General features: G+C 41.5%; 2 protein-coding genes across 3 annotated transcripts; both read right to left on the reverse strand.

The window, feature by feature from the left end:
• Nucleotides 1–2,299: 2,299 nt before the first annotated feature.
• On the reverse strand, nucleotides 2,300–29,494 carry LENG8 (leukocyte receptor cluster member 8). The gene is made up of 15 exons (XM_039335151.1): nucleotides 28,579–29,494; nucleotides 24,775–24,952; nucleotides 23,086–23,187; nucleotides 21,840–21,953; nucleotides 20,898–21,189; nucleotides 19,419–19,566; nucleotides 16,947–17,132; nucleotides 15,782–16,099; nucleotides 14,884–15,012; nucleotides 12,812–13,100; nucleotides 11,226–11,327; nucleotides 8,532–8,600; nucleotides 7,039–7,168; nucleotides 6,079–6,286; nucleotides 2,300–4,028 (listed from the first exon to the last, which is right to left on the reverse strand). Exons 1-15 carry the CDS (start codon nucleotides 28,614–28,616, stop codon nucleotides 3,866–3,868), a joined length of 2,466 nt encoding a protein of 821 aa, XP_039191085.1. The 5' UTR covers nucleotides 28,617–29,494; the 3' UTR covers nucleotides 2,300–3,865.
• Nucleotides 29,495–35,549: 6,055 nt separating this feature from the next.
• Nucleotides 35,550–119,642, reverse strand: TTYH1 (tweety family member 1). 2 transcript variants are annotated; one of them, XM_039335153.1, is made up of 14 exons: nucleotides 119,372–119,642; nucleotides 90,543–90,715; nucleotides 67,578–67,689; nucleotides 63,798–64,018; nucleotides 62,952–63,047; nucleotides 58,051–58,123; nucleotides 50,551–50,626; nucleotides 49,427–49,482; nucleotides 45,558–45,650; nucleotides 45,313–45,405; nucleotides 43,345–43,487; nucleotides 42,053–42,101; nucleotides 37,755–37,833; nucleotides 35,550–36,335 (listed from the first exon to the last, which is right to left on the reverse strand). In XM_039335153.1, the coding sequence occupies exons 1-13, from the start codon at nucleotides 119,495–119,497 to the stop codon at nucleotides 37,795–37,797; spliced, it is 1,350 nt and encodes a 449-aa protein (XP_039191087.1). In that variant the 5' UTR covers nucleotides 119,498–119,642; the 3' UTR covers nucleotides 35,550–36,335; nucleotides 37,755–37,794. The 2 variants fall into 2 exon arrangements, with proteins under 2 accessions (XP_039191087.1, XP_039191086.1); XM_039335152.1 differs by having other exon boundaries at nucleotides 41,910–42,101.
• Between the last annotated feature and the right edge of the window lie 24,537 nt (nucleotides 119,643–144,179).

The following is a 144,179-nucleotide window of genomic DNA, read 5'->3' on the forward strand; positions in this document are numbered from 1 at the left end:
CTGCAGGTCATTCACTAGGTCCCCCCGTGTGGTTCTGGGATTTTTGCTCACCGTTCTTGTGATCATGTTGACCCCACAGGGTGAGATCTTGCGTGGAGCCCCAGATCGAGGGAGATTATCAGTGGTCTTGTATGTCTTCCATTTTCTAATTATTGCTCCCACAGTTGATTTCTTCACATCATGCTGCTTGCCTATTGCAGATTCAGTCTTCCCAGCCTGGTGCAGGTCTCCAATTTTGTTTCTGGTGTCCTTTGACAGCTCTTTGGTCTTCACCATAGTGGAGTTTGGAGTGTGACTGTTTGAGGTTGTGGACAGATGTCTTTTATACTGGTAACAAGTTCAAACAGGTGCCATTAATACAGGTAATGAGTGGAGGACACTCTTAAAGAAGAAGTTACAGGTCTGTGAGAGCCAGAAATCTTGCTTGTTTGTAGGTGACCAAATACTTATTTTCTACCATAATTTGCAAATAAATTCTTTCCAAATCAGACAATGTGATTGTCTGGATTTGTTTTCTCAGTTTGTCTCTCATAGTTGAGGTCTACCTATGATGACAATTACAGGCCACTCTCATCTTTTTAAGTGGGAGAACTTGCACAATTGGTGGCTGACTAAATACTTTTTTGCCCCACTGTATATTAACATTTGGGCATGCAACACATATCCACCCTCAAATCTGGAAGGGTGTTTCCAGGTCTTCTATCTCAGACAAGATGCTAGTTTGCCCTGTAGATTAAAAAATTAAGACATAATCCTCTTAGCTGGTATTAAGCTTTCTCCAGACGGTGCTTTGGCTTCACACCATATCTAGAAGCTCCAGTTTGGTGCTGCCATTGCCAGAAAAAGCAATGAGGACTCCCTAACCTGGAGGGGAGGGGGAGAGAAATACTGATATTTAGATTGACAACAGATGCCTCAAGATCTCAAGTCTATGCCAAGACCTCCAGCTGAGAATTAATATTCTAATGTTCCAGCCATATTTCCTCTGGGGGACCACAGATAGTGTGCTGGTTAGCCACATACTACCCACAGGTTACTTACCACTCTTATTTATACTTTGGAAATAACTGCCCCATCTGAGCACTTGTTATATACCTCCTTCTCTTAGTAAGACCACTCCACATCAGAAGATGTAGCTATCTGTAGTAACGTTGTCAGTAACTCTAATTGGTGATATTCTGGAAACCAAACCAGAGCTAATGTACCATGTTAACTCATCAATCTTCTCCAATAAATATAAAAAAATATTTAGTGAATACTAAAGGGATTTAGCTTTAGCAGAAACTAGCAGAATCCAATTGAACATCTAGCTTCTGCATCTTTATTTGAAATAACTGCAGAAGCACTGCACTAATGTTATCCATTCCTGCAGCATCAGTAAGTCTGAAATTTATCTGCTGGAAAAAGTAGTCCAGCTGGAACTTAAAACATTCCTCTCCCATGAGACAGCCACAGACGAGACTACCGGTACAAACCAGTGATACAAATATGTAACACCTTTACCCCCGTTGCCAGTAGCTGAAATGTGGAAGGCTGGGGAAAAGACAAAACTTGTAATTCAAATAATCCTTCATTTATGATGGTAATGGGGTCTGCCCATCATGGTTGCAAGTTGTGATGATTGTAAACGGGTTGGTCACGTAAACAGTCCCCAACCCCTGGTCTGCGGCTGGGTATTTCATTTGTGTAAGTGGTGCACGCATACGCGAAACCATCCTGTCACCGGTCTGCAGAGCTAGAAAGATTGGGGACCGCTGGGTCACATGACCGACATTTTTTGCAGCAGTTGTTAAATGAACCAATGGTTTTATCGAAAACTGGAAGCAGATGCCGTTTTTTTTGTTAAAGACATAGAATAGTCATGTGACTGGAATGCTGCAACCAATCATAAATGGTCTAGCTGCTAAGCACCCAAAGTTTAGTCATGTGACCTTGAGGGACATCAGAACTTCAAATCTGGTCCTAAGTAGCTCCCAGACAGGTCTGTCACAACCTTGACTGGTTCCTAGCTCACCAGTCAAGAATCACCTGTATAAGCAGAAATAAACAATGGTCACCCTTTAGAGCAGGCATGTCAAACTCGCAACATCACGTGACGTCACGCAACGTATCGGGCCGATTTTGCCATTGCCGGCAATGGGGTGGGCATGGCTTCCACGTGATGTGTCCGGCCCACAAGCTGGCAGTTTGACACCCCTGCTTTAGAGTATTAGATTGCACTGACAAAAAAGTTTGTTGCTCATCACTGCTGCCCACAACCTCTGCTAGACTTTGAACACCACCACACTGAGGCAGATGGCACTGTTTTAAAAAACTGACTTTAATCAAATGGGAGAAAAATCAGGTTTCTGAAAAGGAAAAAGGAATTTTTGAAAATCCAGCCCAAGCCAAAATATCCCAAAATTACACATGTTCAAAAACAAAAAGAAAGAGGTGTTAGAGCAAAAGAGAACAGAGAGGGAAGAAGGGATTATGAGAAGCTAAAGAGACTAAGAGTGGGGGAGAGGGTGGGAGAAAGAAAACAACAGAAAAAATTATTGGACAATCTTTCAAAACTTGAAAAACAAAATTGAAACAATGTAACGAGAGGAAAGTGAAAATGGGTGGTGCATTTTCAAGTTTACCTGTAAAGAACGGAGGACAGAGGGAGAAAAAAATAAATTAAAAAAAAAACTTAGCATGACAACTCCAGAACACAATAGAAGAGGAGACTGTGAAGATCATCTTGTGTGTTGATCTGATTTCACAGCTGTGCACCGTGCCTTCACTGGATTTGCTTCGTTTGTTGTGGCCACATCCTTGCGGGGTTTTGTAACAAAGAAGTCTCTCACATTCTCCTTTGCGTAAGAAAAAAGTCTTTGAACTGGTAGGAAATATGTGAAGACAGATTTTGCTTTGCTCTTTCCCCCGCAGGCTGTTTTTGTGTTTGACTGGAGAGGTGGGCATCTCTCAAGCTTTTTCATAGCCAGGCCGTAGCTCGGAAGAGGAAAAAACTGAGACAGTGTTAGTTTTTGAGGAGCATAATAAAGAACACAAAATGTGCATGCAAAACCTGAATTTTTCATCTTCAGAGGAAACCATCTGTTAAATTCATCATTATAAAAGTAGAAAAACATGGGTTTTTTCTCTCTCTTAAGAAACAAAGAATTTGTCTAGTATTATTTACAACTTGTAGCTTCTGTACAAAACCATATTTCACATATATTCACATAGAGCCATATGTGCTCATGTACCGGTGCCTTTTTCAGATCTGTCAAGTGGAATAAAACAATGCCTGGTGAGACTTTACCCAAAAAAATAATAATAATTAAAAATAAGTTAAGAGGGATTGCTCTGTGGCTCAGGGAGAAAATCTTCTAGCTTCCTGAATCCTTATGACAATGAAGAGATGGTAACACACAAGGCAGCAACATCATCTCCCATAATTAATCCACAGATTTCCAACTTTTTATCCTGGCAATTTCAGACTGGGGGGGGAGGGGAAGAGAGACAGTGGCTCTAGCAACTCATGGGTCTTGACATGAGAGGAAGGGGGAGGAATAGATGACTGTAAATGGTGCAAAACTATTCTTCCCTGAAACCTCCTTTCCCTGTTGCTGGCAAACCCCAAGACTCGAACTCTCTGCTCTTCTGCTTCCGGTGATCTCAGATGCCATCTGATGTTCGTTGATCTTACCCTCTTCTATCCAAGTGCGTTGTGGACAGCGGGTGAAGTGGCAGAGCAAGTCCCAGCTTGCCCACAGCAGCCAACTGTGTCTGATTTTATATACATATATACACACACAAAGACTGACATATATCTATATATATATGTACATGTTAAAACAGGCTAGAACAGGGCAGTGGGTTTTTTTTTCTCCTGCTTTTAGAAATTGGCCAGGACCGCCAAGCTCTGCTTGCAGTCAATCTTGGTGGCGTCGGGGCTAGCGTACACAAGGGACAGAGCTGCAAGGAAAGCTTGGCACTCCTCCTCGCTCTCGAAGGCCAGCTCTGACACAACGTAGGAGACCGGAAGCACCGGGCGGAAACTGAGGGAGATAAAAAGAGACACTGGTGAATGGGAAAGGGCAGCACATGAGAAACTATGACAAGCAGAAATCCTGCTGACGTGGGGCTCTTTACCTTTAGTTACCCTGGCAATAGGTGGAAACAAAGTCAACCCGTCTTTCAAGTTTCTCCTTCCAGTATTTCAAATGGCCTGGGAATTTCAAGCAGTGAGGACATACCTCCTGAAGGATGGTCCTGCGTACAATGTATGCTGCTTGTGGGCTTGCTACAGATATTGGCTGGTCACTGAGGGGAAAATGCTGGACCAGACAGACTTCTGGTAAGAGTTCAGGGGTTCCCTACGCTGAAGAAGGGAGAAATGGAACTACTCCAAGAGGCTTTGAGTATCGCCCCCGCCCCCATCACTACCACTACCACAAATAACGGCAGCTTTTGAAACTGCCTTCTACCTTTTAATGGAATGGTTCTGAAACATGAATTAAGGAAAAAAAAAGAAAAAGTACTCCTTAGGAACGATTCAAGATGAACAGATTGGGATGCTTAACAAGGGAAGCTGCTATCCTTTTCACGCAATCTCTAGGAGAGATCATTTTCAGAAGTTAGTCTTAGTGTGTTTGCTGATCATGCTGCCAGCGTTAATACATCAGTGTGATGTGCTTTGGGGGGGGGGGTAATTGATTAGCCAAACCAAAAGAAAATGCCGCAAGGGGTTAGTCGTGATTCTTGCTCATCACTGGAGAGCAGGAGACTTGGACTCAGAAAAAAGGAAATGATGCCTCTTCACAACGATAGGGACAGCATTATAAAAATAAAGTTGTGCCTCCCATAGTAGAGAAATAACCCTACACCAAAATAACTTTCTATGGCATTCTTGCGATGATCAAGACTAATTTTTGGGAAAGAAGCAGGACAGAGAACGGTATGTGTGTGCAGAAGCATAATACCTGAGCAACTAACACTTATCATTCTTATTTAGAGCGAATTCAATTCTTCCTGCCTCCCTGCCAGCATACAAAACAATAGATTTATCTTTTTATCATTCACCAAACATTTGTTCCTATGTCCTGGCCACTTCTTGCTCCCCTGCCAGAGTTCCTTTCTGCACTGAGGCTACCTTGACCCAACCACTGGGGACAACCATCATCTCTACAGCAGGGCCAAGCATTGGTATAGCACCTCACCTCTTTGTCTCCCTATTTTATCCGCCCAAAATGTGGGAAGGGAAAAGGACAGAAAGGAGAGCTATAAATGGGGAGATTGTCTCCCAACTGAATAGACTGCGAGAGAACCAGGATGAATATTCAAAGCACAAGGACATCTATTGAGAACATCCGAGTCTGTCCTTTCAAGTATAGGATGAAAGATAAGAGCAAAGTGTAAACCACGAAGGCGATCTGTGAGGTCTACTCCGATTCTTCCCACAACCCTGTATTTTCAGTTTGGCTTTGCTTAGTCTAATGGCTTATTTTATTCTTTGATTTATATCTCACCTTTATTTATGAAACTCAAGCCAGTGTATGCAATGTTCTACGCCTCCTATTTTCCTCTCAAGTGCAATCCTGTGAGGGGACGAAGGCTGAGAGACTTCCCAACCAGCTGCCGTGCCTAAAGGAGGACTAGAACTCACAACCTCCCATTTCTAGCCCTGTCCCTAAACCACTTTATCGTCAGGTACCCAAATAAAACTGCAGTCATTTATCAAATGAACATGATTTCTAGATCCACATTTCAGAGTCAAAGCTTTTTCGGCGAAAGAATTTGTTTTTGATCTAAGCAAATCAAGAAAGTTCTGGTGAACCTGCCATCTGAGGGACAGCTGAGCCAGGTTGTAATCAAGCATCCTAGATGCTTGCCTTACTAGATTACAATTACCATACTTACCTGCCCAGGGCAAAGCCACCTTCCTTGAAGTTGCTAAAAAGAGTACCCCATTTGACTCACTTTCTAACTACTGGACACTAATCTGCCCCTTTGCCAGACATTGAAACCAAGGTGGAGCGGGAGGGAAGTGTGCAGGTGTGAGGCATTCCCCTCCCCTTTCAACCCAAGGACTGGTTCAGCTCCACATACGTTTTGATCATGGCTTTGAGGGCCGTTTTCCTCTCTCGCTCAGCAAACTTGTCAATGAGGTAGCCAGACATGCAAGGGGCCTGGCGGTACAGGCAGAAGAAACGGTGGTAATTGGAGAGGGCCCAGGCAGCTCGCAAGGCAAGGGCATGTGCCACACAGGGGTCCGTTTTCAACTCCTTTGTCAGGTACGCCAGCTCAGTTGTGATATCTACAGGAGGGAGAAAGGCAAGTCACCCCAGCTGTCTCTCAAAACAACCCGTTTCTCACTTACAGGTAATCCTCAAGCTTACAACACTGAAAAAAAGCAAATTCTGACAAGTCTTTGCACTTATGATCATCACAGCATCCCTGCGGTCACATGACTGCGACCAGGAAGCTTCACAACTGGCTCCTCTTTATGACAGCTGCAGCATTCCAGGATCGCGTGATCCCCATTTGCAACCTTCCCGGCCAGCTTCCAACAAGAAAAATCAATGGGGAAGCCGGCAGGGAAGGTTGCAAATTGAGATACGTTGCTTAATGACCGCACTGCTTAACAACAAATTTTCCAGTTTCAACTGGGATTGTAATTCAAGGATCACCAGTACTTTCATCGTGAACTGACTTAGGCTAAATTTGCTCTAACCTGTTTGGCCTGCTCTATTAAATCCACTTTAGTCTTTAAAATTATCTTTCCCAAAAGCTTCTCTAGAATTTTAAGTCTCCTAAAATGACTGACACCAGCGATTATGGGAAAAAAACACCAGTGATTATGGGAAAAAGTAGCTGGAAGAAAGATATACAGAATCTGGGAGCATCTGTAGGACCGCTTGGGTTAAATAGGCAAAGATCACAAGATGCCCAAAAGAGTTTATTAAAGAGTGTTTGTCAGAAATTCTCCACGACAGGAAGGATTCCCAGATGTTGAAGTAAATTCAAAGACTAGCCTGAAAACTATCTCCCAACAGCCTCACCACACACCTCCAGAGTTCTTGGTAAAAATGTAATAGAGAATACGGTAAGCAGTGAATTCTCCAACATTTCCTGGAAGATTCTCTGCATAAAGAGACTTCAATTGTGTCTGGCACTGGTTGAACTCCTCATGATCACCCTGGAAAAAAATAAATCATCATTAGGGAAAATATTTAAGGTGTCATATATCAGAATCTTTGCTACAGTATGATAGCAAATTGACTGGGCTCTCTGAAAAAGTCTGTTATACTGGGAAAGGTATAAAGAAAAAGGATCAGCAGCAAGGACTCAATGATAGCAGCGATGGATACATCACTGGAGGAACTGAAGGATCAGGTTGGGGATGGATCATCAATGGAGAAAATCCTCTGTAGTCAACTAAGAGCTGATGGGACAGGCAGTCCTCGACTTACAATTCATTTAGTGTCCGTTCAAAGTTTCAATGGTACTGAAAAAAATGACTTATGACATAGTTACGACCACTGTGGCATTTCCATGGTTACGTGATAAAAATTCAGAGGCTTGGCAACTGACTCACATTTATGACAGTTGCAGTGTCCTGGGATCATGGGATCACATTTTGCAACTCTCTGATGTGGGGAAGCCAGATTCATTTAACAACTGTGTCACTAACTTAACAATTGCAATGATTCACTTAACAATTGTGACAAAGGTCATAAAATGGGGCAAAATTCACTTAACAAATGTCTCACCTAGCAACAGAAATTTTGGACTCAATTAAAGTCGTAAGTACCTTTATATAATCAACAATTCAATCAAAATCTGAGCCAGACAAATTAGTTTTCTTGTACTGCCATGTTGTTATGAGTAAAAAGACCAGTTTACACTTTTTATGCTTTGCCAAGTATAGAAGGGGCTGTTATCTTTATGTCAAGCTTATCTAATATTACTCTATTTTTATACTGCCGACCCAAGAGGAACACATTCATCATAAAGTAAAATCAAATGTGTTCTACAATCCTTAAAGAAATATAAATTGCCCAAATAATTTTGGGGGTAGGAAGGTGTACATGGTTTAAAAAAAAAAAAAAAAAGCAGGGAGACAAAGTTGTTGAACAGGACTTCCAAATCACCTCTCCAGTCATTTTCCTGTTTTGGAATCTGTGCCGTAAAATAAAAGCATGTTTTCAAAATTTGCCCAAGAAAACAGATTTCCTTCCACAACTAAGAGGAGGGAAATGACTCCTACTAGATAAGATTTACACTGTGTGGAGGTACCATGTGACAGAAGATGACTGCTTCAGTGTATTTATCCACAGAGGGGTTAAATTATTTCAAACTCAAAACAGGGCATTTCAATTTCAAAATATTTCAAGTTAAACGGTTTGCTCACCGTTACATTCTTTCTTCCAAAGTGTAGCGATATCTAATATTTATGTTAATGAGAATGCAAATAGGGGAAAGATATCAATTGATAAAAATGGAATTAAACCTGGAACCATGGAGCATTATCTTATTAATATTATTTTGCTAGGTCTTACCTTCTCCAGAGCTATTCTGGCATGGGTTTCATATACTTCCACAGTGAATTCTGCACGGATTCCTTGAACCTAAACAGAGCAAGAGAGAAATTGCCAAGAACTCATATATTAGCTTGGGTAACTTGAAATTTCTACACACAACAGAAGAAAGAGGTTGGAATAGAGATTCACTTAATGACTGCCTCCAAAAAAGGTTGTAAAATTGGATTGGCCACAAAGGCCATATGAATGTAAATGGGCAGGCTCCATTACAGTTGTCAGTTGAGAATTATCTGAAAGCCCTTCAACAATCCCAGATCAGGTACATGCGGTGAGGGAAAAAAATATTTGTTCCCCTGCTGATTTTGCACATTTGCCCACTGACAAAGAAATGATCAGTCTATAATTGTGATGGTAGGTTTATTTTAACAGTGAGAGACAGAATAATAAAAAAAAAATCCAGAAAAACACATTTCAAAAAAGTTATAAATTGATTTGCATTTTAATGAGTGAAATAAGTATTCAATCAGCAAGATTTTTGGCTCCCAGGTGTCTTTTATACAGGTAACGAGCTGAGATTAGAAGCACTCTCTTAAAGGGAGTGCTCCTAATCTCAGCTTGTTACCTGTATGAAAGACACCTGCCCACAGAAGCAATCAATCAATCAATCAGATTCCAAACTCTCCACCATGGCCAGGATCAAAGAGCTGTACAAGGATGTCAGGGAGAAGACTGTAGACCTACACAAGGCTGGAATGGGCTACAAGATTATTGCCAAGCAGCTTGGTAAAAACTGTTTGGTAAAAACAGTTGATGCGATTATTTACAAATGGAAGAAACACAAAATAACTGTCAATCTCCCTCGGTCTGGGGCTCCATGCATGATCTCACCTTGTGGCGTTTCAATAATCATGAGAACGATGATGAATCAACTCAGAACTACATGGGAGGATCTTGTCAATGATCTCAAGGCAGCTGGGACCATAGTCATGAAGAAAACAATTGGTAACACACTATGCCGTGAAGGGCTGAAATCCTGCAGCACCCAAAAGGTCCCCCTGCTCAAGAAAGCACGTGTACAGGCCCATCTGAAGTTTGCCAATGAACATCTGAATGATTCTCAGGAGAACTGGGTGAAAGTGTTGTGGTCAGAGGAGACCAAAATCTAGCTCTTTGGCATCAACTCAACTCACCATATTTGGAGGAGGAATCCTGCCTGTGATCCCACTATCCCCACTGTCAAACATGGAGGTGGAAATCTTATGCTTTGGGGTGTTTTTCTGCTAAGGGAAAAGGACAACTTCACTGCATCAAAGGGACAATGCACAGGGTCATGTACCATCAAATCTTGGGTGAGAACCTCCTTCCCTCAGCCAGGGCATTGAAAATGGGTTGTAGATGGGTATTCCAGCATGACAATGACCCAAAACACATGGCCGAGGCAACAAAGGAGTGGCTCAAGAAGAAACACATTAAGGTCCAGACCGTAATCCCATAGAAACTCTGTGGAGGGAGCTGAAGGTTAGAGCTGTCAAACATCAGCCTCGAAACCTTAATGACTTGGAGAGGATCTGCAAAGAGGAGTTGGACAAAATCCCTCCTGAGATGTGTGGAAACCTGGTGGCCAACTACAAGAAACGTCTGACCTCTGTGACTGCCAACTAGTGCTTTGCCACAAAGTACTAAGTCATGTTTTATAAAGGGGTCAAATACTTATTTCATTCATTAAAATGCAAATCAGTTTATAGCTTTTTTGAAATGTGTTTTTCTGGATTTTTTTGTTGTCTGTCTCTCACTGTTAAAATAAACCTACCATTGAATTTATAGACTGATCATTTGTCAGTTAGCAAATGTACAAAATCAGCAGGGGATCAAATATTTCCCCCCCTTACTGTATCAAGGGCAGACTGTGAATATCTTTTACTTCCAGAGGAGTTTCCAACTCCTACTTCTAAAATCTATTTGTTTTTACCTTCGCAAAAGGCAATAATTGGCAATGGAATGTAGGCAAAAGAAGTAAGTTTTAAGATATTGTCCCACTAATGTCATATCAAGGCTACTCTATTCACAATGGGCTGGTGCTGGGTTTAACCAAGCTAGCTACCAGGTAAAGAACCAGAGATCATTCTAACATTTAAAAATACTGGTTTTGTAGCTGATTTTCCTTTATGGAATTTGAGTTAAACTCATAAATGTCAGCTAGTAACTCAGCATATGTCTGTTTAGCAACTCAGCAAAATGTTAAATTTGATCATTTTTTCCTATGGCATGAAAAAGCTTGAAACCCTCCGATTTAAACATCTTACTGTTAAGATATTTTCCAATCTTTTAAAAAAAAAAGGGGGGGAGGGAGTGTTCTACTCCAATTACACTCCAATTACAATATAAAGCTCTACTCTAATTTAAAAACCCAATTCTTATTCTAAAGTAGCTAAAGTTCCTCTAACTTCTCCATCTTCAAAATGACAACTAGCAACCAAATATACTGAGATACATTTTAATCCAACTATCAGAGTGGTGGCCAGCTTCATATTCTATTGATGTCTAGTTTGTTTTGGCTTTGCTAATTGTGGCTTTGAACGATGCATGAAGACAGCCACATATGACGTAACATGGTTAAGTCTAATCATGGTTAGAAAATTATAGGTAGCATTCAAATTGTGAATTGAGCCACCTCTTTCTGCCCCCCCCCCACCAAGGCCTGAACAGGCTTACTGTAAGGTCCTGCCGGATTGATTTCATCTGCTCGCAAGCATAGGCATAATCTTGCTTCTCTTTCCAGTGGGATTTCACTGCAGATAAAGATTTTTTAAGTACCTGGGAGAAAAGAGGGAAGCACAGTTTAAAGATATCTGGCAAACATTAATCAACTTCTAAAACAGCTCTGGAATAAGACTGGACCTTGCCCAGGAAAAAGAGCTTTCAAAAAGGGACAAACAAAATATTTTGTACAAACAGACATGAACTGCTGATGGAGGAATGATGACCATTGCCAAAACTGCAGAATGGCATAACTATTCTCCTAGATTAGCCTGCACTTTCTGTCCAAGGAATGTTCAAGGCAACTGACAGAATTTATATTTAACAGTTCTTCCGCCCCCAGAGAACACACCCGGTTTGTCATTTCCTGCCTACTAGTAAAAAAAATAGTGTGCAATTCAGCAGTCCAAGTTGAAGCCTGCCCATCCACCTTAACTTTAAAACATGAATGCTGGACAAAGCAATGCTGTAGAGAAGCAGAGTGGATCTTCGTTATGCACAGGATAGGAATAAAGGAGTATATATCTTTAAAGCCCTATATGGCTCAGGGCCAGGCTATTTGCGAGACCGCCTACTACCTCATAGTTCCCTTCGGTTAGATCCCACAGGCTGGGCCTCCTTCAGGTCCCGTTGGCCAAGCAGTGCCATTTGGCGGGGCCGTGGAGGAGGGCTTTCTCTGTGATGGTGCCCACCTCTTGGAACCAGCTCCCCCCGGAGATTAGGACCGCTCCCACCCTGTTGGTTTTCCGTAGGCTGCTTAAGACCTGGCTTTTCTGGCAGGCCTGGGGTTTATAAAATCTGACTCCTGGATGACTGTTCTTGTAGTGTTTGTTTTGTTATGTTTTATGTGTTTTTATTGTTAGCCGCCCAGAGTCCTCCGGGAGTGGGGCGGCTTATAAATTTTAAAAATAAAATAAATAAATCTTTTTTGTACCACTAGTGCACAGTCTCTATTCTTGCACGCCTGGTTGGGCAAATCTGTTTCTTCTTCCTCTTCCTTTCTTAGAATTTTTCACATCCTATCGCTGCCTATTGCCTTGAAACCAACTCAGAACTGTTAAAAAGGACAGGTCAAAATAGAAAGCAAAATAGAAGCAAACACGTACTACAGGCAGTCCTTGACTTATGACCACAACTGAGCCCAAAGTTTTTGTTGCTAAATGAGTTGTTTGTTTTGCCCCATTTTATGACCTTTCTTGGTCCAGTTATTAGGTGAATCACTGCAGCTGTTCAATTAGTAACATAGTTAAAGTGAATCTTGCTTCCCCATTTACTTAGCTGTTCAGAAGGTCATAAAAGCTGATCACATGACGCTGGGACACTGCAACCATCATAAGTACGAGTCAGTTGCCAAGCGGCTGAATTTTGATCACGTGACCATGGGGATGCTGAATCGGTCATAAGTGTGAAAAATGGTCATGTCACTTTTTCAGTGCCACTGTAACTTTGAACAGTCACTAAATGAACGGTTGTAAGTCAAGGACTACCTGTAGGCAGGTTCTTTGAAAAGACTTTTTGCTTTCCCCTTGGCGGTTACTCACTGAGAGAGGCCGGACAGTGGAGGGGTCTGGGGCACAGGTGAGGCGCAGGTAATGCTTTGTGATATCTTGGCAGGTGCCTACAATCTTCAGCTCATTCCAGTCAAGGCCATCAGAGCCAACGGTGTCAAGAGCATTGATCTGTAAGATAAGAGGTTCCAGACGCAGTTTTTTGGGATGGGCTCCATGCTGGAAGCGGGCTGCCCTCCGTTCCTTCTTGAATTCCTTTTCAGGGTCTTCATAATCCATAGTGTTGCGTTTCCGATTGCGCTTGGGAGGACCTTGATCATGTCTGAAGAGAGAGAGAGAGAGAGAGAGAGAGAGAGAGAGAGAGAGAGATGAATTGGATGTGTTGCTAAGGCCTTTATGTAATATCCAAGCAATAGTTAGGCGTATTTGTGTTAACTGTTTTATACAAATTATTGTAATCATAGATCTTCATGATCATTAATACTGTAGTATCTTTGTTCACTGATTAATAGAATAACAGAGTTGGAAGGGACTGTGGAGGTCTTCTAGCCCAACCGCCTGGTTAGGCAGGAAACCCTATACCATTTCAGATAAATGATTGTCCAATCTCTTCTTAAAAACTTCCAGTGTTGGAGCATTCACAACTTCTGGAGGAAAGTTGTTTCACTGATTAATTGTTCTAACAGGAAATTTCTCCTTAGTTCTAGGTTGCTTCTCTCCTTGATTATTTTCCATCCATTGCTTCTTGTCCTGCCTTCAGGTGCTTTGGAGAATAGATTGATGCTCTCTTCTTTGTGGCAACTCCTTAAGTATTGGAACACTGCTATCACGTCATCCCTATCCTTCTTTTCATTAGACTAGAAATATTCAATTCCAGCAACTTTTATGTTTTAGCCTCCAGTCCCCTAATCATCTTTGTTGTTCTTCTCTGCATTCTTTCTAGATTACAATTTAAACACAACATAAGCACTTTAGGGCATGAATGGAAGTGGGAAAATGTCACAGGAAGCAGAATGGGCAAAGATGGAGTCAAAAAGCTGCAAAGGAACAATGTCAAGAAATGTAATGAGCTGGAAAACTGAAAATTACAACTGATACCAAGAAGGCAAGAGGAACTTATGAGGTCTCTAAGAGAATGATTTGTTCTCTGAAATCTAAAAAAAGACCAGAAATGTATAGAGAAGCTGGAGAAATCCCAAGACAGCTAAGCCAATCAAAATCAGGAAAGACCTTTTAAGATTACATGTATGTATCGTAATAGTACTTAGACTTATATACCTATCCATAGTACTTTACAGCATTTTCTGAGCAGTTTACAATTGTCAGCATATTGCCCCCAACAATCTCATTTTAACGACCTCGCAAGAAGGAAGGCTGAGTAAACATTGAGACGATCAGGATCAAACTCCTGGCTGTGGACAGAGTCAGCCTGCAATACTGCATTCTAATCACTGTGCCGTCTTCCTTGTTCTAGGTTGCCACAAGAAAAGCAGGGGTGCAGTCTGGGTCCCATGGGAATCAAGGTCATTCCATCAGTTAGCTTAAGGGGTTGAGCTTTTGTTAGAAAGCCTGCCAAATTATTTGACTGAGGAACAGAGCAGAGTGCATAGCATTGGGATGGGAAGTTTAACTTTGTAATAATATAACTTTTTGGAGGGAATTTCAAACTTGGTTTCACTTTTGATCTTGCCGATATTTTGTAACCAATAAACATGTTCTCTGAGGAAACCTCTAGCCTCGGAGTTCTGATTTTGTTGGTCTTAGCATCAGAACCATGACATATGATACTTCAAGGAAAAGCCACTCTGCTATACAAGTAATCACATGTGTCAGTAGGAAACAATCCCTTTAATAAAACTGTATTAAATCTGGGTTGGGTCTCACTCTTGAATTGTTGAAAATCCCTAAGGATGTTGCAGAATAGGATTGGCATGCACTGAGGACTTTGTGCATAACACTTCTGAGTACAGCACTGCTTCTTGCATGATTCCATTTCTGAGGGTCAAAAACTAAAAATTTCTTACAACCACTGTTACAGGCTCTATTTCCAAATCTCTATTAGCAACTAGCAATCACACTGAAGCCCCTCTCTCCGTGCAACTTGCCTTTTTCCTCGCTGTGTTCTCATCCGCCCTCTATCCATGTGGCCTCCACGCCCTCGGTTTTTCTGAGTATTCCGACGGCCACCCAAGCGACATTCATTTCCAGAATAGGAGCTGTCTGAATCTGAATCACTATATAAGATGAAGAAAAAGATTTACCTTTGGCTGTTACGTTAAACTCAAGACCTGGTATTGTTTTAATCAGCAAAAAAAAAAAAAGCTCAATAAAATGAACAATATTATTTTATTTGAGCTGTAAAGGTTCAGGCTTCCACTAGTCTTGGTTTGTTACTTCTTTTTTTGTTTCAATACTGAAACTTCTAGCTCTAGTGTAATAGGCATGTTCATATCAAACAGGTGAAGCTTTGCAGGATCCAATTGCATTGGTCTCTGGGAGCAGAGCTTTAGTAAGTTTATTTATTTATTTATTTATGAGATTTATATACCGCTTTAAGTGCAAGCACTCTCTAAGCGGTGTACACCAGTAAGCAATGTATATATTTACATTGCCCCCAACAATCTGGGTCCTCATTTTACCTACCCCGGAAGGATGGAAGGCTGAGTCAACCTTGAGCTGGTGAGATTTGAACCGCTGACCTGCTGAACAAGTCAGCTAAAGTGGCCTGCAGTACTGTACTCTAACTACTGCGCCACCTCGGCTCTTTTGAGGATCAGCTCTAACACAAGTCTGAAAGCTTGGAAGGCTAAACCTCTGGTCCTGGTGACCAACTCAGATTAGATCCTGCAACATTATGTGCCTTCATTCATCAGGGGGAGTTTTAACCACCTTGGCTGTGCACATATGCAAGGAATGAAGTGATACCTCCAATGCAGAACCAATGGTAGATAACCCAAGATAACTGTCACAAATATATTCTATTCTTTGACCTCCGTTGTTTACCTTCTTCGGAAGTGGCGACTGGGAGATCGTGATGATGACCTTGACCTAGAACGTGAATCAGCACTTGAGGATGAGCTATTTTCCTTCATAAAAACATTGCGGTTTCCAAATTTGGTAGGGAAGGCATTCCCACGAGTCCGACCAGTCCCAGCTCCTCCACTACTTCCCCCTCGCTGGGGCTGGGAATTGCCACCCCCGCTCCTCTGCTGCTGTTGAGCAAGGCTTGATTGCATAGAGGCACGTGGCGAGTGGAGAGAAGACACTTCCCAGCGCTGCTGTTTTTTCTTGGGGCTTTCAGACAAGTTGTCTCGGCCCAAGCTGTAGAAAAAAGAACAGATCTGCTGAATCTGAAATGGTTTGTGAATGAGCAAGCTACTCACCATGCCAACTACTAGGCCATCCATTATATGCACTCAAAATTCTAAACATACACACCAGCTAAAAAAAACTGAGCATGTTGTATGCTAACTCCACTAGATGCAATCAAGTCTACTAGCCTTATCTGCCGCTTAAGGAAAATACATCCGGAAAAAAAGAACAGAAATCTTGGTCTTCCAAGCATTCTCCTCTTCTTAGTTCATTAGATAGAGGTAAGAAAGTTACAAGTAGTCATCGACTTACAACTGGTCACTTAGTGAATGTTTGAAATTATGACAGACCTTCCCATGGCTACTTATGACCCACATTCGAAGTTCAGACAATCAGAGCGCTCTTGCGGTCCCATGATCACATTTTTGGTATCCAGCAATCAGCCCATTTATAACCATTTGCAGTGTCCTACACAGTCACGTGACTACAAGTTATTATGCTGATTTTGTTTGCTGAAAACCAATGACTGTTTTTGGCAAAAATGCCCATTGTGGACAATGGATTTGCTTAATGACTGCTGAAATAAAGGTAACAAAACAGACATGGTCACATCTTGACCCACTTAATGACTGGCATGACTTACAACCATGATTCTGAGCTCAATTATGGTCATAATTTGAAGACTACCTGTATTCAAATCTCCAGTCAGTGACAATGTTCATCACTCTCCAGTTGATTACTTATATCTTTGCCTCTCCTTATCTTAAAATAATACTATCAGGAGGGAAATAAATACAACTCACTAAGATTATTTGGATTATTTATGCACTTCACCTCTTCTCCCAAAGTTACTCACCCAGGCAATGGTTCTCTGCTCCAGTCAATGGTATAGGCAGTGCCATCCTGCAGCCTGGCCTGTAAGACCTCCTTAAGTAGCTTCTCTGTGCGGTCTTTGTCCTCCTCTGACTCACAGGCGGTGAAGCAACGCTGGACATATTCCTTCATGTCCTGTGGCCAATCTTCAGGCTTACCCGTTGAAGAACTATATGGAAAAAGAAAATATTAAAATAGGAAGGCTCCACTAATACATTTAGTTAACTGCAATGCATACTTCAGAAATGGTTAAGATTATTTGAAAGGAAGCTAAATAGTTTACAAAACTTCCATAACTGGAAGCTTAATTATCTTATTATGCAGCCTGTTCCGTTCCACCTCATTTTTTAACACAGTATGCTCCACATTTAAACATTTGCAGTCTGTCTCATTGGCCCAATTGTTCCCGGGTCATATTGTCACTTGGCAATTCATAAGCAGAATAGCTGAGATTCAATCACCAATCTGAATAAACTTCCTAGGGCCTTACAAGGCGATAAGAAGTAGTCCTTGGCCTATGACCACAATTGAGCCCAAAATTTTGGTTGCCAAGACAGTTGTTAAAGGAGTTTTGCTCAATTTTATGACTTGTCTTGCCATAGTTGTTAAGTGAATCCCTGCAGTTAAGTTAGTAACACAATTGTTAAGTGAATCTGGTTTCCCAATTGATTTTGCTTGTCAGAAGATTGCAAAAGTTGATCCCATGACACTGGGACACTGCAACCATAAATGTAAACCGATTGCCAAGTGGCTGAATTTTGATCATGACTGTGGGGATGCTGCAACGGTCAGAAGAGTGAAAGCCGGTCATAAGTCACTTTTTTCAGTGCTGCTGTTTGAACGGTCACTACACGAATGGTTGCAAGCCAAGGACTATCTGTATTCATTAACCAATGAACACCATAGCCATGCACCCAAATGTATAGGTCTAAAAGATCTAGCAGCACTAAGATCTGATTTACCTGCTTCTGTCCTCTTGACATTATTGTTTCCCATCCAGTGCATCATAACCTATCTAAGGAGAAAGAGACATCCTCCAATAGGCTACTGCCACATAATCACAGCATTCCCCTGGACGTGAGGGATGCTCTTTTACAATCTCAAACATCCTCACAGAAACACATATGCTTTATTTCATACTTGTACTGCTCACTTAATTAGTTGCTTAGTGACCGATCAAAATTCCAGCAGATGCACCAAAGGAACAACCTGAGTCTGGAATTCCGAGAGCAGCATCCCACTGTGGTCACATCACCATATGTTCAGTGTTTGGCAACCGGCTCACTTTTCTGGCTGGTTGCAGGGTTCAAAGTCACATGACCACGATTTACATGTCATTTGCTGGTTTTTCCAACAAAAACCATCCACAGGAATGAATTGACTTGCTTTATGACCACTGCATTCACTTTACAACCACTGCATAAAAGATAGTAAAACTGTGTCAGTCATGTGGATGTTTCCAACTTACAACCATCATGACTTACGATGGAAATTCTGGACTCCACCATGGTCATAAGTAGAGATTTCCCTGATGGATCACCTTGTCAGTCCTGCCCCAGCTTGGTCTTCTAGGGAAGAAAGACTCTAGACTCGACTTGTAGCGAAAATTCTTTTACTAAGAAGCCAAGCGGTTACAGTAAAGCAAAGCCAGAACTGAAGTTTTGAGCATAAAAGTTTCCCAGTTAACCTCCCCATTTACATTCCTCTGTTATCTCCCAACTGACCTGCTACATTCAAAGAAGTTGTTTTGGTAACCATACCTGCAAAGGTAGGCTAAAACTCAAGCCATTACATTCCATTTTCCGGCTTGTGGCCTGGGGTGATGAGCTGGTATCTCAGAACAGCATGATGCTTAGTTTCACTTTCCCCCTTCTCCCCCCCCTCCCATTGTTCATGGCAGGCTGACATCTAGCTAAGCAAAGCTGGAGTGAAGGAGGGCAGTTCTGACACACCTGGCGATATCAACTGTGACCATTACACTCCACAGAACACTGGAAAAAGACACTGCTTCTTAAGCTCCCTAAACAAGAACACATAACTTCCACAGTATATTCATCATGTTGGAAGCACCACCACTTCATCTAACGTATGTTTCTGTTCCTCACCTAAAATATGCCACAAAATCAGCCAGTACTTCAAGTAGGGGTTACTGGAACAGAAGCCAACATACTATGACAAACCAAACAAAAAGCACCAGTGTTTTGTGGCTTCCCCAAAACTCTCATTTGAATCTCTTTCACTTTACTAAGCATGGTAAATTCTCTATTCAAAGAAATAAAATGGAAGAAAGTTTTTAGGACATCCGCACATTTTGTTCACACACCAAATTATTATCAGTTTGTGTATCCTGATTTTATCATTGCTTAAACCCCATGATGTAAACGGGGCCTAGAGCTATCTTGGTGATTTGGGCTGCATATAAATAAACAAATGAGAAGAGACGAAACTTGCAAACCTGTGATTGTGACGTTTCTCTGAATTCTGCTGGGAGCCAAAGTTTGGATGCTGTTGCTGCTGCTGCTCCAAAGAGCTGAAGTTCTGATTTGTTACTACAAAGGGACGCTTTGGAAGGTTGAATTTTAGACCACCAGACCCAGGTGCTTCTGTTTATAAAAAGAGGATTCATAGGTGTATGTGCATGCATGTTTTAAAAAAAATACTTTGCAGATTTAGTAGCCCCCCCCCCAATCTACATATAAATCTTCCCCTCAAGAGAGCGGATGTGCCAAGGATTATTTTAATGGATTTTGATATTCCCAAAATTTGAGACCTCATATGTGAGGAAACAGCCTTATGCATTCAAAAGTGCCCTTATTGCAGTACCAAGAGCATTTTATGCATTATGGGATGATATAAACTATAGTTTCCATTTAAGCTATACATAGCTCTTGCTACAACTCTTGAGACAAAGGCAAAAATTTAGTTTGATTCCAATATAAGGGACTGAATCCGCAGAGCTCCTAATGTGAATGAAAGGTTTTCCACTTGCCCACAGGGATACCAAACTCTTATTCCATTATATCCTCCTCTATCTATTTATTCATCAGCTTCCTTCCATTCCCATTCTTAATGTTGAACTAACAACAATAACAACAAAATCATGATTCTAGAATCTGGCCATTTTGCTGCTTGAATTTGACAACACATTCTTGGAGATACGCTAAGATGCTCAAGGCTACCTGTGGTTTGCAGGCTATCCGCTATATCCTCAGGGGACTAAAATGTCAGCAGCAGGGAAGCTCCAATCATGATGGGGTTTCCCAAAGTCCAAATAAGATTTCCAAGTTCAGTAAAGCGGAAGCTTTTGCCCCACTGACCAACAGAGATGGGGGGGGGTACTGTATGCACTGTGCCAACAATTCCTTTTTTAATCCATAACAGGAATTTGAAGTTAATCAAAGGCAGTTTAATATGCCTTCCTGAATGGTCAATAGCTCTTCAAAAGTTGGATATTATTAATTTTACATTAGAGAACATTTTCGATTTGCCAGCTGAGCTAAATTGGTTACAAATGTCTTGGCAACTCTTTCTATAGGTTAATCCAACAAATGAATGAAAACCATTTTTGAGTATGACACAGGAAACTACGCATTTCAGAGATGTATCCTTTTCTCTTTCCATCTCCCTATACCAGTGGAAGGCAACCTTGGCTCTTTTATGACTCGTGAAGTCCACGAGTCATAAAAGAGCCAAGGTTGCCTACCCCCTTCCTATACGCTAATAAACCTCAAAGCAGAAGTTATCTCATTAAAGCCAAAGTTTTAAATTGTCCCAGAGAAGATGGCATAGCTGATAATACATCAGTAGTCAGAAATAAAACTTCCTCCAGATACTGCCAACTCCCCTTCCCAGTTAACAGAGCCCCTGAAGGTGCTTTGCCTTCCCTTTCCGAAGGCCCGCACAAGCCCCTCCACCTCCACTCCCAGAAGCTCACGTTTCATGCGGTTCCACAGCTGCTGTCCTTTCTTGGGCTTGGCTGCTTCCTGGTAAGAGTGCTGCTGCTGGTTATAGGAGGTATTTGACTGGTTTGGCTGAGAGTGCAACCCTCCAGGAGGACCACCCTGCTGCTGCTGCTGCTGCTGCCCCCCAGGGCCCATGGGTAGGTTGCTATGCTGTGAAGGGTGGTTGGGATGCTGCATAGGGGACTGTGGCGGGTTAGGAATTTGCATTTGCTGGGGCTGGCTTGAGTACGACATCCCTCCGTCTTCCATGCCTGGGACGGGAGGCTAGAGAAAGGAGATTTGTGCTGTTAATATCTCTGCCAGCCCCATTTGTAAAATAACAGTTCAAAGCAGAGAGCTTACGATAAGAGTTGGGGGTTCGCCCAACCCCTTTCTTTTTATCTTGTGTAAGCTGATATAAAGATGGATAACTTATAATTTTTCTGTACTATTACAACTGCTTACACCAGGGATTCCCAACCAGGGGTGCTTGCACCCCCTGGGGGTGCGAGATATTGCAGGGGATGCGAAAACTTGGGTTTTCAAAATTATAGTGTATGCACATAATTCACTGTTATTTCGAACTTTTGTAAGGGGTGTGAGAATGTAACAGAAACGTTCTAGGGGTGCGGGGTATAGAAAAGTTTGGGAACCACTGGCTTACACCAAGGTGGCATTACAATCAGAAAACCTGCTCATCAACTGCACACACTGAGAGGCCATTACAGCCAGAAACCTTTAGGAAATTATCAGAAAAATCAAACCATCTTACCTACTCAGCCATCTCTTCTTCATAAATTGTGAAGATAGAGTACTGAGAATTTCTGAAATGAATTTTGAATTTTTTTGTGATTTGGATTTGTGTACTTATATTTTCCCCGCTACTGTATTTAAAATATAAAAAAACAGTATTTAAATAGAGTGAAATGTATTACCTGGCTTATACTCCCTTGGTGCTGCCCAGGAACTGGTGGCTGTTGGGGTGTTGAGGAGTAAGAGCCTGGGACACCATATTGCCCAGGAGAACCATACCCAGAGTAGACATTTTGCTGGGAAGGCAAATCACGGATCAGTGAAGAGATACTTTACACACGGTGTGTCAAACTGGCGGCCTGCAGGCCAGATGCTTCACGTGTAGGCCATGCCCACCCCGGGCTCCACAGAGCCCAAAAAACCCCATCGCGATATGTTACAATACGTCACGTGATATAATCGAGTTTGACACCTGTGCTTTACACAATAGGTAATATATAATTTTTATATAAAAACAGAAGCTAATTGGATTTCCACTCAAGGTCTTCTCTTGCCTGGATTCCATTTAGTGGATTTCTAACTTTTTGAAATCCTGGTCTCTCTTTTTACAAATTTTATAAAACTCTACATTTATCTCATATATATAATAAGTATGTAGAGTCCTGTGGTGAAGCCATTTCCCTAGCCCAGGGGTAGGCAACCTTGGCTCTTTTATGACTTGTGGACTTCAACTCCCAGAATTCCTGAGCCAGCCCGAGTCATAAAAGAGTCAAGGTTGCCTACCCCTGTCCTAGCCCTTGTGAGCAGCTTTTTTCACAAGTTAATAAGCTCTGTTCAGGGACTTAATTAATTCTTTAAAACCTCTGGCCCTCTTGCAAGGCTGCCTGAAATTGACCTGAATCAGTCACACACACATGGCTTTTGCCCCCTAAGAGTCTTGCTAGGAAACAGCAGGAACTAGCACATTCCTTTCAATGTGTATTCCCCACTGTGTGCCAACATTCCAAAAAGTGGAGGAGAAAGGAAAAGGTTCATTCCATAAATCCAGCCGATGCCCAGTGGGCCAGCACTGTGAATATATGCAAGGTCAATTTCTGAATAAACATTTGCTAACAGGTTTGTTATCAGCCTGGGGTCTTCCTTGATGTTCTCACTCTTTGGTATCCATCCTGCAAATCCTAAACTAAATTTTGGCACACAGATTAGCAGCAACAAGGACCTATTTGCTTTCATCACACAATGTGGCCACTTGGGATCCTTCTGTTAAAAATTGTGTGGGGTTGGAGGGCATAGGTAAAGCTCAATGAATATGGAAATTCTGCCTTGCCTTATTTATTCTGAAGTATTGTACTCTGCTTTAAAAGACTGAATCCCTCTTCACCCTAAAACTAAAAGACCTTATGAGATTAGCCAAATGCTATTACTTACCATAGGATAATAGTAATTATAGGGATAGAGATAGCTATATTGTTGATACCACTGGTAGTACTGCTGTTGCTGCTGCAGGGATTCTCCTTGCTGTGCTGTGTACTGTGAAAAGTAGAAATGTACTGATCAAAATGGTTATACCCACTACTACAAAATGAAAGTACTTGTCTAACAAGTTCAAATCTTTTCCTCTAATTAATTTCAGGAAGGCAGATTAGCGTGTGGCAGTCCAGTGTTTAAGAATCCTCAAAATGCAGACTCTAAAGCCATTTCAGAATACAGAGGTTCTCTTCCTTTTACACACTCCCCATTTAAAAAAAACCAGTGTGCTCCAGTCCCAAAGGTGCTTTTTCACTAGGCAACTGGACTTTGGTTTTACTCTGAAAATGTTTCACTTCTCATCCAAGCTTCTTCACCTCTGACTGGACGGTGAGGAATTGAAGGATTTATACTCCTTGCAGACAGCTGTCATTTGCATTCATTTTGGAGAACAAACCATCAGGACAAGCAGTTCATCTGCATTTAAAACTCTTTTGAAGACAGCAAAGTCTACATTTTGGACAGAGAGACCGCTGGTTTGCAGGAGGGGACACAGATAAATCTCCAGGTGGCCTCAATGACTTCAAAAAAAGGCAAATGACTAGCTGATGCAAGGAGTATAAATCCTTATATTCCCCACCATCTAATCAGAGCTGAAGCTTTTTTAAAAAATATATTTTATTGATTTTTTTAAAAACATAAATCACAATATTTGGTGAACAGAGTGTTGTCTGGGTTACATTTATAAAACAATCATTAACAATTGATTTCTATAATCCACATAATGGTTTTACTTGATTTCCTCTTTTCCCAAAATATCCTTTTGCAAACATTGAGTTAATACAATTCTTATTGTTTTGATAGATAACAATATATACTTTTTTCCCAATATTCCTAAAAATAACAATCACATCAATATATTTCTTTTCTATCCAATCATTCTGGTTGCCTTATCATAGATCCTGTTACAGTCCTTATTTTAATTTGTTTCTCCCACCAAATTATAGGTATTCTTACTGGTTAAGATTTTCTCAAAAATTAATTACATTTAAAAATTTAACTCTATTTTTCCATATGAACCATCTCACATTTTTACATTTCTTAAAGAATAGATGAAACAATGAAAAAAGAAAAAGAAAGAAGAGCAAGAGTAAAGAAACATAAAAAATGACATACTACTTAAAATATATATCCCTCCTAAGCTAATATATATTTATTTCCTAAATTTCTTGGATGAGAAATGAAAGGTCTTCAAAGGAAAAACAAGAAAATTCAGTTGCCTTGTGAAAAAGCATCTTTGGGACAACTATGACCTGGATGACTGAGAATCTCCATAGACATTTAGTATGTTCCAGTGTCTCCAAGAGATACATCAACAGAATATTGACATTAACTTCATTCATTTCCAGCTTCCCCACTCAAGACTCATGTGACCTTGTAGAAAACTCTCCTCAGAATACTGGCTTTGAACAGGGTTTGATTTCTTATTGATTCTAAAATCCCAAGTTAGCAGCAAACAAAATGAAGTAAATTTTAGTCTCATTCTTAAATGACCAAGGCTGATACAAACAATTGTATGTTTTCAAATTATAAATTTAAGGCACAAACAGCAATGCAAAGAGATCTAAAGCATCGTTGGCTCCTTCTTACCTGTGTGTTAGCTTGACCATTGGTGGCACCTTTACTGTTGCCAGAAGCAGCTGCAGCATTGGCCTTGCTAATATTAGCCAGTGCTTGCCGGGCCTTCTCCCATTCGGGGTTCTCATGCATTGGGCCTTCCATCCCGTTTTCTCTGGTGCTTGCAGTACCCAGGTTGTACTGTGAAACCCTGTAAAGTAGATGAGACAGTAGATGAAAAAGAGAAAGTTGCAGGGATTTTTATTCCCATATATCATTGTTACAGCCTTGAAATCACAAAGGTCTGTAATTTTTAGATGTGCTTGTCTTCAGTTTACAGAACTTGCTGCCCAAGAGTGCTAGCAAGAACATCTGGTAGGTTTAATCTGAACTCCGGATCAGTCTAATTGAGCACTATTATTCAGTTCCTGAGTCACCACAGAAAATTCATCCACATACCAGTATACATGAGCTGTTATGACTTTAGAACTTGCTAAAGAAGAGTCTCAAACCAGGGAGAAAAAGACAGTGATGCAGAAAGAGGTTCTGTTTCATTAGCTTCACATGAGTACAAGAATAAAAATTACCAGAGATTTTATATGTCTCTGCTCATGGACTTTAGCCAATATACAATGCTAATTTCAATTATATTTGTCAATCCAGAATCTACGTTTTACTTCCATTTTTTTATGTCAGTTCCTAATTCCGCCTTGAAATAAGATTAACAAGCTGATACATCTATTAGAAGGCTATTATCTGCTGATCTATTTGCATCCGAAACATTTAACATTTATGATCTTTTTATTTTGTTCTCCATATAGTATACTTCAAATTGATTGTGAAACCAGCAAGTTTCTCAATTCAAAAGACAGAATAACAACCAGTTATATGAAAGAATACTATCAAGTGCTTGCTTTGTAGAAGTTGGAATCGCTGGTAACCCCAAGATAGACCATATTACCTTCACTGTTGCTTCTCACTAAAAAACAGTATCTAGGCATACAGCAGCTTGGTTCCATGGGCATGGACAACAATCAAATAATCAACAGATTTCTGACGTCAATTACCTATTATATAGTTACAATGAAAGTTGTCATAAGTAACCCTATACATTAAAAGTATTTCCTGACTTACAACTATTGGTTTAGTGACTGTTCAAAGTTACGGCACTGAAAAAAAGTGACTTATGACTGTTTTTCCACACTTATGACCACGGCAGCATCCCCATGATCATGTGACCAAAATTTGGGCTCTTAGCAACTGGCATGTATTTATGTTGGATGCAGTGTCCCGAGGTCATGTGATCACCTTTTGCGTCCTTCTGACAAGCAAAATCAATGTGGAAATCAGATTCACTAAATATCCATATCACTACCTCAACAACTACAGTGACTCATTTAACAACTGTTGCAAGAAAAGTTGTAAAAATGGGGTAATGTTCACTTAATAACTATCTTGCTTAGCAATAGAAATTTTAGGCTCAATTGTGTCTGTAAGTCAAGGACTACCTGTATAAATTGTTTTTGCCTCAAACTGTCATCACTCTTTTCAGAGTAGGGGTAGGCAACATCTGGTTCCAGGACGCTAGACCGAAACTCCCCATATCATTCACCTTGCTGACCAGCAGATGATGAAACTTGAGTAACACTGGAGGGCCAGATCCTGCCCACTTGTGATTTAAAATTTTGTGAATGACATTAATGTACATTCTTGTTTACTGGCTTTTTATAATATATATTTCTCAGATACGTCAGGAAAATGAAAAATTTTAATGAGACAGTAATTTTAGACAGTTGCTAGAACACAACCAGTTGCATTTTCCACCAATCCAAAATTCTGGGATCTTTACCTCATCTTAAATGAGCAATATGCTTTTCCTGCCAGCAAGAACAGAAGTGCCTTCTGTGCTGTTATTATGTACTGGGAAATTTGGCTTCTCCTTCTAGCAAAATTTGTTTAGTCACTCCAACTGGCAAGCGTAAGCAGTTTTGCTCAACTAATAACTAGACATACTTAGTTTCACAATTCTTCCCCTTTCAAAATGTATGTTGTGGTTAAGTCTGTAAGGTGCCATGAGATACTGGATTTTTTAAGAATTAGAATTTTTATTCACATATGCCAGTAATGCCACAAAAAATCAGTTTCCTATTTAATATTAAGCCTCTGAGAAAGTTTTTCCAATTTTTATCCTTTTTTTTTTTTTTGTAAGTTTGAGAGCCTGCCCTCTTATTATGTTCTGGTGATAGGAGTAACTTTAAGAAACTGCTTATGCCTAGCTGCCTTACAACCAAATTCTCAGGACAGCTTACAATAAAAATAAGAACAAATTAAAGCTGCCTATATATGACAAAACAGTCAAAAATAAAATTGTCAATATTCATGCAAATTTTACTAAGACAAAATGGCAACAACATTTAACATTATTTGCTCAGGAAAACATTTTTATCAAGTAATGAATGAGCCAAAACCAATACACACCCACATTTGATGGCTAAAATAGTTATATTTAATTGGAAAGTGTTACTTAACCTATCCATCTACCATGGTATCTTGATGGTCAACTATGTAAGACCTATAAGCCTGTGACATCATCAGCATTATGATGTCATAAGCAGAATGTCAATTTCAACTTGAAAGTCTAGGAAAGTGTTTTGACTTTGATTTTTTTTTGTTACAAAATATTGCTTTTTAAATAGTACACCTCACTTTTCTTTCCTGTTAAAATTCAAACTCCCCCTGGTCTAACTGGTGACAACTATTTAGCTAGAACTGTCTGTAACAAATAGAACTTTTCTGTACAATAGATCAAATGGATTATCCAAATAGCTTGGACAAATACAATAATACAAATACTGTTTCAATTACTTGTCAAAAAAACTCAGAATCAGAGAATATTTCTCACAAAATCTCATTCTTTGGACATATAAATATTTAGCTAACACTACATTCACTCAGAAAGAAGTTGTAATTACAAATCTTTACTTTACTACTCTATATAGTCTCTTATTTCCAATATCTAATTTATAAAGTTCTAAAATATTTTATCTAACCTTAATTATTTTACTTATTTAAAAATACACATTGACCAACACAAATCCAATTAAGTGTATTAGTTTTAAAGTCTTTTATAGCAGAAACCAAAGCCAAATCTTCAGGATAAATTCTTTATCCTTTCACATGCAAAAGGAAGTTAACTCTAATGGAGATGATGATCCAACTAGAAAAGTTGGATGAGTCCCACAGGTGAGCAATAACTAAAATATAAGGTTAGATAAAATAAGAATAAAAAAACAAATCCAAATTGTTTACAGAAATGAGTAGATCTGAAAAATTTGAAAAAAATTAACTATTTAAAAAAATATATAAGCAATTCTGAAAATTAACTCTTTAAAAAAAAAACTAAATTGAGACATGTCACAATTCAGTAGCCTTGCCCTCCCATAAGTACAAAGGGATTGGAGTTGCTTTTCTTCCCTCTATGTTTTAAGTTTGTGATATTATCAGTTGTAACTTAGACTCCTCACCTTAGAAATAACAAAAGAAAAATCCAACATCTAGTATTTTTCAATTCACAATAATGTGTATTTCAAAAGATGTTCCTGTACCGGCAACCATTACAGCAGATGGGAATTGGTCCATCAACAAGTTAATTTGCTTTTAAAAACAAACACCTACTTAAAAAATAGTTAGCGCATCACTTGGCATAAACAATGCCAAGTAATAAAGCTTTTCTACTGTAGTAGACACATATTTCAAATCTGCTCAATCCTACTCAAACCTTAAATTCTCTTCCTCCCCACCCCAGGAGCTGAAATTAAAATAAAGGTTTGCAATCACCATTCTGAAGAATGCTGGTCTCCTATATTGGCAGCCATAATCTAATTCGTAGAGCAGGCAAACAGGTATCGAATGGCTGCAAATCCACAGCCTGGAAACGGGTCTTTCCTTCGTTCTTCTTCCACAAGTAGAGGCCAAACAAAGGACATTAACCAGGGAACAGGCACATTTCAAAATCGTGGCTACACCTCTTTAGCACTTTTCCTGATGCCCCTTTTCATCCTAGGGCAAGCAAGGGCTCAAGAGCCTCGGTAACTTTTAAGATTTCACAACTAGTAGTAGACCCCTCTTCGAGTTTATTCCAACCAGACGAGATGCTGTGTAGTCCTATCAGCCCACGTTTTTTTTCCTCTGGGGCTTTATATTCTTTGCGTCCCCGTTTGTAATTACATCGCATATGAGGCCCTTCTGTAGTGTAACACACTCTCTCTTTCTTAAGTATTAAAGGCTAAGATTCCCCCACCCTCGAGCCCAAAAACTTCACCCACAACTCTCTTCCTTGGCAGCAGACCCCGGCCCACCCTTCCCTGCTATCCCCTCTCAGGCACCCCGAAAAAAAGACTCCCACCAAAAGTTTACTCGCTCGCTGCCTGCCTACCACAGGCACCCCTGCACGAGCTGGCCTCGGGCTTCCCCCCGCGCGGCCCTTACTCCGGACGGTCTCGCTGCCCTCGCCCACCCACTCCTGACCGCTTCCACCTGCCCTCAGCCTAACGGAAGGAGCGGCGAGCCACCCGCTCAAGCGCCGACCGCCTCGTCGCCCGTGCTAAAAGAAAGCCACTTCCTGGCGCCACAGTCAGGAGCAGGCCGCAGGTTTCGTCGGCTCGAGTGCGGAGAAGAAGAGCACTAGCGCTTCCCAAAATGGCGCCCGCTGACTCTTCCCTTCCTCTCTCAGTCTCAGCTGCCAGATTCCTTCCTTCCGGTTGCCCGCAGGAAGCGGTGCGCGCGAGGGCGGCGAAAGAGAGGACGCCGACCTGCCTAGTGACGTCACGCCGGCGGAGCTTCCTCACGTGGTTTGTTTTGTACTCCGGAGGCTGGGATATTAGCTTTTCGCGTCAGAAGCGTAGAACTACAATTCCCATGACCCCGCAGGTGTCATTTAACTTCAATCTGATGGGATCCACACCGGATGTTTTCCTAGAACGTGGGAGATGCAAGTTGTAACTTCCATTCATCTAATGTTGTAACTTTCATTCATCTCAGTGTCTTTGGCTCGTTCGTTTTCTTTTATCCTAATCTGCCTTACGCAGTTGCTGTGAGGATACAAACGGGGCAAAGGAGACTCAAAGTCCCCTGCCTTCAAGATCCAGAAGAAAGACAAAACACACATGAAATAAAGAAAGAAACCTTCTCTCCCCCATCCCTTCTCTTTTACCAGCAAAATAACTTTAGTAGCTGGGCAAAAGAAAATTCGAATAGTTGGGCTTGCCTTTCCATTAATACGACGGTAATTTTTTTGGTTTCTGCAGTCTGCTAGGCAAGGATGAAAAGTTACACTATTGCAGATCCCGAAGTAAAGAGTACTTTGTTCTTTCTGAAAGCAATTATCCTCCCTTCCCCTCCCCCCCTTTTTTCCCCTTTTTATAATTTTCCCACCCCAAAAAGGAACAATTGCTTTTGTAGCCTGAGCAGCTTTTCCTGGCTCTTGGTCAAATCAACTATCTTCTATGTGCACTGGCTTTTGTACCATCTAACTGGCCCCTGGATCCATCTGCAGCATTTCATGCTCCATCGCTAGGGTGACATGATAGCAGTATTCCAGTATTTGAGGAGCTGCCACAAAGAAGAGGGGGTCAACTTATTCTCCAAAGCATTAGAGGGCAGGACAAGAAACAATGCATGGAAACAAATCAAGGAGAGAAGCAACCTGGAATTAAGGAGAAATTTCTTAACAGGGAGGACAATCAACCAGTGGAATGCCTTGCTTTCAGAAGTTGTGGGTGCTTCATCACTGGAGGTTTTTAAGACGAGACTGGACATATTTTGTCTATTTTCTTCCTCTAGCAAGTTGTCTATATCAAGTTCAAAGAAAGACACTGACGAAGTGGATAGGCTTCCTGAGGAAGTGCTTGTGGAGATTCTTAATCATCCAGGTTATAGTTGTCTGAAAAGTGCTATTTTTCTTCAAAAGGCAACTGGACCGTTTTTTTCTTTGAGGAGGAAGAAGAAAATGTTTTATTTCTCATCCAAAAAGCTTCATCAGTTCTGGTGGTGGTGGTGGGGTAGGATAGGTGCTAACAATTGAATATGGACAGTGGGAGGGGGGGGGGTAATGGAAGGATAGGTTTTGATAGAATGGAAGAATTGTATTTTTTTTTGCAGTCATCCAGTCGTTAGCACTCTCTCTGAGAGTTCTTGAGGCCACTGAGGGTTTATGCTCTCAGGGTCACCTGAATCGGTACAATTGGTTGTGGAATCTTCTTGGAACTGCTGCAAGGGCTGCGTAATAGACTGGAAATAAGTGGTGTCTTATTCTTCTTCCTCTGTAGAAGGAGTGGTGTTCAAGTCTAACATATATTTATTTTTATTTATTTTTAAAATTTATAAGCTGCCCCACTCCCGGAGGACTCTGGGCGGCTAACAATAAAAACACCATAAAACATAACAAAACAAACAGTACAAGAACAGTCATCCAGGGGTCAGATTTTATAAACCCCAGGCCTGCCGGAAAAGCCAGGTCTTAAGCAGCTTACGGAAAACCAACAGGGTGGGAGCGGTCCTAATCTCCGGGGGGAGCTGGTTCCAAGACGTGGGCGCCATCACAGAGAAAGCCCTCCTCCGCGGCCCCGCCAAATGGCACTGCTTGGCCGACAGGACCTGAAGGAGGCCCAGCCTGTGGGATCTAACCAGACGAAGGGAACTATGAGGTAGTAGGCGGTCTCGCAAATAGCCTGGCCCTGAGCCATATAGGGCTTTAAAGGTAATAACCAACACCTTGAATTGGACCCGGAGACCAATAGGCAACCAGTGCAGCTCACGGAGGATAGGTGTAACGTGGGTGTATCGAGGAGCACCCACTATAACTCGCGCGGCTGCATTCTGGACCAACTGTAGTCTCCGAATACTTTTCAAGGGTAGCCCCCTGTAGAGCGCGTTGCAGTAGTCCAGATGGACTACTTTTATGGATTCTTTTACCCCTCTTTCAAACAAATGGGCTTCTCTGTCCAAATGTAGACTTTGCTGTCTTCAAAAGAGTGGCCTTTGTCTTTCAAAAGCAGATGGACTGCTGAATCTTGTCCTGATGAGTTTGATCTTCCATGTTGTGCCATGTGCTTGTGAAGTGATGAAGTTTTACTTTATCCCCTATCACATTGATCTCTCATCATAGTTAGGATTAGCATTGAATTTTGGTATCCTTGTATATTTGTCCATACATTTGATAGGGCTGATGTCGGGCACATCAAAAGAACAACATAGAATAATCCAGTCAAAGTTCAGTTCTTCATTTGCCTTCATCCAATAGACAGAATCTTGCCAGACTAAACCTTTAATACTGGTCACCCAACAGGTATACCCTGGGAGATTCTAAGGAGTTCCTATCCTTATTCTCTTCCTCTGTTTCCCATCCAACTCCCAATTGTGTTGTGTCTTGTCTCCTGCCCTTCTGGTCATAGGGGGTGGGGGGGGGGTCATTCAGTTTTTTGTGAATGGAAAATTTACAAAGGAAGATCCTGGAAGCAGCTGCTGCTGTTTGCCTACTTTCTCTGTGTTTAAAAGTGAAGCAATCTTAATAAAAGGAAAAGTGTGCCAGTCAAGGAATATTGCACCCTTGATGCACAGTTAGGTTTTGGATTTTGAAAGCAGGGGTGGGGCTAACCATATGGGGAGTGTCAGATCAGATATTTTTAAATGGCGCAGGTATTAGCAAAGGGAAATGAGTTGTGAGGGATGTTACCTACGGAAGAAGTGATAAAACACAAAGAGGGGCAGGAGCACTCAAAATGTGGTCACTTGACTCTGATAGGATGGGCTCGATGTCAGAACTTTGAAATCAGATCATAAGTAGGTTTTTTTTGGGGGGAGGGATCTGTGATAAGTTTCAACAGTTGCTAAATGATCGATTGTAAATCAAGGACTAGGCAAAGTGGCTACAGTTCAGTGCTTCCTATGCCAGACAAAAGGGAAAGCCGGTAGAGGGGATAACAGTGAATTATCTTGAAGAGAGGGGACACTAATGAGAGTGACAGAGAACAGCATTAATGGGTTGCTTTCTAGTTTTCTCAACCCCTGTGGTAGTCATTATGTGAATGAGGAAGCCCTCCATGAGAGCCCCTTTCTTTATTCTGAACATGCAAATGGAGTCCCATTTGGGTGGGACACTCTGTTCAACAGCAATATAAGAATAGGTGACCTAACCCAGGGTCTTCAATCCCTGGGCTGCAACCCATTTCCAGGCCTTGAGCCATTTAAAACCGGGCCATAGAAATAGTGGGCAAGCGTGCGGGCATGCATCTCCACTTGTGCGAGCAGCAGGCACACTGCTCACCATTCACACAGAATCATCCTCTTAACTCCCCCAGCTGACCTGCAAAGCCGGAAAGTTTGGGGAACCCTGATTTAACCCACTGCTCAGCACTGGCAGGAAGCATTGTCATGTAATCAGATAAACTTGGGAGTTTGCTATGGCTGAGCAGAGGGTTGGACTAGATGACCTTCCAACTTTTTATTATTATTATTATTACTACTATTACTATTATTATTACTATTATTACTATAGGACCCTGTGGGGTCTTTGCCAGAAGCTCTTCCGACCTGGAAGTAGCCTCCTTTATGCTCCTTATGTTGGATAACATAATTCTAAATGAAATCAGAAGAAAGAAACTCATTTGTAACTGGATAAATCAACCTTGTCCAGACATTTTAAAGTTAAGTGGAAATGGAATTTCAGAGGACTATGCACGTGAACAATAGGACTAAATTACAGAATCCAGTTTTCCAAATTCAGGGGCTGAGATGACACAAGGCTTCACACATTCTGTCCTCGATTTAAAATCATTTGTTTAGTGACAGTTTTCAGTTACAACGGCACTGAAAAAAGTGACTTATGACAGTTCATCATATTTAGTGACCATTACAGCACCCCCATGGTCATGTGATCAATTCAGATGTTTAGCAACTGGTTCATATTTATGACTGTTGCAGTGTCTTAGTGATCACCATTTGTAAGCTTCTGACAAACAAAGTCAATGGGGAACCCAGATTCACTTAACAACAACCATGTTACCAACTTAACTGCAGTGATTCACTTAACAACTGTGGCAAGAAAGATCATAAAATGGGGCCAAATTCACATAACAGCTATCTTTCATATCAGTGGAAATTTGTAATTCAAGGACTACCTGTATCACAGCAAGTGCAATAATTAGAAAAAGCACATCTTCATATTATATTTAGCCCATACCAGTCAGTGGAAGAGGACAGATAGAGTTGCTGGCAGAAGATGCTCAACAACTAGTAGATATGATATATCAATGCTATGAAGAGCTTAATCAAGAGAGGAAATAATATCTTTACTGTGACTTGGGACAATAAAGTTCAACAATCTGAACTATGTGTGTTTTCATTGTACAATACTTTGTGTTTTGATGCGTTCTATCAGTGACCTTGAGTAGTGAACGCAGACAGAAGTGGAAATAAGAGGCTACTCAGAAGAACAGTTGGTGTGCTCAGAACTCTACAGAATTAGGAAGCAACGGCATATATTTTCCCTGAAACGTCATACAAATTGAGAATGTTCAGTGTTGATAGAATATTGGTACAAAACTGTATTATATTGCAGTTCTCAATGATTAATAATCTAGTTTTTGACATTACTTGAATTATCCAATTTTGCTATTATTTGATCGATAGATGCCGTCAACTCAGTGTCAGCTCTTTCTGACTAGAGATTTTTTTCCAGAACGGTTGTCCCCAATGCGTTCCTTCAAGTCTTCCCATGGTAAATCCATTGCTACTATAATTGAGTCCATCCGTCTTGCTGCTGCTCATCCTTTTCTCTTTCTTTCCATCTTTCCCAGCATATCACTTGACATTGTCTATCCAGGCAGGGTTGTTTTTAATGAAATTTATGAGTGATGTACCATTACCTTCTGCACATTATGAAGTGATACCTTTGCCTATTTCATTAAGATAATGCATCTGCCCCCAGCATCTTTCTACGTTGCTGCTGCCCTATATACAGCAGGTGGCCTCCTTGTTTTAGTTGGGCAGCTAGGATGGACCTTCAAGCCCTGGGCAGCCTTGTTGCAAATACAGGTAATCGTTGACTTACAACCATTCGTTTAGCAACCATTAGAGGTTAGACACTGAGAAAAGTGACTTATAGCTGGTCCTCACACTTACAACCTTTGCAGTATCCCCGTGGTCACATGATCCAAATTCGGGCTTTTGGCAACTGGCACATATTTACAATGGTTGCAGCATCATGGGGTCTTCTGATTGCCATTTGCAAAGTCAATGCTGAAAACCACATTCGCTTAACAACTGCATGATTCACTTAACAACTGCAATGATTTTCTTAAAAACCAAGGCTAAAGTTATAAAATTGGGTGCAACTGCTTCACAGTGCTTTACAGCCTCTCTAAGTGGTTTACAGAGGCACCTGTTTCCCCCAACAATCTGGGCCTTTATTTTATCGACCTTGGAAGAATGGAAGGCTGAGTCAACCCTAAGCTGGTAAGGATCGAACCCCTGGCAGTGGGCAGAATTAGCCTGCAATACTGCATTCTAACCACTGCCACCATGGCTCTTATATATAGGTGTGTGTGTGTGTGTGTGTGTGTGTGTGTGTGTATGTGTACTGGTAAATATGTACGTATGCTCTAGGCATATACTCCCTGTTCTTTGCTCATTCCTCCCAGTAAAATGCACCCTCCAAAAAAAGGAGAATCGCAGCAATATATAAACATACCCCATAACTGCATATTCTCTCACATAGCTGTGTGTGTGCAAAAGCAGAAATGGACACCATGTAAAATAAAGTTTCCCTTTTATTTTAAACTGGGCAAGTTCCAAATGCTTGTTAGTATTGGGGGTTCTAATTAGGAGCAAGGAGGCAGATAGGGAAGCAAGGGTAGCTCTGGGCCCCTAATGGTTTCCCCTATTCTCTCAAGTCTCTTGGTGGGACCCAGTGGTGTCCTCCACTTTGCCGGCACAACCACCGCCAGAGCAGCTGGATGGCTCTTGCTGTTTTGTCTCCATTGTCCATATACTCTTTCAGTCTATCTATCACGTCTGCACTCATGCGGTATTTTTTTTAAAAAAATATCCATTCATTGGTGTTTGCGCACACTTTTTTGTATATAAACTTCCGTTTCTATCCTGAAATTAGTTCAGCTTCCAATTCTCTCATTCGCCCTTTCACATGGCTTGTACTTGTTCTGTTTCTCAACCACGTCTCTCTCTTTATTTACATTTGTTAATGTATTCACACTGCTCACCCCTGCCATTGAATGTCTCCTGGCCTAAAAAATATTCTCTTTCTCCCCCCCCCCCCCCACTTTTCCTTTTCTTTCTTAGAGAAGGTAGGCTAATGAAGAGATTCGAGTGAAGGAGCAGGGGGGCACACGGTGAAAAAGGCTCACTTGAGTTGTATTCTAGTAAATGATTGGGTTGGGGAGTCTCTCTGTGTTAGTTGGGGGTGGTGTGCATCTGGGTTGGGGTCTTCTGGGCTGCATCTAGGACTGTAATCCGGTCTGGCAGGGGAGGACCACTTCTTCGCTAGCACCGACATAAGACGCTCGCATGCTGGGAGAATACTATGGAATGATGAAAAGAGAGGAGTGAGGAATTAATAACCAAGCAATATTAGAACAGCAGGTATTCTCATTCTACCTTTTCAACCTGTCACTTTCCAGATGAGTTGGGGGCTGCAATTTTTAAATATCCAGCCAATATTGTTGTTGTTAGTTGCGAAGTCGTTTCCAGCCCATCGTGACCCCATGGACAATGCTCCTCCAGGCCTTCCTGTCCTCTACCATCTTCTGGAGTCCATTTAAGCTCACGCCTACTGCTTCAGTGACTCCATCCAGCCACCTAACTCTCTGTCGTCCCCTTCCAACATACTGGCTGAGAATTCTAGTAGTTATATTTGTAGGGGGTGGGTGTTCGATTAAATCAAGGGTCCCCAACCCCCACGCTGTGGCCCACTACTGGGCCGTGGCCCATTTGGAACCAGGCCTTGGGAGAAATGGGCCAGCACACACAAGCGGCGGATGCTTGTCCTCTCACGCAAAGGTCCACTCGCACGAGTAGAAGGCAAATGGAGCTTTGCATGTGAGCGTTCTCCGCTTCGCGAGTGGAGCTTTGTTCATGAGCATAAGTGCCCTCCACTTCACACGCGAGAGCAAGCACCCTCTGCTCACGCACACGAAGCTCACACAAATGGAGCTGTGTGCTGGCCACTCACATCCCCCCCCCACCTCAGGCCACCAAGCTGGAAAGGTTGGGGACTACTGGGTTAAATAATTAGGTAATTTGGGGACAGTGTGTAGCTTCAGACCTTTTTGATGGCCCTGAATTACCCCCAAAATAATGAGAATAAAATAGATGTATGTTGTCTCAGGCTAAATATATCTGTTACTAAATTTACAAACCATGCAAGAAATTGTAAAAACTTTTCCTTTCTGCCTCTGGTGTGAGCAGCATCTGCAAGCCCCCTCAGAACCACCACTGCCACCACCTTCCCCCCATTAAACAATTGATTCAATCCATTTTGACCAAAGGAATAAAAAAAAGTTATTTTGCTACCTAAGTCCATTGTTAAGTTTAGGTGATTGTCTATGGAGATTCTCAGTCATCCAGTTCATGGTAGGGCCAAAGGTGCTTTACCAAAAGGCAACTGGATTTTTGTGGGTTTTTTGTCTTTGAAAACGTTTCACTTCTCATGCAAGAACTTCTTCAGTTTCTGAAAGTTCTCCAGTTCTGAAGCAGCTTCTTGGATGAGATGTGAAACGTCTTCAAAGAAAAAAACAACACAACTTTGGGACAGTTTAGTTGATTATTATTATTTTGACAATCCAACACATCAAATGTATATGCACCAGGTTTTCAATCCCCCACAACTCAGCTGGGATCACAAAACCAAAGCCACTTGTTGTATATCTGCTCTGTCATAACCTACAGCCGGTGTGCTACCTTTGGTCACCACGTATGCAGAGTCCACACTTCTGACTTACCGAAGGGGGTGGGGAATGACGGTCAATGAGGGGGATGCTCTCAAATTGAGGACTGCCACTGTACGAAGCGCTTTGACTCCTGCAAGGGACACCAAGAAAGTTGCTGATAAAGAATCCCTCCCTCCCCAAGCTAAGCTATCCAAACTCTGGAAGGTCAATCTGTTACTTCAGAAATACTAGAAAACTCTACTTCGTTGGACATGGGCAACTTTCTGAAGGACCTGTACAGAAATGTCTATGTCAGGGGTCCCCAACTCCTGGTCCACGGGTCAGTGCCAGGCTGCAGCCCATTCAGAACCGGTCTGCAGAACTGGTGGGTGAGCACATGCGTGGAGATTCATTTGTGAAAGTGGTACATGCACAATGGGAAACCATCCCCTGTCCACCCCCCACCCCATCTGCCAATTTGGAAAGGTTAGGGACCGCTAGTCTATGTGGCCATTGAAATGAAGTCTCTTGGTTTATTTAGATCTCCTGGCAATAAACCATAGCCTGGATTATACAGTAGTAGATCTAGGTCAGTGGTTCTCAACCTTTTTAATGCCGTGACCCCCCAACTGGTCGTAAGTTGAGGATTACTCAACCGGTCGTAAGTCGAGGACTACTCAACTGATGCAGCACCGTTTGCAGAATGGGACTTTTGGCGGGCTCAGCAGGGCAGAGACAGCCTGGACAATTCCTATTGGCTTTTGAAAGCCAATAGAATTAACTCTATTCAAGAGAGTCTATTCTATTGGCTTTCAAAAGCCAATAGAATAAAAGGGAGTAGCACAGCTAAGGAAAAGGGGAAAACAAAATGGCGGACTGCATTGTTTGGCGACCCCCGTGAAATGGTCATTCGACCCCAAATGGGGTCCCGACCCACAGGTTGAGAACCACTGATCTAGGTTCATCATGATCTTCTTGGTCCTTTTTATTTGGAGGAGTAGATATATGTCCCATCTCACTATAGTCTTCATATAGTATGACATGAGAACTCCAAATGGAGAGTATTTTTGTATAATCCCTCTTTTTTTAAAAAAAGGAAGGAGAAGATCGAAAATCACAAAATTTGCATATTTATCTCTTTTGGAGAGTATATTTTTGCCAGGAGGAGCAATACCTATTTTTCCACTATATATATAGGTCTTTGGTTATTCGGGTTTTCTCCTGCGTAAAATTGGAAGTGTCTTGGCGATGTTTCGACGAAGTCCCATTCGTCATCTTCAGGCTGGTATTTTCAGCTTCGTGCTCCTCGAAGCATGAAGCTGAAAACACCAGCCTGAAGATGACGAATGGGACTTCGTCGAAACGTCGCCAAGACACTTCCAATTTTACGTGGGAGAAAACCCGAATAACCAAAGACCTACATACAAACACCCGCGAAAACCTCAGAAAACATATATATATACACACACATACAGAAGTTGCAGCCCAAGAAGTTAATTAGATAGACGTAATTTCTCTGAATGTGCATCTGATCCGAAGTGCACTCCAGAGGATGGGGGCATGAAAAACAGTGAAAAGGTTCAGGATTGAGGAGAGAAGAATAAAACGGTAGCAATCAGTTTCGCTTAGTGTGGAAATCAGTGTACAAAACCGGGAGTAAGGAAAGGATCAGTCACTGGAACACATGAGAGATGGTGAAGGGCTTAGAGTAGCATTTCCAGAAGAGCATTTTGATAAATGGGTTGTCTTGGGGAAGGAGAGGCTTGGGCCAGGAATGGAAAGTGATACAAATGGGTGGTTCACCATTATGGAAGCAAGGTGGAAGACATAAAAAAAAAAATAGACAAATGAAGAAAACAAAGGAATTAATGATTCCATCTCTATGGGTAACTGCTTTAGTGGGATCGCTCCTGGTGGTAGTAAAAGAAATCTAAAATGATATTTAATAAATAGGAGCAAAGTGGAACAGACTGCATCTGCAGGCAATAAAGCCTCCTCTGTTGGAGGTGTTTATATACTTTTTTTTTTGAGAGCGGGCAACAGAATTTCATTTTTAATGTGTGCCAGTGTGCTCACAGTAAAAAAAAAAATGACAATAAAGGTTTATATCTTATCTGGTCTTATATCTTATCTCTTATTCTATCATCTTATCTTTAAACAGATACTGGAGGGTACAATAGATTCCTGCACTGCTCAGAGAGTCAGACTACATGATCTCAGGGCCCCTTAAAATCCTTATACTCTATGAAAGTAAGAGTAAGAAGAATTAAGTACGCTGCTTAGAGGTTTCTGAAGGAAGCAGTGCGTGATAGTATAATGCTATATATAAAATAAACATTCCCTCTCCTACTCCAGTTATCTAGACCAGTGGTGGCAAACCTATGGCACACATGCCAGAGACGTCACTCAGAGCCCTCTCTGTGGGCACGCGTGCCGTCACTCCAGCCCCGCCTCCCCCATGGCCCCCTCCTCACCAGTAGCCCCCCTGGAGGAGAGTCGACCCTGGGCGTGGCCCATGCGGAGCAACACAGCCAAGAACATGGCAGCCAGACAGCAGGGACAAGACTCCACCCTGTCACGTGCAGATGCTGCTGCGGTGCACAGGCGGAGGGCGTGGCCACCATGGCGCTGCAGGGCCGCCTGGGCGATCTCAGGTGGGGGTGGGGCAGAGTGGGGGCAGAGGGTGGGGCAGTTTTGGGGCACTCGGTCTCTAAAAGGTTTGCCATCACTGATCTGTGGAAAATACAGGTATATCCTCGTCTTACAATAGTTTGTTTAATGACTATTCAAAGTTACTTACAGCTATTGCAGCATCCCCGTGGTCACATAATCAAAATTCAGATGTTGGGCAACTGATTCATATTTATGATGGTTGCAGTGTCCCGGGGTCATGTGATCCCCTTTTGCAACCTTCTGACAAGCAAAGTCAATGGGGAAGCCAGATTTGCTTAACAACCGGGTTAGTAACTTAATAACAATAAGTGAATCACTTAACAGTGGCAAGAAAAGTTGTAAAATGGGGCAAAATTCACTTAACAACTGTCTCGCTTAGCAAAAAAAAAATTTGGACTCAATTATGGTTGTAAATCGGGACTACCTGTAAGCTTTCCCTAGGCAACCAAAATCACCTATATTCTCCATTCTTTAAACTTCAAAACTGCTAAACAATGTTGGCTATCGCGTCTGCCCTTCTCCTTGATTAGGGAACTCAACTAAGATGGTCTTTTGTCCCCCTGAAATTTCAGACAGCCAAAGCAGCACTGTGTATGGCAGGGGTAGGCAACCTTGGCTCTTTTATGACTCGTGGACTTCAGGAATTCTGGGAGTTGAAGTCCACGAGTCATAAAAGAGCCAAGGTTGCCTACCCCTGGTCTATGGAGATTCTCAGTCATTCAGGTCACGGTTGTCCCAAAGGTGCTTTTTCAGGAGGCATTTGGACTTTCTTGTTTTTTCTTTGAAGATGTTTCACTTTTCATCCAAGAAGCTTCTTCAGCTCTGACCGGATGGTGGGGAGTAGGAGGATTTATATTCCTTGCAGACAGCTGGTCATTTGCCTTCTTTTAGAGAGTCGTTGAGGTGCGAGAGTATGAACAGATTTCCAGAAAGCATTGCAGACTACAGGAACCATTTGTGCTTCAGTTTGAGATGCAGACAAGACAGACTCAGACCCAACAGCCTACTCCTGTCTTCAACAACAAAGGGACACAAGGCAGAAAACATTCTGCAGCCAAGAAAGCTCCACACCCATTGGCACTACTCAGGGGACCCTGAGGGCACAGAGAAACCTCCAAATGGCCTCAACAACTCTCCAAACGAATGCAAAGGACCAGCTGTCTGCAAGGAGTATGAATCCTTCCATTCCCCACCATCCAGTCAGAGCTGAAGAAGCTTCTTGGATGAGAAGCGAAACGTCTTCAAAGAAAAAACAAAAAAGTCCAGTTGCCTCCTGAAAAAGATCTTTGGGATAAAGCAGCACTGGGGAAGGAGAATGAATTGGATGAGAAAAAGGCTAGGGAAGGAGGAGGTAGGAGGGAGAGGAAAGGAACTTGAGGAGGTAGAGGGAACAGTCGATTTGTGATTGGGGGGAGTCTGTCCTCCCTTCCCCCTCCCCCTCACGCACTCAGGTCTGGGCCACAGGGCCATTCCAAGCCCCTCCCGCCTTGCAGGGGGTATTAAGCCCAAGCGCGTGGGGAGGGGGTTGGGAGGTGGGGGTTGGGGGTTACTCACATGTACTGTGAGACGGGGGCGTTGGAAATGGGGGGGGCTGAAAGGCGCAGGCTGCCCCGGCTGCCCCAGCTTGAACAGTGGCCAAAGGAGCTGGGCAGGCTAGGCCCAGCCCCCCCTGTGCGCACTGTTGGCGGTCTACGTGCCTGGGGCGTGAAAGGGTCGTCATCCTCCATGTCGTCATAGTCCGAGTCCCTACACAGGAATTCAGGAAAAAAAAGAGGGGGAAAAAGGAGTAAAGGAGTGAGCAACAAGAAAAGAGCTGCCTAGCCTAATGGCTATGAAGACGACTATGGTCATTGGGCATCTATCCAGAAAACAAGAGTTTGTGCCAAATCCAGCATGGCTGCCTCAGGAATTCTGGGAGTTGAAGTCCACAAGTCATAAAAGGGCCCTGGTTCCCAACCCCTGCTTTAGTGTGTAAATCCAGAACAGGAAGACATGACAACCTGGTCCAAGCTTCTGATCTAGTTCACAAATTCTACATTCGCCTTGTCAAATCAGACACACTCTGGTTTTGTTTGGACTTCTGAATCCCAGAATTCTCAACACACTTTTGTTTAGGGCTGAGAAGTGGGCTAATCTATGTTAATGGACATGAAAAGTCTTACTCTGAATTGGATCATTGTGCTTTGTATTGTCTACATCAGAAACCTGCAACATTTTGGGCCTGTGGTGGCCTACTGAAGATGCATGCCCCCAAAAATAGGCAGGGTTTGGAGAAAAACCAAGATTTTATTAACTTACCATTTAAAATTAAATAACTATTCACATTTAAGTTCTTTAACTTTGATTAAATACAACTAGTATGATTTTAACCACCTACAGGTAGTCCACAACTTACAACAGTTCATTTAGTGACCATTCAAAGTCAATGATTTATGACCATTTTTCACACATACAACTGTTGCAGCACCCTCATGGTCATGTGATCAGAATTCAGATACTTGGCAACTGATTCACATTTATGATAGTTGCTGTGCCCCAGGGTCATATGATCATCTTTTACAACCTTCTGATAAGCAAAGTCAATGGGGAAGCCAGATTCACTTAACAACCGTGTGATGAACTTAACAACTTCAATGATTCACTTAAAAACAAGGTTGTAAAACGGGGCAAAATTCACTTAACAAATGTCTCAGCAACATAAATTTTGGGCTCAATTGTGATTGTAAGTCGAGGACTACTTGTGTTTCCTTCCTCTGGTTATATTAAAAGCTACAATTTGGTGACCACTTTTGGACAAGCCCTTAACCTACTTTCAAGGCTTGGGCATCTATACAGATCTTGAGGGCTGTGGTTATTCACATCTGCAGCAATTACTTTTTGGTGTATTTGAGCAAGATATATTTCTTTTTGCCTAATCTGGAAGTGGTGAAGATTCTGCCTGCGTACAGCTGAGGCTGACAATTCTCACACATGAGATCTTAGCACTCACCTGTTCTGGAACCTCTTCCAAGCCCGAGGCAGACTACAGACCGCTGTGGTGAAGGAAAGGGCAGAGAGGAAGGAGAAGAGGAGGAGGAAAAGCAACCCCTCCATGCCATCATAGCACAGCCCTTTCAGGCCATCCACATAATCCTAGGAGACACAGAAAGTGACACAGAGGTACAGTAGCTTCCAGATGGAAGTTTGGAAGTCTATTGGCAATGATTCCTGGTTTCTGGATATCAGGGTATCCAGATGGGACATTATCATTTTTAATCACTAACTCACACTTTCATTCTCTTTTACTGCCTTTTAATGGGAATTCTATTCAGTCCGTCTGAAATACCAATATGAGAAGGATAGGTCTGCAAAGTTATGAGTATGCCATAGCTCTTTCATCCCCTAGATTTATAGCAATAGCGCTTAGAACAGTGGTTCTCAACCTGTGGGTCGGGACCCCATTTGGGGTCAAACGACCATTTCACGGAGGTCACCAAACAATGCAGTCCGCCATTTTTTCCCCCTTTTCCTTAGCTGTGCTACTCCCTTTTATTCTATTGGCTTTTGAAAGCCAATAGAATAGACTCTCTTGAATAGAGTCTAATTCTATTGGCTTTCAAAAGCAATAGGAATTGTCCAGGCTGTCTCTGCCCTGCTGAGCCCGCCAAAAGTCCCATTCTGCAAACGGTGCTGCATCAGTTGAGTAGTCCTCGACTTACGACCGGTTGAGTAGTCCTCGACTTACGACCGGTTGGGGGGGTCGCGGCATTAAAAAGGTTGAGAACCACTGACTTAGACTTATATACTCCCTTCACTGTGCTTTACAGCCCTCTTTAAGCAGTTTACAGAATCAGCCTATTGCCCCCAACAATCTGTGAGTTCATTTTACCGACCTCAGAAAGATAGAAGGCTGAGTCAACCTTGAGTTGGTAAGAATTGAACTGCAGAACTGCTGGCAGAGGGCAGTCAGCAGAATTAGCCTGCAGCAGTGGTGGGGTTCAAATATGTGAACAACTGGTTCTCTGTGTGGATGGCACTTCCGGAAGTCCATTCTGGGCCTGGTCAACAAAAAAATTAACTATCGGTTCTGCCGAAGTGGTGCGAACTGGCTGAATCCCACCACTGGCCTGCAGTATTGCAATTCTACCCACTGGTCCCCCACCATAGCTTCTCATGGAAGAGGCTTTGATATATGGACTGATGCTTATGATCCCTCCATTGTTCATTCTTGCTGGTTGTGAGCATATGTACAGATGCTTCAAATCGTTGTATGCAAACTGATTATAAAATTACAGGATGCTGTAAGTCCACCATATTGAGATTCTGCCATGTTGAGATTGCTTTATTTTGCTTTGAATGGAAAACTGCTCATATGAAAAGAAACATACCCCTATGATGTATAGAGGGAGTCATCTCTCTGCGTGTGGGCAAAGAGTTTGGAATCTCCAAATGTTTCAACTACAGATTCAACAATTCATCACTACTGGCCTGCAGTATTGAGTTTAGGACAGGGGTGGGCAACCTTTTATGACTCATGGACTTCAACTCCCAGAATTCCTGAGCCAGCATGGCTCAGCATGGAAACCTCTCCCTTTCCCCTCAGCATGGCTGGCTCAGGAATTATGGGAGTTGAAGTCCACAAGTCATAAAAGAGCCATGATTGCCTATCCCTAGCTTAGTATAATAGTGAGGTATCCTGGAAGATGCAATAAGCAATATCTGCGGGACCACTATTTTCTACCCTTGCTTATGACTGGGCCTGCTGGTGGTGACGGAAATAGAAATCCAAAATATTTGGAGAGCACCAAACTATTGATTCTTGTTGTAGAGGCTGATACCATTAGTATGCATGCATGCCCATCGTATCCTAAGGAAATAGGGGCAAAAGTCAGGATCTTAAAATGTATCCGGAAATATTAATAAATGTTAGGCAGAATGGCTGGAGTAACCAAATGACAAATAAGAGTAACCGGGGTACCTTATGAAGTCCCCTGCAATTGAGGAGAGCTACAAGATGATGGAAATTACTTTCTGTGATGTTCAAAGTACTCTGGATGGATACGATGCTCTTCTGCAATGTACAAATGGTATGAATGAGAATACAGTTGCCCTAATTTGCAGCCTTCCCTTTCCCTCTGACTAACCTCCCCTCCCATAACTTTGCCCAGCTCAAGAGAATCATGCAATCCCAACATCCCCTTTTCTCTAAGAATCCCCACTGACCTCGGCTGCTGGGAAGTGGGGAATGGCTTCTCTCTCCAATCCGTATAGCTGAGAATGTATGTTGGATAGGGCCCTCTGACACACAGTGAGTCTCTAGAGAGTTGGCAGGAAAGAAATGAGAAGGAAAACACAAAGTGCAGGTAGTCCTTGACTTACAATCACCGTTGCAACCAGAAAGTTACTCTTTAAGGGGTGCAGTCATCGGGTGAGACAGGGACCTGATTTTACATTATTATTTTTTTGGCCATGACTGTTAAGCAAATCACCCCAGTCATTAAAAAAAGATATCACATGATTGTGATTTGTAATTCTGACTTTGCTTGTCAGAAGCTGGCTGTGAAGCTCTCAAATGGCCATCAAGTAGCCCTGGGATGCTGCAGCTGTCGTAAGTGTGAGTCAGGTGCCAAGCACCTAGATCACAATCACATGACTGCAGAGATGCTGTGCCTAAATAATAAAAGCCAGGACTGGTCGTAAGTCATTCTTTTCAGCAATGTTGTAACTTTGAATGGTCACAAAGCAAACTGTCGTAAGTCAAGGACTACCTGCATTTGAGGTTAGCAAACTTACAAATACCCTATCATGGTTCCGATAGATGAAACCAATTAGAGGCTTGAGCTCTCCTCTAAGAACATGTTTATTGGCTACAAAGTATCGGCATGGTCAAAAGTGAAACCAAGACTAAAGTTCCCTCCAAAAAGTTACAGTATTGCAAAATTAAATTTCCCACTCCAGAAACTATGCAATCAACTAATATTCCCAATAGAATAGTTTGCCAGGCATTTTAACATTAGGCTCAACCTCCAGTCTAAAGAACAAAAATGACCTTGGTTCCCATGGGACAGAGAATTGTTTAGACTAGCATAAAACTTCCCATTCCTCCCACCATTCTCATGGCAACCAAAAACGAGCAAGATAGCTTCATCCAGGTTTGTTGCAGAATTGACATACCCAACAGAAGGAATCTCAAAATTGGGACACCCCTTCTCCCCAGTAAAACTAAATTCTATCCTGTTTTGCATTAAACCAGGGGATTTCAATCACAAGACCATATGCAAATCAGCAAATGAAAATAACAAAGCAAAACCTTAATTTTTTTTTCACCTGCCATTCAGTTGGAGGAGAGCTAAACTAGTAATTGATTAATCAAAACTGTCTAAAGATATAATTATTTATTCTACAATTTTACAACTTGCCAAGAGTACACCCTGGGTAAGGTGCATAACATGGGTAAAGGATTTGTATACTGAGAGTAACAAGATTTCATCTGTAACATACAGTTTTAGAAACATCCAAATATTATGAAATATGATTGAAAATATATGGTGGCTGGGGATTTCTGGGAGTTGAAGTCCATATATCTTAAAAGGTTCAAAGATTGAGAAACACTCTCTTAGAGCAGTGGTTCTCAACCTTCCTAATGCCGCGACCCTTTAATACAGTTCCTCATGTTGTGGTGACCCCCAACCATAAAATGATTTTCGTTGCTACTTCATAAATGTAATTTTGCTACTGTTATGAATAGTAATATAAATATCTGATATGCAGGGTGTGTTTTCATTGTTACAAATTGAACATAATTAAAGCATAGTGATTAATCACAAAAACAATATAGCAATGCTCGCTGGAGAAGCTTACTCTTCCTTGCTCAAAAATGTTGGGAGGGAGGGAAGGGGAAGGAAGGAAGGAAGATTGAAGGGGAAAGGAAGGAGATGGAGAAGGAAGGAGATTGAAGGGGAAAGGAAGGAAAGAAGGAAGGAAGATTGAAGGGGAAAGGAAGGAGATGGAGAAGAAAGGAGATTGAGGGGGAAGGAAGGAGGGAAGGAAGGAAGGAAAGAAGGAAGGAAGGAGAGAGATTGAAGGGGAAAGAAAGGAGATGGAGATGGAAGGAGATTGAAAGGGAAGGAAGGAAGGAAGGAAGGAAGGAAGGAAGGAAGGAAGGAAGGAAGGAAGGAAGGAAGGAAGGAAGGAAGGAAGGAGAGGGAGATTGAAGGGGAAGGGATGGAGTTGGAGATGGAAGGAAGGAAGATTGAAGGGGAAAGGAAGGAGATGGAGAAGGAAGGAGATTGAAGGGGAAGGAAGGAAGGAAGGAGAGGGAGATTGAAGGGGAAGGGATGGAATTGGAAATGGAAGGAAGGAAGGAAGATTGAAGGGGAAAGGAAGGAGATGGAGAAGAAAGGAAATTAAAGGGGGGAGGTGCTGCCAAGGATGCACAAGCAGCTCCACACAATTGCCCAGGGAAAGGGGGAGGCTCTGGTGGAGAGCCAAGCGGTGGCATATCTGGGGTCTCGGAAGCTGCGCGGAGGATCCGCACGCCTCGGAGCTGCCAACTGCCCTCTCACACCCGCCAACCTGGAACCCCCTATCCTCATCCCGGCATCTCTTGCCCTCTCCCAGCCTCCCCCCTGGGACTTGCCCACCCCTCCAGCCTCTTGAGCACCATCACAGCAGTGGAATCACGGGAGCCCCTTTCCACGCCACGCAGCCCATTGCACGCAAGAGGGGCGCAGCTGGAGCGCCAGCTCCCGCTTGGAAGGCACCACTTCTCCCCTCCTGGCCCGGCCGGCTGGCCTCTGATGCACATGCGGGCATCGCTGCCACCTTGTCCTCTTCCCTGCCCCCTGGCCGCTTCTGAGGCCCGGAGCCTGGCGAGCTGGGAAGGAGCCACTCCTGCCTGGCAGCCCCATGGCTACAGCGGATGCCGGAGGGCTGAGGCGGCCTCCGACAGCAAGGGAGGCGGGCCAGGTGGTGCAGGGGAGGCTCCCACGCAGCGCGGAGGATGGCTGGGGCAGAGCGCGGCAGGGCAACCAGGAGGCGTGTTCAGCGCCGCAGCTCAGCTCAGCCGGCAGCGACAGCAGCGGCGAAGCAGCCCAGCGGCAGCACCAGCAGCAGCCCAGAACCTGCTCAGCTTGGCCTGGCTGCCCACGCAGCTGAGCCAGCCCAAGGCGGCGTCGGGGGCACACGTGATGGCGCTACGGAGGCAGGAGCAGGCGCTGTTGGAGAAGGGCACCCTGGAGGCGGAGGAGCAGGTGGCGGAGGAGGAGAGCGGTAGCGGCGGCCGGATAGAGGAGCGGTGTCTCGGTTCCTAAGACCATCAGAAATATGTGTTTTCCGGTGGTCTTAAGCGGCCCCTGTGAAAGCGTCGTTCATCCCCCCAAAAGGGTAGCGACCCACAGGTTGAGAACTGCTGTCTTAGAGGAATAGCAGTGCTTGGATTTAGTTTTGGATTTAATCTGAGAATTCAATATACCAGGGGTGTAAAACTCAATTTCATTGAGGGCTGCATCAGCATTGCAGTTGCCCTCGGGGGCCGTGTGGGTGTGGCCAGGGTGGGTGCGGCCTATTGGGTGAGCATGAATGGAGTGGGTATGGCCTACTGGGTGGGCATGGCCAGCTCTACATCATTTGTGTCAAGGGTGTCTGTGGGGGCCTGGGCAGGAGTGGGACAGATCTGAGGGTCTCTGGCAGAAAGGGGTGGGACCAGGGCAAGCACTAAGGCGATGGTCCATTTCTTCATTCCTCACAAAGGGTGACACCTCCCCAGCATGCACCCAGGGGGTGGGGCCGATGCAGCAGGGGCTGGTTCCTCGCTGTTTCTAGACAGCCTTGTGGAGCTAAGATTGAATGCGTTTCAGCATAGATGGCCACCACAAAATTGTACATTGGCTCCTGGCCGGCCTGGACTGGGGCCAAGGCAGAGGGGGTGGTTCCTTCACTGTTTCCAGGATGGCTTCGCGGGCCACATGAAACCACTTCACGGGCCGCATCCGGCCCCCGGGTCTTGTGTTTGATATGTCTGCAATATACCATCCTCAAAACTTCTACCACATCCACACATGTTATTTTAATGAAAAAGAGGGAATACTTACCTGCTGAAAAGGATTGAAAATATCTTGGCTGCAGGTTAAATAGTATTGTAGGATTTCTACAGGGTTGAAGGAAAAGAAAAAAAGGGCATCAAGCCACTGGATCCATCTATTCTAGACATTAGGTCTTTTAAACCCCTTTTTAGATCTCCTGAGTTTGTTTATCCAATCTCTGTACATGTTCAGATGAGGTGAGGAAAGAAACATGTCCATACATGCACACATACACACACACACACACACACAAGCAGCAAGAAGAGGAAGAAAAGAGATCAATCACCAAAATAAAGTGTATTAAATAGCTGCACCCTGGGAACTGTTGGGAAAAATTGGAATCACTACCTTTGCCCTTGGCCATATGTGGGTTGAGCATTCTGGAAATGGCAACCCTGATGCATGTTCATGGATTTCCAGCCCTGCCCCCTAAAAGAGACTCTAACTCAAGGGTGTCCAACCTTGGCAAATTTAAGACTTGTGGATTTCAACCCCCAGAATTCCCCAGCCAACATGACTTGGTGGGGAATTCTGGGAGTTGGTCTACAACTCTTAAAATTGCCAGGGTTAGACATCTCTTGCTCTAGCTGTTTGATACCTTCATGACAGATCAACATTTCAACAGGCAAAACAAATCAGATTGCTCTAGGACAACCTTTTGGGCACCAGGGACCGGTTTTGTGGAGAGAGGTTTTTCCGCATACGAGAGGGTGTGTCGTTTTGTGTGCTGCCTGCATCCCGCAGATGGGGCTTTGCTTGTTTGTGTGTACCGGTTGATGGAATGCCGTGGGTGGGGACTGGACCACAGACTGGGGGTTGGGGACCCCTGCTCTAGGACAGTGATTCCCAAACTTTTCTATATCCTGCACCCCTAGAACACTTCTGATATATTCTCGCACCCCTTACAAAAGTTCGAAATAATGGCAACAAATTTTTAAAATGTAAAAACTTGCCAAATGATTGGGGGAAGGGATATTTAATTTCTCTGGAGCATATAACACAATTACTACTAAAGTCTGCACGTTGCATTCTTGTTAGGAAGGTATTGCCACAGTGCAGCCTGAGAGCTGTGTTATTACCTGGGTGCAAATTCAGCATCTTTATTTCGTAAGATGCAGCAGATCTCATCCTACCTGGGCTAAGTCCAGTCCTGGCTTGGGTTGTGTTCATCACGTAACCATCTGGCTCAAAACAGAAATCACTCAGTCCCTGGAAGGGGGCAAAACAAAAGCAGTTGCTGTCAATATCTATGAAGAAATGTGGACTGTAAAAGGTGGCAGCTAGAGAACAACAGTTGGTCAGTTTGATCAACATCAGACACTGCTAAGGAAAATTGTGGAAGAGCTTAGACTTTTATGCCATGGGTGAACTGGAAGATTTGAAAGGAGATTGCTAAAAGCTATGGGAGGGACAGGAATAAATATAGAGGTAGTCCCCAACTTATGACCACAACTGAGCCCCAAATTTCCATTGCTAAGCAAGACAGGTGTTAACTGAGTTTTGCTCCATTTTACAACCTTTCTTGCCACAGTTGTTAAGTGAATCACTGCAGTTGTTAGTAATAGCAATAGTATAACATTTAGACTTATATATTGCTTCATAGGGCTTTAGTGCCCTGTCTAAGCGGTTTTACAGAGTCAGCCTATTGCCCCCAACAATCTGGGTCCTCATTTTACTGACCTCGGAAGGATGGAAGGCCGAGTCAATCTTCAGCCAGTCAAGATCAAACTCCTGGCAGTCAGCAGAATGAGCCTGCAGTACTGCATTCTAACCATCACAGCTGAGTAACATGGTTGTTAAGTGAATCTGGTTTCCCCATTGACTTTGCTTGTCAGAAGATTGCAAAAGATGATCACATCACCCCGGGACACTGCAATTGTCATAAATACACACCAAGCATACAAATTTTGATTATGTGACCGTGGGGTTGCTGCAACCCCACGATCAAAAATCGCTTTTTTCAGTGCTATTGTAATGTCGAATGGTCACTAAATGAATGATTGTAACTCAAGGACTTTCTGTATAGCAGGAGTGGACCTCCTGGGGCCTTCTACGCCTTTTGAGCCTTAACTCCCATTAGACCAGCAAGGCTACTGGCAAAGGATTCGGAGAGTTATCTATAATATCAATAGAAATAATGCGTGCTTACGTCCTCAGAGGAAAACCTGCTGATAAAATCTCTATCAAGAAGGCAGATGGAGTACATCAAAACAAAACAAAAAAGCTTGCTTTTTGATTGGCTGGAACATGGAAAAGAATCCTACAGCCTGGGTGGTATGGAAAAGAGACTTGGCAGCCATCAGTAAAGGGACGCTTATGGTCAGTGGCCTTCGGACCACACACATTGCTATAACTAAGTTGATAAAAAAGAGTGCTGGAGTCAAAAGGATAGAGGTTGAGGTTGGTCATAACAAGATTACAAATGGTGAGGTGGAATGAATTGTAAAATTGAGGGAAGGCCATGGAGTCTGGAAGAACCATCCCCCTTATTGGGAGAAGTAGCAATGGATAATATTAGCTGCATTTGCAAATGTATGACTTACTATTCACCATATTTAAACCTCCCGGGTTGTTGTGCAAAGCAGTGTGCTTGATTAATGTGTCAGTGTCTTATGCAAACTCAGAAAATTGAGCTAATAGGGTAAACTGTGGTTAGGGCAATCATATGGAAATGTGTTGGCAAACACAACAGTAGAGAATAAGATAAAGTGAAAATTTGTTTAATGTCTTAGGCTGTTCTAACTACCTGATGGTAAAAAAGACAGATATGTAGGTCCACTAAAAAAGAAACAGATGATGAGTTAGAGGAATGTAGACCAGGCTGATATAATAGACAAGGACTTTTAACTGGAATGTGTGAATGGAATACCTGATTGAGTTGAGGATTCCTGAATTTTGCTTCCTTACGAAGAAATGGGGAACCATGATAGTAAGTACAGCTGTGAAGGAAAGGTTTATATGCATCTTTTCTATGCTTTCCCTCCTTCCAAAAGTCCTCCATTCAATTTGCTACTGTCAACATTGAATCACTATGATGCCTACTACTTCTATCACTAATCAACTTGCCATAGAAAAGGGGGGAGGGGTAGAAAGAACAGGAGAAGACGGGATTCTAAGAAGCTGTTCATAGACGGTGAGAGCCTGCAAGAATGCCAAGGTCACTAATGCAGGTGCTTGATGGAGAAGTGGACCGTTCCCATAACAAACCAAAGTTCTATGATTGGACAATGTGAACATCCAGTGGTGGGGCAAGGGAAGCTATTGTTTAATTAGGCAATTTTTTGTGTGGGAAAACCAGTGTTGGTTTTGCTTCTTCAGTTCTGAGATGTGTACTCAATAAAGTTTCTTTCTGATGGCATTCAAAAGCCTTGAACATTCTCTTTTTTCAGTTCTCTAGTCAGACAGTTGACAGCTGCTTTGATTAAAAGAAAGATACATGAAATAAAAAGCATAGTAAATCAGACTGAGTTGTAGTAGAGTTATCTGCTCCCAGGTAATGAATAAAGAACTGCTACTGATATAAGAGAATATCCATAGTTCAGGGTTGAACTGTGGGGTCCTTGATGTTTTCTGAGCTTGGTTGTTTTCTTGCAAATGTTTCATTACCCAACTAGTGCCCTGATGATACTACCTAGTTAGTAATGAAATGTCTGCAAGAAAACAACCAAGCTCAGAGAGCATCAAGGACCCCTCAGAACTGCTATTCATCCCTCTGCTTGTCTTTCCTTTAACTGGGAGAGAAGGGAATCAGGATTATCCTTTAACTAGCTGAGCCGTATGAGTCTCTAACAAAAATGTTTCAGTTGGTTTGCTTTCCTCTTCTCTTTTTCCTTTCCTGCCCTCTGTTTTTTGACTGTAAGGTTGTTGGTTGTTTTTGGTCAAAGAGCAGGGTGAAAATGGTTGGAATGACAAAAATCAAGAAAAGCCACAATTGCGCTTTCTTTTAAGGACAGAATGGCTAACCAACAATGTGCAGGAAGCCCACAATTTTTACTTTTGTGTTTGCAGACCCAGTTCCCAGAATCCACAAAGATGAGGCAGTCAAAATGTATCGATAAATCACCAGATGTTGACAGAATAATTTCCTGCCAACATCTGGTGGGGAGACAAAGAAATGAAGTATGTGAAGATTTTGGATCGGCTTGGGGTAATCTAGAATTGGAACTCTTGTTCCTGTTTTACTTCTGAAGGGGAAAAATAACTTTGTCCATTTGAAGGACATCCTAATGTTATAACTCCTATGGTTCCATCAGCCAAAATATTTATTATACAAAGTGCCTCCTCTCAATGCAAATATTTGGCTTAAAAAAAATCACCATGCTTCAACTTAGTCCATTGGAAAATGAATTGAGAAATGCAATGAAGTTATGGGATGTTCACGCACTGGGCTGGTGGGCACCAGGTTAGAGAAGAGAAATGGGAACAGGAATACTTCCACGTCTCTAGGGACTGACTTCATCTTAATGGGAGGTAGCCCTAAGATATGAGAGTGAGTGAGTGAGTGTGTGTGTGTGTGTGTGTGTGTGTGTGTGTGTGTGTGTGTGTGTGTGTGTGAGAGAGAGAGAGAGAGAGAGAGAGGTCTAAGGCAGATTCTGGATATGGAATAGCAAGGGGGAGAGGGGGGCTTGGCTGGCCTAATGGAGCAGAAGTGCAGTTTGGCAGGGGTACAACTCAGAGGGGGAGACTTGCATACTGTTGAGAGAAGCGCTGAAGCCACTCATTCTCAGAAGAACAGAACTAAGAGGGGTGAGTGAGACAGATGAAAAATGCAGAACTTTTTCTTATTTTCTCCAGGGACTCTGAATAATGCCTATTAATTAAAACATCCACAAGGAGAATGTGTAGGCATGGGTGTGCCCATATGTGTGTTGTTGTATGTGTAAAAATATACATGAAGAGAGTGAGATGGTGAGAACATCCCCTTCATCACCACCACCACCATTCCTCCCCCACCCACTTCCAAATGCCATCCCTCTCCTGGCTGAAAGTGCCAGCAATTAAACTGTTGTGCTTCAGAGAACAGAAGACAGTTTATCAGGCAAGACCACCAGCCAGTTTGCTTGGCTGCTGTCCCTCTGATTTCAGAAAGTTGCCTCGTGGGCAAAAACTGTGCCAGTTGCTCCACATGCAGTGGCAGGAAACACAACTGATTTTTTATTTTTCTTACAATAGTGCTTTTACATTAGGGGTGCAACGTGTCCAGCTTGGGAATTTCATGGGGCCTACAGGAATTCACCTTCTGAATCCAGAGTTGGAAGGGACCTTGGAGGTCTTCTAGTCCAACCCCCTGCTCAGGCAGGTGACCCTATACCATTTCAGACAAATGGCTGTCCAGTTTCTTCTTAAAAACTTTCAGTGTTGGAGCATCCACAACTTCTCGAGGCAGGTTGTTCCACTGGTTAATTGTTCTAGCTGTCAGGAAATTTCTCCTTAGTTCTAGGTTGGTTCTCCCCTTGATTAGTTTCCATCTGTTGCTTCTTGTCCTGCCTCCAGATCTTCTCCAGGATAGATGGGCCTTTCCTTTCCCTTTCCCTTTCCTATTTTCTCTTTCCCTTTCCTATTTTCCCTTTCCCTTTCCTATTTTCCCTTTCCCTTTCCTATTTTCTCTTTCCCTTTCCTATTTTCCCTTTCATTTTTGCAGGCTTTCAGCCCCCCATATCACTCTTTGAAATCTCCAATTCTCCTCCTAAATGCGATTCTGATCCTACTAACTTGTACATTCTGTGCAAAGACTGAAGAGGTTATGCAAAGACTGACCCAAGTTATGCACACCTGGACTTAGGAATCTTATGGAGGAGCTCTATTAGATGATAATTAAATCTCCAGTTGTTACAAAATCCAGTAGTAGCTTTGCTTAATTTTTGGGTCCTTCTGAGTGGGGTACTGGATTTCTACCGCCCCCTCCCATCCTACTCTGGTAGCATTATTGGTAACAATCTGTGCTTATAAATAAATAAAATGTGACACCGTGCAATTGTACAATTGACCCAGGGCTTGTTCAAGGTTTGCTGAAGTTTGCTAGCGATCCTATCCTTGTATATCCAGAAAATGTGAGGCACAGTTTCTGCGGGAGAGTATAATTTTTCTGTATTTGCCTAATACCTAAATATACTGTAAGGCAGGGTACACGGCTCAGTGCCGAGCTTCAGGGAAAAAAATAAAGTCCAGTTGCCTTTTGAAAAAGTATCTTTGGGACAAACATGACCTGGATGATTGAGAATCTCCACAGAAAGTAAAATGTTCATTCTAAGACTTGGTGTTCACCCATTTCAGCCTCTTAGGGTTTCCAGTACAGAGAAGAGAAACATTTTATTTCTGTGGATGGATGGAAATACTTGCATACAGATGACGGCGTGCTTTATTCTGTAACATACTTTATTCTGTACAAGCTGCCTGCTCTTTTTCTATACTGTAGTTCAGGGGTGTCAACTGCTGGCCCACAGGTCGGATGCGTCGCATGGAAGCCACGCCCACCCCAGCTCCGGCAAGGGGAAAAAAATCACGATACATTGCGACACGTTACATGACACGTTTGACACCCCTGCTATAGTTCCTGAGAATATTCTGAACCACGATATTGTTCTGCCTTAATATACCTCGAAGAACAAATACAGGTAGACCTTGACTTAACGATTTGTTTAGTGACCATCCAGTGCAGGGGTAGGCAACCTTGGCTCTTTTATGACTTGTGGACTTCAACTCCCAGAATTCCTGAGCCAGCATGGTTCGGCTTGGAAACCTCTCCCTTTCCCCTCAGCATGGCTGGCTCAGGAATTCTGGGAGTTGAAGTCCACGAGTCATAAAAGAGCCAAGGTTGCCTACCCCTCAAGTGTTACAACCACACTGAGAAAATGACTTACAGCCAGTCCTCACATTTATGACTGTTGCAGGATTCCTCCAGTCACAGGATCAAAATTTGGGTGCTTGGCAACAAATATGTATTTACGATGGCTGCAGCATCCCGAGATCATGGGATCACTGTTTGCAACCTTCCCAGTTCGATTTTGGCAAGCAAAGTCAACGGGGGAAGACAGATTCACTTAACAGCTGCACAATTTGCTTAATTGCAGGGATTTGCTGAACAACTGGAGTAAAAAAAAAGCCATAAAATTGGGTGCAACTCACTTAATAACTGTCTTGCTTGACAGTGGAAATTCTGGTCCTGATTCTGGTCCTAAGTCGAGGACTAGCTGTTCAGGTAATCCTCGACTTATAACTCCAATGAAGTTATCCAGATACCAAAAACCTGAATTGCACTTGTAAACTTTAGCAATCAGGTATACCAGATACCAACATGACCGGACCTGATTTTATAACAATTTTTACAACAGTAAGGTGACCACCTGTCCTCCTTTAGGGAGGACAGTCCTCCTTTTATAAGTTCTATCCTCCTTCCAAAAGTATCCTCCTACATGGCCTCCTTTTCGATATTTGGAGACTAATCTGCAGGGCTTTTTTTCTCATAGAACGCTCAGAACGCTCAGAACGGCATTCTGGCACCTTTTTTGATTGGTTTTTTTTTCAACTTTTGCATGAGCTGTGCTACTCCTACTATTGGCTTTCGAAAGCCAATAGGAATTGCTGCTGAGCGCACCAAAACACCCGGCTGGCAAACTTTGCACATGCAAGTTGTCTGTATTATTGTTGCAATGAATAAAACGTTTCTTTTATTTACAATATTTTTTTCTTCAATTTATTTGTGTCCTCATTTTCACTGTAAAAAAGTTGGTCACCTTAACTCATTAAGAATCACATGGTGGTAAGTCTGAATCCACTCTCTCTGATGATGTTATTTTTTTTAAATCACAAATTGTGGTCATATGACCCCCGGTCACTGCAACCCGTTGTAAATGTGAACCCAGTTACAAGTACCTGAAATGCAATCGTGACCCCAGGAAAGTGTGTTTGTGTGAGTGTGTGATATTTTACAGTGACTGGAAGTGCTCCATGGACTGTAAAGCGGTCTCTGAGGTTGTCATAACTCTGGACAGTTGATAAACAATCAATCATAAGTCGAGGATTATCTGTACTACAGATTGTAAATGGTCACCAGATCGCCTCTTGCAGAATTTGTGAATGTAGTGTAAAATGTTAGAATAGCCTCATACCCCTCAACCTAGTACTGTTTCCAGTTGTGTGGGAGTTCAGTTTCTGTAATTCCTAGCTAGTGAGCCACACAGAATAGACTGAAGATCTTGACGGTAGATCCCTCAGCAGTGGTACTCAAAGCAAATGTCCAAGCAAAAAAATATCTGCTCTGAACTCCACTTGGCATCAGGAAGGGTATCCAGGCAGTAAATGCACAGCTCCATTCAGTCACCCCGACACTAATTAAGGGAGTAGAGACTCGTAAAAAGGGAGTTTGATATTATCATGGAGATGTTACAAATATGCCATTATTTTCATTTATGAAACCTGGAATATATCAGCTCATAAAGAGTTGGCCATATCAGAAGTGAATTTTCCTTGGTTTGGTTTGTTGTCAGTTGCCGCACAGTTTGCTAATATTGCTAGGTTAACCCTAATTGCCTCCCCTCTCTGCTGGCACTCTCCCAAAATGCTGCTTGTTGACATTTTAACCTTGCCCTACGTCACTCTTGAACCCTACCTATCCATAGCCCCATATCACTCACCACAGCTGCTGCTGTCTCCAGCCCCATGGAGCCCCAGCTCAGGATAAGGACCAGGAAACTCATGACAGCCATCCTGTTAGCACAAAAACAAAAATGCCATTCAGATGAGCATGGAGATCAAGATGGGTTGGTTGTGTTCTTTCTGATAGCGTTCCATATCTCCAAAAGCTTCACGCAGAGCAAAAGTGGTTTATTTTCATGTCCTGCTAACTCATGGCAACGAAGACACCCTTCTTATCATTTTTTTAAAAAGCTGTCTTAATAACACAGTCTTCGTCTCATCCCCAGTCTATTCCAATGGTTGCCTAAATTTATCCTTTGCTGTACAAGTCTTGCTATGGGAACAATCTAAGGTGCCCCATTCATGAACATAATGATGACGATAGAATAGAAAAACAGAGTTGGAAGGGACCTTGTAGGTCATCTAGTCCAAACTCCTGCCCAAGCAGGAGATCCTACAGCATTTCTGACAGATGGCGGCCCATGTGAAGGCAAACTGTTCCACTGGTTGATTGTTCTCACTGTCAGAAAATTTCTCCTTATTTCTAGGTTGAATCTCTCCTTGATCAGTTTTCATACATTATTCCTTGTCTGGCCTTCAGGTGCTTTAGAAAATAGGTTGATCCCCTCCTCTATGTGACAGCCCCTCAAATATTGGAAAACTGCTATCATCTCTCCCCTGGTCCTTCTCTTCACTAGACTAGCCATGCCCAGTTCCTGTAACCGTTCTTCATATGTTTTAGCCTCCAGTCCCATAATCATCTCTGTTGCTCTTGTTGAGATGTATATAGTCTATAGCGTGGAGACCAAAACTGGTTGCAGTATTCTAGGTGTGGTCTTACTAAAGCTTTATAGAGTGGTATTAGTACCTCATATGATCTTGATTGAATCCCTCTGTTAATGCAATTTAGGATTGCATTGGCTTTTTTTGGCTGCTGCCACACACTGTTGGCTCATATTTAATTGATTGTCCACTAAGACTCCACGATCCCTCTCACAGTTGCTGCTATTGAGCCTGGTTTCACCCAAACTATATGTGTACTTTTGGTTCTTTTTGCCTAAATGTAAGACTTTACTTTTCTCTACATTCAATTTCATTTTGTTAGATAGGGCCCAGTGTTCATGTCTGTCAAGATCCATATGATGATGATGATGATGATGCAGTCAGTAGCTGCATCTATTTAATCTCCTATTCACTGAATGCAGCTGCTGAAGCCCATTTTGGATTGGGCTTCAGAAGAGATTGAATATCTGGTTTACGCAGATAGATCTGTACTCACACTTTCCCAGGCATCACGTGGACTCACTACATATGCAGTTAGTCCTTAACTTACTTACTTCCTTATTTATATTTCATATTTCTAAACCACCCATCTCCCTCAAAAAGAGGCTCTGGGGGTTGTATACACTATCATATAAAATACAATAGATTTTAAAACATGTGTGTGCTATATTATATTATGTTCATATTATTGCTTGTGTTGTTCCTTAATATATTCTAAATGGTTTTGAGTTACAAATAATTCAAAGATATAGTTTTTTATTTAATCAAAGTGAGAGCTGTTTATGGATATTTTGCATCGAATAAATGCATTGAGATGCCCTACTGGCACTTTGCAACGGGTATAGTTCGAGCAGAATCACAAAAGTTTTTGTGGCTTTTCCCACACTGAAATACTTTCTGTGTATACCAGTGTTTCTCAACCTTGGAAAATTTAAAAAAATGTGGACTTCAATTCCCAGGAATTCTGGGAGTTGAAATCTACACCTCTTAAAGTTGCTAAGGTTGACAAATATTTATAATGCCTGAAATGTCCCTTAAAAGGATTAATTTAAATTACAATTAAAACATGACATGTTTTAAATAAATGTTATTACAGTCCACAACAACACTGTGCATCTCTCTTTTTTCCTCCATTTTCTTTTACAATGAAGCAATAAATAAGTCATAATATGCTAAGTGTGAAGCTAATAACAGTCCCAATCACTAGCCTGAATTTTCCATATGAAACAGTTGAGGGTCTATATAAGCCAAACTAGCTTATGATGTAACTAAGCCTAGCATTACAATTGCAAATCATTCTAGTGATTAAATAGATCACCATGTGACCATGCCCAATTTTACAACCTTTTTTGCAGCAGTCATTAAGTGAATCTATTGTTCCTAACGGGCGTTTTATGCCAGAAACCAGAAGTAAATGAGTTTCTGGGGGGGAAAAGTCATATATTGCAGTCATTTGGGCTCTAACTATGGACTATGATTTCCTGCATCTTACCCTCCTCCCAGGCTATTTGGAATGTGGTCTGCTGATCATTAAAAGACCCATAGACCCATGCTCAGAAATAGTCATTGTTGTTGTTAGCTGAGAAGTTGTGTCCAATCCATCGCGATCCCATGGACAACGTTCCTCCAGACCTTCCTGGAGTCCACTTAAGCTCACGCCTACTGCTTTAGTGACTCCATCCAGCCACCTCATTCTCTGTCGTCCCCTTCTTTTATTGCCTTCAATCTTTCCCAGCATTAGGCTCTTCTCCAGTGAGTCCTTCATTCTCATTAGGTGGCCAAAGTATTTGAGTTTCAACTTCAGGTTCTGGCCTTCTAAAGAGCAGTCGGGGTTGATCTCCTCTAGGACTGACAAGCTTGATCGCCTTGCAGTCCAGGGGACTTGCAGGAGTCTTCTCCAGCACCATAGTTCAAAGGCCTCAATTCTTTGGCGCTCAGCCTTTCTTATGGCCCACTTTCACAGCCATACATTGCAACTGGGAAAACCATGGCCTTGACTAGAAGGACAACTTCAAAGATGGTTAAGTTCTCCATCTCAGGTATTTAGCCAACATCACACGTCTCCCCATCACACTTTAAAGAGAGTGATTGCTGGTGGTTTTTCCATTTGTTGATGACACAGGATGGGTGGGGCAACAGTGAAGCTAAGGGGATCTACACATTGCTGTCCTTAAATTATCCTGGAATAAAGCTTTAAGGATAAGACCACTTGCAGGCCATATGCAGATTAGCACTCCTTTCACTGAATGGTGGAGGATAGAAGGATTTATATTCCTTGCAGTCATCTGGTCATTAGCACTCTTTTTGAGAGTTGTTAAGGCCACTTGAAAGTTTATCTGTGCTCTCAGGCTCACCTGAATAGTGCAAATGGGTGTGGAGCCTTCTTGGAACTGTTGAAAGGTTCCACACCCATTTGAACAATTCAGGTGACTCTGAGGGTACAGATAAACCTTCAAGTGGCCTCAAGGACTCTCAGAAAGAGTCTAATAACCAGATGACTGCAAGAAATTTCCATCCTCCACTATTCAGTCAGAACTGAAGAAACGTCTTGGATGAGAAATGAAATGTCTTCAAGGAAAAACAAAGTCCAGTTGCCGTTTGAAAAAGTACCTTTGGGACAACTGTGACCTGGATGACTGAGAATCTCCTGACACATTTTTTCACTGGTGATATTTTGGGATGGGAGGAAAACAAATTCTAAGGAATCCATCAATCCTATGTCACAGTGGCTATATAAGCAGGTAGAATAGGCTGTGAGATCACCAAGTTTTATACTGTAGTGGTTTCTGCTGACTCATAAATAAAACTTTAACTCAGCAGTGGAGAATGGCCCTCTAGCTAAATCCATTTCCTCACCAGTGATTTATAACATTCTTCTACTGTCATTGTGCTGAGATAACAGTAATGGGGGCAGGCTTTATAACCAGCTGGGTTATATACTACAAGATGCTGCAAATCACCAGGAAGGAATGGCTGTAATGTACTTTTTTTAAAATGGCCTTGATATAAAATGCAATGAGAAAAAAAATAAGAAAGAGAGAATGGGAGATAATGACTTTATATCTGTAGGATATCAGATTAAGGAAGCCAGTTATAAACCAAAGCTGGAAATTACATACTCCTGAACCACATTTTTTTGGTCTCAGTAGTACAGCATAGTAACCCTTGATTAACTAAACTGAATTAACTTAATAACACTGAAGCCTAAACTGCTCAGAAAGGTTTGCATAATATATACTAAGCAACACATCTGGTGCAAATCCAGTGAATATCAGGTACTTTGACATCTGGGTGGTAACAAAATCTGGAATTTGATGGCAGATAAAGTTAACAAATTATTATGGTGGATTGCGTAGTCAGCCAGATGCCCAGACTGGATTTAGCAGTTTTAGCTACCTTCCCAAGGACCTGGGACAGTTAGAGCTTGTTGTTTGATGGTGTTAAAGGCATTGATGCAGGCTGTGAGTTGTTCCAAGTAAAGTTGCCTTTTGCAATTGATGGATGGTGCTTTTGTCAATGCCAATAGTGTTCAAACGATAATCCAGATGTTTGGGTTTACACTGAAGGCATCTTTCATTATTGGTAAACAACTTTTCTTCCAGTACTCCTGCAGATGCTGGCCCTGGTTGTTCAGCCAGGAATTGCTAAGTTCTGTAGCCCATTTGTTACCAGATGTCCAGAAACTCCAATAACTAGCGCAATCCTATTATTATTAAATCTGCTATCTTGTGAAAGGATCCCTCTGCCTTCATTTATGCTTTGTGATATAGCTGTGTATAAATTGAATATTGTAAAGTTATCTCTCCCCCGTTTGTAGAAAATTAAATTTATCAGTGTGACTCTTTGGAACTGATTATTCATCACTTTTGGATATCTTTATAATACATCATTACCTATGGCTATATCTGATAGCAAGCATTTCTTCCATCTAGCATAAATCCCAAGCTATTGGTTATCGTTAAGAGAATTTAATTTATTCTTTTGGAACCATAATTGGGATGGATGATAGAAGATCAACCTAAATCTCTCTTGAACTAAGGCAGTTCTCGTAAGTTTGCTCTTGCTTAGTGCCCCCTGATTTCTGTGCCCAAATATGCCCACCAGGTGGTGCACTCACACGATTACCAGCCACTTGATCTGCTTTGCCAGTCCTAGCAAGGTGAGGAGACAGATGATAAGGTCCAAGAGCAGCAACAGGATGTAAGCCAACCACCTGAGGGAGGTAGAGAGCAGCAGAGTAAATAAAAATGAAGAAGTGTTCTAAGGACATTTCTCCTTGTTCCTAGGCTGGATCTCTCCTTGATTACTTTCAATCCATTGCTTCTTGTCCTGCCTTTAGGTGCTTTGGAGAATAGATTGACACCCTCACCTTCTTTGTGGCAGTCTCTGAGATGTTGGAAGATTGCTATAAGAGTCCATCTTCCATCTATTTTGCCCTATTGTGGCATCTTTCATGCTCAAACAGTTATTGTCTCATTTTCAACCAGCATGCCATGTGCTTCAGCCCTCATTTCTTCTAGTCATCTCCACTTAGATCAATTCAACCCACCTGTGCTTCCTTGGATTATATTTTCCTCTGTGCTGTTCTATTTTCCTAACTCCAGATTAAGATCAGATCACTATTATCTGCAGGAAAGAAACCAAGATGGAATCTCTCCTGTTTATGAACCAAAACTGACTGGACCAATGTTGATTTTTTTTACAATCATGGAGACAAGGCAGAATTCTCCACTGAACCTGAAAGAATCAAGGTGCTTTATGGACACAAAGATAAGCAGCATTCAGCCCTGATTTCCTCCACCCAATCTCTGCTTTCAACCACCCACTGAAGCAGCTCCCTGTCCTAGCCAGATAGTGAGCCCAGTCCTAGTTTCTGCAACAATTCTTTCCTTAAGTTGGTTCCTATACTGTTATCAGATTTATTTTCATTAAATCATAGCCTCTCCACAGTCTTGAATCTTACCGGTAGTCTTCCAAATAGCCAACTTGTTCTGCTAGGATGCTGGCCCCTCCACGGCCCTCTTTCCAGAAGGGGATGCCATCCAAGGTCTGTGCTACCACCTCAGCCTGGCGGCGTGTGTTCCGAACCACAGCCACTAGTTCAGTCCTTTGGGACAGCGTCTCCTCAAGCTGTGTCAGTTCCCCCCGTATTGTGGCTGAAAGGAGCGCCACAGTTTCAGAGACCTATATGGGTGTAAGAAGAGGAACATGCTGAGGTACATCAAGAGGAAGAGGGTCATGTATATTATATGGTGTTGTGAGACATTCAAGGTCTTGGCAGAGAACTGTAGATGTTCATCTACATAAAAAAGTACACAAACAAGTTCATGACAGAGTGTAACATTTGCCAAATGTTCCTGTTTCATCAGATAGCTTACAGCCAAGCTTCTTCTCAAGAATATACTATTTCCCCCCAGCTATCCAACTTAAAAGCAGAGCAATCACCAAGAGCTTCCCATGAGCCACCATGATGAACTGATGCCCCCTAGAACAGAGAGAGACACATTGTGGTTGAAAATGACACTTGAATGTGGGATTTGGGCTGCCAAAATCTTTCTGGAGAAAGGAGAGATTGCAGGATTACCCCTATGTATTCCAGACAGTTGTTTTTTGTGCTTTTTGTGTTAGCTTGCAATTGGGTAGAAGTCACTGATTCCATTGTGCTTATAGCTGCTTAATGTCATCTATACCAGAGGTCCCCAACCTTTTGGGTACCAGGGATTGGTTTCGTGGAGAGAGGTTTTTCTGTGGACTGAAGGATGCGTGGTTTTGTGTGCTTCCTGCATCTCGCAGATGGAGCTTTGCTTGTTTGTGTGGCCCGGTTGCTGGCATTCCGTGGCCCAGTACTGGCCCACGGACTGGGGGTTGGGAACCCCTAATCTATACAGATTCTAAGTTTGAATGAGACTCATCTTTTAATCATTTGGGATTTAATTTTTTTGCTGTTTTTTTAAAGATTGAGAACCTTCAGACTGGCAAGTTTTATTGAAATCACCAGATGAGTTTTCTCAAAAGATTATCTTTGAGAAACAAAATTTAAATACAAGTTTAAAGATTTATAACAAAAAATTTTTTGGGGGAATATACAAACACACCAGAATTTTTAAAGAGATTAAGGACTCAAATAAACTTGATTTGAGACTTTGAAATTAATTGAAAGGATCCTTTCTCATGGGAAAATTTCTGTTTGTACTTCAAAATAACTGATAAGACAAAGTTTGGACACTAGAGAGCACCAGATGGCTACTTTAAAAGAGTTTTTTTTAAATGAATGGGTACAATTATTTACCTTTACAGAAGAATCAGAAGTTGTTGCTGAAGAAAAACAAACCCCTTGAATAAAATTGAAATTGATTTGCAGGTGGCTTCAGAAATGATAACTAACAAGGAAGAGATGGAAATAGTGGATTTACAAATGAAATTAGATGATAATTTAATGATTTAAAAAGGCATGCAAATAATAAATCAGAAGAGTGATGTGATGTGTTTTATTTTTACATTGGATTTACAAATGGGATTTGCTGAAATTGACACACTTGAACTACCAAAGAGATTTGACAAAAACACCAAGAATTTTGAGAGAATAAACAAAACGAGTATGAGAAAATATATATTAAAACTTTCTCTGAGGAATATAAAGATCATTGGAAGAAAGAACATATAATTTGTTTATTTGATCAAAGTTAAAATAATGGGTTGCTATTTCTGATTAAAATTTATTTTACCCGAACTTCAAACTTTCCTTCCAAGGAGTATCCTTCTGAATCTTTCCACCTTCAAAAATCAAGTAGATGGAACATCCATGATAGTGTCCTTGCTACCCTGGCATTAGAATTCCCCTCTCTATCTTTCTTCGGATTCTTACTCTTCTGACTAACTTGAGGACTGTTTTGTTTTGTGGAGTAGAATAGAGGATTAAGATTTTATTGCTGCATTCTCTAGGCTATTCAGTTTTTCATTTTATCAGCTGTTCTTGCTTTATGAATGTTTTTATCAGATTTGATTGTTGTGTGCTTTTTGGTCTTAAGTACTTTGGGAGGCAGCAGAAAGGTTATAAATATTTTAAAATAAACAACCAAGAAAATTGCAAATAGATTTCTAACAGAACATCATTATTTACCTTCCCTGCAGTAGATGGCTGCAAGAGAATGTAACGTACCTATCACACTCTGAATCCAACTGGCTTAGTAGCCTTTGATGAGGAGTAAGTGTGCCACACAATATGTCCCAGAATCCTTTGCAACATGCCAAGTACTGCAGTGGGATTTCCTCAGCAAATGAGTAAATATGAAAAAGACATTTGCTTTCGGTGGAAAGCGTATGAAACCCTAATCAAATACAAACTTAAATTGACTATCCAGTAATCTGTGCATCGCTGATGAGTCACAGGTTATGCAACTGCTTTTTGATTTTGAGTCCATAGAAGAGAATATTTGTAGCTCAGAACTGAACTGTGTGGTCTTTGGTGTTAGAACATTCCCACCAACACTGACAGGAGAAGCCACCGGTTTATAAAATGAGACCCAGCCCCACTCCCTACTAGTACTGCTGGTGTTGCCTAGTTTGGTAATGAAACATCTACAAGAAAACAACCAAGCTCAGAGAGCACAAAGAACCTTATTTGACAAATGAAGGTGTATATACGTGTCCCAGGATAATGTTGCAAGATCCAATCTAGGTCAGCCACCGGGACCAGAGGCTTAGTCTTCCAAGCTTTTGGACTCATGCTGGAGCCCATCTTCATGGAACTTCTCTCTAGCGGAGTGTTCTAGAGAGAGGTTCCCTGAGGATGGGCTCCAGCAGGAGTCCAAAAGCTTGGAAGACTAAACCTTTCGTCCAGTAATCAACCCAGATTGGATCCTGCGATCTTATTTGAAACCATACCAGTCCTATGATACAGGCATGTTAGGCTTCTGAGAACATCTGCAAGGCTTCACTTATCAGTAGGACATGTCTTCAGTAGGATGTACAGGTAGAACATGCCATACGGTGTACCTTATATCATACTGCTTTTGTGGGGTTGTTGGTGCTTTCTGAACTTGGTTGTTTTCTTGCAGATATTTCAATGCCAAACTAGGTAATGTGATCAGTGCTAGAAGAGAGTGGGGTTTGCTCTCTTTTTACTGGTGGTTCCTTGATTAGGCTGTGATTTGCTATTAGCTTGTTTTTGGAGTTGGTAGTTCCTTGATTGGAGTATTGTTTATGTCTTGATTGTTGGTCTATTGCTAATCTTGATGTTAATCTCTGTTCATCTAGTATTGAGCCATTAATACATAAAAAGAGAGCAATTCCCCACTCCCTTTTAGCACCGATGATGTTACCTGGTTTGGCACTGAATTATCTGCAAGAAAACAACCCAGCTCAAAGAAGACCCCCACAGTTCAATCTTGAGCTACAAATATTGTCTTCTATCAGTATGCTGCTTTTGCTCTATTCACCCGCACACCAATACTTGTAAAATAATAAATGATCTTTTATCAGCTATAAGACATCATGTTAGCTGCCCTTGCAACATACATTAAGAGCCTATCAGATTCACACTCATTATGTATCCCTGAAAGAAACCTGAGACAGGAATCACTAATCTCATCCAGGGTTGTTGACAACTAATTTCAACCTTTGATTCATTTCTAGGATGTGAATATAAATATCTTTCCAAGTTTCATCTGGGGACAAGGGGGTTACATAAATATTCAGAGGTGTTTCCTTGATCTCTTGGCCCCCTCCCCATTTGTTCACTTACCAGACTGTCAATGGAGCTTAGCGTATGATTAGCATTGAGCAACGAATATGTGACCTGGTATACTCCATCATTGGTCTCGCTGTTTCCATAGAAACCGATGCCGATCCCAGCGCTGTGACAGGTTGGGATAAGAAGAGAAAAAGAAAGAGAAGTATATGAACATAAGGAATTAGAAACCTTGTAGCCCTGTTCCTTGACGATGGGTGTGTGCTTTTCTAAAAATGTTCACAATCTTGTTTTTTTTTTTCTGGCATCACTGTCTCTTTATACTCTGAGATATAATGCCTGGATAGACAATATACATGCTATAGTACTTCAAGCACTACCATGGGACATACAGGTAGTCCTCAACTTAGGACTACAATTGAGCCCAGAATTTAAGCTGTTAAGTGAGAAATTTGTTCAGTGAGTTTTGCCCCATTTTACAACTTTTCTCACCACATTTGTTAAGTGAATCACTTCAGTTGTTAAATTAGTAACACGGTTGTTAAGTGAATCTGGCTTCCCCATTGACTTTGCTTGCCGGAAGGTCACAAAAGATTCTGGGACACTGCAACTCTCATAAATGTGAGTCAGTTGTCAAGAATCTGAATGTAAATCATGTGACCAAGGGGATGCTACAGCAGTCATAAGTGTGAAAAATTGTCATAAGTCATTTTTTTCAGGGCCATTGTAATTCAGATGGTTACTAAACAAACTATTGTAAGTTGAGGATTACATGTATCTGATGAAATCTTCCTCCCTTCTAAAATATTCTTCCTATGAAATAAACTACATGGGCAGTGACACTTTGGGGCAAGATGAGGTAATAGCCTCAGGGAAGCTGTTCAGAAGCTGCTTAAAGGTGATAGAGCAATGTTTTTCAAACTTGGCAACTTTAAGATGGGTAGATTTCAATGCCCAGGATTCCCCAGCCAACTGTGCTATCAGCTTATGCTGGCTGGGGAATTCTGGGAGTTGAAGTCCACCCATTTTAAAGTTGCTGAGGTTGAGAAACACTGTGATATAGGGAAGTGATCTATCAGATGTGATAGAGATTGCTGTCACAACATTATTGAGAAAGAATTCCATTACAAATTAGCTGTATATTAAATAACAAGAGGTACCATCTTATTCTGCACCTCAGGAAGCAAAATGTCTTGGAGACTTGATAGTTAGATAGACTTGATAGTTAGACTTGATAGGAGAATAATATTCTAGCCTGCCTTCTTACTACCTGATGGGGTTTATTTGTTTCCATAGCATGGAATAATCCCTAGTTCCTCAGAAATTGGTACATCAGAAGCCTAAATTGATTAGGTGCATGCCTTCATGTTAATATGAATGCTTGGCAATTCTCTAAAATCTTAAAGTAAGCTGACCTGATTCACTGGTCTCTTATTAAATACACAGACTGGATATAATGATATAATTATCCACTCTAGTCCACACTTCTCAGATCTCACAATTGCAATCCCATACTACTACTCCCCCACAACACTCTATGATACAAAATACTTATACGAGACTATTGCATGACAAAATATCTATAAATGTGTACATTTCACAAAAATGTATATAGGTATACAAAAATGTATATATGTATGTATGCATGCACAGACACAAAATCAAATGTGCCCTTATGCAATCTGATGGTGCTTTACGAAATGGCAAGAACAATCTACCTCAGGAGCTTATTTGGATTTAGGAACAGTTTTTTTATAAATTATATTTATTGGTTCTTAATTGATTGGGTTGTGTAAGTATTTTATAGAGGTTTTATTGTGTTCATTGTAAACCACCTACAATTAAGATAACCTTTCTTAGAATCTGACTGTTGGAATGGCGCATAGCCAATCATCAGATGGTCAAAGTTAAAACTAAATTTAAATATGACTTAAAAAGCCAGTCTTGGTCTATTGATTATAGACCTTCTCCTATATTCCATGTGAAATCTTCATTTCCTTTCCTTTTTAAGGATGTCCCAGTCTTGTTTCTTCTTCCTATCTTATGGGCTACTAAACCACGATTAAAAAATAAGTGCCTGCTATGTGCTCTGGATTTCTCACATAAAATATGCCACTTGCAATAACAGTATCTCCAGGAGACAAAAAGGGCAGCACTTTGGCAGCATAAATCACTTTCTGGTTGCTCTCCAGCTGCACATTTAGTTTCTGAGAGGAAACACAGCATCATTTTTTCATCTCAGGTGGTGAAGAAGGAAAAAAAACTCTTTTATTTTCTGCTTAATCATGTGCTAATTATATATTGATTATTCTGGAAGTATTTTATTTACATATTTGCAAACAGCACCTGTTTCTTTCCACTCTGGTCATTAATAAGGAGAAAAGAGGTTAGATATCCTTAGCAGACCTTCTCTTAGATTGAGTCATATCTCGGTTTTGCATTCAGCTCTCTGCCCAGGAATATTCCTGGCTGAATTGGAGGTTCATTGCAGTAAAAACTGGGCTACAAATAAAGGTACCTGTAATCTGTTTCTTGATAATCAAAAATGTACTGTAGAAGTTTATGCTTATCCTTTCTCCTTTTTCTGTGCAAGGGTAAAACTAGAGCTTCTTTCTTTGGAAAATGGGATATTTGAGGAAGGCCTTCAATATCCATGAAGACCTCTGTTCCAGACCCCAAAGAGATCTGTAATACCGCAGCCAAAAAGTAATTATTTTTGGAAGGGGCAGGGAGATGGGGGCAGAAACAGAGGAAGGATACAATGGATCCCTTCACTTTTCTTCTTTCCCAATTTTGACAGCTTGGCCAAGTGTGAAAACCACTCAGGACAATAAAAACTCATCTACATTATGAGTATCTCTCTTCCCCAAGACTTTGTCCACCTCTTACATCCCCCACAGTGGAAAGAGAGATGCTTGAGGAGTTTCATCACTGACACAAGCTGATCTTATGCACACACTCGGAGCCAAATAGGCAGTCACGCTCCCCAGTCTCTGAATTTTGCAATCAATTCTCTGTTCAAAGGAATATCAACATTTACTTTAAATGTATATTTTATGATATGCTCTGCTTAGAAATAAGTAACTTCAGAGAAAATATATTTAACAGACACATTTAAACGGGTCTTCAAATGTGAATTTCATGGAAGCTTTTTATAGACTTACAAAAAATCGTACAGAAATGGGAATAATGAACATGCATGAGAATGAGATCATCTGAAATTCATCCTTCCCTTTTTTTTTTTTTTGAAGTCTCTCTCTTCTTGTTTTGCAGTAATCTCTAGCTAAGTCCAATAAAGCTTTGGCTCTACTTATATTACACATATATTTTTTTTATGCCTTTAAACAGCTTCCACCTGGGAATAATAGCCTAGTTAAAATGACCTGATTCTCCATGAATAGCATCAAAGAGAAATGGTGTAGAAGATGACCTTGAAAATAGCCTTTCTTATTGATCCTAATAGGATCCCACACTCCTGTTCAGTGATTATACACTAAATGATCTTTTTTTGTCTGTTGAATCTCCACCCACTTTGCTGGTCCCACCACTCTTGTCTGTGATGAGACCAGGTAAAAATGGCAAATTAAGTCTGATGGACTTTCATGGATAGGGTTTTGAGGCACGTGCGAAACCACCATTCATGCTGTTTCCAAACTACAGCATCACCATGCTTTGAAAAAAAAAAACTGGACAAAAAATAAGGAGGGTTCTCCTTCTTGAAACTGTGGAAGGGAGTAAGTATGACTTACAAAGAAGAAGAAACATCAGATGAAATTATACAGATGGAGAGAGAGGACAGGAAAGGAAATTAGGGAAGACCACAGATATGCACGAAGCAAACGGGAGCTGCTCCCACAACTACAGTCAGGCAAAATTGTCTAAGCTCCTTATGGCAGCTGGCAGGGATTGGGAACGGATTTGGAGAGAGAGAGAGAAAGAGAGAGAGAGAGAGAGAGAGCAGAACAATGTACATGAAAGACTCTGTATCTTCTCATCCATTCTTTTCTATCATTTTGGATTGGTCCTGACAACCTGTGCTTGCTCACCCACTCCCCAGCTTGTTTCTTAACTGTAATTAGGAAGTATGCAGTTGGGTAATTATAGCCTTTCACAAAATGACACAAACACGCAGGAAACAGCTGCAACTGAAAGTATAGCGATTAGCTCGAGAGGGACCAAAATACCAACCATCTTTTCTTCAGTCTATCTGGGCTGCTGCTTCTTCTCCATCCCCGCATCCATCCACCTAAGGCTGACCTATTCTGGTTCCATTCGTATCTCGTGCTATATTCCAGCCATTTCTATAAGGCAGGGCTTTTCAACTTTTTCACCCATTGTGCCACTTTTAGGATATGGCAACATCCGAGTACCACCAGTCACCTAGCAAGGTGTCAAGAACTTGATGACCCACCAAAAAAAGGAAAAAAAGTGATAAAGTACAGGTAGTCATCGACTTACAACAGTTCGCTTAGTGACTGTTCAAAATTACAATGGCACTGAAAAAAGTGTCCCCCAAGCCACAGACAAGGAAGACACTTGCCTGCCCACATGACACTGGGACACTGTGACCATCATAAATATAAATCAGTTGCCAAGTATCTGAATGTAAATCACAAAACCCCACAAGATGCTGCAATGTTCCAGCTGATCGGCACTTCTCTGGGCTCAGCAGAAGCACCAGGATCAGTGCCGAGCTCCAGCTGAAGCCTGGCACTGATCCTGGCACTTCCACTGAGCCCTGATAGCCCCAAAGAAGCGTCGATCATCTGGAAAGCGGTATTGATCCTGGCACTTCCACTGAGCTCTGATAGCCCTGCAGCTCCAGCCATCTCTCACTTAGGCTTGTGCGGTGCTGCCACCAGTTCAACTCATTCCCCTCCCCCGCTACCACTTTTCTAGGATGGTCGCGTACCACCTGCCAGGTGCCAATGTACCACAGGTAGTACCCGTACCACTGGTTGAAAAGCCCTGCTATAAGGCATGACTGTGTTTTACATGGATTTTTCCACTTCCATTTTTACACTACAAGTTCCATTGTAAATGCTCTTTTTCCATCCATTTGCCCAATAAAAGTAACTTATCCATTAGTACAATGTGGACTTAGTTGCAAGCTAGCCTTTGTTCACTGTGAACAAAAAAAACCACAACCTATAATCAAATCCAAAAATGTCACTTCTTGATTCTTCCAGCTTTTGGCCAAAGGATGATTTCCTGTGATTTAGAAAGAGCAGCCAAAAGAACCATCAGAATATTAAAGAACGGGGAGAGATGCACACATATACACAAGCACAGCCCTCTCCCCATTAAACTAATGTTGGGAATGGGTGTGAGAAAACCCCTCCTTTCTTTCTCAGTTTAGGAGAGGCTGCATTGACAAATGTTGAATAACTTCCTAACCAGCCATCCATTCCTAGTCAGCTCAATTTGCTGCACTTGGAGCAGGACCAAGATTAGCAACTGGTGACTGAGCCACTTATGCCATTTTTCCAAAGGCACCTGAGGAAGCCTGCCTGAAAAAAGGACTTCCTCGTTTAGCCTACTCATGAGTATCCCGGGAGTTAGCTTTCTCTTCATGGATCCACCTGCTCAGGCTTCACCCATCATCCTCGTCATTTACTACATATCAATCCCAACTATTCACCCTTTCTCTCTCCCTCCCTCCCTCCTTCCATTCACTTATTTACCCTGCTCCCTCCCAGGTCTTTGCCCCCCCCCTTCCTGCCTCTGAATCTTTCAGTCACACCAGGCCCTCTTTTTCCCCTTTCTCCCTAAATCTTGTTTCTATGACAACCACCTCCCTCATCCTCCTCCTTTCACAGTGAGGCAGGGCGGGAGAGAAGCAGTGTCATTCTCATGATAATCAAGCTTTTTTCTTTAGACTGGAGGCAGTTCCCAGACTAAGGGTGGGGGGGGGATAAAAAGCTTTGGGGGTGAGGGGGAGGAGAAACCCCTGGCTTCCATCCTATGCTCTTTTCTCTTCCCAGAGGAATTGGGAATCTTGGTTCCCATCCCACACTCCCACCAACCCCCTAGATTTTATTCTAATGTGGCCCAATGATCCATTTGGAACCATCGCACAAAGCATCTGGATTTCAATCAATCAATCAGGATAGAGCTGGAAGGGTCCTTGGAGGTCTTCTAGTCCAGCCCCCTGCTCAAGCAGGAGACCCTGTACCAAATCCCCATGTGAGTGGGGAAAACTGCAACCTCTGTCCCTTCCCATCTCAGTTTCTCACACAGCAGCATCAAACTCCATCTCACCTCAGGAAGTTCAAATGAATAGATAGTAGAAGATGGAAGAGATCACAGAGTGTTTTCCCTCACCCTTAATAGGGTTCTCTCCTCCCGGTTGCCTCTTTTGCAAAAGGCACAATCACAAAAAACCCTTTGTTCTACATCTCTAATGATCCCACCCCTGGAGGGTAAGGAAGATAACCCTTGATGGAGATATGCAGCAGTTGTTACTTGGGGAAAAGAGGTTAAAGCATTTTTAAGTCCAGGACAGCCAGATAACATTCAGAAGTGGCTTAAACAGATGCTTCCCTAATTCATTGAAGTATAAGGAGAAAGAGGTACAGCCCAATCAGACTAACAGAATTCTGTTGTAATAAGCCAATTTCAATAAAGGTAGCTTTAGCTTTCTTGATGGGTTGATTTCTTGATCTGGTCCATCTAGTGGGGCTGACACTACCAGAGGAGGGGAAGCAGCTTCACTCTGTTTGCACAATCTGGGATGAACAGATCCTAAACTATGATCAGTATAAATGCAAAAGATCTTGGCTCAAATTCATTATTCTTAGGAGTGTATAACCATTTTTTCATTTCACTGTTACATTTCTCTGTCCCCAATATCCTAGCCATAACTTGTCCCAGCATTGTCAGGAAAGAAGAATTTTCGTTCATTGAATAAGGCTTTCCGGACTTGTGATTAAGATGGCATGGAGCAACATTTTAGAGTATTCCTTTGAGATATTTTGGGGGCAGCTACCACGTGCACATTCAAACCTTGTCTAATATTGCATATCTTTAGGCACCAGAGCCGTGATGTAACCAGATTTCTCTCTGTCTGAACCAGGGACCAGAACATAATATGAAAGTTTCTTATGTAGCACATGAGCTGTGGTGATCAAGTATCGGAACCTAGTTGTGATGGTCTAGCTTCACTCTTGATTATGATCTGGCTAGATATATTTAAGATTGCAAACCAACTGTGTCTTCAGATGATCCTGTATACTTTGGGTGATAGGATGTAGATGCAGGAGATAACAAGGTGGAGTGTGAGGGAGTGGTCAAACATGTCATCAGTCTCAAATCCCTTTGTGCTCTCAAGAGATCTAAGTCCAGCCCATCTTGAGTTACCGTGACTCTTATCTCTTAACTTGCTTTAACATATAATATGTATGTTCAGATGAATGTATATATACATTCATCTGAACTGCCTGGAGTCCTGATTTCCTGTGCTTGGAGGTATTCTCTATTAGCATGTGTCCTGATTTCCTATATAAAGTCTAGACTGTTTATTGGATCTGAATCTTTCTTCAGTACACCTTCACGTTTTTTAAAGCATTAAGAAATACTGTGATAGTTTTATATATACTCCTTTCTTTAGTAGCTATACAGCATTGCCTCTTTCGATTTTCCTCAGATCCCTAAATCCTTTGAGATAGATGGGGTTGAGATAGAGTATAACTGGCCCAAAGTCACTCTGTAAGTTTCCATGGTTGAGGATGGACTTAGGTATGGGACTCTCCAGACTTAATCCATGTTTAGCTTTGGCCAGCAAAATCCATATTCAAAGTTCTGCTGAGCTTTAAGCTAACCTATGGTGTAATCATGCTTGGTTAAATAAGTTACAACACTTTAAACCACCAATACATGATTTACAACCTACCTCCTATACTGCACTTTACATTGCATGGTCAGTAGAAAATTCCATTTGGAATAATGGATCACACTAGTTCTTTTTGATCTCATATCTACATGATGATCCTCAACCCGATGTTCTTATATCATGTACAACTTCCATGTATCTGGAATGGATTTACTGGTTTCTCATCCATAGATACATTCCTCAAAAAACATCTCTTGGCTCCCAATCCTAATTCACAAAACGTCTCTACCAATTCAGAAAACCAAGGAACTCTGGTCCTTTAGTTTGAACCAGTGCTGTTCAAACTAATGAACAAATAATCGTTCATGGCTCCAGGAAGATTTCTGCACTGCAATGGGTGGCATCTGGCTGATGAACTATCTCTGACCATCTGGCTATTTCTCCCTGGGATAAATGAATAAAGGTCTTTATGCTAAATATATTTCCTAGCCACCTGGCTTTTTGGTACAATGCACTCCAAAGAGCAAGAGAATTGCATCGCTCATCCATCCACGCAGAGTAAGACTTCTATGAACAGGGGTCTTAGTATATAAGTGTCTGGACTATCTATTGCAAAAATTCACATTTTAGGATATAGTTACGCTTCAACCTTAAAGGTGGAACTTCAGGGCGGAATGTACTGCGTATCTTTCTAATGTTTAACCCACATAAAAAAAACCTTGCCTGATTTTTCAGGGGTTGGTTTTCCAAAGAGGGTAGGGTTGGTACTTTAATATTTACCAATTCACTCCCCAAATGGGCCAGACATTTTGATTCCTCCTACTGGAGAAGGATTTGGAGGGGCACATGAATACGTACATTTTCCTGTTTGTTCTGGAACTAAGAGGAGAGCTTAATGCTAGCAAGAGAAAGAGGGGAAAAAATGTCCCCACTCATTTTCAAGCAGGTAATCGGTCATTTCATGGGCAGTTGGAAAGATAAACTGAGGTGGTGAGGAAATGATGAATGATATGTTGTGACATTGTGTTTCTTTCATACTTGCATGGAACATCACAACATAAGTATAAATAGGCAGAATTTTTTTGTCATTCTGGCATCATCATCATCATCATCACAGTTTGTAGCAGACATCAGTGGTTCAATGATAATGCAGATCTTACTTCAACCTTCATATAGGTTTGAAAATAAGGTAGTCCTTGACTTATGACCACAACTGAGCCCAACATCTCTGTTGCAAAGCGAGCCAGTTGTTAAGTGAGTTTTGCCCCATGTTATAATCTTTCTTGCCATAGTTGTTAAATGAACCACTTTAGTTGTTAAGTTAGTAACATGGTTGTTAAGTGAATCTAGCTTCCCCTTTGGTTGTCAGAAGGTCATGGAAGGTGATCACATGACTCCGGGACACTGCAACCATCATGAATCAGTTGCCAAGCATCCGAATTTTGATCATGTGACCATGGGGATGTTGCAATGGTCATAAGTATGAAAAATGGTATTTTTTCCAGCACTGTTGTAACTTTAAATGGTCACTAAAGGAACTGTTGTAAATGGAGGACTACCTGTATCCTGCCTGAGATTTGAAGAGGTGCTATCAATTGGTGTCAAAATGACATGGATTTGACCTTCTGCTTTAAAAATTAAAAACAAGAACATCACAGAAGCTGATGTTCTCCAGAAAGAATAGAATAGAATAGAATAGAATAGAATAGAATAGAATAGAATAGAATAGAATAGAATAGAATAGAATAGAATAGAATAGAATAGCAGAATTGGAAGGGATCTTGGAGGTCTTCTAGTTCAGCCCCATTCATGCAGGAGAACCTATATCATTCCAGACAAGTGGCTGTCTAATCTCTTCTTTAAAACCTCCAGTGATGGTGCGTCCACAACTTCTGAAGGCAAGCTGTTCCACTGGTTAATTGTCCTCACTGTTAGGAAGTTTCTCCTTAATTCCAGGTTGCTTCTTTCTTTGATTAGCTTCCATCCATTGTTTCTTGTCCTGCCCTCTGGTTCCTTGGAGAATAATTTGACCCCCTCCTCTTTGTGGCAGCCCCTCAAATACTGGAATACTGCTATCATATCACCCCTGTTTCTTCTTTTCTTTAGCCAAACCCAAGTCCTGCAGCCATTCTTCTGAGCTTTTGAAATGCACCTACTCCAGCTGAAATTTTAAAAAATGTTCCTCCTCAAATACTTGCTTTTGCCTTCATTACTTTTCTGCACCTAAGCTGAATATGCATGGAAGGCCTGACATCTTCAGTGAATTATAACAGGATGGCCAATGGCACAGAAACAAAAGCATTCTTGCTTTGTGAAGAGATGAAGAGGACAAGAAAATGCGGTAGCTGTTACCTGCAGGGAAAAATCCACTTACTGGATTTTCCTTTTTTGACATCATGGATAAAAATCAGATGGAGGCTGGTAGCACCTTTTCAGACTACCACGTTTTATTAAAAGACTCCCTTGTGTCTGATGAATGAGCTACAGCTCACAAAATCTTAGATTAATAAAATGTGTTGGCTTTAAAAAAAGTGCTACCAGATTCCTGCTGATTTTTGGCTACTGTAGACTAACGCTGCTCTCCCCCTACTGTGACCATTATTAAAAGTGTAGACAGCTAATTTTATTTTGCTCTAGGACAATTACATTAACATTCTCAAGAGTCTTTCTATGAAGTTTTGGATAAAACAAATAAACATTTTTATTATAATCTGAGATTATAATATCTGTCAAAACCAGATCATGCCAAACAAATCTTACTTCATTCTTTGACAAAGTGACTAAAGTAGTGGATCAGTGAAATGCTGTGGACATAAGTATACTTAGACTTCAGTTGAGCATTTGATAAAGTAGACCACAACTTACTTCTTGGCAAACTAGAAAAATCTGAAATAGACAGCACCAACACCAGATGGATTTGTAACTGGATGATAAATGAGGGAAGTAAACAGTAGGGTATCCCAAGACTCCCTTTAAGGCCTAGTACGCTTGAATATCTTCATAAACGATCTAGACGAGGGAATAGAAGGGGAACTCATCAAATTTGCAGAACACACAAAATTGGCAGGAATAACCAACACCCCAGAAGACAAGCTCAGGATCCAAAAAGATCTTGACAGACTTTAATACTGTGTTATATCTAACAAAATGAAATTCAGAGTAGATAAAAGTAAGGTTTTATACAGGTAGGAAAACTGTACGGGTACAGACTAGGGGAAACTTGGCTTAATGCCAGTAACAGTATGAGGAACCCTGGAGTCCTAGTAGACAACCACTTAAATATGAGCCAACAGTGTGCGGCATCAGCCAAAAAATAACAACAATGCAATCCTAGGCTGCATTAATAAAGGGATAGAATCAAGATCATCTGAAGTTCTAGTACTACTTTACAAAGTCTTAGTAAGACCACACTTGGAATACTGCATCCAGTTCACAACAATTTAAAAAAGATGTTGAAACTCTGGAAAGAGTGCAGAGAAGAGTAACAAGTATGATCAGAGGGCTGGAGGCTAAAACATATGAAGAATGGTTGCAGGAATTGGGTATGTCTAGTCTAGTGAAAAGAAGGACTAGCTGAGATATGATAACAGTGTTCCAATATTTGAATGGTTCCTACAAAGACCAGGGAGTCAAACTATTTTTCAAAGCACCAAAAAGCAAGACAATGGATGGAAACTAACTAACTAACAAAGGAGAGAAACAACCTAGAACTAATTTTTATTATAATCTGAGATATCTCCCTAGAAAATACAAGGAAGGATAGTCTAATAATGAAGAGAATATAAAAATGTTGGAATCTTTAATATCACTCTAACAACAGAGACTATGAATTGCTGCTATACTAAACTGGATTTATTTCTTTGATGAAAAAATAATATTTGGCTGGGACCATACAGCATGCCAAACCACAAATCGTGGCTTAGAAAGTGTGATCACTAGATTCACACAGTATGTCAACTCAAGCAAATATCCCTTGTTTAGCAATGATATATACTGTAAATCTATTTTCTGGCTGGATTCTTAACATCAGATCACCTAACATGTGGTTTCTTTGCTTTTGATTTAGTGCATTATATCAATTTAGTGTGGTATATACAATAAATGTCTGCTACAAGCTATTGCTGTGGGAACCATATTCTAGCATATAATGAAGCACTAATATAGTGACAATGGGGATTGCAATGGCTTTAACATCCCCTTCTATATATGAGAACATTGTTATAGCTTTATCAAATAGAACCAGCAGTTGCTTCGGTAATAGGCCAGTTATAAATCAGCCACACTGCACTAGCAGGAAACCGATAAAGCTACATTAAAAGAGAATTACCGAAGGAGTACTTATGCTCCTGGTATTTCTTTAGTAATTAAGGACTATTAATAATGATTCAGGATATCATGCTAAACAATTTATAACAGAAAGGATTTCAAAACTATTAAAATAGGATAATAACAATAATGTTAAGAAGTATAGAATTGTCCTAGTTAGAACTACATAAAAATGTCACGTGACATTTACCCATGATTAAATGAGCCCCACTTTATTCAATGAGCACTATTTCCTGTTTGCAGGATACTCTAATCATAAATTCACTAGGTTCACACAACACAGGCAATAACAGCAATCGCACTTAGACATATATACTGTTCCACAATGCTTTACAACCCTCTCTGAGGGGTTTACCATGTCAGCCTATGGCCCCCAAGAATCTGGATCCTCATTTTATCAATCCTGGAAGAATGGAAGGCTGAGTCAACCTTGAACTGGTCAGGATCGAACTCCTGGCAGTCGGCAGAATCAGCCTGCAATACTGCATTCTAACCACTGCGTCACCAGGACTCATAGTCCTCGACGTATGACCACAGTTGTGACCAGACCTTCCATTGCTAAGCAAGGGAGTTGTTAAGTGAGTCACACCTGATTTTACAACTATTTTTGCCACGATTGTTAAGCAAATCACTGCAATTAAGTGACCCAGGCAGTCAAGTGAATTTGGCTTCCCCCATTGATTTTGCTTGTTGGAACCCTGCTGGGAGGGTCGCAAATGGCAATCACATGACCCAAAGATGTGGCAACCATCATAAATACCTGCTAGTTGCCAAGCACCCAGATTTTGATTTTGTGGCCGTGAGGATGCTATGATGGTCATAAGTGTGAGGTCCAGTCATAAATCATTTTTTCCAGTGTCATTGTAACCTTGAATAATTGCTAAACAAATGGTTGTAAATCGAGAACTACCTGTACACTAGGCTACAATAGGGCTGGTATAGTAAATGCATTCAATAGGGTTTTGTAAAGCAAATAATGGACAGTTTCTATTGCAAGAGTCAAGCCATTCTTTAAGAATAATCAGAGAATATTGTAGTAGGGGTATGTTCCCTCTATTTCTCTCAGGATTACACATCACCTTAAAGTATCTGGTAAACAGTCCACTAAAATATGAGAGTGCAATGATTTGCTTAACATAATAATGTTCTCTTAATAAAACAAAATATTAGTTGAGCTCATTTAATATATATACTCATGGTTAACTTGTCTTATGTTTTATTAAACTAACCCAATTACCATTTCATATAGCACAATGAACCTTAAAAATAAGGATTCTAGCCAGCGCCCTGCTGCATTGAACAACTAATTAGCCAAGTACTCCTTTGCCTACTATGTCGTGCTATGCCTGCATGCTGGAAGGAAGATTATTATATTGTTTATACAGCTTATCATACTGCTAACTGCTGAGGGGTTTAGGAAAAAAACATAATGTAGCTGAATATATTTGGGGGAATCAGTCTGGGAAAATACACTTTATGGCCTTCCATGTTCACTGGAACTTCTGCTCCTGCTTAGATGCACCCAATGTCTATGACATAGATAACCCATTTATTAAATTAGGATTGTACAGCTAAGCCACTGACTTGGCAGCAACAGATTCCATTTATATTAAAAAGCAAGAAGAAAAACAAGAATACAAATGATTTTAGGATGAAATATTTAGCTGATATTTCTAGACACCTACCCACTCAGTTCTACTGGCAGAAATGTCCTAACCTGAACTGATGAGAACTTCTTCTCCTGTTCAACACAATCAGATTCTGAAATAAACTCAGGCAGGGGGAGGGGAACGCAACTTCAACAGCTTCAAACACATACAGTATGGGCATCTTAATGCTAGAAATGAAAAGCAGCTATGGAAAAGTCCTAGTTTGAATAGAGGATTATGAAGGAGTCTCTTCATCTCTCTCTTCTAGCCCTGTTATTCCTTTTTTTCTGCAGTAAATAGGAAAAAAAAACAGCTGCTGGGATAGAAATTGTGTGTGGAAAAAGAACTAAAAAAAGGAAAAATATTCAAAGATTAGGATTACTTAAAAAACCTCTAACTCCATGGTTTTTCAGTTTCAGACCTATTCACGTTTTTTAAAAAACACTTGGGATAAAAATTCATCTCTTCTCCCATGTTTGGCTTGTGACTCTCTGTCTTATTTTTGAGTTAGTCCTTGATAATCAATTTTTTCCAGCATGCCATTTCTGAATGGCTAAGAAAGCATCCCTTTTAGGATCACCCACAGCTCTAAGCTAAGACTTTTTTATAACCATAATTTGTTGCTCAAGTCACAATTGGCAGAGTCACAGATAACGCCCCACCTTTAAGTGTGGTTTATAAATTGCAAGCAAAATAGTATGTGGATCCCAAACCATTCAAAACTCTGGAGAGACGGGTTTCTAAGCGGGTGAATTTTGACAACATTTCGTATAAAGAGTTACTTATTTGGTCGGGCACTAATTGGCAATTAAAGTCTTCTGATGTGTTAAGGCAAGAAAACATTTTACAATCATGGTTTCAATATTTGCAAATCATGCAGATGGACTTTGGATAAGAAAGTGGGAATTACTTTAGTAGATGAAAATTTGGTAATTCAGATCAAGGATCAGAAATGTGCCCATATTAAAAGAATTTATAATGAGTTAATAAAATTGGATTCAGAAACAGAGTTAGTTAAAGATTGTATGATTAAATAGGCCCAGAATATTCAAGAACCGATGACATTGGACCTATAGGAGGTAATTTGGACTAGAAATGTTAAATTTACGCAGGCCCAGAATTTGAGGGAAAATTTTTATAAAATGTTTTATAGATAGCATCTGGATCCTAAAAAACTGTCCTGTATGTACCCGAACCTGCAACCTAAATGTTGGAGATGTGGTTGCTTGGATGCAACCTATTTTCATGTTTGGTGGACTTGTAAAGTTATTAAAGCCTTCTGGATTATGATTTGGTGGAACATTCAAAAGGTTTTTAAAAGGAAGATTAAGTTTACTCCCCAACTGTTTCTTTTGGGAATTTTTGTGGATTTTAATGTTAAAGAAACTCTTTTAATGTTGAATTTAATAACAGCAGCAAGATTACTGGTGGGTCAATATTGGAAGAAGGATACTCTGCCTTCTTTAGAAGAATGGGTATTTAAGGTTTCTAATTTAGCAGAAATGGCTAAAATTTCTGCTTATTTAAAGGACCATTCACAAGAGAGATATTTTATCATATGGAGAAGATGGATAGAATATGTTCAGAAGAAATATGGAACTAAAAAGTTTCACTTATTCTATGAGTAATGATTTTGTTTATAAATTTATGATGTTAAAGTTTGAAGAGAGTTAAAGGTTTTTATGATTTTGTTCATTGTATAATTAGTAAACTTAAATAGATTATGTTTAATATGTTTGCATAATCCTGTATTTTGCTCTGGGAAGTCGGGGTGGGTGGGTGGGAGGGGGTGCGGGGAGGGGGGTGGGGGGATGGATGGGTTGAAGTTTAAGTAGTTCAGATAAAGTAGAAATAGTCTTATTGTATATAATATTAATGTTTTAATTTTGAGAGAGGAACTGCTCGGGCATTTCCCCTGGACCGCATCAAGAGGGAGAAGAAGAAGATGAGAAGTAAGTAGGAAGGTTGAGGTGAAGGAGGAGAGGGAGTGAGTGAAGAAAAAGAGGGAAAGAAGTAAGTTGGTTTGAGATGGGATGCGGTTTGGGGGGAAATGGGCGGGCAAGATCGAATGTGGTGTGTATCAATTTGTTTTATTTTTTATCTGAAGTATTTGTAAGATTGTTATGTATTGTAAAATTGAAAATAATTTTTTTTACAAAACTCTGGAGAGAGACAGATAGACAGACAGACCAGTCAGCAGGGAGGAAGGTATGAAGGCCGGCTGGCCGGCCAGCAGACAGACTTCTCTCTCTTTTTAATGTTGTGGTTTCTCCTGTCATGATGAAAAGAGTGGCCAAAATTCTTCACTTTACCCATCTCTTACAGAACTTAGGACCTGTTACTAGGCTGCCAGAAATAAGTATCTTCGGCTTACCAGGCCTTGAACCGGGACCACAGGCTTCCATTCATAAGAATGCCTAGCAAACAGCCTTCCTGATAAGATGAAGGTAACAAAGTGCGATTAGCATAAACAGGGCAGACTGTATGTAAAAGGCCTGGTCCATAAGGCTAAAGGACTTAGGACGCCCCTAGCAACCGCTTTTGTTCTCCGTTCCAGGGACCGGTCCTGCCTCCATTGTCAAGGCTTTTTACTGTGGGAAGGAGTTGGAAGGATTGTGTGATGGGCAGAATGTCTTTAAGCAGTCCGTCCCCATCCACCCTTAGTCTACCCCAACTGGGACCAAGGAAATAGACAGAGGCACCATTGTTCCGGCCATGAATGGACCCAGCCTCCTCATGAATGGCTGCCTTATTTTTATGGTTGCTGGGCTTGTTCCCAAAGCGGCTGGGAATGGACCCCAATACGACCCTTGTCAAATCAGGACAGGGATGGGGTGTTGAGGAGGGAAGGGGAGGAGGACAGAAGCTAGATTTTTTTCTATTTAAAAAAAATGGGGGTGGGGGTTAAACCCCCCCATAGTTTTCCCTGCAGAGATGGAGTGGAGGAGAATTAAAGGAGAAGATGGTAGATTTGGTGATAGAATTGGGGGTTAGTTCCATCTCTCTGTGTGTGTGTCTTTCTCTCTGTCTCTCTCTCTCTTACACACACACACACACACACACACACACACACACACAAACACACACACACACACACACACACAGAGAGAGAGAGAGAGAGAGAGAGAGAGAGAGACTTCTCTGACTTGCTGGGGGAGGTGAAGGGAGACTGCTTGTCAAGTTTTTCTGCTGGACCAATTTGGGCCAAACGTTTGAGGGAAGCATTGTGGTATCACACAATTGTTCTCAGCTTGTGCCCTCCCAATTATGCAGGGTTCTGCCTCCCGCAGCTCATTAGCTGTTACAGGATGTAATGTCCCACTCTTTTAAAGAGTCCCAGATCATATGAGACTCATATAATAGCCCAAGGGATGTTCTGAACAAAAGTTGCTTCCTCCAAACCAAAGATGTTTTCCATCTCTGCCCATTTAGTTTGGTTGTCTTACACATTGCCAAGGTTTCCAAAACATTTCAAAAGGAAAGGGAGGAAGATGGTGGCAATGAATGATCTGAAAAACGTAGGTTCAGGGATGTTTGGTGGTTTAGCCTTATGCATTATTGCTTTTTGCTTAATTGGCAAGGTCTAATTAGTTTTGGATCATTTTTTTCTTTATGTGGACACCCAGAGTCACAATGGTGCAATGCATACATATGTACATACATATGCACAATTGATAGCTTGTCTGTATTACCAAATGCTGTGAGAATTCCAGAGATTTTAGGCACCTTTTGTTGATTTCTGTTATCTGTATAAAAACTGTTCACTTTTTAAAAATTTCCCTTGTAGTACTCCTCTCAACCTTTTGACTTTTATAATTACATTGGAAGTATAATTTGCAGAATTTCTAACATAGGGATTTCTAATAGATCTGTTGGGAAGGTTGCCATGTTGGGAAATGAAACAATTACAGTCAACAAGGATGTAATCTAAGAACACAGACTCCCAGGTTCTTTGATGTATGCAAACATTCCTTTTTTGATGGTTTTGGAAAAAGAGTGGCTTCATAAAATGCAGGTTAGGAAGGAACTGCTAGGAGTGAGGATTCCATAGCAGGATTCACACATTCCAATTTATTGAATAAACTACAAGTGGCTTTCACATAATGCACTTAGCTAAATTCAGACAAATCGGATATGGTTCAGTGCTGCATGTGACTCAATTAAAAAGTTCCTAAGAACAAGTTTATATCTGGCAGAGGAAAGGCCAATGCTGTAGTATCCTCCACCGCCTGACATTCAAGCCTGAATTTTGCCTGTCGTGTGCAGATTAACCCCAATTTATTTGGCTGTACCAGAATCAGGCCCTACAGGCAAGTCCTTGATTTACAACCACAGTTTGGACTTGCGGTTGTAAATCAAGGACAGTTTGAATTTCCGTTATTAAGCAAGGCCGTTATTAAATGAGCCACATCTGATTTTATGACTTTTTGTCACAGTTGATAAGCCAAACATTGCAGTTATTAAGTGACTCATGCAGTTGTTAAGTGAATCCGGCTTTCCCCATCGGCTTTGCTTGTTGGAAGCTGGCTGCAAATGGCAATCACATGACCCTGGGATGCTGCATTCGTCATAAATCCAGGGTGGTTGCCACACAGTTGAATTTAGATCACATGACTGTGGAGATGCTGCAACAATCATAGATGTGAGAACCAGTTGTAATTCACCTTTCTTCAGTGCCATTGCATTTTGAAACTGCCACTACAGATAGTCAAGGACTATCTGTATTACATATTCTTTCTAGCACTGTAGTTCCTCGCCTCATATCTGTGTCCTCTATTGGAGAGAGGATCAAGATATGCTTTAATATTGCTTATTTTGTTGATTTCAGCATCTTCTTGAAGCCTGAAGGAGCGGGGGAGTGGAAGAATCTTGACTTCTACTCCAAAAGCATATAAATATATTACAAGCTGGCTATAAAACAACACCATGCTGCTTCCCTTCGGCCTGCTAATGTCTGTTCAGTGAATGTGTTTTGCATTGTTACTATTTTGTAGTAAGTACAACATGATCCTTTTGGAGCTTAAACATTCTGTTAAGACATCCGTCAGCTTCTCCAAAGCAAAGCTGTTACAACCCCTTTAATAGCACACTCTGCTTGGGCAAACTCTGCAGAACAGGCTGCCGAGGACGGAGTAATGGCAAGGAGAAACTTTTAAGCAGTCTTCCTTTGTGAGAGAACAAACAAAGTGTTAAAACAGGAATTGTAACAGATCCCCCACTCCTTCCTTTCAGCTTCATTCATCAGGATGCAGTTCAGTCATCTGTTTTGATTATTGGCCATTTTTTGTGGGAGGGCATACATGTTTCATTCTTTAAAAGGGGATGCATTTACAGGTATCATTATTCATTCCAAGCATTCATTAATTTGCTTTAAAGCACGGTGGGTTTATAAAGACACTGCTATCTGTGACAAGCTACGATAGAGGAAAAATGACAGGGGCAGAAGGAGGTTGTGACACAAATCCTGTCTTTGGGAATTTCCATCCCAGTGTCTGGCACAGATTTGTAAGTTAAGCAGCATGGTGCATGTTTAATCTCCTGTCTCTCCCAGTCCCACCTGAGGACATCCAGATCTACAGAGTTGCAAAGGTGTACAGGGATTGTAGGAAAGAAAAACTACAGCTCAGCCAGATAACTGAGATCAAGTGCAGCAAGAAAACAACAAGTGCTCTTCCTTTTGCAGTTCTATAGTATACTATTCCAGGGATGTCATGTCTGTCCCTGAACTACTACTTGTTGCAGATCTACAACCTCTACCAATATGGCAGTCTCCTCTTTTTTACCTTTCCAGCTCTGAAGAGTGGACTTTTGATGCAGAAACGATGGAATCCTGATGAGGATTTCAAACCTTTGTCTTACAGCACAGCCCAGCACAGCACAGCTCTCTCTCTCTTTCTGTCTCTCTGTGTCTGTCTGTCTGTTTGTCTGTCTGTCTCTCTCTCTCTCTCTCTCTGTGTGTATGTAGGAGAAGAGGAGACAGAGGGAAAAAAGCTGAAGGGGGACAGCGGTGAAATTGGGGACTGGTTTGCAAAGAGTGCAAGACCTGGAATAACAAGTACACAAAGGATCCTGGTGAGGATATGGTGGAATAGAGAGAATGGGACACAATTTCTTATTCTGAATGGAACAAGAGGCTCATTGTGGCTTCATTTCAGGGGGGGGAAAGGGGGGTGGTGGAGATGATCGGAGATGAATGAGAGATGGGAGAGAACCACCAGAGACTTGAAAGAAACAGAGAAACCAATAATATTCGAGACAGTAAATGTCTGGAGGGGGTGGATATTGAGGAACTGGGCTTTGTAGCTTTTCTCTTAGAGAGGATATTGTAGAATTCCCATGAAAGCCACTTTGACTGTGACTTAGCTGCCAGTTGATACGTACACCTTGCATTTGATTGGTTTCTTCTAGCCTGCACTGCTAAATTAACTAGGAATTTAATCTTACTCTATTGACTGAACCAAGGTGATTGAACCGTTGCTTTAGAAACTCCCTCCCCCCCCCCCCCCAAAAAAAATCTTGTTATGCATAACTGGCTTGTAAAGGATGCCAGAATCCAAGAAGCTGAGCTTGGCTGAGTGTGGTAGATTTATGCATACATTGTCTTGTGTGTGACCCTTATTTGTGAAATCATTACCTTGGCCAAGGATTAATGTGTCCTTCCTTCGTCTAAAGTCAAGACTCCTTTTTCAGTTGAGCTCAGCTGCTGGTGACTTCACGGCTGTTCCCATCTAGCTGTCTTGGCAGCAGCATGGAAATGGTGTCACTGCCTTTTTCCAACGAGCCTTTTCCATTTTCCAGCCTAGATCAAAGCCCTGGGATTCTCTGGAGAATTCCCTTTCAAATACTAACTCGACCTGAGCCCAGACAAAATTGACCAGATACTGCCAGCTGGCCAATCCCCAATCTATTACTCGCCAGTGTTTTGGACCGTAGCTCTCATTTTCTTTGATCATTGTCCTTAGTGACTATCTTAAAAATTAGGTAATTTTGGATGGAGAAATGGCATCTGTGATAGCTCTTGGAGTACAGGTAGTTCTCAACTTATAACCATTCGTTTAGTAACTGTCTGAAATTACAATGTCACTGACTTACAAGTGGTCTTCACACAACCAGCGCAGCAAAGTCACATGATCGAAATTCAGACACTTGGCAATCACCGTGTAATTATGATGGTCTTGATATCGTGTAATTATCATTTGTGACTTTCTCATCTGTCTTCCGACCAGCAAAGTTGGGGGGGAGCTGGATTTACATAATGACCATGTGATTCACTTAACAACTACAGTGATTTGCTTAACAACTATTGCAAAAAAGGTCATAAAATCAAGCAACTGACTTGCTTATCAATGGAAATTCTGGTCCCAATTTCAGTTCTAAGTCAAGGACTACCTGTAACAGAATAACAGAGTTGGAAGGGACTTTGAAGGTCTTCTAGTCTAACCCCCTGCTCAAGCAGGAAATCCTATATCATTTCAGACAAATGGTTGTTCAATCTCTTCTTAAAAACCTCCAGTGTTGGAGGGCCCACATGCAATGCAACCCTCTGGAAACTCTTAGATGGAAGAACAAATATATGTATACTCCCAGGGTAAATTAATTTTATCAGGTAATCATCTGTCATGATAGTTATGGAACTGAGCCTATAATTTTCCCTAGGCAGTTCCCCTCACTGGCAACGGTTGGTGGGTTCAGATGAGCATTTCTGCATCTTAGCGACTTGAAGATGGGTAGGCTTCACCTCCCAGAATTCCCCAGGCAGCATGGCTGGCTGGGAGATTGTGGCAGTTGAAATCCAATACCTTGCCTAAATTCATGCCCTTTGGATGTGTTGGGAATATACCTCCCAGAATATACCTCCCAATATGTCTTTGCTTGTGCTATTTAAGAATTATGGGAAGTGCGATCCTGAAACATCTGGAGGCCATTAGTTTGGAGAAGGTTGTTTGAGACACAGGAAAGGGGGCATAAGACCTTTCTATCCAATAAAGGCAAGATGGCTGCCTGATAGGCTCTCATGTACTAGGATTGAAAGTGAAAGTATGCTGGAGAGAGTAAGGATATGTAGCCACCAGGTGGGATCTTACCAACTCTTCAAGCCACTTGATCCAGAGTCTAAGCCAGTGGTGGTGAACCTATGGCACAGGTGCCAGAGGCGGCACTCAGAGCCCTCTGTGTGGGCACACATGCCCTCACCCCAGTCCTAGGCCTTCAGCTGGGTTATATAAAACCTTTTCGCTTTAGGCCTCCGCCACTGTGTGCAAAAAAAAAAAAAAAGGTTCAATCAGTCAATTTCAACTTCTCGTGGGAAAAAAAAGATCTTGCAAAGTTGGAATTGATTGATTGAACTTTTTAGTCCCACCCAGTCTGCCGTTACCACCATAGCCACGCCCACTCAATGGGCCACACCCACACAATGGGCCACACCCACACAATGGGCCACGCCCATTGGGTTGCAATTTGGGCACTCAGTCTCTAAAAGTTTCGCCATCACTGGTCTAAGCACTGCAATATAGGTAGTCCTTGCCTTACGACAGGAGTGTCAAACTTGCCGTGTCATGGGACGTGTTGCGACGTATTGTATGTTTTTTCCTCTTGCCGGAGCTGGGGTGGGTACAACTTCTATATGACTCATCCGGCCCACGGGTTGGCAGTTTGACACCCCTGCCTTAGAACCACAACTGAGCCCAAAATTTCCATTGCTAAACAAGACAGTTGTTAAGTGAGTTTTGCCCCATTTAATGACCTTTCTTGCCATTGTTGTTAAGTAAATCACTGGAGTTGTTAAGTGGTTGTTAAATGGATCTGGCTTCTCCATTGACTTTCCTTGTCAGAAGGTTGCAAAAGGTGATCACATGACCCCGGGATGCTGCAACCATCCTAAATACATGCCAGTTGCTAAGCGTGTGAATTTTGATCATGTGACCACGGGGATGCTGCAACGGTTATAAGTGTGTAAAACTTTTTTCAGTGTCATTGTGGTTTCAAATGGTCACTAAACACATGTTTGTAAACCGAGGACTACCTATATATATCTCTTTACATTTGTCAGAAATTATTTTAAGGCAGATTCAAGCTGGACATTGCAAACTTATCTTGAGGATTAAACCAGTTAGGTTTTCCTGACACTGAACCTGTTTAAAACCCCCATTTCATAGAAAATGGCATTTGTAGCCTTGAAAATGACAGCCATGGTGGGACAGAGTCTTTCTTTACCAGCAGATGATAACCGCAGCCACACAGCTCCAGGTGACACAGCAGACCCGTTGTGTCTTGGTCTCCTCCTCATCTTCATTACTGCAGCAGCAAAAGCGGATCAGGTAGACGCAAATGAGAACTAGACTGATGGCAAAGCACAAACCCGAGACGCTGGCCAGAAACAGAAGTGCCTAAAGAATGAACAGAGATTTTAAAAAATAAAAATAAGTCGCTAGAAGTTTTCAGCCCATAGGTTAGGGCAGGGGTAGGCAACCTTGGCTCTTTTATGACTCGTGGACTTCAACTCCCAGAATTCCTGAGCCAGCATGGCTGGCTCAGCATGGCTGGCTCAGGAATTCTGGGAGTTGAAATCCACGAGTCATAAAAGAGCCAAGGTTGCCTACCCCTGGGTTAGGGTAAGAAAATACAGGTAGTCCTCAACTTATGACCACAATTGAGCCCAAACATTTCTGTCACTAAGTTGAGACCTTTGTAAAGTGAATTTTGCCCTGTTTTACGATCTTTCTTGCCACAGTTTTTAACTGAATCAGTGTGGTGGTTAAGTTTGTTCAGGGAATCTAAATTCTCCTTTGACTTTGCTTGCCAGGTCACAAAAGGGGATCACATGACCCCGGGACACTGTCACCGTCCTAAATAGGAGTCAGTTGACAAGTCTTTGAATTTTGATAATGTGACCATTGGGATGCTGCAACGGTCGTAAGTGTGAAAAGCGGTCATAAGTCACTTTTTTCAGTGCCGTTGTAATTCGAACGGCCACTAAGCGAACTGTTGTAAGTTGTACATTGTACATCCACATTCTCCTTAGCAGCAAGAACTCTGTCAAGTTTCTATTTTGTGATGAATGAGGTGATAGGTGTGATAGCATGTAGGTGGGATCTGTTTCTAAGACTGCTTTTTCATTGTAGCTTCTTTGAGATTTCTCCTCATTGCCCTAAAATAATTGAATGACTTTAGAAGACACTGTCAAACACTGGGGAGGAAACAACGGTCAAGTGCTGGTAGGTCAAAATGGCCGAGTATTGCTGTTTGAAAGTCATTGTGTAGCTCCTCTGTTTTTCCCTCCTTAATTTTTTTTGATATCATTAAAAATAAAAGATGGGGTAAGCCAGGGGTCCCCAACCTGGGGGCCGTGGCCTGGTACTGGTCCGTGGCCTGTTGGCCACCGGGCTGCGGGAATGCCTGGTCAGTGCGTGCACATGTGCTATCGCATGAGTGTTAGTAGCCCCGTTTGCACATGCATGAGGCTGCTTGAGCTGCCACCAGCTTCACACAAGCACTAGCCTCCCTTTTGCACATGCTTCAGCGCCACCACCAGCGCCGCCATGGGTGCATGTGGGCCGCTTGCGCATAGGCACAGGCACTAGTGCCACTGCTGTGCATGCACCCATTTTGTGCATGAGCACATACATTTCCCTGCTTCTCCCTTTCCCTCTGGGCCACCAACCCAGAAAGGTTGGAGAGCTTTGGAGTAAGCAGTGAGAAAACAGGGCTAGCTTTGAAAGGGAGACAACATTCCTCCCCCCTCCCCCCCAAAAAAAACATTCTGGAAAGTGGGGCAAATGAATGTACCACTGGAAGCAGAAGGGGAAATCTGTGGGCAGCTTTCAAAGCATTTGTCTGAGCCTGGACAAAATGTAGCCGCTTTAATGTTTTAAAAAAGAGAAGCTTTTGTGCTTTCTGAAGCGTCTCTTCCAAAGAGTTTACACACAGACCTATTGTGCCATGAAAGTTTTATCTGGGAACACAGTTGCAAACCTGGTGCCCTCCTAATGTGATCTTCTTTGCACACATTCATTAGCCCTTCCTATCTCTTACTTCATTCCCTCCACCAAACTGGACCAGCATGTTCCTCTTTAGATATAGAGTAGAGAAAAGTGTGTGTGTGTGTGTGTGTGTGTGTGTGTGTGTTTGTGTGTGTGTTTGTGTGTGTTGGGTGGGGGGAAACCCAGAGGCTAGTCCATATTCCGATATGCCTTTGCCATGCTTCTAGTATTTCTAAGTTACAATCCAGAGAAATGAAGGGGAAGCTCATTTTGCATTTATACAGGTAGTCCTCAACTTACAAAGTTTGTTTAGTGACCATTCCAAGAAAAAAGTGACTTAGGACTGTTTTCCACACTTACTGTCATTGCAGCCTCCCCGTGGTCACATGATCAAAATTTGGACGCTTGGCAACTGGCTCCTATTTATGATGGTTGCAGTGTCTCGGGGTCACGTGATCGTTTTTTGCAATATTCTGACAAGCAAAGTCAATGGGGAAGCCAGAATCACTTACCAACCATGTACTAACTTACTGCAGAGATCTGATTAACAACTGTGGCAAGAAAGGTCGTAAAATCAGGCAAAATTCACTTAACAACTGTCTCACTTAGCAACATAAATTTGGGGCTCAATTGAGATTGTAAGTTGAAAACTACCTGTACTACAGTTAAAGATTTTATTGCTTATTTAAATCGGATTCTATAGTATATTTATTTTGCTCGCATTGTCTAGTTTTGATTTCCAAATGAAAGATAACTTATAAAAATACATACCGAGGCCAGAGCCCCAATCTTTCAAAAAGCACAAAAGGTTTCTTAGGAATATTTGACAAATATACTAAAAAACATGGCTTGCTGCAGATATCCATTGTTTTATGGATTTTGGAGGTCAATGAGTACCCCAGTTATTATTGTTTAGCTTAAAAAATATTCAATCTATTTTGAGCCATTTGTCACAATAATAACATTCCTCCTTCAATTCTACCTCCATGGAGTCCTTGGTGCTCTCTGAGTTTGGTGGTTTTGTTGCAGACATTTCATTACCAAACTAGGTTACATGATCAGTGCTAGTGATGTTAGCTCTAGCACTGATGATGTTACCTAGCTTGGTAATGAAACATCTGCCAGAAAACCACTAAGCTCTGAGAGCACCAAGGACCCCACAGTTCAACCCTGAACTACCAATATTCTCTTCTATCAACCCAGCCTCCATTTTCTTTCCCTTTCCTTAAAAGTGACTGGTTCATGCCATGATCCTCATGGATGGGATGTCCTTTGCCCCTCTTCCTGCCCTGGGAGATACCCGTGCCTTCTTTTATAGTTAAAAGCTTTTGAAATTTATTCCTGTGTGATCTTCTATCCGGTTACGACCACTGGGAAGTCCCTGTAGCCTGTAGCCCGCCAGATGTTATGCTGAAGTCTTCTGGCCAGCAGCCCTACTGGGAGGATCAGATAAGGAATACCAGAAACTGGAGTTCAGCAAAACTGAAGGGCCGCACATTATAAAAGGATACAATAGAATAATAGTACTAATAAGAACAACAGAATTCAGTGGAATCTAAAGCTTCAGTCCCGTCTCCACTTAACTTGACAATGAGCCAAATAAAACAGAATTAGGATTCCTTTGAGGTAAACGCACACTGTGTCCTTGTTTTATTGTTGAACTCAGAATTTGAGCATTTGGAAACACAAAGGCTTGAATATTTTAAAGTAGCACAAAATACAAACAGTCCTGCATTGTTTAGATGTTAACCCTGGCTCTACAGACTTACCCAGATACCAAAAGCCACCCTCTGTTTATATCTTTAGGGATTCTGGGCTGGTTTACAACTTCTGTGCACATGTCCTCCAACCCTTGACATCTGGAGAAGGTGGTTAACAAACCTATGGACCACATACAGGTGGTCCTCGACTTACAACAGTTCGCTTAGTGACCAAAGTTACAACGGCACAGAAAACAGTGTCTTATGACCATTTTTCACACTTATATCCATTGCACCATCCCCATGGTCACATGATCATAATTCAGACAGCTTGGCAACTGACTCATTTTTATGACAGTTGCCGTGTCCTGGAGGTCATGTGATCGCCTTTTGTGATCTTCTGGCAAGCAAAGTCAAAGGGGAACCCAGTTTCACCCAAGAACTATGTCACTAATTTGACAACTGCAGTCACTCGCTTAACAACTATGGCAAAAGAAGGGGCAAAATTCACTTAACAAATATCTCACTTGGCAATAAATTTGGGACTGAATTGTGGCCATGAGTCGTGGGCTACCTGTAAATATTGATTTTTTTTTTCATATTTTTCTTCCTGCTCCTTTCCCATCCAGGATTATTTGACAGTTTTTCCCGCTGATGTCCAGACTCAGAATACAGCAGGTTCCAAGCGCCATCCTGATGACTGAGATGTCTGAGGCGTAGATCTGGGCATGAGTAAGAGTATTTATTTGCTTCATGCGCCCTCTCTCTTTACCTCTCCCTCTGACAAACAGATTACAGGCAATCTGACAATTTGCCTGGGCTGAGACTCCACAATCTGTGCCTACAACAGCTGGCGCAGGCAGGGAGTGGCTGGTGGTAAAATCTGTTCCTAGCCTTTCAAGCTTGAAAACATTTTCAATCACCAGAACTCATCTAATATCTATTCAAGGCTCACAGAGGCTCCTGCAGTCATCCATTTTCGCCCAGAACTGATCTATCGCTGCACAGAAAGGTATTTACCATCTTCTCTTCCTACAGATGCTATTCATCCAATGTGCACTAGCCTTGGCCTACCTGCTCATTTTTGACGCCCCTATTCACAAACCAGATATGCCATCTCAAACCCACGCTGTTCGCTGACTGATCATTTCTCTTCTCGCTCTAAAATATTTAATTCCTTGCTAACCTCTGACAGTCAAATTAGACCGAGTGCATCAACTTTAGCACTTACACAGGGCAAAGAGGTTTATATTCTACAGGACAAAAATTACAATAAAAATAGCAGAGGTTAGATTATTACTATGAGAACCCAGATCCAAAACTAATGCACCAATTCTTACCAGTGTGGCTCAATCAATTAGAATAGAGCTGGAAGGAACTTGGAGGTCTTCTAATCCAGCTCAAGCAGGAGACCCTATACTGTTTCAAATGGCTGTCCAGTCTCTTCTTAAAAACCTCCAATGATGAAGCACCCACAACTTCTGCAGGCAAGCTGTTCCACTGGTTAATTGTTCTCACTATTAGGAAATTTCTCCTTAATTCCCAGCTGCTTTTCCCCTTGGTTAGTTTCCATCCATTGTTTCTTGTCTTGCCTTCTGGTGCTTTGGAAAATAAGTTGAGCTTCTCTTCTCTGTGGCAGCCCCTTGTGGGTGTTATGATCCTGCTAGTAATGGTTTGGCTCCAGAATTACTCGTGTTTAAAAGAACTGTTTTCCTAAGCATGGTGCTTCACATATATGTAGGATTTCAACTTCCCCACAAACACATATCTAGTGTATAAAGAGCATGAGAACCCATATATCTAGAGAGCAAGAGGATGGGGAAGGTCTGTTTTTGGGTAATATCTCTAATGTTGTGTCCGTGTAGGCATTTCTTGTGTTCTTATGAAGTGGTCTTTTAGAGGTGGAGCAATGTAGACATGACTGATTAGGGAATTCTGGGAGTTGAGATGCACATATTTTCCAGTGGCCAATATTGAGAAATACTGGTCTACATTGCGCCACTACCTCATAAGAACACAAGAAAATCCTTGCTGGATCAAAACATATCTTTTCTTTTTTCTGACCGAAAAAAGGTTCACAAGCAGGACACAAAGCATAGGACTGTCTTCTAGTGTTCTCCAGCAACTGGAATTCAAAAGCTGCTATTGCTACTGGATCTTGTATGTAGCCATCATGCTTAATAGCTTCTGGCAGCATTATCCTCCATGAATTTGTTAATAAGTACCTGCCCATCACTTAAGATTTTCCTTGGAAAGCCTTCTCTTGAAACTTTAATAAAGAAAAGTCTTCTGATAAAGTGGAATGCCACAAACACTTACATTGTAATAAATTTGTTAGCTCTGAAGAAATCACCAGATATTTTATTGCTTATGTTGCAACATTTGGGAGACACAGTTATCTTTCTGGAACCTCTGTTAAAGCATGTTCACCTTTTAAAAATATTTAATAATAATAGTAAAGTTGGAAGGGACCTTGGAGGTCATCTAGTCCAACCTCCTGCTCAGGCAGGAAAGCCTACACCATTTCGGACAAATGGCTGTCCAGTCTCTTCTTAAAAACTTCCAGTGTTGGAGCATTTACTGCTTCTGGAGGCAGGTTGTTCCACTGATTAATTGTTCTCACTGTCAGGAAGTTTCTCCTTAGTTCTAGGTTGCTTCTCTCCTTGATTAGTTTCCACCCATTGCTTCTTGTCCTGCCTTCAGGTGCTTTAGAAAATAGCTTGATTCCCTCTTCTTTATGGCAGCCATATGCTTTCAGTGCTTCCAAGTATTTGTTTATTCATTAGATTTTATTCCATTGAACATAACCCTATAATACCAAGATATGGTAGGACTATGATATTTGGGTGGCAAACCTTGGATATCCTTTAGATGGCAGCAAAGAGATGTTAAACCAGTAATATTTGCTGCCAATTTATGGTCATCTGAATTTCTGCAGATATCACAGTTCTAAATAAGCTGAATGGGAAAACAAGTTTTTAGAGGGCAGCTAGGTTAAAATGGAGGTGAATGAGTGACTCTTGAGAAGAACAGATCAAGATTCAATGGGTCAGGATTCACCTGTATGGGTTGTTTGTAATGCCAAGGGATCCTGAAAAATCATAAATATTGGGCAAAGACATCCTGTGAATGTGTAGAATGCTTTTACCTCAGCAGGGAGCATTTAGAAACAGCTTCCTTCTATCTGGCACTGGGAAGAAGGGTATCCAATGCAATCTTGGAGATAAGCTTGAATTCTGGGCTAAAATTTGTAGAGTAGGTTGCTACAGAAAGGAATCTATGGGTTCTCTCCCTGTCATTTGAGCCTCATCCATCTCTCCTACACACACATATCATCAGCAAATTGGATCAGCTGCAGCTGTGAGGCTTGGCCTGACCTACATATCAGAACTAGCACGCTCAACTCCTTGCTAGCTGTAGTAAGGGAAATGACTCCCACAAATGTCTTCCTCCTCACTCACAGACTGTGATGGTGGTGTGCAATTCCAGAATTACTCACAACTTTCCCCTGGCAGCTGAGCAAGAGAAGTTTCCCATGTCCCTGGCTTCAACTCTCTGTGCTCTTTCTGGTATCACACGCAATATTTACTTTTTCCTAGCCCTGAAAAATCGCATTTCCTCTGCCGGTAGAGACTTCTTTTCTTATGAGAGATGAATTTCACATAGCCTATGAAAAAGTTTGGTAGGAAGATGAACCAGCTGTGGGAATTATAAATGTCTATGGAGACTCTCAGTCATCCAGGTCATGGTTGTCCCAAAGATGCTATTTCAAAAGACAATTGGACTTTCTTTGTTTTTTTCCTTGAACACATTTCACTTCTCATCCAAGAAGTTTCATCGATTCTGGCAGAATGGTGATGGTGGTGGTGGGGCTGGAAAGATTAGTTCGGTCAGGATGCGGATGGAATGGAAGGATTGTATTTCTTTGCAGTTATTTGGTTGTTAGCACTCTCTGTGAGAGCTGTTAAGACCACTTGGGGGGTTTATCTGTGCCCACAGGGTCATCTGAATCAGAGTGCAAATGAATGTAGAATCTTCTTGGAACTGCTGAAAGAACTGTTGTGGACAGGAGATAGGTGGTGTCTTATCTCTCCCCCTCTGTGAGAGGGGTTGTTCAATTTTAACCTAAATCTGAGGTTTCCAGCCCCCAAGATGTGGTCCACTACTGGGCTGTGAGCTGTTAGGAACTGGGCCGCAGAAGCGACAGGTGAGCACGCACACACGCATCCCCACTTACACAAGCAGTGGGCGAGCGCATGTCTGCAAAGCTGGAAAGGTTAGGGAACTCTGACCTAGATGGTCTCTTTTACCTCTCTTTCAAACCAATGGTCCTCTCTATCCAGAATGTGGACTTTGAATAAGACACTTTGAACAGAATTATACTTTGCTTCTTCAAAGAATGAGAAGAAAGCACTCGGATATCTTGTTTTGATTCTTTTAGACATAAAGGCACAATCTGAATTTTGGGGGAAGGGAAAGCACAGGTAGGAAACTGAAAATGCCTCATTCAAATTGGAAAGAAAAACCAAAACTGCCCCGTGCTTTAAAACACAGAGCTATCTTAAGGCAGGGGTCCCCAGCCCCCAGTCCATGGACTGGTACCGGGCTGCGGCATGCCAGCAACCGGGCCGCACAAAGAAGCAAAGCCCCATCTGCAGGATGTAGACAGCACACAACACCACGCATCCTCCGGTCCATGGAAAAACCTCTTTCCACGGAACCGGTCCCTGGTGTCCAAAAGGTTGGGGAGCTTAAGGTACCATGCATGGCAAAGAAAGGTTTTACTTATCACAGGAAGCTACAATATAATTTGTTCCTTTCCTATGTTGTGATATGTGGTTTACTATTTTGTTCAAATGCAGTTATTCCAGTTAGAATCCTTAATTTATGACTTAGTGTGCTACGGGAACTCAGCCAACTCTGGTCTAATTATACTCGGTTTACTGTGTGAAATCAGCCATAAAGTTGGTTTGGTTTTTATTTGGCTCACTATATACAAATTTGTAAAGTGGGTTGGAGGAAGCTATATTGATATCAGAACAACTAAAGACTATGTTAAGTTGCCTCAGGGATGGAGTGGGGTGAGATTAAGGCACCATCCTGGTAGAAAAAAGAAAAGAGTTGCTAAGGAGTGTTTGTGGCAGGGAAGGGAAGGCAAAAGCCCTGAGCCAAAGAAAAAGAAACCAAACTATGCTCACCATATTATTTCCACCATCTCCATTCCCATCCTAGCTAACTATATGATTCCTCTAATATAAAGCTAGTTGATTTCATGTGATTGTCTTAAAAAGCATAGCCAAAAGTCAAATCTTCCAATCCTAATTTTTCTGATTGTTGGAACCTGCTTTTGTTGTCAATGGGGTGATAATGATGCACTCTCCATTTTACACAGATGTTGTGTAAAGACAATGGAGCAAGTTAGATTCAAGGAGAAAAGATTCTTTGGAACATACAGAGATGTTCTATACGATTCATCTATATCAGGGGTGTCAAACTGGCGGATGCATCACGAGGAAACTGTACCCACCCCATTGCCGGCATGCAACATCACGTGACATCGCGAGTTTAACATGTCTGCTCTATATGATGGTGCCTATATATTTTCCTAGGGTCATCCCTCCACCCTTCACAGCTTTGGCCCAATCCATGTTTGGTTTGGTTTGAGGATTGCTGAAATGTGCTAAGTGAGCATTCCCATGTAATTTGAACCACTCCTATCTCTTTAAGTCCAAACTGATGTCCACTTGTTTCTCCAGGCTTCTGGAGTGTAAGCAGAAGAGATTGGACAACCCTTTGTCTGAAATGGTCGAGGGTCTCCTGCTTGAGCAGGGGATTGGACTAGAAGACCTCCAAAGTCCCTTCCAAGTCTGTTATTCAGATGCTTCAAGCATCCATTTCGCCCTTCAAAGGATCTTTATTCCCTTCCAAAATGAGCAGTGACCCCCCCCACCACCACCACCACTTTTGAAGTAAGTATGGCTCTTAACGTGTCTCCCAGTGTCAAGAAGGTAGTCCTTGGTTCAAAGGATGCGAGAATCGGTATCCTTTTTTGGTGACAGTTCCATGCTATGGAACTGTAGCAAGGAGACAGCTTCTCAGCATTGGGAATCTCAAGTCTATGTATTAAACTGCAAAATGTTATGAGAACAGAAGATTCTTTTCTAAGCAGAAAGATTTTTACAAGCAATTTCTGCTAATGCTGTTTTAAATTAAAACTTCTCTCTTGAGCATCTACCGCATACTCCATGCTCTTCTGAGGATTTGTACTGAATAAAGTATCTACAGCTGTGAAGAACATGTAAAACTGAATTACATATGGGCAAACTTGGTTCTCTTGCAATTAGTATACCCTGCCTCATGAATAATCATAGTTCTTGACCATGTAATAATAATAATAATAATAATAATTATTATTATTATAAAATTAAATTGCTCTGGGACTTCAGAATTCAAACAGACAAGCACCTGCAACATAACACCCCAGACTTAACAATTATCAATAAGAAAGACAAAAAAGTCTGGATAGTGGACGTGGCAGTGCCTGGAGACAGCAGAATAGACGAGAAAGAACTGGAGGAGATAACAAAATACAAAGACCTACAAACAGAAATAGAAAGACTGTGGCAAAAGCAAGCAAGGGTAGTACCAATAGTAATAGGCTCCTTGGGTGCAATCCCAAAACAACTGGAGCACCACTTGAACACCATTGGCATTGACAAATTCGCTATTAGTCAATGCAAAAGGCGGCCTTACTAGGAACTGCTTCCATCCTGCGACGATATCTGTAATACCATCAAACATCCACATCTGCCTATCCCAGGTCCTGGGTAAGGACTCGATAGGTAGACAAAATGCCAAATCCAGTCTGAACATCTGGCTGACTGTGCGATGATGATAATAATAATAATAATAATAATAATAATAATAATAATAATAATAATAATAATGGTCCTGGGTAAGGACTCGAGTGGTAGACAAAATGCCAAATCCAGTCTGAACATCTGGCTGACTGTGCGATGATCCATAATAATAATAATAATAATAATAATAATAATAATAATAATAATGGTCCTGGGTAAGGACTCAAGAAGTAGACAAAATGCCAAATCCAGTCTGAACATCTGGGTGACTGTGCGATGATCCATAATAATAATAAAGTTGGAAGGGACCTTGGAGGTCATCGAGTCCAACCCCCTGCTCAGGCAGGAAACCTTATACATTTCAGACAAATGGCTGTCCAGTCTCTTCTTAAAAACTTCCAGTGTTGGAGCATTCACCGCTTCTGGAGGCAGGTTGTTCCATTAGTTAATTGTTCTAACTGTCAATATTTAATATTGGCGCTGTTTTTTTCAACTGCACCGTTTTTGCTTACCAGTCCCTTGAGGGAAGCAGAAATTGGAGACATTCCTTCCTCCCACTATCTTCTGGATGATTCTTTGAACAGATTTACAACCAATCCTAATCTGTTTGTTTTACAATACAATTCCTTGATTGGATTCTCCTTTATGGTAACAGCACATACCTTCTTTTAGCAGCAGCTGCTAAATCAATGTTTCTCAACCTTGGCAACTTTAAGATGTGTGGACTTCAACTCCCAGAATTCCCCAGTCAGCATAGCCAATAGCAAAACTGGCTGGGGAATTCTGGGGGTTGAAGTCCACACATCTTAAAATTGCCAAGGTTGAGAAACACTGGTAAATAAAATGGATAAGATGGTACCTGAATCAATTATCATCCTGTCAGAATAGACCATCTGGATTTCTCTGCCCTGGATCAGATCCAGATCCATCTCAGAGAGCATTCTTTCTAACAAGCCTAACAAACAGCAAATAATATAGAATCCAAAAACTTGGCTAGTGGACTGCAACCTCCTTACAATTAGCCCTTAAATGTGGATTTTCAGAAGCAGCATATTTAGGATAGCATTAAAATTATCGCTTTTACAGTAGGAAGAGGTAGATTAGAGGTTGGCAAGGGAATATGAATATGCTCACCTGGTGCCTGTATTCTAGATTTGGAAGGATGTCATAGTTTCCTCCTACATCTATGCCATCCCATAAACCTGAGTAGCTTCCTTGCCAGTGTAACAACATTCCCAAGCAGTACTATAATGGGGTTTCTTGAAGCCGCTATTTCAATGCTGCAACAGTTTCAATAGGAAATTCTAAATCAGGGCTGTCAAACTCGCAATGTCACGTGACATGTCGCGACGTATCCTGACTTTTTTGCCCTTGCCGGCAATGGAGTGGGTGCGGTTTCGCCATGATGCATCCGGCCCGTGGGTCAGTAGTTTGACACCTCTGTTCTATATAAACATTTTAAATGTCCTATAAAAACCAAGGCTCTCTAGGATGTAGGCCTGGTTGACAACATCACACTACAGGTAGTTCTCAATTCACAACTGAAACAGAACCTGCCATTAAAGTCATACATGTAACTGATCTGATTTCATGCCCTTTTTTGTGGTGATTGTTAAACAAACGCTGTGGTAAAGTGGTAGCTGCAGTCATTAAGTATACATTACAGGTGTTAAGCAAACCAATGCTTTGCTGTGGAGCAGTTTTGCCACAAAAACCAGAAGTAATTACTGAGTTCTGGCAAAATCAGTCTATCAGAATAGAGCTGGAAGGGATCTTGGAGGTGTTCTAGTACAACTCCCTGCTCAAGCAGGAGATCCTATACCCTTTCAGATGGGTGGCTGTCCATTTTTTTCTTAAAAACCTCCAGTGATGAAGCACCCACAACTTCTGAAAGCAAGTTATTCCACTGGTTAATTGTCCTCACTGTTAGTAAAGTTTCTCTTTAACTCCATGTTGCTTCTCTTCTTGATTAGTTTTCATCATAAATTGGCCCCTCTTCTTTGTGGCAGCCCTTCAAATACTGGAATACTGCTATCAGTCCTTCCTAGTCCTTCTTTTCTCTAGACTGGCTATACCCAAATCCTGCAACTGTTCTTCATATGTTTTTGTCTCTAGACCCTTAATCATCTTAGTTGCTCTTCTTTGCACTTTTTCCAAAGTCTCAACATCTTTTTGTAACGTGGTGACCAAAACTGGATGCAGTATTCCAGGTGTGGTCTTACTAAGGATTTATAAAGCGGTACTACTACTTCACGTGGTTTTGTAAAACTGTTGTAAAACCTAGTCACGTGACTACGGGACACTGCAAATGACCATCAATCCTGGCTGATTGCCAAGTGCTTGACACGCAGTCATGTGACTGGAGGAGGCAGCCATCAGAATTTTGGAACTAGATCATAAGTGTGCCCAAGGAAGTCCATCATAACATTGAATGGTCACTGAGCAGCTAATCATAAACTGAGGACTACCCATATACTATAATGTAGGTCTTGTCTGTTTCTAGCATTCTGACTCCAACCAGCATGATTTCTGAACTGTGATTTGCAGTTTAGCATTCTGATCAATTGTGGTTTAAGTAAATCATGGATTAGTGCAATAGATGAATACAGGCAAAGAGACACACAACTGCATTATGGGAAATATAAATATATATAAACATAAAAGGCCTCACTGAGGCAATCTTTTAAATTGCCCACCATGCCATTGAATGAAACTGTATTGCAGACAACCTGGGCACTGTACAAATTTAATTGGCTAGACAAGAACTGCGTCAAAGAGGGGGGTAGAGGGAGCAGATGGGCATTAGGATCTCTCTGCTACCCACTTAGTAGTAGCCAGGACTCCAGCAGCCCCCTGCAGCAGGGCTTAGTAGTGGGAGATTGAAAGATAATCTGACCATTGCTTACTGGAGCCACAACGAGGTATTAATTAAAGTTCTAAGAACTCTGCGCAAATGAACCAGAAGGTGTAAAGAGAGCTGTAAAGAGGTGCCAGGTAAAAAACTGTAGCTAGGATATTTTAAAGAGCTGTAAAAAAAAAAAAAAAAAAGAAGGCTTGTGGCACAGAAGAAGAAAAGGAGTTTTGTTTTGATGTCTCCATTCTGTGTCTCCAAAAAGAAGGTTAGAAAAAGACATCCCATGTTTTACGTGATCGGAAATCTCAATTTCTTAAACTGAATTACCCAACATTGAGTTGAAAATGTTTACATAGCCTGCACATTTCATATCTGCTTCAAATAGAGGTAGTCCTCGACTTATAACTATTGGTTTAGCGAATAGTTCGAAGTTACACCAGCCTTGAAAAAAGTGACCTATGAGCAATCCTTACATTTACAACTCTCAGCAGCCCTACCTTTGGGTGCTTGGCAACAAGTATGTATTTATGGCGGCTGCAAACGTCTCAGGGTCATATGATCACCATCAAAGTCAATGAAGGAAGCTGTATTTGCTTCATGACTGCATGATTCACTTAACAAATGCAGCAGCTCGCTTAGCAACTATGGCAAAGCTCATAAAATTTCATGTGACTCACTTAACAACCGTAAAAAAAATCAAGGGTAACTTACTTAACAACTGCCTTACTTAGCTAGAGGATTCTGATCCCAGTTGGTGTTGTAAGTCAAGGACTATCTGTGTGCAATTCTGTGATATCCACGGTGTTTTTTAAGCAATGAGAAAGTGAGAAAAAAACCCAAATCAAAGCGGATTCTCTATGGAGCTTCTCAATCATTATTGTCCCAAAGGTGCTTTTTCAGGAGGCAATTGGACTTTCTTGTTTTTCTTTGAAGACATTTTGCTTCTCATCAGTAGCCCTTTCTCAACAGTGGTGGGGGGGATACAATATCATCTATCTTCAGTCTACAACACAGTCCTTTCAGCAATTCCAAGAAGGCTCTACACCCATTTGCATCACTCAGGTGACCTTAAGGACACAGATAAGACCTCCAGGTAGCCTCAAAGATTCCCTAAATGAATGCAAATGACCAGCTGTCTGCAAGGAATATAAATCCTTCCATTGCCCCACTATCCAGTCAGAACTGAAGAAGCTTCTTGGATGAGAAGTGAAACGTCTTCAAAGAAAAACAAGGAAGTTGAGTGGCCTTCTGAAAAAGCACTTTTGGGACAAACAGGATTCTGGTAATTGGGCTTGGATGCTATGATGGAACTCAATACTGTATCTGTCTGGAAGGCTGAAATTCAGGTTATGATTCTAAAACATAAGGTAATAAGAAATAGAATTGAGAAAACCTCATCCTCCAGTGATGTTAGATTATAATTACAGGTAGTTCTTGACTTACTACAATTGAGCTCAAAATTTCTGTTTCTAAGTGAGACATTTGTTAAGTGAGTTTTGTCCCATTTTACGACCTTTTTGCCACAATTGTTAAGTGAATTATTGCAGTTGCTAAGCTAGTAACACAGTTGTTAAAAGAATCTGGCCTCGCCATTGACTTTGCTTGTCAAAAGGTCACAAAAGGTGATCACATGACCCCGGGACACTGCAACCGTCATAAATGTGAGTCAGTTGCCAAGCGTCTGAATTTTGATCATGTGACCACGGGAATGCTGCAAAGGTGAAAAATAGTCATCAGTCATTTTTTTAGTACTGTTGTAACTTTGAACACTCACTAAATGAACTATTGTTAAGTCAAGGGCTATTTGTACTGTGATGCCTACTCATCATAGCTATTTTGAAAACTGTAATTTAGGAATTTTTATTTTAAATACAAGGAAAACTATCTTAAATGTGAACTTTGACTCCTCTGCAGTCTGGTCAGTCCAAACCCAGAACGTTTTGGAGATGCATCCTTGCCAAGTATTCTTCCTGATGGGTCAGTCATGTTTGGTCCATATCTGCAGCTGGGACAGGAAAATGGCTTCCACCAACTGACTCTGTCGGTGGGATTAGGGTTCCTTTTCTTAAAAGAGCATTACTAGAGAAGTATGCCAAGGAATTGTCGGATTAGTAAATGCTCGATTTATGACTGCAACTGAGCCCAAAATTTCTATTGCTAAACAAGGCAGTGCTTAAGTGAGTTTTGCCCTACTATACAAGATTTTTTTGGCCCAGGTGTTAAGCAAATCATTTCAGTTGTTAAGTGAATCATGCAGTTGTTAAGCGAATCTGGCTTCCCCCCCCATTGATTTTGCTTGTCAAAACCAGCTGGGAAGGTTATAAATGGTGATCACATGACCCCTGATAATGCAACCATTGTAAATACATACCAGTTGCCAAGCACCAATTTTGATCACATGACCATGGGAATGCCATAAGGGTTGTAACGTGAAAAATTGTCATAAGTCACTTTTTTCAGGGCTGTTGTAACTTTGAACGATTAATAAATTAACGGTTGCAAGTTGAGGACTAGCTGTGTATTTCATTTTTTTCATCTCTTCATTGGATTTGCCTTGTGTGCAGGTAGTCCTCAAGTTACAACTGTAATGGAGCTTGCCCATCCCAGTTATAACTTGTGATGGTCATAAAGAAGGTCAGTCACATGACCAATCTGATTTTTACGACCTTTTTTGTGGTGTTGTTAAATAAAGGCCATGAAGATTAAGCATATCAATGGTTCGCTATGACCAGGGTTTTGCCCAAAAAAGAAGTGAATGTTGTTGTTTTTCATAAAATGGGGTCATGTGACTGCAGGACGCTGCAAATGGTAGCAAATGTGGCCATGTTGCCAAGCACCTAAAATGTGGTCATGTGACTGGAAGGGGCGACTGTCAGAATGTTGAATCCAAGTCATAAATACCCCCAGGAAGGTACATGGTAACTTTGGAGTCGCTAATCGACTCATCATAAGTCAAGGACTACCTGCCCTTGATTTGAATCATGACTCAAATTGCAAGCTCTGCATCTTTGGGGCAGGCCTGCAACATGTGAAATACATGTGGACAAGGCAAGCAGCTTGTGTTGTGACTGTGCCATTGTGACTCTGCTAACATCACTCTATCCCCCAAAGCAAGCCTGGATTGTTTAATCAATATGATAAATAAATAAATAAGGGAAACTTTCACACAGACTGAAAACCAGCACAATAGGAAAATAACAGAGATGAAAAGTTGTCTCTCTGCTGTCCATCAATCTTTTGTAAAATAACAACAAAACAAGAATACACACATGCAAGATGTTGTTTTCTAAAAAGGTGCATGTCAGGACAGGGCCTATAGCCCACCTGATTTTGCTATGCAAATAAGAGTTGGCCTGATTGAAAGGAAATGTGTCAGCCTCTTTTCTTCCTTCTAGGTAATGAATGTGTGTATGAAATCATAATAATATAGAAAGCTTGTATCACAGCATAGTTTTCGTCATTCTGAACACCTGTTTCTTAATCTTGGCATCTTAATCTTGGCATTCCTCTGGCTGAGGAATTCTGGGAATTGAAGTCCACAACACCTTCCAGCTTCCAAGGTTCAGAAATATTGTTCTGTGTTCCCACTGTATTGCAGTGTGCAGCCAAAAAAGCTAAAACAAATCTTGGTTGTATAAACAGAGGCATAGAATCAGAATCACGTGAAGTGTTAGTACCACTTTATAAAGCCTTAGTAAGACCACAACTGGAATACTGCATCCAGTTTTGGTCACCATGTTACAGAAAAGATGTTGAGACTTTGGAAAAAGTGCAGAGAAGAGCAACTAAGATGATTACAGGCTTGGAAACTAAAACATATGAAGAATTGTTGCAGGAATTGGGAATAGCTAGTCTAGAGAAAAGAAGGACTTGGGGTGACATAGTACAGTAGCAGTATTCCAGTATTTGAGGGGCTGCCACAAAGAAGAGGGGGTCAACTTATTTTCCAAAGCACCAGGAGGCAAGACAAGAAACAACGGATGGAAACTAATCAAGAAGAGAAGCAACCTGGAATTAAGGAGAAACTTTCTAACAGTGAGAACAATTAACCAGTGGAAGAAGTTTGTTTTCAAAGGTTGTGGGTGCTTCATCACTGGAGGTCTTGAAGAACAGATTGGACAACCACTTATCTGAAATGGTACAAGGTCTCCTGCTTGATCAGGGGGTTGGAGTAGAAGACCTCCAAACTCCCTTCCAGCTCTATTCTGATTGATTGATTGAACCATCTTGGCCACTCCCCAGACAACACTGATTTAACGAGCCAAAATCCACTCTTGAAGTTTTTTAGACAATTTCCTTTTCTTTCAGGATTACCCAACACTTGTAGCATTCTCAGTTCTGTGTATTAAATGGAAAGAACTATTTCATCCAGTATTTTTCTTAACTTCTGCTGCCTAGAAAAGCTTTATAAAGTATGTGTACATTAAGAAATACAATGTGTGGCAAAGCAGATTAGTTGCAGCATCTCACTTCCTTGCTAAATACCTGTGTCTGTCAAGGCTTTCAAAAATTCAAAGAAATGTATTTGCACTCAATAACAGTCTGATGTATTTGCCCTCTCTACTTAACGAGACAATAGCTAAGCTGATGTATTTCCACATGCCTTTGCAGATACCTGTTAACTTCAATTAATTTTAATTCTGGTTGGTTTTTTAGCTCAGCATCTTGTGCAAACACAGTCCATTTGGTTAGGTTATAGGTTAGTGGATTGTGCAAAACCAGCAAATGAATTAATTCAGCAACCAGGTTAAACAGATTGCAGGCTCCAGCTATCACACCTGAACAAAGCCTTGAGGAATTCCAGCACAAACGAGTTTAACAGTTTATATCCCCAGCTCTACATTTCCATGCTCCTTCTCGAATGCAACTCTTTTAAAGACTGGGATGGTGAAGGAGAAGCTAATTCCTATGGGAAGTACAGTGGTACCTTGGTTCTCAACTGCTTTGAAACTCATCGAATTTGGTATTCAACGTATTTGACATGAAAATTTTGTCCCCAGTACAGATAGTCCTTGACTTACAACCACAACTGAACCCCAATTTTTTGTTGTTAAGTGCGACATTTGTTGATTTTTGCCCCATTTTGCGACATTTCTTGTGATAGTTGTTTTTAAGTGAATCACTGCAATTTCAAGTTAGTAAATTTGGCTTTCCCATTGACTTTACTTGTCAGAAGATCACAAAAGGGGATTGCATGACCTCACAACACGGCAACCGTCATAAATATGAACCAGTTGCCAAACATCCGAATCTTGATCACATGACCACAGGGATGCTGCAAAAGTTGTAACTGTGAGAAATGGTCATAAGTCACTGTTTTCAGTGCCATTGTAGCTTTGAGTGGTCACTAAATCAACTGTTGTAAGTCAAGGACTACCTGTACTCATTGTTTATTTGGTATTCAATGCATAAGTGACAACTTGTTGGTGTTGGTTGCCTTGTGATCCACTACATCAGGGGTCCCAAACCTGTGGGTCGCGGCCCGGTACTGATCTGTGGCCTGTTGGCCACTGGGCTGTGGGAATGGCTGGTGAGTGTGTGCACATGTGCATGCACCCTCCCAACTCATGCTAGTACTGCCACATGGGTGCTAGAGGCCCCATTTGTGCATGTGTGGGGGTGCTAGCACCACCACCAGCATCACACGGGCACTAGTGCCCCATTTCCGCATGCATGTGGTCGCTACTGTCCCATTTGCACATGCACGTGAGTGCTAGCAGCCCGTTTGTGCATGGGCTCCAGCACCACCAGCGCCATCAGTGGGCATGCACCCATTTTGCTCATGCACACATGCATGCGCACGTACATTTCCCTGTGCCTCCCTTTCCCTCCTGTCCGCCAACCCGGAAAGGTTGGGGAGCTCTGCACTACCTTATTCCTTTGATTTTTGATACTCATTTCACCTGCTGGAACCAATTAACAATGAGTACCAAGGTACCACTGTAATTATGTTGCTTGTTGGATGTCTTATCGTGTTGCCTCCCCCAATAACAAGGATTTCAAATTCAAACTAGTTGGGCAAATACTGAAGTCTAAGTACTCTGCCATGCACTAGGTTAACAAAGCTGGGGCAGATCATAACAGGGCCAGTTTTTAATCATGGATTCAGAACAGTGATGGCTGTTGTTTTAAGAAATAGAGAAGGAATAGGAAGTATTATCAACTTCGAACAGGCCAGTGTTTCTCAATCTTGCAGACTTAAGATGCTGGCTGGGGAATTCTGGGAGTTGAAGCCCTTAAAGGGCTCAAGGTTGAGAAACACTGACCTAGGCCTAATAATTCACGGTGATTTATTCAACCGTTGTCCATTTTGTTCGTTAAAAAACATCTATGAAAAGTTGTCAGTGAACAAATGAAGCTGACTAAACAGATCACTGTATACTGTATGAGTATACTCAGCCCACCCGTTCATAAATGTTGTGAAGACCCTTAGAAAAGCTAACCATTTTCATAAAGGCTTTTTGTTACACTCCTCTATCCAATTTATAGAGACCTAGTATTATGGCTGTGGACAGTCTACCCCTCCAAGAAAGAGAAAGTGATCTGGCATCATTCAGCTCACGTGCTGAATAGTCCCATAGAAAACAACTCAACAAAATTTTCAATCAGTGGGTTGTGTTGTTCACATTGGCTTCAGTATACGTTATGCCCCCATTTCCCTTTGGTCAATTTCAACAAATAGGCCTCCACCACTTGGTTTATCACTGCTCATGTTTTTCTCCTGAATTCAAGAAGTCTACTCATCTGCCTTTTTATTTTCATAATTTCCTAGTAAGTCATTTGCAGAGATGATTGAAGGGGAAATACTGTTTACGGGGGGGGGGACAAGCTAATTTTAGTTTTAATTAATTATAAGGCTGGAATGGGGACCACAAATCACATCACAATGGCACACTTTGGAGCTCCATGTCATTTGTATTAAAAAGGACATCCATCAGCGGATTGTGAAAACAACTCAGATTGGGGAAGCAGTTACTGTCATTCCAGCAGTTACAACTATACTAAAGAGCCCAAATTAAAATTATTTGTTGATTTTTTTTCATTTGGGATATTTAAAGTTAAAGCATGTTTAACACAGATGTCATCTTAATTTCAGGTCATGCTTCTGTGAGGTTTATTGCTCAAACTGATGTTCATTCTTTGAATTATTTATGAAGGTATTTTTGCTGAATTATATGTATTTTATGAAGTAGAAATATTAATTCATGAGTATCACAGAAAAAGTAGCAAGAATTGGCCACAGCTACACTTTAAAATGAAAAATCTACAGAATTGTTATTATTTTATGCATTCCACCTACATCTGGTGCTGTATAAACTTGTCTTCTGCTAAACATAAACTTAAATACTGTTAAGTGTAAGTAATACCAGAACTGTCCACAAGAAAATATATTAAAAAATGAAGATGGCAGCAACCATACAGTGAAAGCTCTTCTCCATTTTTATATACTTTGTCAAACATTAAAAAGGGACAAGGTTCACAGGACTGTGGCCACCGTCTTTTTAACCCCTTCTATGCAGATATCCCTCAGCTCTATATTTCAACAAAATTCTTTTTAGAACATCACATTGTAGATTACAATGATTTTCAAACTGGGAGAGAAATGTTGTAAATATTGTACCATCTACTTGGGATATAAACTGGAAGGCATAAATGGATTCCATTCATCACTCAACATTTCAAAAAATTCTTCTGAATTCTATAATTCAAATTGGTCATCAATAGCTGCTTTTAGCTTGTCTGTTTTGTTTTGCTTATGCTTTGAATTGTTTTAATTTAGTATTTCATTTTGGAAGCCACTCAAAGTCTGCCAGAATGGGCCGTTATAATAAATTTAAGGCAATAAGAACAGAAGATGAGATTCCTGTTTACAGAAGGAGGGTATCATCTTCATCACAGGACAAGCTTATTCATCTTACTTTATTAAATTGTCACTTTGATTAAATCTATGAAATTGGAAGACTCCTGGTAGAGATAGTTTTAAAAACTGATTGGCATAAAAAGTATATTTGGGTTCTATCTCCTATAGAAGGTCCACAAGGAAGATTTTACAAATAAAATCCTATCTTTTAGTCTTTGATAAGGCTGGGCAAATTCTCTACTATCTGTTCTCACTATAGATCTCATTGCTTGATAAAAACAGATGCTAAGATGCTCTCAACTAAGTTTGTTTGTTTGTTTGTTTATAAAATGTATCGATCCCTCATCTTACCAAAAAGTAATTCTGGCACAATTTACAGACATAAAAAAATACATCTACATTAAAACATGAATAAATTAAAACCAAACATTAAAACCTAAGGACACGTGGGGAGGGTGGGGGCAGAATGGGGGGAGGTAGGATCTGTTGAATGGGGGGAGATGGGAACACTGTGCTGTTCCCCCATTGGGGCCCTCGGCCAACTGGGAAAGCCAGGTTTTTAGGCCCTTACAAAAGGATAGGAGGGTTGGGGCCAACCTCACATTAGGGGGCAAGATGTTCCAGAGGGCAGGACCCCGCCAGCTGGAATATTCAGGCTGACAGAACTAGCGGGAGTGGTTCAATCCCAGTAGGGTGAGACAGTCTCTCAAGTAACCTGGGCCCATGCCACGAAGGGTTTTAAAAGTGAAAAGTTAGAAGTTGGCCCCATACATTACAGAATGTTTTCCAACTATAGCTCAAGCTGGATTTACCCTAGGCCAGAGGTAGGCAACCTTGGCTCTTCTTATGACTCGTGGACTTCAACTCCCAGAATTCCTGAGCCAGCCATGCTGGCTCAGGAATTCTGGGAGCTGAAGTCCACGAGTCATAAAAGAGCCAAGGTTGCCTATCTCTGGCGAACAGGTTTCTCATAATAATAGATTTTAAACTGATGTTCTTGCTTTAACTCAAAATAAATGAAACCCAGCAGATCTTATTTCTTCAAAACTAAAGATTCTGCAAAAGTTTTATAAAGGTAGTCCTCGACTTACAAAAGTTCATTTAGTGACCGTTCAAAGTTGCAACCTCATTGAAAAAATAGCAATAGCACTTAGACTTATATACCAGTTCATAGGGCTTCACAGCCTTCTCCAAGCAGTTTACAGAGTCAGTATATTGCCCCCAACAATCTGGGTCCTCATTTTACCAACCTCGGAAGGATGGAAGGCTGAAAGTGATTTATGACCATTTTCCACACTTACGACCGTTGCAGCATCCCCATGGTGATGTGACCAAGATTCAACTGCTTGGCAAATGGTTATTTATAACAGTTGCAGTCCTAGAGTCCTGTGATCGCCTTTTGTGATCATCTGACAAGCAAAGTCAATGGAGAAACCAGATTCACTTAACAAACCCATTATTAATTTAAATAATTGCAGTGATTCACTTGACAAATTGGAAAGAAAGGTTGTAAAATGGGGCAAAGTTCATTTAACAAATTTCTCACTTAACAACATAAATTTGGGCTCAGTTGTGGTCGTAAGTTGAGGACTACCTACATCGTGAATTGACAAGATTTATTCAGCTCTTAAATTAGGGATAATTATTAATAGTGCGCCTTCTCCTTGGTTAAACATATGTTGAAATACACGTTAGGGATGTCCTCTTTAATTTAGCTTTACGACCCTTTTTGCAATTTAGGTAGAAATTGTAAAAATATAAATTAGATTGCCTGGGGGAGAAACATAGCATTTTATATTACGTTGATAATGTGCTTTGTCAGAAGATCAGAAATGTCTGTTCTTAATCTCACTGCATTCGCACATGAGTTTGATTACTTTTTGAACTGGTGTAAATCCCACTTGATGGTACTGGTCACCCTTTGACCCCTTTGCTTATCTTGGCAACAGAAGATTTCTCAGCTAGTAAACTTGAATTTATTCCTTGCTTGATGTCAGTACAGATCTAGACAGATAGTTGAAAACTCTCATGTGTATTTGAAGTAAGATAAATGTCATTACAATGAATACCACTCAAGACTTACTTTCTATATTTCCCATGTATTTCCATTACATAATTTCAAATAAATACAAAACACAATGGATACATTTCTTGGAAATGATGTCCTATAATATTTTCACTGAGTATATTATAGCTACTATTAAGAAAGGTTGTTTGAATGTCTCCTGCACCCTCCCCTCCCCTGTTCATCACTAAGCATTTATCTTAGCATCAGTTATTGATTAACATTAAAAGTATAAACATTTTATCTTGGGGATTACTATTATGGTTCATCGCACAGTCAGCCAGATGTTCTGACTGGGTTTGGAATTTTTATCCATCTATCGAGTCCTTCCCAAGGACCTGGGATAGGGAGATGTTGATTTATAATGGTGTTATAATTATCTTTATAGAATGTAAGCTGTTCCAAGTAAAGCTGCCTTTTGCAATTGATTAATGGTGAGTTTGTCAATGCCAGTGATGTTTAAGTGGTGTTCCTGTTATTACTATTATTATTGGACCCCATTGAGACTAAGATCCTGACAAGTACTGGCATCCCTGTTTGTGTAGTTTCATATGTATAGTACACTTCAAGCTGCAAGTCATATATGGGAGATATTGGGTTGCAAACATGTTTATCTATGAGAAGCTTATGTTTATGGAAAAATCTAAGCTATATAAATGATTAGCATTTAATATGTCTTTTGGGTAAACTAGTCCTCTTATAACGTCATCCCGGATCCACTCAGCTCTGAGAAAACTTTTAAAAAGTTTTGCAGAATTAAAAAAAAAATCATTTGTCTCTGAGGGCTTCTTAGCAATATGTGCAGCTTAGATATTTGTTACCTCTTCTGATATGTCAGTCTTCCCAGGTAGACCAGACAGGAAAAAAACTCAAATAAACTAAAGCTACTTTACTGTAAAGCTACATTAACAGAATCTAGCAAGTCTGAAAGTAAAATTCTCCCGCAGTCACCTTTACAGCCCAAGAAACTAGGGAGGGTCCCTTCTGAGCCTTGTCCCACTCACTATACAGCTATGGGCTATGCTGCCTCTTATCTGACTGCTCCCTAGGCAGCATCTCTTCACCCCATCTCACAAGGTCATCCCCTTAGTGATGGTGAACCTTTTAGAGACCGAGTGCCCAAAAACCGCCCCACCCCCAGCCCGCCCCTGCTTCGCGCTCTGCCACTGCTCTGCCTACCTGCAGGGCCACTCACCGCCTCCATGGCCTGCCGCAGCAGATGGCTCAGGCAGCCTTGCAGTGCCATGGCAGCCATGCCCTCTGCTCACATCCCACAGCATCATCTGCACACGATGGGGTGTAAGAGTGGAGTCTTGTACTTGCTGCCCGGCTGCCATCCTTGGCTGCATTGCTTCATGTAGGCCATGTCTGGGGTAGACAATCCTCCGGGGCTGCTGCTGGTGAGGAGGGGGCCGTGGGGGGAGGCGGGGATGAGGCAACAGTGCACGTGTCCACAGAGAGGGCTCCAGGTGCTGCTTCTGGCACGTGTGCCATAGGTTCGCCACCACTGCCTTATATCATTAAATTCCATCAAGTTAGATGTTCAGGAACAATTATCTGTGGGTTCTAAGTCAATAATCCTTTTCTTTGAAGGATGTTGATGGGATTGATTTTACTTATTTCAATTTACTGCAGTTGGGACCAGCAATTCAGCTGCTATATGAAGCAGTCGCTAACTGAATAATCACATAACTGTGACTGTGCTTATGATTTTACATAGAATACATACTAACTGGTTGGAATGGCAAACATGTAACTGAAAGAAAGACTATGCAAATGTTGTAAATGCAGGTATTGGTCACAAAGTTACTTTCTTGGCATTGTGGTAACTGTGAATGGTCACTGAGATAGTTGCTAAGTGAGGATTATGTGTATATGATTGCCTACCTCAAATCCATGACTCTGAATGTCTAACAACAGTTTTAAAAATACCATATAAAAGCATGTAAAAATCAGTACACCCCTCCAGCAGCAAATTATCACAACCGTTGCATAGGCTCTGCCACACATCCAGAACCCTAAGCTTGGTGACACAATCATGCCAACAGGATTGATGCTACTCTAATCTCCAGAGTGATGATGTTCCAAAGGGAAGACACCATGACAAAAAAGACTGTCTTCCTGGATCCTGCTGGATGACATTCTCTAATAGATGGGGTCCTGGACCACTGGACCTGATGGCATGGGTAGGCTCATGCCATGAAAAGGTTAATGGGTAATTATCAGCATCTCAGATTGAACTTAGAAACATATTGGCAACCAATGAAGTTCACATAATTGCCTGCATCACTGCATTTTATACCTGCTGCAGCTTCCAGATGTTCTCCAAGGGCAGCCCCCTTTTAAGCACATAGCAGTAGTTAATTTTATGAGTTTTGAAATTGCTTATGTGCCATGAAGTCAGTATCAATAAGAGCCGTGGTGGCATGGTGGTTAAAATGCAGTGTTGCAGGTTGACTCTGCCCATTGCCAGGAGTTCGATCCTGACTGGCTCAAGGCTGACTCAGCCTTCCATCCTTCCAAGGTTGGTAAAATAAGAACCCAGATTGTTAGGGGAAATATGCTGACTCTGTAAACCGTTTAGAGAGGGCTGTAAAGTACTATAAAGCATACATAAGTCTAAATGCTATTGCTATCAAGTCTTCACAGCCAAGTAGATAGATTTTCTCCAGGATGATCTTGGGCATTGGATCCAGATGCAGTTCAGTGGTGAGAAAAGTAAGGTTCTGCACTTAGGCAGGGAAAACCAAATGTGCAGGTACAAAATAAGCAGTACCTGGTCAACAGTAATCCATGTGAGAGATGTAGGTGTCCTGGTGGACTACCACTTAAGTATGAGCCAGAATTATGCTGCAGTTGCCCAAAAAGCCAATGCAGTCCTAGGCTGCATCAACAGAGGGATATTACATGATTGCCAGAAGTGATAGGGATTCTCTATATTGTACTAATGAGGCCACACTTGGAATACTGCCATCCAGTTCTGGTCACCAAGATAGAGAGAAGATGCTGAGGCCCTAGAAAGAAGGCAGAGAAAAGCAATAAAGATGACAAGGAGCCAGCAGGTTAAATTGTACAATGAATGGCTAAGGGAACTAGGTAGGTTTAGCCTAATGGAGAGAAAACTTAGGGCAGGGGTCTTCAAACTTGGCCCTTTTATGACTTGTGGACTTCAACTCCCATAATTCCTCAGCCAGGCATAAAAGGGCCAAGTTTGAAGACTCCTGACTTAGGGGGTGACACAATAGCCATCTTCCAATATTAAGGGCTATCACAGGGAAGAGCAGGTTGATTTATTGCACCGGAGGGGAGGACAAGAAGCAGTTGCTGGAAGCTGGTCAGAGGGACATTCAACCTGAAACCAAGGAGGAATTTCATGACAGTGAGAACAGTTAATCAATGGAACAGTTTGCCTCCTAGAGTTGTGGGTGCTCCATCTCTGGAGTGTTTCAAGAAAAGATTAGACCACCATTTCTCCAAGATGGTATAAAGACTCCTACCTTGGACAGGGGAGAAGGGACTAGAAGACTTCCAAGGTCTTCCCTTCCAAGCCTGATCTGATACTCTGACATATTGAGAATAAAGTAAGCAATGTGAAATCAGTTCACTATGACCTTAACAAGATGTTAAATACATTAACAAGAGAATTATTCTGTAGATCATGGACATTTTATGGATCAAAATTACCATGTTGTTAGAGATATAATTCAGCAGCTGGAACATGAACTCATATGATTTGGTCTTTTCCTATTACTGTTGCAATATGAGTTGACACTGGTTTGGATCAATAGTGGTATATTAAGTAGGCATGTGATATATGACCAGGATTTGGTATCTACCAAGGTATCAAGAATTATGGATTTTTTCAGTCATGGGTTTAGTTATAACATTAGCGGGAGAAATCTATACCTGACTTAAAGAAATGGATGGATATATGTTGTTTGTCAACACTAAAAAAAATTTTTTCTCTGACAGATAAAAAAAAGTTCCAAAAGATATAGTAGAACTTTTTGGAAATGTTTTATGATTGACCTTCCTTCCCTCCCTCCCTTCCTTCTCCCATTTGTTCTATGATTCCTGCTGTTATATGCATTTATATTTTTTAGCAATTTGTACAATTACTTTAAAAGTGAGCATTTTAAAATGGGCAAATATTTACCTATTCCCAGATATGTAGTTTCCCAAGTTCCTTAGGTCATATTTGATAAAAAGAAGCAAAAGATTGAGAAATAAAATGTTGGATTGTGACTAGCTAAATGGAAATACACAGATGAGTGCTTGTAATTTTGTGCCCACCAGTTTGCTAAGCCATGTTTGCTTTAAACCACAGCTTGTTGAAAAAGTTACAAATGCTTGTGTTACTCTTATTGCTACTTCATACATCATGGTTTACAAAGCAGAGTGGCTGAGTTTGCACAACATATCAAGGCAAAACTCATCAAGTGATGGCTTGTGAAAATTGGTACAGATAGTATGGCTGCCATGTATTCTGTTATGCTAGATATGGCTGCTTTCAAGCAAACAAAGATGTTACTTGCGAATCCACCAAACACAGCACTGGTTGGTATCTACTTCCACAGCCTGTGCAGCACTTTTCCTGGGTGACACAATTGTTGGAACATTGCCAGCTATATCCACACTCGCTTGGTTCCTCTAAACATATCTTTCTAATAGGACCTTCTCTAGACCAGTCTGTCTATAGAACTCAACTTCTAAGTAACCCTGCAAGGCAATCTCCCCCAATGTTGCACCTTCCCGGTGTGTTAGATCTGTGATTTTCATGATTCCCACCAACATGGCCAAAGACATTCCATCACATATGGAGGGCACCAGGTTGAAAAAAAGGATACCACTAGGCTGGTTAAGGCCACTTAGTGTCACCAAGCACAGGAAGGCTATCCAAAATTCTGGACATTGTCAGATTCCCTTAAGAGAAGAATCTGAATTTTCTTGCCTGCTGTAACCTCAAGGAAGATCATGGATGCTCCTCCAACTCTCCTCGGCTGCTCTTTTCTGCTGCTTTCATCCCCATCCTCAGCTCCCTTACTCTGATCCCTTCCCTTTCCATTCCTTCTCCATCTCTCCCTACCCCAACTTCATTCCGATCTGCTCCTCCATCTTTCCCAGGGCTCCTCTCCCTCCAGATCTCTCCCATCCCTTCGCCCCTCCCTTCACCGCCTCCCCCCTCGGGTTTTCCAGTCCATCCTACCCCTTCCCAAATCCTTTCCAGGAACCAGGCTGGCTCGCCCTTCCCTCTTTCCCTTTCTCCCTCCCTCCCTCCTGCTTCCCTTCGAGTCTCACTTTTTTTCCTCTGCCCCGGGGCTTCCTCCCTCCTTTCCTCTGCCCCGCACGCTTCGCCTCTGCCCCATCCTATTCCGAGAGTCCCATTTCTCACCCCTCTTCTGCCTCTCTTGTCCTTCTTTGCCCCTGATCGCCCCCTCCCCCCATCCACCAAGATTGCTCGGCGCTGCGCTGCAGTTCGATTCGCGTTGTTCAAGTCTCCCACTCCCGCCCCGCTTTTTTCTCTTTCTCTCGCTTTTCTCCCGGCTTCATCCACCCGCCGCCTTCCCCCGCCTCTCTCTTCTCCCCTTTCCTCTGTCCCCGGCTGCCTTGCCTGCCGGCTCCCCACTTTTGTCCTAGCGAGCCCCGGTCCCGTCTCTCTTCACTCCCTGCCTTCGATGCCCATGTTCCCACGGGCGGTGGTTGGGGGGGGGGGGAAGACTCACCTGCTGGTAACCCAAATCCTCTGGAGCAAATTCGCTCCCCGCTGCCTCGAACTGGAAGTTGATGTGCGGCGCCTGGTGCAGAAGGAAAGTCCACCACGAAGCTCGGTACCCCTGGGGGGACCCCATCCTTCCCTCGCGGGGCGCCCAGATGCCCGGCGCTGCTCACCGTGCTGGACGTCGCCCTCCCATGCTGGCGAAGGGACGGGTTTGGGGAATGGAGTGAAGAGAGACTCTGCAAAACATCAGGGCTTATCCGCGCGGGATATTGGGGGGAGGGAGGGGGATTGTGGGGAAATCGGGGGGGGGGAGCTGATTGGGAATGGGGAGAGGATGGAGAAAGGCGCAGAGCCATCTAGCGAACATGTCTATTAAGTCACCAAATTTTGGCTTGCCCTTTGCAGAGACTGAGAGCGGGGCTCCCCCCGATGGTCTTCCCCTTTTATGCAATAAAGATAAACCTCACTTAGCAGACCAGTTAGAGGTACAGACTTACAACAGTTCCTTTACTGACCTTTCAAAGTTACAACAGCACTGAAAAAAGGGACTGGTGACCATTTTTCACACTTAATGCCCATTGCAGCATCCCCACAGTCATGTGATCAAAATTCAGATACTTAACAACTGGTTCATACTTATTACCGTGGCAGTGTCCCAAGGTCATAAGCCAGATTCACTTAACAACCGGGTTACTAACTTATCAACTGCAGTAATTCACTTAACAATTGTGGCAAGAAAGGTCGTAAAATGGGGCAAAACTCACTTAACAAATGTCTCATTTAACCGTAGAACTTTGGGGATCAATTATGGTCATAAGTCGAGGACTACTTGTACAGCAGAAGGCTTTGCCCTAGCTGAGAAGCAGCACCACCTAATGGTCAACCAGCATGGGGCTGGGGACTAGGGTTAGAGTTCACATGTCTCAAGGGCATCCGGTTATGGAAAGCTGGGTTAATAGAGCCACAACAAAAACTTCTGATTGACATTAACTGGATGTATAGTGAACCTCTGGCAAGATTGTATGTATCCCACTATGTGAGACAAACAAGCAGAAGATTAGCAGTGCACATCCATGAATACCAACTAGCAGTCAGAAGACATGATGGAAACTTCTTGATTGCTCAACACATGGACAGACTTCACTACAGTTTCAACTGGGAAACTATGAGCATATTAGACCAAGCTAAGTACAGAAGTACAGAATTCCTGGAAGATCAGCACTCAGCCAAATCAACCATCAACAGACACATAGAGATCAACAACATCTATGTATTATTCAAAAATGACAATTAAAAATCTAAAAAGGAAACAAAAAGACCAAAAGAACTTTTCACCAGCAATCAACACCCAGAAAAGCAGGGATTAGCACCAGAATTAATACCAAATCAACAATCAAGTAGTAAACAAAACCCCAATTACTATCAACTGAAACAAACAACAAACAGCAGGCCAATCAAGGAACTACAAAGAAGAAAACCACACTCATGGGGCAAGCCACTGTATATAGTCAGAGAACAAATCCCACTCCCTTCTAGCACTGATGATGTTACCTAATTGGATAACGAAACGTCTGCAAGAAAACAAGCAAACTCAAAGAGCATCAGGGACTCCACATGTTGTATTTTTTCCAGTCAATTGGGGGAGGGATAAAAAATATAAAACCTATATCCTGCCTCAGTCTATGGGAACAAGATAGAAGCAGACAGAAAAATGGAAGCTTTCTTTATAAGGAATGCAAATTTTGAGAAACTGCAAGCAATATCTACATAGAATAGAATAGAATAGAATAGAATAGAATAGAATAGAATAGAATAGAATAGAGCTGGAAGGAACCTTGGAGGCCTTCTAGTCCAGCCCCACTATCTCAGACAGGTGATTGTCCAGTCTCTTTTTAAAGATCTCCAGTGATGGGGCCCCACGATTTCTGGGGATAGGCTGTTCCACTGGTTGATTGTCCTCACTGTCAGTAAGTTTCTCCTTAGATCCAGGTTGCTTCTGTCCTTGATCAGTTTCCAACCATTGTTTCTTGTCCTTCCCTATGGTGCTCTGGTGAACAACCTGACCCCTTCTGCCTTGTGGCAGCCCCTCAGATACTGAAACACTGCTACCTCTTTCCCCTATTTCTTCTTTTCTTTAGACTTGCCAAACCCAAGTCCCGCAGCCGTTCTTCATATGTTTTAGCCTCCAGGCCTTTGATCATCCTAGCTGCTTTTCTCTGATTTTTTTCCAAACTCTCAACATCTATTTTGTGATATGGTGACCAGAATTGGCTGCAGTATTCCAGGTGTGCTCTTACTAGGGCTTTGTAAAGTGGTATTAGTACTTTGCGTGATCTTGATTCTGTGCCTCTGTTTATACAACCCAGGATTGTATTAGCTTTTTTGGTTGCTGCTGCACATTGCTGGCTCATAGTCTAGGGATTGTCCACTAGGACTCCAAGGTCCCTCCCACAGTTACTGTTTTCAAGCTGGGTCTTGCCCAATCTGTATTCGTGCCTTTGGTTTTTCCTGCCTAAGAGTTTGCTTTTCTCCATGTTGAAACTCATTTTGTTAGATAGGGCCCATTGTTCAAGTTTGTCAAGGTCTTTTTGGATCCTAGTGTCTTCTGGAGTGTTGGCTATTCCTGACAGTTTGGTGTCATCTGCAAATTTGATGAGTTCCCTTTCAATTCCCTCATCTAAGTCATTTTTGAAGATGTTGGAGAGTATTGGGCCTAAGACAGAACCTTGTGGTACCCCACTGTTTACTTCTCTCCATGAGGATGTAGTACCGTTGAGGACTACTCATTGAGTGCAGTTTGCCAGCCAGCTAGAGATCCATCTGGTGGTGATGTTGTCTATTCCAGCTTTTCCTTGCTTGTCAGTTAGTAGGTTGTGGTCTACTTTGTCAAATGCCTTACTGAAATCTAAGTATAATACGTCCACTGCGTTTCTTTGGTCTACTAGTTTAGTCACATTATCGAAGAACATAGATGGATCTGTATTGTGGAACTAGACTACTTTAAAAGTATGGATTTCACCTGACCCTTTCAAATACTGAATTCCTTATAGGTGGTCCTCAATTTACAGCGATTCATTTAGTGAACTGTTTGAACTTACAACAGCACGGAAAATGGGATTTATGACGGGGTCCTTACCCTTAATGACCATCGCAGCATATCCATAGTCAGCTGATCAACATTCTGGCACTTGGCAACCGGCACGTATTTATGAGATCCCGGAGTCACATGGTCACTACTTGTGACCTTCCCAGCTGTCTTCCAACAAGCAAAGTCAAGGGGGGAAGCCAGATTCATTTAAGAGATGTTCATTTAACTGTAGTGACTCACTTAATAACTGTGACCCAAAAAAGGTAACAAAATCAGGCATCTGCACATAATAACCTCTTTGCTTAGCAACAAAAATTCTGGTCACAATTGTGGTTATACATTGAGGGTTATTTACATTGGATGGGCTTTCTCCATCAGGGGGACAGAAGGCAATACTGTGTGGGTCAGGAGGAGGGCTGAGAAGATATCTGCAGACCCCTCACAACCGGGATCTAAAATGTTTCAACTCCTCCCCTTGGGCAGTGCTATAGGGCATTGCATGCCAAAACAACTAGACCCAGGGGTAGTTTTTTTCCTCCACGCCATCACTAAGCTGAACACCTAATTCTTACAGTGCTGACTAAGGTCTATGTATATTTTACTCATATATTGTGGTTGTACAGGAGGTCCTTGACTTACGACCACCACTGAGCCCAACATGTCTGTTTCTATGCGAAACATTTGCTAAGCGAGTTACTTTACAACCTGCCTTGCCACAATTGCTAAATGAATCATTGCAGTCATTAAGTTAGTAACCTGGTTGTTAAGTGCATCTGGCTTCCCCATTGACTTTGCTGTTCAGAAGGTCATAATAGGGAATCACATGATCCCAGGACACTGTGACCATCATAAACTTGAACCAGTTGCCAAGCAGTCTGAATTTTGATCACCTGATCCTGGGGATGCTGCAACGGTCGTAAGTGTGAAAAATAGTTGTAAGCCTTTCTTCAGTGGCATTGTAACTTTGAACCATCACTAAACGAACTGTTGTAAGTCAAGGACTACCTATAGTATTATTATTTATCCTTCTTATTATCATCTTTACTCCCCCCTTTTATTCGTATGATGATGATGATGACTTTGTTGCTTTGCATGTACACTGACTGCTTCTGTACAGGAAACAACTTCCTGGTGTGTCGAATCGCACTTGGCCAAATAAAGTTTCATTCCATTTCTTTCAAATCAATTGCTCTGTTCCTAATGTTAAGGCTGCAGTACATGATCATGTGAACCCCCATTTCTCTCAACCAGGCTTCATACCTTTCTTTCAACCAGGCTTCATCATGCTGAAGCTTCATTTGATTTTTTTTACAAAGTGCAGCGTTATCCTGCTGCCTTTCCTTTTTCCGATGGCACACTGAAAGCACACAGCTTGAATCCCTCTTTTGAAAGTGAAAAAAAAAGCTAAATATGCATTCAAGGTGTGACTCTTATTAAAACTCCTTCCATAGGTGTGCATAGCAAAGATAAGGCATAGTTCCTCTCCCCCACCCCCCACCCCATTTTTTTCCTCATCATTGGTGTCTTGTGCAGGCTGGTGTCTTGTGCAGCAGATGACGAATACTATCTTTATAAACTAAATTGAGGATTTGGGGATTGGAAGGGAGGGAGGGAAGGAGCTAATAATAGATGTGTGGGGACCCAATATTGATCAGCTTCACAGCATGCAGAAAAGAAAGTTTTATCTTTTTTTCATTCTGGCTTCCTTCCCCTGTCCTGACCACTTTCTACAGGGGGATGATCGAGAGCATCCTGTCATACAGCATCACAGTCTGGTTTGGAAGCATTCCTGCAGAGAGTGGTGAGGATGTTTGAAAAGATCATTGGCAGTTCCCTCCCTCCCATCCAGGACAGAGCACAGAATCGTTGCTTGAGCAGGGTCTGTAAGATTATCTGGGACACTACACATCCCCTTCACAATCTGTTTTCTTTGTTACCTTTTGGGAGGCTTCGTGGTATCCGTAGCAGAACATCGAGATTCAGCCATAGTTTCATTCCATACAGTATTAACCTTGTGAACTTTCAAGCTTCCTGCTTCTGTTATATATTCAAGATGGACAGTATTTAATATTTATTGTTATGTATATGTAGGGGTATGGGTCTATCCCAGGGGTAGGCAACCATGGTTCTTTTATGACTCGTGGACTTCAACTCCCAGAATTCCTGAGCCAGCCATGCTGAGGGGAAAGGGAAAGATTTCCAAGCTGAGTCATGTTGGCTCAGGAATTCTGGGAATTGAAGTCCACGAGCTATAAAAGAGCCAAGGTTGCCTGTCCCTGGTCCATACATATGTTGCATATAGTATGTTTAGGTGTGTGTCATGTATGTGTTTCACTTTGAGAGCGGGCAACTAAATTTCATTTTTGATGTGTGCCATTGTCTTGTGGAAAACCGAAGGTCTCTTATGAATTCCAGAGGGTTTTAGCAGAGAGATTTAGTGCGCAGGTTCAGAAGCAGTAGCAACTAGCAATTCTGAACCCCGAGGGTGGGTTCAGACTTCAGTTTTATACTTTCCGTTTCTCAGGAACAAAGGAATACACATTGTAATACACATTGTAATACATTAGGTTAGTTTCTCATGGGTATACAATGGAGAGAGTTTGCTACATACATTGTATCCAAGTGCAATGTGCATTAGGTTAGTCACATACTACTAACACAGCATTATTCCAGTAATTATGCAGACACATCATTATTCTAGTGATTGTTTATTATTCCACATTAATTGTGCCCACAGTAAAAAAATGACAATAAATGTTATCTTATCTAATTGCACCCTTGGGCTGTAGGTATCACTGCACTTTCCTAGTCTAACAAGAATTCCAGGGAGGTGGGTCAAATTTTGATCTGTATGACAGCTGGGGAGGAGGCATGAAAGTTCCCTCTGTAGGTTGTGGGATTGGCAAAAAGAAATCTGACTTATTAAAATGTCAGTGTGGTTCCAGCGGTGTATTTTAGCCACAGTAACCTCATTTTCCAGAGGGGATTCAAAACTTGTTTATCAAAGGAAAGCAGATGCCAGAGTTAGAAAGATCCTGGCATAATAAGACACTTAAAACAAAACAAAACAAAAAACTTTTGTAACGTTTAAAATTAGAGCAAAAATACAGGTAAGCTTTGACTTGCAACCATTCATTTGATGACCATTCAAAGTTGCAATGGCACTGAAAAAAGTGACTTATGACTGTTTTTCACACTTAAACTGTTGCAGCATCCCTATGATCATGTGATTAAATTCTGGTCGCTTGATAACTTGCATACATTTATGAAGGTTGCAGTATCCCAGAGTGATGTGATCCCCTTTTACGACCTTCTGACAAGCAAAGTCAATGTCATGCTTCCGGAGTCTGAATCTGTGGAGGAAAATGAGCTGGAATGGGACCCTATGGAGGCCGAGGGAGAGGTGTCTGTGGCTTCAGAGGAATGTGGGGAGGAGTACGCAAAGGCAGGTCAGGGCCCTTCAGGATTGGGACAGGCTGAACAGGAGAGAGAGGGTTCAGGCAATGAGCAAGGGCCACCCCCACCTGATCCTAGAGCACAGAGAGTGGAGAGAAGGAGGGAACAACGCAGGCAGGTTCAACTACTTGGGAGGAGAGCATCCCGCCCCTCTCCACAAGGCACACCTGGAGAATGAGATTTAAGGAGATGCTGTGGGGAGAGGCATTTGTTGGGAACAAATGCTGATTCCTTGGAGTTTTGTGTGTGTTGTTGCTGATCTCTTGTTCTGTGACTTCTGCTTGGAAACCCGGAAACTCTGACCATTGGATTGGCTGACAACATTGCTTGGATGTTTAAAAAACTCAGACTGTATTTTGGATTCTCTTCTGAAACTGCTCAGACAAGCGTGTATTCACACAGACTTGTTAGGTTTATGATGTATGTGTCATTCTTTCTTATTTCCATGGCCTTGAGTAAATTCCTCTCCTAATCAAACTGTATGTGAAACTACATGCAGCCAAAGGTGTGTGTGTCTTACTTAGTTTGGAGCATTTGGGGAAAATTTGGAGCAATTAAAGGGCGGTTTGAATTGCCAGCTGATTGCATTGCCTCTGTGCTGTGCCCTGGGTCATCACAGTCAATGGGGAAGACAGGTTCACTTAACAACGGAGTTACTATCTTAACATTTGTGGCAAGAAAGGTTGTAAAATGGGACCAAATTTGCTTAACAACTGTCCTGATTAGAGATGGAAGTCTTTGGGTTCAATTGTGGTCATAAATTAAGTACAGGTAGTCCTCGGCTTATAACAGTTCGTTTGGTGATTGTTCAAAGTATAATGGTACTGAAAAAAGTGACATGACTGTTTTTATGACACTTTCTACCACTCTAGCAGCCTCGTGGTCACATGATTAAAGTTCAGACACTTGGCAAATGACTCATATTTATGATGGTTGCAGAGTTCAGCGGTCACATGGATCACTTTTGCAACCTTCTGACAAGCAAAGTCAATGGGAAAGCCAGTTGTGATATGATCTGAAGATGGAGTTAGTTCACATTTTGGTTGCTTTAGGGCTATTGCTCCCACCTAATGGGCCTATAAGGAAACTAGATGAGCTTGAGAACGTTCCTGATGGTGGATAGTTTGACCAAGATCTTAGTTAAAGGTTGGGATGCAATTGGAATAAAATGGTGATGGTAAGTACAGCAAAATCTCTTATTTCTTCATTCTTTTCATCTCTGCACATAGCTGTTAAACTGACCATGTGTCTCCTTGAACAGGATCCTAAACTCAATAATAATAATAATAATAAAGTTGGAAGGGACCTTGGAGGTCATCTAGACCAACCCCCTGCTCAGGCAGGAAACCCTATACCATTTCAGACAAATGGCTCTCCAGTCTCTTCTTTAAAAACTTCCAGTGTTGGAGCATTCACCGCTTCTGGAGGCAGGTTGTTCCACTGGTTAATTGTTCTAACTGTCAGGAGGTTTCTCCTTAGTTCTAGGTTGCTTCTCTGCTTGATTAGTTTCCATCCGTTGCTTCTTGTCCTGCCTTCAGGCGCCTTGGAAAATAGTTTGATTCCCTCTTCTTTATGGCAGTCCTGAGATATTGGAATACTGCTATCATGTCCCCCCTCGTCCTTCTCTTCATTAAACTAGACATACCCAATTCCAACAGCCTTTCCTTATATGCTTTAGCCTCCAGTCCCCTAATCATCTTTGTTGATCTTCTCTGCACTCTTTCTAGAGTCTCAACATCTTTTTTACATCGTGGTGACCAAAACTGGATGCAGTATTCCAAGTGTGGCCTTACCAAAGCATTGTAAAGTGGTATTAATACTTCACATGATCTTGATTCTATCCCTCTGTTAATGCAGCCCAGCACTGTGTTGGCTCTTTGGCAGCTGCAGCACACTGCTGGCTCATACTTAAGCAATTGTCCACTAGGGCTCCGAGGTCCCTCTCACAGTTACTACTATTGAGCAAGGTACCCCCTATACTATACCTGTACATTTGTTTTTTCTTGCCTAAATGTAGAAACTTACTTTTTTCACCATTGAATTTCATTTTGTTAGACAGCGCCCAGTGTTCAAGTCTGTCCAGATCCTCCTGTATTCTAAGCCTGTCTTCTGGAGTGTTGGCTATTCCTGCCAGCTTGATGTCATCTGCAAATTTGATGATTTCCCCATCTATCCCCTCGTCCAAATTGTTGATGAAAATGTTGAAGAGCACTGGGCCCAAAACAGAGCCCTGGGGCACCCCCTACACACTTCCCTCCATGTAGATGCAGTTCCATTGAGGACCACATGCTGAGTACGGCGGGTCAGCCAGCTATGGATCCATCTGGTGGTGATGCTGTCTAACCTGCACTTTTCTATCTTATCAAGTAGTAGATTGTGATCTACTTTATCAAATGCCTTACTGAAGTCCAAGTAAATTATATCCACAGCATTCCTCTGATCCAGTAATTTTGTCACTTGGTCAAAGAATGCAATAAGATTTGTCTGGCATGATCTGTTTTTGACAAACCCATGTTGACTTTTAGTAATGACTTTCTTTGCCTCTAGGTGTTCGCTGATTCGTTGTTTGATTATCTTTTCCAAAATCTTCCCAGGTATTGAGGTCAGGCTGATAGGTCTGTAATTTCCTGGGTCCATTTTTTTTCTTTTTTGAAGATGGGAACTACATCAGCTCTTTCCCAGTCCTCCAGTAGTTCCCCAGTGCTCCAGGATCTTTGAAAAATATAGTTCAATGGTTCCGATATCACATCTGCCAGTTCCTTGAGAACCCTGGGGTATAATCCATCTGGTCCTGGTGATTTGAATTTGTCTATCAATCTATCTATCAATGTCTATCAATCTGACATTCTTTTTAATGATTAAGATGTGCAGGGTAGTAGTGTGTGTTTGGGTCCATGTGGTGATGAATGTTTGTGTGAAGGGATGGTGTCATCTGCCCTGAACAAAGTGGTGATATAAACTCTCCTTTAAAAAAAGGCATTGATGGATCTGATGGTCCTGGACAATTTTTGTCCAGTCTCTAACCTTCTGTTTCTTAGGAAAATAGTTTGGAGGTAACCTTGAGTCCATTTGTGAATGACCTCTGACACAGCCCAAGTAGGAGTGCTATAACAATCCAGACTCTTCTTGGTAACTTTCAACACTTTGATATCCTTCTGGACTGGCTATAGGATTAAGAGTGGGAGGCATCATGTTGAATGGTTCTCCTTTCTCTTAGATGGGTTCTAATCAATTTTGGCAGGGAATGGGGAGAGGTCAAGATTTTGACTCCTTATCTGAAGGGTATGCCTCAGGGCTCATAGTCTCTTGTTTAACACCTACTTAAAACAGTAGGTGAGACCCTTCACTAATGGTGTGTGTCCAATATTAACAGTGGATGATGCTCAGTTGGACATCTCAACTCCATATCAACTAATCAAGGTTATCATGGTTATATCACTGTGTCTGGAGACTGTGTAGATCTGAATGGGGATGAACAGACTTAAGCTGACAAGACAGAGGGGCCATGGGTCCTCAATTCTTCCACCATCAAGATTTGCCGCCTGTAGTTCTCAATAAGATTATACTTTCCAAAACAAAACCATGTGTAATTTGGAGATATTTCTGGATTCTCAGTTCTTGCTCGAAGAGTGTTTGTTTATATTTTGCATTTCTAAACTGCCATCTGTAGGAGATGAGCAGGCTAAGCCAGAGGGAGGGGTCAAAAGTATCATGTCATGAATCCCTGTGAGCCCGCAAGAAGATCTAAGTCCAGCCCACTTTGAATGCTTTCTCAATTCCTACTTATTTCCCTTGACAGTCCAGGGTTGGGAGCCACACACACTATGCAAACACCTTACTCTCTTGAAATCCCTTTCTCTCCAATTTCTCCATTCTAGGGTGGGAGGAGGGCAAGGCAAAAGAGAGAGGATCTACAGAAATTGACTATCATGTGAAACAGTACTACAGAGGACAAAAATCAATTTGGTTCATTTGATTTACGTTTACATTTAACTTAAATAAAATTTACTTAATATGTTTCTTGTTATATGAATAATTACTGATTAATGTATGTTTTTGAGGTCTCTGAGGTCCCCAAGGCTTAATATGATCTGTATGGACCAGGTCATTGCCTTTCTGACTGCAATATGGAAAACAGAAATTAGAGCAGGCATGTCAAACTCGCGACATCACGTGACGTTGCGTGACGTATCACGACTTTTCCCCCATTGCTTGCAACGGGGTGGGTGTGGTTTTGGTGTGATGCATCTGGCCCATGGGCCGGCAGTTTGACATGCCTGAATTAGAGGAACTTTGAAACCGGGGTGAATGACTCACCTCCACAGATGTTTTGATGACTACCTCATCCATCTGAGAGCAGCTGGCTTGGACTTGGTTGCTGATCCCAGCTCAACGAATGTGCTATTTGAGGGAAAAAAAAAAAAAATCTTTGAGAGCTTCTCTTGCTTTCTTCATTAAATGTGCAAGACAAATCACAAAAACCAGCATCCATTATCTGCATTGGCCAATTATGAAGCTTTTATTCATTGCAATCTTTGTCTCTTTCTTCAAATAAACCAAAGTGGCCTTCTGCAAAGCCTGGCTGCCAAACTCAGCAGTATACCTGGATAGATCTTCAAATAACCATTTTTAAAATATATTTCTGCCTTCTTTCCAATAGCACAGTTGATTCTGGCTTGAACCCAGGATTCCATATCTGGTCTTTCTAATTCAGCCTTTCTTAATCCAGTGCCTTTCAAATAGATTGGACTTTAGCTCTTGTATTACGGGTCAGCTGGGAATCGTTGAAGTTGCAGTCCCAGCACATCTGGAGGACAACAGATTGGAAGAAGTGCTGGCATAGCTGAAGGCATGAACGTGTTTTGGCTCATGTTAAGCATTTAAGCAGTTGTGAAAGTTTTAACAGCTACATTTTGAAAACAGATGATGTTTTGGCCCGTAGTTTGGTATTAAGGATGAGTTTTCACTTATATGGGTTATTATAGAAGATCTGAAGGAAGATAGATGAAGGAATTCTTGAATGGGCACATTTGTTGTATAATTCTTTGCGTGTCCAACCACACTTGGCCAAATAAATAAAGTATAAATAAAGACAATTATTAGAGCTAGTGAAACTTCAAAGGGATGCTTGACTTCAGTAAAGTTTTGAATTGAGGCACCCCCTCAAAGCTGCTTCATGAACTCATAGAGAACCTCCTACTTCTAAGAGTGTCAGGCCCAAACAATCAGATCCACATGTGAACAGTTCAAGTCGACTATTTCATTGTATAGGTAGTCCTCAACTTACAACAGTTTATTTAGTGACCATTCGAAGTTAAAATGGCACTGACTTATGACCATTTTTCACGCTTATGACCGTTGCCGCATTCCTCACGGTGACATTTGGACACATGACAGCTGAATTATATTTATGATGGCTGATGTGTTCCAGAGTTATGTGAGCCTCTTTTGCGACCTCCTGACAAGCAAAGTCAATGGGGAAAGCAGATTCACTTAATAATTGTGTTATTAATTTAAGAACTGCAGTGATTCACTTAACAACTGTGGTGGGCAAAGTTGTAAAATGGGGCAAAACTCATTTAACAAATTTCTCACTTAAAAACATGTTTGGAGTTGTGGTCGTAAGTTGAAGACTACCTATATTCTATCTAGAATACAAAAATCTCCCCAAGCTGCTTGCCATCTCTTGGGAACAAAAAAACAGTTAAGGTTCCATAGAATTTGGCCTCTTGTGGATGCTCAGCGTCTCAGGCCTAATTTTTCACTTGATCCCCCATCTTGCCTGACTGGCAATTCCCAACCAGGAGTGAAGCAAAGCAAACACATTATTTTACCTCATTCTGTATTGATAACTCTACAGAATGTGCTATATAGGGAAAGGCCAAAAGGACCTATTTGTCAAGGCTTTGCCTTAAAATCTAGAACTTAAGAGATTTCTGAAATGTTGGGGAAGTCTTCCCATAAATTGAAACCTGTTTGAAACTACGTGGTGACTGTGCATAGAAACGGAAGGAGAGAGAATGTAGTTGATAATTTATTTCCTCATAAGAATTGTTTGTTCATCGCATTTTGGAACCGCCCATCTCCCTCAGAGAGTATTGTACACTCTGGGCGGTATACAATGAAATATTAAAAAAATAAAAACAGTATATGAAAGTTAAGATTTAAAAAGAGGCCAGGATAAGAAAGGTGAAAGGAAGACTTCAGGACACTAATTAGGCCTCATGGTTGCGAGCTTCTCTACGCTCCCCAAGAAAGGCCTCAGAGCCATCTTTTTACAACTTTCTGGAAGTCAGGAGAGTGGGAGCCCTGCCTCACTTCTGGGGGGGGGTAATATTCCATGGGGCAGGGGCAATGGCATTGAAGGCTCTCTTCTTGGACCCCAAAAGTGGGAGCTCTTTATCCGATGGGATTCACAACATATCTTCCCTGCCAGACCAGGTGAGATATGGGGATGAAAATAGTTCCATAGGTAGTCAGATCTCCTGCCATGCAGGGCTTTAGAAGTAAAATTAAAATTAAAGTAGAACTTCCATCCAATGGGAAAACTGGGCATCAAATACAGGTGATATATTTAGTGACTGATGTTACACAGCATTTTAAAAAAAGGATTTATGACAATTTTTCACACTTTTGACCACTGCAGCATTCCCATGGTCACATGATCAAAACTGAGATGCTTGGCAAACTGACTCATATTTATGACAGTTGCGATATCCCGGAGTCATGTGATCACCTTCTGTGACCTTCTGACAAGCAAAGTCAATGCGGAAGCCGGATTCACATAACAATTGGGTTTGTAACTTAACAACAGCATAGGTTCACTTAACAACAGTGGCAAGTAAAGTCGTAAAAATGGGGCAAAACTCACTTAACAAATGTCTCACTTAGCAACAGAAATTTTGGGCTCAATGGTGGCTGTAAGTTAAGGACTACCTAGAGTCACATATCCAGAGAAGCTGATATGGATTGATGCCCTGAGATAATTGGAGTGAATAGGAATGAATAATGATGCATCTTAAAGAGGATGAGTTTATGCCTGTAAAGATTTTGTGAAAAAAATAAACATAATGGGGAGATACCAACATGTGGATAGGAATTTGTACAGAGACTGAATATAAAGGGATGCATTGAAGGAAGAGATGGATGAAACCCATCCATAGATGTAGAAACATGGTGGAAGAATAAGCAGACTAAAATCAAGTTCATGCAACCAAGTCACAATATTTCAAAACTATTTAGATTTGGCAAGAGGGAGATGGTGCCCACAGACATTGGTTTTAATTATCTTGCATGGATGTGATCTTCATCTTAGCTTTTCTTCAAATTTTGCTTTGATTCAGGAAGCGACAATCAGGTTACAACACCAGTCCTGAAGCCTAAGTCTCACTTCTTTATAACAGATCATAGATAAATATAGAAGTATTTTCACACTGGTCCAAGATGAGATCTGCAGAAAACAATATTTTTTTTCTCTTCTCCAGGACAGGTTAAATATAAGTATAGTCCAACATGATGAACCAATAGGTTATATAAATCTCTTTGCATTTTTTTCACGCACAGAAAACATTTACATGGAATCTATACATTTATCAGAATCAAACTTTTGGATTGTTCATATTCTTCATAATTGTTTTACTAAGAGTATAGTACAATGGACAGTATAAAACACAACAATAATGTATTGCACTGTATTTTAACCACAAGGCAGAAAGATAACTGTAATATATGTTCACGGTTAGAACAATCAACCAAATATTTATTTATTATTGCATTTATAATCCATGTTTGTCTCCTACAGGGATGTTTAAATTCCATCTGCTTGAAAGCTGTGCCAAACTTTGAATGACTTATTGAGGTTCACACTCCCAAAATTAAGAGAACCCAGGATGTGTTTTAGGAGGAGTTTTTAAGAATAAAATGAGTAGTAATTTAATTTATCTTAATGATATTTGTTATAACCATCTGCTATATTAGGCTTCAGGAAGCTTACAAAATCCAGAAACAATAATAGCAAACATACCTACGCAGGCAGCCCACACTAAAACAACCAAAGCAATACACTATACAGACATGACTTGAGCATTTGGGAGGTTGAAGGAATTCTTTTTTCTTCTTAAAGCGTCCCAGCTATTACCTAAGTGCAAAAACAGGCCCAAGGTTTGGCAATCATTTACTTTGAGAAGATTTTGTATCCCTAATCAAGCAGGTAAATTTTCTGTGAAGTAGTTTCTGCTAAAGATGCCACTCTCAGGGAACTCCACTAATCTCTAACTGTCTGATCCCAGGAGATTATCTTAGCCACATGCTTGGTTCATGATGCTCCCTATTGGGTTTCCAACCTCTTTGTTCTACTACCCTTCTACCTAATGTCAATTCAATCAATATTCTCAGTTTCTGGAGCTTACTCATTCTCCTCTTCAACTGAAGACTCTGCTAAGAATAAGACTTAGACTGTTCCATAAAGATCATTCATGTCATCAGTTTCGATGACAATGGATTCACCATTGGGAGACCTGAAAGAGCAGGGATGGATCATTATGGAGGAAATCCACCTATGTGGTCACTAAGATTCAACAACAACATGGTGGCACATAATCCCAAGGGAGAGGCCATCATCTTGCTATCAACCTCTGTCTCATAAATGAGCTCTTGGAAGAACCAATCTTGCAGAAATTCAAGGCATGGACAAAAGTGAGGGCTTTTAGCCATCCAGATGTTTTTCCTAGAAGGAAGGAGGTTAGGAGGTCATGCTACAGTCAGCACTGAGCTATTTCTGGCCTCACTCTTTCATAAAACAGAAGAGAAACAAGGAAAGAAGCGAAATGGCTTGAACAGCATCCTTCTGTTGTTGTGATCAGACAGAGGTTCAGCCAGCACAACTGACTTGGAGCTCTCCAAGTAGGTGCATCCTGTTGTCTTTTTCACCAGAAAGGCTATTCCTTGCCTTTGCCTGCAGTGTTTGATTATTTTCCTACCTTGGACCATGAGTTCAGTGGCTTAGAGGTTGAGGGGCATCTATGTTGCGGTTCACAGGGACAGGAAAACTTCACTTTTCCCTCCTGACTTCAGATCTAGAACTTAGATCCTAGCATCCCTCCGTTGTGTCTGTGCCAACATTTTGTAACAATAAAAGATTTTTAGGAAAATAATACCTGGAAGTTCTTTGAAATGTTTCATTAGCCGGAACCATAACAAACTGAGCTTGGAACATTCCAAGTGGTTCTTAAATATCAACAAAGAGTGAAAGTTTTCTGCATCTTGTTGCTGCCATGTTAATGGTTCTCTGGATTTTAGTGGCCGGGACACGATGCTCCAAGTGTGAGGGACCTAAGAGGAGCTAAAGTAGCATAGCAGGACAGCAAAAAGGAAGGGACGAGCAAGGGAAGAATCACTAACCCCAACTCTAACCTGTCACTGTTGTATGTATCATCTCCTTCTCTAATATCATTCCTGAATCAGTGGTCACTTCAGGACCTACTGCATAGATTGGCAGCACAGAGATCTTGGTGACCTGATGTCTTCCTTATTGATTACTGCTGGCTGATCTCTTTTTCTTCCCCTCTTTCTCTTCCTAATGTTCATGAAAGAATGGAGAGAGAATAGACATACCATATTTGGCTGCAAACATCTGGGTGATTATTAAATGGCAGTGAAGGAATACAAAAAGCTCTGAGTGTGTTTGTGTCCTTGGAGAGGTTTGCCTTGGGATCCAAGGGATGCTGATGTATGCCCCACTGGAGCTGTTTAAATTGGCCTTCCTGCCATGACTGAATGATCTTCAGCACTTGTAATGGTGTGTGGGAGAGAGGGGGAAGAGCTGCTTCTAGGACAGGGGTAGCTGGCTCAGGAATTCTGGGAGTTGAAGTTCATGAGTCATAAAAGAGCCAAGGTTGCCTATCCCTGTTCTAGGGTAATGGTTGGATAAGTAGCAATTTAGCCCTTAGAAAGAATATGGGTGAGACAAATGTCTCTGAAGGGACCCTCCTCAGTTTCTTGAGTTGTAAAAGCAAGGGAGGGGGAAAATGTATTAATAAAGGAGAATATTTGTAATCCAGGGTTGAAATGAGGGTTCCTTGGTGCTCTCTGAGCTTGGTTATTTTCTTGCAGATGTTTCATTACCCAAACTAGGCAATATCATCAGTGCTACTAGCACTGATAATGTTGCCTAGTTTGGGTAATGAAACATCTGCAAGAAAACAACCAAGCTCAGAGGGCACCAAGGAACCCTCATTTCAACCCTGAGCTACAGATATTCCCCTTTATTGGTACCACATATGGGCATTTAATGCTTCAGAAAGCACGCAAATGGGAAATATTTGCCTGCAGTCATAGTTCCACGAAGGAGCAACTTTTCTTCCCGCATGAGCGCCTGAGAAAGAACCTCGAAGACCACCACCCCCCACACCAACACTAACAGGGCAAATCACTAGAATATAAACTGAGAGCAAACCCTGAACCTTACTAGCATTGATGATGTTACCTAGTTTGGGTAATGAAACATCTGCAAGAAAACAACCAAGCTCAGAGAGCACCGGAAAATGTATTTTTAGAATTGCAAGAGTCAGTTAATATAACTTTATCAAAAATAATATTTCTGAATGTGCTTCTTGTCTGGACTTCCAGCAAGGCTGCCAGCACTTCAGATGAGCCTAGAAGAGACAACCACCGCATGCTAATATATCTCTTTTGTCCTTAGGCTATTGTTTAACAACAGCAGCTGAAGTTTGAATGTTGGAAAGAGAGGAAATATTATGCATCTAGCATGGAACTGAATCTTAGAAATAAGCAATTAAAATAAGTTAATATTAATAGCACGGTACTGTGCAGAAGACAAACAATGAGAGTCGGAAATGACATGGTCTTCATGTAACTCTTTTGCTTTCCTGCACTTTTATCCACTGTCTGTCAGTTATTATTCTTAGAAGCTGCCCGGTGTTATGTGGTGGCAGAAGTGAGAGACTTTGTTCTCTCATAGGTGCATTTTTAAGATGCTCTTTTAACTGAGATTTTGTGCAACTGGGTTTCAATCTACTAAGTCACATTCCAGAAAAAGGGGCAAGATAAGAGGCAGCATAGCCTAGAGAAGGAGAAGGAGACAGAGGAAGAAAATAAACCACTCCCTATATCTCCAGGGTGTGTTCATTAAGGTGAAAGTAGCAAGGGTTTAGACTGGCAAGATTCTGTCTATTGTGCATAAACAAATAAAGAAGTGAATTGATTTGTCCCACATCATTATTGGGCTTACGTAGCCTGACAAAGATGTCCTCAGACCAACAGATTGGGGGAGGAAGCTGCAAAATAAACTATTTCTATGTAAATTCATGCGGAGCACCCTACTGAGATCCCTGTTGCCCAAGAGGAAGTGTCAAGTGCCAGGGAAATCAGTGTAGAAGATGATCAGGCTAAGCCCGAGGGAGGGGTCAAACACATCGTTAGTCATGAGTCCCTGCATGCCCACAAGAGATCTAAGTCCAGCTTACCTTGAATATCTTTCTTATGTCCCATTCATTTCCCTTGACCATTAGTAGCTCAGACTCTTGTAGAGAACTTAAGCTTGCAATAAATCTTTATACTCATTTGAACTGCCCAATTTTCCTGGCACTTGACAATCAGGAGATCCAGGAAATTCAAATGGGTATAAAGGTATATTGCAAATTTAAGCTCTCTGTAAGAATCTGAACTACTAATGGTCAAAACAATATGATGGTGATAAGGAATTCATGGTGGGCTGAACTTAGATGTCTTGTGGGTGTGAAGGGACTCATGACCGATGATGCATTTGACCTCTGTCTCAAGCTCAACCTCATCATCTCCTACAGAATGCAGATATCATATAGCACAGATGAGCATCAGAACCTCACATACCAGAATCAAAAGTGTGTAATTCACTTGCTCCTCCCCATTCTCATGGCAAGAACAGGGCATTCTTTTTCAGAGAAGGCAAGATCTTGATCTATCAAGTGGTAGAAAAAGCTGTAGCCGAGATCTTTACTTAGAGGAAAAATTGAGTGTAAATTCCTCCTTGGTCAAACCTACCCACTCAACATGACAATAGGATTTTTAAATTTTAAGTTAAATTTAGGCTAAATGGCAGATCAGTGTTATCTAAAAGGTTAAATGATAGTTGGACTGTTTTAATAATAATAATAAAGTTGGAAGGAACCTTGAAGGTCATCTAGTCCAACCCCCTGCTCAGGCAGGTAATCCTATACCATTTCAGACAAATGGCTCTCCAGTCTCTTCTTCAAAACTTCCAGTGTTGAAGCATTCACCGCTTCTGGAGGCAGGTTGTTCCACTGGTTAATTGTTCTAACTGTCAGGAAGTTTCTTCTTAGTTCTAGGTTGTTTCTCTCCATGACTAGTTTCCATCCGTTGCTTCTTGACCTGCCTTCAGGCGCTTTGGAGCAGCCCCTGAGATACTGGAAGACTGCTGTCATATCCCCCCTCATCCTTCTCTTCATTAAACTAGACATACCCAATTCCAGCAACTGTTCCTTATATGTTTTAGCCTCCAGTCCCCTGATCATCTTTGTTGCTCTTCTCTGTACTATTTCTAGAGTCTCAACATCTTTTTTATGTCATGGTGACCAAAACTGGATGCAGTATTCCAAGTGTGGCCTTACCAAGGCATTGTAAAGTGGTATTAATACTTCACCTGATCTTGACTCTATCCCTCTGCTAATGCAGCCTAGCACTGTGTTGGCTTTTTAAATGAGAGCATGTCCCTTTCATCCCAGGCTCAAGTATAAAAAAGTGAATGTAGATAGTGTGTAAACATGAACAGTTAAGATTCTGATAGAGGAGAATAACTCTGAAAATGTAACTCAGGGTTGAAAGTGAGTGAAAAGTCTTGTTTGGCTGCAAGATAGCCAGAAGATCTCTTACAGTGACTTATAGTTTCGATAGCTGGAAAAAAAATAGGTTATACATAGTCCTCGACTTACAACCATTTATTTAGTGACTGTTCAAAGTTATAATGGCACTGGAAAAAGTGACTTACAACTGATCCTTGTGCTTACAATCATTGCAGCATCTCCACCATTACATGAACAAAATTTGGGTGCTTGGTAACCAGCATGTATTTATGATGGATCAGCATCCCAGGGTCATCTGAGCACCATCTGCTACCTTCCCAGCTGGTTTCCGACAAGCAAAGTTAATACAGGTAGTCCTAGACCAGGGGTAGGCAACCTTGGCTCTTTTATGACTCATGGACTTCAATTCTCAGAATTCCTGAGCCAGCACGGCTGGCTTAGGAATTCTGGGAGTTGAAGTCCACAAGTTATGAAAGAGCCAAGATTGCCTACCCCTATCCTAGACTTACAATGGTTCATTTAGTGACCGTTCAAAGTTACAACAGCCCAGAAAAAGTGACTTATGATCATTTTTCATAGTTATGACCTTTGCAGCATCCCCATGATCATGTGATCAAATGCTTCACCACTGGTTCATATTTATGACCTTTGTTGAAGTCATGTGATCATATTTTACGACTTTCTGGCAAGCACAGTCAATGGGGAAGCCAGATTCAGTTAACAACCCATTTACTACGTTATCCACTGCAGTGATTCACTTAGCAACTGAGGCATGAAAGGTCAGAAAATGGGGCAAAACTCACTTAACAAATGTCTCGCCTAACAACAGAAATGTTGGGCTCAATTGTGGTCGTAAATCGAGGACTACCTGTAGTGAAGCCACAATCACTTAATGACTGCATGATTCACTTAATAACTGCAGTGATTTGCTTAACAACCGGGGCAAAAAGAGATTATAAAATCGGGCATGACTCACTTAACAACTGCCTTGTTTAACAATTGAAATTCTATCATCCTTCGCAACAGACATTCAGCATATTGTAATCCTAGACTATATCAAAACAGCAACACATTCAAGGGTTGGGAGTGAATGAGGTACCCTAAGCAGAAACTCCCCAAAGGATGCCTTGGATTTACACTCTTTTTATTGCATTGTAAACTACTAAGCCAATCCAGCAGGTGGCCCCATCCGGCTGATTTCAAGTCATTTTGAAAAATTAAATAGGATCAGGTTTAAGTAATATTGGTACTTGAATAGGAAAGTAGTTCTTTGTCTCTCCTGTTTTTGACACAAATATCTATATTTTCCTGTTTTTTGGAAACATCAAGCTCCAAGTTTGCACACAAATATTTGTACTTATTGCCAGTGCCCAAGAATCAGGCAGAGGATTCTATTCTTTAATCAGGTATTCTGAAGACAGATACTCAAGGTTTAGTAACAAAATATACATCAACATAAAAGGTAAGGACAGGATTCATTTTCTGCCTAATTCTTTTACCAAGGAAACTTCTTTAGTTTTGCTTTTTTGTAAACTTGAAATAATGTAATGTACTTTAGAGGAGTTTGCAGTCTTGTGAGTTGCGTATTCGCTGAAACCTCAGCTATTACTGAGTTCATATACTGTCCTCATTAGAGTCTTTCTTATGTGCTGTTTTAAATAATATTGAATAACCAGTAAACTTGAAGTTAAATTAGCAGACATCGTAGTATCATAAAGGGCAAAACCAAGTCAGATTGGAGGGTACAATAACTCCAGTTATTTCTATCAGCTCAGAAGAAAATCCATTGTGTGTTGAGGATTGCCTATAATTCAAATATTGACTAAGAGCGTGTAGGAAGGAATCATTGTTACAGATCAGGAGTAGATTTCAGTGTCAACAAATTCCTTCAGCTTTGGATGATGATGGATGGCGAGAGTGATGATGTGAAGAGCAGGGGCCTCAGTGCTAAAGACTCCACCATTGTCCTAAGTACTGTAATTAAGAGCATCCTTATGATCTCATTTCTGGAACCCCCAGTATTATCTGGTCCTTACATTTGGCATCTATAATTACACATCTGTGGAGAAATAAAAATAAAGCATTCTTGCTTGTATTCAACTCAGAGTCCCCCAAGGTCTTATAAAAGGAATTATGGAAAGTTTCATTTTTAGCCATTGATGCATATAAGCAAGGTTCAGAGGTTTGCCAAGGATCGGTTGCCTGTCAGGTTTTCTGTGGCTGGTGATTCAAAATAGCATAGGAGACTTTATCCGGATGTTCTCCAGCATCAGAGGACTAAAAAGAAGAAGAAAGACTTAAAAGCAAAGCCAGTTTGCACCAATTCGGCAGGACCGGTAGCTAATTTTTTGTTGCCCATGCCCAGAACGGATTTTCAGAAGTGGCATCCACACAGAGAACCGGTTGTTCACATATTTGAATCCCACCACTGCTTAAAAGGTGCACTTTCCTTCTCTTTTGCAATGCAAGCACCTGAGGTGTTGAAATGGCGTGTGGGCATGAGCTTGGTACACATGGGGAAGCTGCCTAGGGAACGAGCAGATAAAAGGAGGGGAAGCCTGCAGCTGAACAACGGGCAGTGGAAGAAGCTTAGAAAGGATCCATCATAACTTATCAGGTGGTAAAAAGAGACAATGGATGAAATTTGCAGGGTTGGTACTAGCCTCCAAGTACTAACATCTGAAAGTACAATTCTCCTGCCATCTCTGGGGCAGATCCTTACTATGATTCTTTCGTACATTCATAGATTTCATAGATTCTTTCTGTGGGGAAAAAATCTTTAACTTCTTTAAAGCCAGCCTATGTCCATATCCTAGTTTGTTTTTTCTTAATTCTCTTTCATTCTGCAATAAGAGAAAGCAAAGAGATATACAAGCTTTTCTCTTGGATCCTAAAAAAATTCTTTCTGGGCCAATTTACAAAGTTTTCTAATTTTATTACTAGCCAGCTTCTAGTTTCTCTTTAAACCACAAGGTCTAAAATTTTGCTTTGTTTCTCTCTCTGACACTATTGTCCCTTATCTTTTATGGAGAAGCTTTTTTGTGCTGCTCTGTGAACATGAAAGCAAAGCATCATCATGTGAGACTTATAGGCCATGGCTAGTATACTACAGTATTTAAAATACTATTCATCCACTTCTCTGTAGCCACGTTTATGACAAGATCATCTCCACTTACTTTTTCTCCTTTTTTGTACCATACTGCAGACAGTAACGCCAAGATAAGCAGGAAAAGACTCACAGCCATGTGTGCCCATATGTGTGAGTTAATAACACCTGTAAGGCCAAAACGGTTGCATTATATTTTTCATTTTTCAACTCAAAATGCCCTGCTACCTCTAAATTTCTGTATCAGAGCCAAAAAAAAACCCACAATAGCTACTATAGATTAACATGACTCTTCTACAATGTTTATCAGATGCAGTAACTGAATTTTGTAAAATTAAATCACTCTTCTCATTAGCCGTCCTGTATCTTACATCTCTGCAAACCAAGTCACCATGTCCCAGTCTGATTTTATATAGGGGGATAGAAATATGATGTGTCCTGGTTAATGGATAAATTAGGGTGGGAAACTTGATGCTTTTTAGATATTGCTGAAATAAACTTTTGAGCATTCTTTCTCACTGATTCATCAATCTGTGGTTTCTGTGTTGTGATTCAGCAACATCTGCCACTTACAAGGATGATGGCAATCTACTGAGATTTTGATAGACAAACCATCTCGGGCAGTTAAGTAGGAGAGATTTTCAAATGGAGGGGTCGATGAGAAAATCCTTTATTATAAGCATTATAAATAAGTAACTGTTAGTAAGATCTTCCTAACCATAGGAGCACTTCAGCAGGGAAAACAATGAGGCGGTAGGATCTCCTTAATTGGATGTAAGCTAGACAGTTATCAGCCTAGGATAATTTAATTTCAATTCCTGTCAGAGGTGTTGACAAAGAGAACATGGTGGTTGCGCCACTTCCATTGGAGTCCAACCCCTTTGTGTATGGGTATCAGTATTGCGAATACATACAAAAGAGTAGGGCTTTGATTGCACTGATGCATCACCATCTTTCCTGAGACTCTGCAAATAATACTGATTTCAGCAATGAGCAAGTGATTGGTGTCAATGATGCTGGTGGAATTTTTCAACTCTGGAATTCTGTGAATTCGAATTCAGTTCAGATCACAGTCATAAGAATTCTTTGCAAAGATCAAGAAAGCACCAATGCAGGGGACAATCCAAATTAGAAGATGGTAGGAGATGCATATGAAAAATTATCCTTATGATACATGTTGTCAACACTGCTAACATCGGATGTTCTTGCTTTGATAACAGATGGAAATGTAGCCATTTTTTCTCTATCGCTTTTAGAGTTTGTTGATGCTGGGAGGCAGAATGTGGATGAGAGTCCAGCTAGTCATAACAATAACAACTCAGCCATGGGAACCCAAGGTTATTAGGTCCAGAGTTGATAGAGATTTGGTGGGCTGGAGAGCTGGGGAGATAGCCCGTGCTTCAAGTTAATTGGGGAATGTGATTTATGACTGTTAATTGGAGGAGGGAACTGTGCTTTGCTACTTTGTGCCAGGGGAGGGCAATTCAGTTTTTGGCTTCAACTATGTAGTGCTGATACTTTGTTTCTTGAATAAAAGATTCGTTAAGGAAAACAATGCCTTGAAATTCTTTTGAAGAGATTCATCTGTCAGAACCATGCCACATGTACGGTAATACATTTAGGGGGGAAAACCAAGGGTCAATACAGGGTTACATAAGTAGAAATACAATTCCTACCACCTTTAAATCTGTAAAAAGATCTCAGTGTCATTATTTGCTTTCCACTTTACACCTATTTTTTGTAAGATCTCAATACAATGGAAAGGGACCACAAATAATTGCATTGGGGACAGCCTATGTCCTACAATTTTAGCAATGCAGCCAAACAAAGCAATGTCCCTTAGCAACATGTTTGATTTCAAGAATATATTTGAACCTCCATGTAGGTCCAAGAGACACAATTAGAAAAGAATGGGTGACTGAAAATCAATATTTTATTTAGAGATGTGCCCATATACCCACAGGAACAATCAAATGTAAACTATATGGGGGCTAAAAAGGTATTGAAGAGACACTGTCCCCATGTGCTATTTGGGAAGTAGGAATCTTCTGACTAGAGAAACCATCATGTTGGCTGTTTTGAGAAGAAGCAAGTTTGTAAGGCAGCCATTTTGGTGATTGCTCAAAACAGATTTCTGTTTTTCCAGATATGCTTACTTAAACCCCAAAGCTGACCCCTCCTGCCCTCTTTGTGGCTGAACATCAGTCTCTATCTCTGCAAAATGTTCCATCAGGGATTTCTGGGTGGAAGGATAACAATAATTCAAAATATTGGGACATGTCTATCTCATTGACTGGAGGAAATTGGAAACTATGTTGGGTTTGGTCTATGCCTTCAAAATCCA

Source organism: Crotalus tigris, unplaced genomic scaffold (genome assembly GCF_016545835.1).
Source record: "Crotalus tigris isolate CLP2741 ecotype Arizona unplaced genomic scaffold, ASM1654583v1 scf7180000017639.5415321, whole genome shotgun sequence".
Classification (NCBI taxonomy): Eukaryota; Metazoa; Chordata; class Lepidosauria; order Squamata; family Viperidae; genus Crotalus; species Crotalus tigris.

Excerpts from the sequence above, each read along its gene's own strand:
- LENG8 (XM_039335151.1), bottom strand. The coding sequence starts at position 28,616 with ATGGCTGCCAATATAGGAGACCAGCATTCTTCAGAATG. Across the intron at positions 24,953-28,578 it reads GACCAGCATTCTTCAGAATG|GGTTTCACAGTACAACCTGG; the intron begins GTGATTGCAAAC and ends TCTACTTTACAG. Across the intron at positions 21,954-23,085 it reads ATAATTACTATTATCCTATG|CAAAATGTCTACTCTGGGTA; the intron begins GTAAGTAATAGC and ends TTGCCTTCCCAG.
- TTYH1 (XM_039335152.1), bottom strand. The coding sequence starts at position 119,497 with ATGGGGTCCCCCCAGGGGTACCGAGCTTCGTGGTGGACTTTCCTTCTG. Across the intron at positions 50,627-58,050 it reads TGGAGACAGCAGCAGCTGTG|GGACTGAGTGATTTCTGTTT; the intron begins GTGAGTGATATG and ends GCCCCCTTCCAG. Across the intron at positions 37,834-41,909 it reads GCCCCCGTCTCACAGTACAT|GAGTCAAAGCGCTTCGTACA; the intron begins GTGAGTAACCCC and ends TGTCCCTTGCAG.